Source organism: Leiobunum rupestre, chromosome 9 (genome assembly GCF_980474605.1).
Source record: "Leiobunum rupestre chromosome 9, qqLeiRupe1.1.hap1, whole genome shotgun sequence".
NCBI classification, from domain to species: Eukaryota; Metazoa; Arthropoda; class Arachnida; order Opiliones; family Sclerosomatidae; genus Leiobunum; species Leiobunum rupestre.
Window position 1 is genome coordinate 12539601 of NC_143392.1, and position 144179 is coordinate 12683779.

Genomic DNA, 144179 nt, shown 5'->3' on the forward strand with positions numbered 1-144179 from the left:
TCAAAATTTTAATTTCAATTTATGCTTATCAAAATTTCAATTCATGCTCATCAAAATTTCAATTTATGCTAAAAAATTTCAATTTATGCTAAAAAATTTCAATTTATGCTCATCAAAATTTCAATTTAGGCTTATCAAAATTTTAATTTCAATTTATGCTTATCAAAATTTCAATTCATGCTCATCAAAATTTCAATTCATGCTCATCAAAATTTCAATTTATGCTAAAAAATTTCAATTTATGCTCATCAAAATTTCAATTTAGGCTTATCAAAATTTTAATTTCAATTTATGCTTATCAAAATTTCAATTCATGCTCATCAAAATTTCAATTTATGCTCATCAAAATTTAATAGTAATAATAATAATCACCACCTTAGGCCTAAGTCATCGAGGGACTTTTAAAGCCTTTTAAATTTCAATTTATGTTCCCTGTAATAAATTTCAGTAGAAATTCGATGAATTTAAAAAGTTATCCCTCCAAGTTTTCACTAATTATCATTTATTTGGGATCATTGTCGTAGGTTTATGGGGCCCCTTTAAAATATCCTGCCCCCCAACGCCGCCAATAATCTTATTAATATTAATTCCGAGTTGTAAGTGATATAAAGAGGTCAAAAATGTATTTATTTATAGTTAATGACCATTTTGAAACCATCCGTGGCAAATATAATTTTTAGAGAACCGATGAGATACAAAAAAGGGCTTCAAAATTGTAATAAATATTTCCAATGCGCAATTCAAAATATGTCACAACACAATTCCTCTAAATTTGGAAAACTTTTGGAAAACATGAACTAGCGAATAATCGTGGAGACTATTTTGCATTTTGGGAGAGGGGACGTCATATAAGTCATGACGCCGCTCCCCCGCCCGAAAAAAGGAGTTTTTTCAGACGGAAATATCTCGTTACCATCTTCCACTTGAAATATTTCGCTGGCCATTTTTACAATAATAAGCGGCCATCCCTCACAATAAAAACCCTCCTCCGATGGTCGACCCAAAATAGCAAGAAGAAATGTTTTCTCCACTGGCTGAGAAATTGAAGACGACATGGGCGCGGTAAGAAAAGTGCGGGAGAATGGAGTCCTCCGCAGCCACTGGCTATCGAGGAGGGGACAGGGACCGAGAAAGGGGACAGGGACCGAGACATCGAGCAAAAATATCGCGGCTGAAAAGAGCAGCGCACCGTAAAAGCATTATGCTCCCGCAGTTTCTTTCCCAAGAAAAACGATCCGTTCGTACTCACTGATGAACAAATTACAATTTAAAATGCCGATATTTTGAAGGTCGAAATGGTTATTTTCAAGGTCGACATCGCGCTGTTTTCTTGTAGTTATTTTTTTATTACTATTTTAATATATTTTCGAGATTGGAATTTTCAAGGTTGATATAGCCAGTAGATGTTTCTATAAAAAAATGAATAAAAAGTAAAAAATATAATATGTTGACTATACGTCACAGCCTCTTACTTTTACCATGGACCAATAATTTAAGGGGACTCACTGTTCCCAATATTTTGACACGGTAAGAGTGGCCTAAATCGGAAGGCTTACTGAGGTACATCAGCCGCTTTGAAGCGCCTCAAGGATTCTGTTCATCTATCACTACGAGAGGCTTAGTCGGGTCTTAGGTAACAGTACGTGCGATAAAGTTAGGTTAGGCTTAGTTCATTAAATTTAGAAATGAAATGAATTCCAGTTAATTAGTTTAAAAACCTCAGCTATATGCGGCTTACTGGTTATTATTTTTACTTAACACAATGGTTAATTATCATTACTTAAACTCTTAAAGGCACAATTTCCAAATAAAAGGTCTAAAACTTACTAAGCCTAATAATTTAACCGACAACAACGGCGCCATTTGGTCAAAATTGAACGTGAACGCTCCAGCTTATCTACGAAACGACGCCGGAAATCGACTTCAGCGACCAAAGTTTGTCTAAATTGAACTAAAATTAATCGTGATTTTCCTATTCCCAGAATTAACGCGTACTTTTTAAAGCCTGAGCAGCGAGTCCCGGCCCTTAGATTCTTGGTCCATGCTTTTACAAGTCTACGAGCGTGCGACACGAGGAATATAGGTTTATCTAGTGCGCGTGCAAATCGCGTGTGCCAAGAATATACTAATAAAGCCGAGCAACATATTCTTTTTTTTTTACTTTTTATTCAATTAATTTTATAGAAACATCCATTTGGGCATCCCTGCTGTAGAAAATCGTCATTCGGATTAAAATATATTTTGATATTTTATTAAAAAAAAATGGAAAATTATTTTGGATCACATTAATGATAAATTGTCTTTAATTAATGGAATTTCCCAATTGGATCATGTGAAATTGATAAAATATTTATTTATTTAATTTCTTTACCTCAAATCTGCGTACTGAGATAAGACACTTAAGTAAATATTGTATCCCAGATTTCAGATTGCCAAAGATTTCCTTTGATTTATAAAGATTTCTTTTGATTATAAATCATGTTTAATTTTATAGATTTCCATTAAAAATTTCCTGATTTTAATTTTCGAAGTCATATTTTCCAGGATTTTTACAGATTGCCAAATATTTCCTCGATTTCTAAAGATTTCTTTCGATACCTAATGATTTTAGGATTTTTTTCGATACCGAATGATTTTAGGATTTAAGATACGCTTTAAAGATTTACCGATTTTTAAGGTTTTTTATTTTCTATGATAATTTTTGATTATTTTTATAATTTATCAGAATTTCTCAAGATTTAGAAATAATTTTGTATATTTTTTCAATTTAAGAAATCGAGTAATTGATTTTGGTCGAAATGTAAACCACATTTCTTGAGTAGCTGCTCCCTCGGCGATAGGTGTCGTAGTTTCACACACAAAACTTTGAAATTTTCAACATAGGGTAGCCCTATGACGTCATTTTACTCCGTATCTGTGGAGGAGAATAGTTCAAGTCGGGGTTAAAAGGTTTCAGAAAATGGTTCCCTGTGACGGTTTTACCAGATAAATTCTGTCGGGTCTAATATTTATTCGTTTTAAATAAACTTTTCTTGTGCACTTATCGCAGGCAGAAATTTTGGGAAAATATTTTTTACCTGACTAGAACTATTCGCCACCACAGATACGGAATAAAAAGACGTCATTATATTACTATTTTTACCTACTCCGAAATTCAAGAACAAGCGAAAAATATAAGTATACACTCTTAAAACAAAAGGTGTATTTTCTTGTCCCATATTTAACACCTTAACAGGTTTATAAAGGATGTTATTCTACACATTAAAAATCAGTTTTCCTGCTAGGGTGTTTATTTACACTGTTTGGGATGCTTAGGGCCTCCGTTTTGGTTACTTTTTCATACAGTTTGTGGTATAAACCTATTCCCTTCAGGGTACAAGACTACTCCTTTTAGGGTACCAAACGACTCCCTTCAGGGTGCTACAATACTCCCTTTAAAGTGTTAAAATACTCCTTTTAGGGTACTAAACTACTGCCTTAAGGGAGCTACACCCTTACGAGGTGTTAAATCACTCAATTTACGGGGTAATATAACACCCTTTATACACCTTTTCAAGTTTTTAATTTGGGACAATAAAAATCCCTTTAGATCGTTTAAATTAACATTAAAGAGTGTTTTTTACAGATATTACACCCTTAATATACCATTAAAACACCCTTTGTTTTAAGAGTGTAGGGAGCTAACACTCCGTAGCTTTGGCTTTGACCGCCATGTTGGGTAGAATTTGTTTTTCAATAGGAAAAAGCATGGGTGACGTCGTGTGACGTAGAACTGTTAGCTCCCTATATATTAAATAGCCTCAAATAGAATCAGTGGCCGATAGTGCGAATAAGCCACGATTACGAAACGTAAGGGGCAATGAAAGGGGCGGGAACATTTTGGGTTTGAGAGACAGACGAGCGAGTAAAATGAGATACTACAAGCGATATGGAGGTCAGTTGCCAACATCCAGCGGAGGCGTCCCCTGGCTGTTCATCTTCCCTTCTTGGAGCGGGCATTCTATTCAAAAATGCCAGAAAGCGAGAGGGCTAGTCTTTGGACTGGAATCTGATGGAGGGGGCGCGAAACAGTGGCCCTTCCGAGTAAGGGACGGCCGCCCACCCTACGCCCCCTCATTTATCTTCATCCGATTCCACCTCAAAGGCGCCGCTGGACTCGTATAAGAAAGAAAATGTAATATAAATTTTTAAAACCCTGTAAATTAACTTCTCCCTGAACACCGGTGCATTGCGTGTCAAATACTTCTACAGGCGCCAGTAGGTCAATTTTAGACCAACAGAAACTATCATAAATAATGTTTCTGGTGATAATTAAAAAAACCTTAACGTTTCATTAATTAAACGTCATTTAAAACCCTGTAAATTAACCTATCTCTGAACACCAGTGAATTACGTGTCAAATACTTCTACAGGAGTAAGTAGGTCAATTTTAGACCAACAGAAACTATCATAAATAATGTTTCTGGTAAGAATTAAAAAAAGGTTAACGTTTCATTAACTAATCGTCAAAATATTACGTATATTCAAAATGTCGCAATCAAAAATCATAAGGCGGAAAGAACGGCGAATATTAAGTCGAGGGGGAATTACGTAGGCGTGATTTTAACACGAGAGGGAGACGCCGTATCTAGTTGTAAATCTTGATGTGGGAAATCAGAGCGTCTGTTTCAACGAAGAGTCGCCAAAGCGTAAACTAATCGCTTACAATACGGGAGCTAATATAAAGAAGTCGGCCCTCTCTAGCCTCAAACTATAGTTAAGCCAAGGCCTAAGGCTCGATAATATCCGAAGCGGAGATCTGCTAAAGTCGGCGAACACTTCGGGACCCGGAGGAGCAAAGGCCGCTTATTTCGTTTTATAAATCCAGGCTGGGGACCCCGGGGGACTCGGAAGGGGAGAATAATTCGCGAAGGGGTGGAAGAACCTTATCCAATCCTGCCCTCTAGGGGCCATTGTTCAAACTGCGAAGAAGGGGAAAAAAGGTCACCACCGTAACCGCGTTACTAGAGCCGGAGATTCCGCGGGGCTAAATCTATGGATATTTGATGGCGGGGGATATCAATTATTAATGAGTTTCAGTTAGTAGGCGATTGTGATTGTGTAGAGAAGAGTCGCTTCCACGTACGCCTCGGCGTTTGTGTTTTGACAGGAAACAGATGAATGACTCGTGGCCATCATCGGCTCTAGCCCCTCTCCCTCCTCCGCGACTAGTCAAATGAAAGGCTGCGCAAAATGACGTCACAGAGCGTTAACGCGGAACGAAATTGTTGATGAACGACTCGGTCCCTTCGTCAAATTTAAGCAGACGATCTTTATCCCGATTTTTTTATATACACCGCTTCGTTAAAAATAAATATTGAAATTTTGTATCAACACGAACTGCTTCGAATGAGATTGAACCGCTTTGAACTGGACTGATTGTCTGGAAATTAAAGACGAAAATTATTTTTACAACAGGAACCCGAAATTTTGTATCAACACGAACTGGTCCAAATCAGACTAAACCGATCTGAACTGGACTGATTGACTGGTAATTAAAGACCAAAATTATTTAATAAAATAAATAAATAATAACCAGCTAGGCTAATACCCAAGGCACCACGTTCGGCCTAAGTCATCAAGCAACTTTTAAAGCCAATAATTCAGATGGCCGGGTTACAGTGCGTAGGAGGCTGGTGGCAAGCCCTTCATGCCACGCGAGCCAACAGCTCCCTTCACTTACTACTACCGTTAACATCAACAAGTTTTTATGGGAGGGGAAACCGAAGAGCTCGGGGGAAAACCCCATAAACCAGTGGGGAGATAAATTGCAAACTCAACGTTCGCAGAAACAGTTATTCCGAGTTTTCACCCAGTGGCACAAACTGGGATCGAACCCGGCTTCTCTCTCTGCGAGGCGGTAGCGCCACCCCACCACAACAGGGGTCCGAAATTTTGTATCAACACGAAATTCTTCAAATAAAACTGAACCGCTTTGAACTGGAGCGACTGTCTGGTAATAAAATAAATTGTTCGTTGTTTTTCCCACAGGAACCCATAAACGCGGCAACAAAATAAAATACACTAAAAACGGGGAGAAAATATAAAACGATTTTATAAATGGGTTTTTCCGGTTATGGCTTCCGTGGAATGGACAATTTGCCAAATAAAAACTGTAAAAGGGTGAATACAAATTTCCCCTCTTCCAATAAACAGCGCTCTATGAAGGTGGAGTTACGGAAGTACGTTTCACTCACGGCGCAATTATGGAGAGCGAATAATATTACTGCAAAATGGAGGAAAATGGACCATGTCTCCTTGAATAGACTTTCTACTGGAAACTGCTCCGCGTTAATGTTAGAAACGCGTGTTCGGGTGCGCGACTAAATTAGTTTCCATTAACTTTACGTACTAATAAACAAAAATATAACGTCGGGTTGTTCTTCCACATAGTTCAATTGCGAATGGAGCGATTAAAACCATTAAGTTCAAAAAAATTGTATTTACTTCAATGGTGTCTTAGTATCTAAGTTTAAAATGAGTTTTATCGTTTTCTTACAAAAATAGTAAAATACAGAATAAACCAACTATACTCACAAGGAGACTACCCGAGGTGGTTTATCTCTGATTTGGTTCAAACTCGGGTAGTATGTAGACCTTCGTGTAACTTGAAAATCCCTAAAAGGGTGGACAAGAATGGGCTTTCGTTTTGCCATGACAACCAAAAATGTTATTCGCAACTTAAAAACTGATTTTCTCTATGAAAATTAACAATATTTTTCAATTAGATACATAATTCAGATCACGGCTAAATCTGGTACATTTGGACCAATATACGTCAATTTTGGTAAATATGAGTAAATATACATATATTGGCTAAATACGAGTAATCAGTTTTTAAGCTGTGAAAAACATTTTTGGTTGCCATGGCAAAACGAAAGCCCATTCTTGTCCACCCTTTTCGGGATTTTCAAGTTACATGAAGGTCTACTTACCACACGAGTTTGAACCAAATCGGAGATAACCACTTCGGGTAGTCTCCTTGTCAGTTGCGTGTTAAGGAAGGCAAAATATCTGGTACATTTGGCGGAAAGATACTAACACGATTTTCCGGGAATCAACGGCGGGAATTTCGAATTTCTCCTATTGTCTGTTGAATTCCATTTTAGAAATGTCTATTGCGTTAATTTCAAAGTGATCGATAAATATTTAATACATATTGTTATTATTAAGCTATATTATAGCTTATTTTTAAAATTATGCTCCTAAGCAATCAACACATGTAGTTACGTCAACGTGGTAATCTCGGCATTACCTGTTCTATAGTTACCCTGGACTCGCAAAACGTAATTTGTTTAGGTATGCCTCACTTGTAGTACCAAATCTAAATTATTACAACTGTTTTTAAAACTTATCTATGTTAATTAATTATTACTTTGAAATATAACGCAGTAGACTGTATTTTCAAAAATTATATAACGCGCGTAGGTATGCTTAGAAATTCAACTGTAAACAGGTCAAATTCGAAATTCCCGCCGCCAATTTATCGGAAATTCGTGGTAGTGTTTTTCCGCCAAATAAACTATATATTTTGCCTTTCTTAAACTCCAACTGAGAATAAATATCGTAAAAGCGTAAGTAACATAATAACAATAAGTATGACACTGACAATCTCGCCATATATTATCTCCCTTGGTAGGAGTATATTTCGCCTTCGGTATAGTTAGACATCCTAATTGACCTACTTATTGGAATTATGTTACTTATGATGATATCTAGTCTTTTAAAATAAAAGATATGAAGTCACTGTACTTTTAGTACTATGTCTCTGACACATCATGGCTTTCAATTAAACGAGTCTATTAATTCGCTTAAAGGTCTAAAATGTAAAAATTTAACTGTGTAGACTGTAGAGATTTTTCTTTACTGATAAACCATATTTTCCCGGTTAAATAGTATTAGAAAATCAATGTATGACAGTCTTCAACCCGCACAATTTCATTGGAATGGATAATAACTATAGAGGTCGGGGATGGTTAACTTTTATTCAATAGATAAAGCTCTCAAAATTATTCGAAAAATGTTTTGATCAAGTAATTTATATTTCTGTATTATCCGATTAATTTTTTGATAAATTTGCAAAATTAATCGGAAAAACGACGTTTTTTTCTATAAAAAGCTCAAATTTTACGAATAATACATGTTTTTTAATCATTTTCCGAAATATTAACCGGTACATTTCTTTGTTTACATTTTTTTCCCGAAAAAATCAATTTAAACATGGATAATGATTAACCGTCCCCGACCTCTAAATAACTATTCCCGTAGAAAATTTGTCGAACTTTACATTAAAAAATATGGTCATCCTAATCTAGACACGGGTTGTGACGGTACCAGTTTTTGGGGAAATGTAATTATCGATTAAATAAAATACACATATAAAATACAAAAAAATATAAAAATATACATGAAAATACAAAAAATATTAAAATATACATAAAAAATACAAAAAATATTAAAATATACATAAAAAATACAAAAAATATTAAAATATACATAAAAAATACAAAAAATATTAAAATATACAAAAAATACAAAAAATATTAAAATATACATAAAAAATACAAAAAATATTAAAATATACAAAAAATACAAAATATAAAATATTCTTAAAAAAATACATAATATAAAATATACTTAAAAAATACAAAATATAAAATATACTTAAAAAACAAATATAAAATATACTTAAAAAATAAACATAAAAAATTAATAAAAAAAGAGCAGTTTATCGAAATGTATTTGATTAAAAGGGCTTGTTTTCTATTTGTAATGTAAATAACTTCCAATAATATTCTAAGAGTCGTTATCAAAAACTGTATAAATGTTCAGTTATTTAAAAAAATTCAAAAATGGTTATTCAATTATGGTTTAGAAAATCTAATTACTTTTTATCATACTCTACATTGAAAGGAATGTTCAAATTATAAAAAAATAACAACTCATTGGAAAATTAGTTTTAACGTGGTTAATTGAAAAATGTCATAACGAGATAAAAAGACTATTAAACTTATATTAATATCTTATTATAAGTTTATAAACTGTACGAGGTCCATGCTTTTCTGAAAATTGTATAATTATTTCATTTGTTGTAGAAGTGTTTGATTGATTTGGCAAGAATAGATGTAATTAGAGGTCGGGAACGGTTAATCATGTTTAAATTGATTTTTTTCGGGATAAAAATGTAAACAAAGAAATTTACCGGTTAATATTTCGGAAAATGTTTAAAAAACATGTATTATTCGTAAAATTTGAGCTTTTTATCGAAAAAAACGTCGTTTTTCCGATTAATTTTACAAATTTATCAAAAAAATTAATCGAATAATACAGAAATATAAATTACTTGATCAAAACATTTTACGAATAATTTTGAGAGCTTTATCTATTGAATAAAAGTTAACCATCACCGACCTCTAGATGTAATAATCAATATAATGTAAAAATTTGGAAAAATGGGCATCAATTAAATTAAATTTCAATTCAACTCAATACTGCCTCTTCGAAGGCTACTACTATTAAATTAATTTAATTATATCCCCACCACTTCTTAACTTATGTTTATTTTAGCGGTGTAGTATACCTTATTTATAACTGTAAAAACAAGAAAATGCACCAATAAATGAAATGAATAATAATAATAGTTTAAAAGGCGTATTTCTTATAGCGTCATTGTGGTGACGTGCCACTATTATCTCACGGTTCCCTTTGGCCGTCGGATCCGCGGGCCACATCACCGCGACTGTATTCACACCAAGAGGCATAAAAACCAGCGCTGAGAGTGCGGAGTGAAAGCGCTAAATCACGGTGATGGTCTCGGGAAGAGGCTGCGGAATGGATCGGAGGAGCGCGGCTTTTCATCGGTAACCATGACACGCGTTCTTTTCTATCCCGGGCGGCCATCAAAAGCCATAATGGAAAAGCAGCGTCCCCCGCCAGCGCTAGACACACTTCGGTTCCGGTCAGAGGCGAAATCAAGAGGGGATCAATATCGGAGCCCGCCGTCAGGATAGACTGACCTAAGAGACGGAGAAAGAAGGTGGCGGACCGGACGACTTAACCGGCGAGTGGCGGCGGAGGCTGGGCCCCTTTGGGGTTAATGGTACGCAAATAGGCTGAGAAATAAGACTGCCGCTGATATAATAATTTGTAAAAGTTTAGCCCCGAGCCGACTATCTCTCCCGCTCTCATTCTATTTCCACGAACGCGCATATGATTCTTCGTTAGCGTCCTATAGAAAACAGACGCGATATTACGCAGCATTTTTCCATTTACATTCTCCGTAATTTGATACGTCTGTGACGGGGAATAACTTTCTCATATGTCATACTAGGTGGTTCGCCTCTAAAACTTAGTCCGAAGAGTACGAAGGTATATTCTCGACCACAGCCACTGTCGTGTTAGGCCCTAGTGGGGTGGCGGAGTCTTTAGCACTCTCACCTCGCAGCGAGAGAAGCCAGGTTTGATCCCTCTTTGTGGTACTGGGTGAAAACTCGAAACAACTCCTTTCGTTTTGAGTTTGAGGGGTTTTCCCTCGAGTTCTTCCCCTTCCATAAAAACTTGCTTAGGTTAACGGTAATAGTAATTGTAGGGAGTTGTTGGCTCGCGTGGCATGAAGGGCTGGCCACCACCCTCCTACGCGTTGTAACCCGGCCACCTGAATTAATGGCTTTAAAAGTCGCTTGATGACTTAGGCCTAAGGTGCACGCTTGGGTATTAGTTTTGCCAGGAATCCATACCTTTACTCGGAATGCTTATCCTGCCGTATCGCGTATGGTAAGATCACTCTGACGGCTTTGGCCCCGCCTACGAGATAAAAAACCCCCTCTGTGCGCGCTCCCCTCTCACGTTGTTGTTTGTTAAGTTAACATAGTGACGTCAAAAAAACCATCAGCCACATCGAGACGAAAATCTGCCGCGATAAGCATTCCAAGTAGAGGTATGGATTCCTGGCGTTAATTAATTCAAGCTTGTCGTAACTAAAATAAATCCTACAACGCCTTTCGGGAGATTAAAAACAGTCTTCAACCTAACCATATTGTATCAAGCTAAAGAATTAACCTAGTTTTTTCTGATTATTATTATTATTAAAATGGCAAAATGCAGTGTAAAGACCATCTAAATAGTGGTTCGATTTACTTAGTTTCACTATAGCGTTACAGATTTATTGACCGCTTACATCATGGCAAATATTAAAAAGTACATTTAAATAATTAAAACAAAAATAATACCGAAATGGAGGTCAGTTTTTCTAAAAGGTGGTGATTTTGACGATAAAATGTTGAAATCAAAAGTCAAGTAACAACTTACGTCCTTGTACGCGTATAAATATTTACTATTTGTACTTCATTTTGTCATACAAGTACATAAATATATAAATTAAATCTTGTTATTTAACACTAGAAGTAAATTAACCGAAGTTATCGAAATAGCGCTCTGAATCGGAGGGCGTTTTCCTTATGAAAATGATGAGAAAATCGAGTCAAATAAAAGCTAATTTCCATCCCCGTCTTTTGACGCGATAAATTGCGCTTGGGAATTGTGGGTATAGCTATTTCTATGTATAAAAAAATGGTTTCATAAAAGCAAAAGCGTTTTGTTTTTCGGCCTAGGAGAGTGCGAGCAACTTCAAAATACAGTTTGGCTGTTATAGTATGGAAGAAGTTGGTATTTTGGGGTAAAAGGTGTACTATTTTCGTCCCAAAGCGAGCGAATAGTTTTGGCCTAAGGAAAACGCCTCCGACACGGGGAGTATAGCAGTCTGATAACTACGGTTCATTTACTTCTGATAACTCGTAATTAAATAATATCTCACCTACATCGACAAACACAGAATGTTCAACTACATTAACTCCCGCATCAGCGTAAAACAATGTTTATCGAAATCAGAGAGGTAAATAACCCGGACAAAAAGTCAATAGTGTCCAAGTTGGTGAGAAGTTACCCTGTATGGACATAAAGGGGGGAAATAGCTTAACAAATAACGTTATAGTTGTCAATAATTTTATTAACGACGTGGTGGGGCGCTTCGTCGCGTGAGGAGAACGTACTATTGATCGAAGAGTTACCCTAATTACCCAGTTGAGAAATACACGCGAGCCGCGTCGCCCCGTTCGACCGACCTCCGACCGACCGACCACCTACCACCGACGAGGACGGAGTAATTAAAAAACCTAAAATAAAATAATAACGCCGTCCAAGAGTCGTTGTCGCGAATTTGTCTCTCCTATTTATTGCGCAACATTGTATAAGTCTCGGACACTCCGCGCTCGGAAAGGTAAACAGTCCCAGGAATTAGATTGAATTCGGGGCGAGACGAACAATCGAATCTAGGAGGCGCGTGTGTTCGAATGGTACGACACGTGGACCGCCATTGACCAGGGGACAGCGTTCCCCGGGCGCGGAGTGCGAAAAGACAACAACAGAGGGCGGACCCCGTCACGAGAGAGACTTTGTAGACATTATTCACTATTTGTTTCAAGCCGAAGAAATCGGCAGAAAAAGCTCTCGCAGATATACAGTGTGTTTCAAAAGGTGATACCAATATTTGAAGGAGTTGTTGGGGGTGAGTTGAGAAGTATGCCTGTTTTTTCCCCATTTTCCTACGATGAGTTAAAAGAGCGCCAGAGAGCTTCAAAGTGTGGCCTACTAGCCCCTGGAAGTAGGCTGCAACAAGCGCAAAACCAAGCAGCAGGGAAACGCGAACATTAAGGTTTGGGTTCGTGTGATAGGTGAAAAAGGACTTTGTAAACAAATCGAAGTAACCAGCGTAAAAAAGTAAACTTAAACAGTATTTAAAGTCCCTGCTGCTTGGTTTGGGGCTTGTTGCAGACTACTTCAAGGTGCTAGTAGCCCATACTTTGAAGCAGGGCCGTAACCAGGGGGGGGGGGGGCGGTCGGGCCGTGCCCACCCTGGACCGTAAGGTTGTATGTACAATTTTTTTATTTTTTTTTATTTGTTTCCATTGCGTGCCCACACTGAAATCAAATCCTGGTTACGGTGCTGCTTTGAAGCTCTCTGGCGCACTTTTAATTCATCGTAGGAAAATGGGGAAAAACAGGCATGCTTCTCAACTCACCCCTACAACTCCTTAAAATTTAGCATAACCTTTTGAAACACACTGTATAGTGACGTACTGTGGGGTAGCTGTACTTCATAAAACAATTTAGAAATTGTAATAGACTGCTGAACAATGTTAAAAAACCTTCATAAAGAATTATAATTTAGCATGGTGTTAAAGTTTTATTTATATAAGAAACTAGCTGGGATACCCGGTATTTCCAGGGAAATATGCCAATTTGTATAACCAAGGAAAAAGCGCCAGTGACGAAACTCCGAATTAAGAAACTCGGTCTTTTGGCTAAGATCAAAGTATATAGCGGATATACCTAATTATTAAATTAATTAAATTAATTAAAGTTGTTTTTCCAACCGTAACCGTCGAAAACTACAGTGAGGGTACCATGAGATAGTATACCAAATGTGGTCGACCTAAGTTGAAAACTGTAGATTCCTATATAGCGGACAAATATATATATAAATATATACAAACAAGCACCCATATATATATATATATATATATATATATATATATATATATATATATATACAAACAAACACACACACATATATATATACAAACAAACACACACACATATATATACACAAACAAACACCCATCTTTATATATTAGATTATATTGTCTTACCCGAAGAATAACAAATTTCGTCTAAGGTCATCTTGGATGAGTGTTTTCAAAAGATCCTAGACAGATTTTGAAGTTAAGATACCAATATTTGGGTTAATAATGCAGTTAAATTAAACGAAAAGGTAGAAAAGTTCATAATAAAAAGGGGTCAAAAAAGATTTACCATAACAAATCGAAAGTAATGATAAAATTTACGAAATACTCGGACCAATAGGTTTTCGAGAATAAAATTAAACGCGTTTTGAAATTTTTAATGTCAGGCTTCGTTTATCTTTTCGGTTTATTTAACTTTTAATGATGAGCTCCAAATAGGGCGAAACCCGTTCTACCACTGGAAATTCTGGCCATTTCCATTCCATTTAATTGGTTTTTTACTCGAAGATCTATTTGATCCTAGTTTCACGTTTTAATTTTATTCTCGAAGACCTATTGGTTCGAGTATTTTGTAAGTTTTATCATTGCCATGAATGTATTCATTTCAACCATGAATATTGAACTATATTATTACCCTTTCTACCATCTGGGGTTAAGATGGCCGTTGCCTTTTGGTCGTTGACTCGATCCACAAAACACTTTCGGGATTGTGCCATTTAAGCGGCGAAGAAAATTATTAGTGATTCTTAGAAAAATACCTCTACTACTACAAAATCAATTGAGAATCATAAATAAGGAAATTGAATATTAATATTCTTACCTATTTTCGTTCAATCAAAAAGATGTGTATTTATATTTTAGAAACTAAATTTCACGCTAAGCCTTGGAACTGAAAGTTAGTCAAGTTTCAAAACGTAAACGTTGCCCGTGTAGCGGCGGCGAGTGACCAACGTCATGATAACAACTGGCGACTTTAAATTTGTTAGGGTTTAGGTTTTATTATGGAATTTAACTACCGATATTTGGGTCCCATTAAAATGACGTTAAATTAGAGATAAGCTTAAATTAGGCATAATCACTATATTTCTCGAGATAATTACGAATTCACAAAAAATAGTTAAACCAATTTCTCTATTTCCGAAGACGAAAATATCGCCAAAACTCCCAAATGGAAAAGAACGTGTTTCATATTACAATCGGACTGCGTGTCCATACATTATAAGGTATTAAATTACTAAAGCGGACTAAAACCCCAGATCAAACAAGAGATCTATTAAATCCTCTTAACGTCGCCAGGGGGAGCCATTTTTCATATAGAAGCGCCTTCCAATATACTTCCCCGTTCTACCGCGTAATACGAAAAAAAAACCCGAAAATAGGTATAGAAAATATGGAACCCCTGATCTCTATTAGCAGGCGCGCAAAATGGTCCCTTCGTTCGAAGAGCTCTTAAGACCGTCGTTGATAGCGAGAATCCGCCCGCAGCCCCGAACGCCGCTGCTCCGGTGTAGGTTACGAAAGAGCCAAATATTACGTCAGAGTTCTCCCGCTCAAACAATGGGGAGAGCGATGGCTGAGACCGCGTCCCGTCCCGTCCCGGGTGGGGGGACACTCTGCGAAGGTGGATTAAAACGACGGAGGAGAGCCGTTGCGTCAACAGAGACGTTTTGAGTTAATCTAGTGTTCTGTCAGAACCCGATGACTGTGTTTACACCCGCTACAAAATGAGACGGGTGAAGAAGCAGCCCTCTCTCTGACCCGCCGTCGTAATATACTCTTTAAATAGGCCTCATCATTATGCGTCGACTTCAGTCATCCATTCGCGATTTGCTGGCCGCCCTTAAACGACTAAGAGAAGGCTTTTACATCCTTATCGAATGACGCAATTTAAATTGACTTCATACAGTGATACCATCTCGTGGAAATTAAATTTCCCTTTTCGAACCAAAATTTCCCGTTTCGAAACAAAAGTTACCATTTCGAACCATAAGTTCATATTTAGACACCACAATTTCCCATTTCGAACCAGAAGTTCCCATTTATAAACCAAAATTCCCCATTTCGAACCAGAAGTTTCAATTACTAAACCAAAATTCCCCATTTCGAACCAGAAGTTCCCATTTAGAAACCAAAATTCCCCATTTCGAACCAGAAGTTCCCATTAATAAACCAAATTCCCCATTTCGAACCAGAAGTTCCCATTAATAAACCAAAATTCCCCATTTCGAACCAGAATTTCCCATTTAGAAACCAAAATTCCCCATTTCGAACCAGAAGTTCCCATTTAAAAACCAAAATTCCCCATTTCGAACCAGAAGTTCCCATTTAGAAACCAAAATTCCCCATTTCGAACCAGAAGTTCCCATTTAAAAACCAAAATTCCCCATTTCGAACCAGAAGTTCCCATTTAGAAAACAAAATTCCCCATTTCAAACCAAAGGTCCCAATTTAAAAAAAAATCCCATTTCGAAACAGAAATTCCCATTTAGAAAACAAAATTTTCCATTTCGAACCAAAATGTAACTTGTTTTTCCCCAAACCGAGTAACAATCATATTTACGAAAATCTTTGTAACCCTGGGAAAAGTAGGCATTCATTAGTCAGGTTAAGCAACCTCTCGAAAACCTTTAAGGGGAACTTATAGGAGTGTAGATTAAAGCTACATCTACGCTACTAAAAGTTTCCCCGTTTTCTAGCGCGCGCTTAACCCGTCTATTGTTTCCGGAATAATTATCTTTGTAGACTCCTAATAAAGGCTTCGATCTTAGGAAATATACCGCCATTGGCCTTAATATCCGTGAACTAAATATGAGAAGAAATAGCAGGCGACATGTTTTTGGTTGAACTTTCAGCGGATGTGCCGAGATAATTTTGAACGTGCAGACAGCTTTCATATATTCAATTTATAAGCGGCGATACCAAAAATTTAAAATACGCACGAAACCTATAGAAAATATAGCAACATCGAAATAAATACACTTAATTCAACTCTAATGTGGTTTTCTTTATAAGTTCTCAGTTAAGTTCTTTAATTAGGACTAAAATACCAAAGCAAGATTGCAAGGGTACCAGCTAATTCGAATTCGACCAAAATCTTAAGATCACTGCTACAATTAGGGATTGTTTTGTTCAAGTGTAATCCATTTATCAAAGCTTTAGACTTTTTAATTCTTAGTTTAGCTTTAGAATTTCTTTAGATTTCCCGGATTTTCAGTTTGATTTCCCTAAATGTGGGAAATTTCCCTCGATCTGGTATCACTGACGTTTTCTATTATTAGACTTTATAATCATCTCCACCAGGAATTTCCCTAATTTTCAGTTTGATTTACCTAATTTGATGAGATTTCCCTCAATCTGGTATCACTGACGGTTGCTATTATTAGACTTAAAAATCATCTCCATCGAAAATTTCCCAAAATTTCCCTAATTTTCAATTTGATTTCCCTAAATGTGGGAAATTTCCCTCGATCTGGTATCACTGACGTTTTCTATTATTAGACTTTATAATCATCTCCACCAGGAATTTCCCTAATTTTCAGTTTGATTTACCTAATTTGATGAGATTTCCCTCAATCTGGTATCACTGACGGTTGCTATTATTAGACTTCAAAATCATCTCCTTCGAAAATTTCCCAAAATTTCCCTAATTTTCAATTTGATTTCCCTAAATATATTGAATTAATTTTAACGTTTACGATTTTGTTAAATTCCCCTCTATCTAGCAACGCTGATTTCATCACGGCCGTGAACATCTGTTGAAACTAAAACTTACATTTATTGTTTGGCAAGTTGGTATGATATCTAAATCAAAATATCAATAAAATCCATGGCTAAAATCCATACGTAATGAGAACAGTGACCAAATAAAACACCTTAACGATATTTCGATGCAAAAAAGGGGTAGTACAGAGGGTGAACGTCGCATTTGCATAGTTCGGCAATTGATATTTTGGAACGTCGAAAAGGTGGCGGGAAAATCACGAGCGAACAGGATCAAACACGGGTTGGATAAAGTGCTCCCACAAAACTCCGCTGTAGTTGGAACACGAAAGCGCACTTTTTCAATAAAAAATATAAATGAACTGAGGTACACGCTAAATGGATAACTCATCCCAAAATGCAGTTTCCTTTATCAATCGTTCTTGTCTAGCATTCTACGAAATCTATTAAACCTAGGCAACTACGTAGTTTTCGGTAATAAAAAAAGTGATGCGTACGGGGGAACACAATTTTATTATTTTTTTGGACGATTCGATTTTGGGACTAATAGAAAAATGGACTTGACTGTCATCTAATAAACATGACTCACAAAAACGTTAAACTGTTTTAAACTCCCGACACGTGGCGGCGCTGTTGTAGTAGGGCTGATTCGCAATTCTACAGGAAAGCGATAATTCTAGGGGGAAGTCAATTTAGAACGCCATCTGTACGTGAGGAAATAATTATAAAAAAAATTAATGTTACGTGATTTGTGATATCTTTGGGATACCTTTGTGATACCTTTGTGATATCTTTGGGATACCTTTGTGATACCTTTGTGATATCTTTGTGATATCCTTGTGATATCCGGCGATATAGTTCCATTTCGTTCCAAAATAAATCATAGAAAATATACAAGAGGAAAAGCAACTCGCGACGATTTATAATCTTGGGTGTACTTAAAGTATTTCCGGTATGACTTAAGCCGTACAAACGCGTATTTTAAGTCTTGTCAGAGCTACAGTTGCTATTCTATCTATATTTTCTATGAATAAATGCATGGCGTTCAAAATTAGATCGAAATTACCAGGGGTACAAATCCAGTACACTTTATTTGCAACCGAAAACTATCGCTACGCCCCCTTTGGTTCGCCATTGAAACCTAGATAGGTATTTAATTTTTTTTATTTAATGATAGGTAGCGGCAAAAGCAGAGGCTATTAGTTTTTCCTCGTCGTTATTCGTAAATTTGACTTTATAAATAATGATACTTGCATTTTAATATAATTTTTGCGTCGTTTGCTTATTTTTTGATAAGATTATTTCAGAAAAACGCATAGGCGTACCTCAGAGAAGCTAGCGCCGTTACGCCACCTAGACTCGTTTGACTAAATGATTTTCGAAATCTTGAAATCATATTGAAAATCAGTTCTAAAAACTTTAAATCAGCCTAAATAACCAGAAATCAATTCAAGAAAATTATGCTCCCAAATCTCAAAATAACTTTGATAATCCCGTACGCTAAATTTGCAAATGTTGTACCCCTCAGAAATTATACTAAAATATACCTCAAAAAACGACTTTAAAACTCAAAACTTTTTGTGATATATCAGGACATGGCTGCCAGACCAATGCGCAATATTACCCAAAACTCAATGAACGAGCCAAACAATTTCGACTTATTTACGTATTTTATTTACCAAATATTTGTTTTCATTATAGTATCTGTACATTTTTTGACTTTATAATAATGGGCTCTGGTGTTTATTACGTATTTCGTCGATCTGAAAGCAATAACCACGTAACTTGATTTACGTAGATTTTGCATTTGAAGGAGTGAATTAAATTCTTCGTGAAACTATGATACCGCCCATATAGCAGCTACGTGGATTTCCCTTTCAGACAACGATTTAATCTAAATTATTTTTTAAATATATTTATAAGTACTATACGTAGAAGATATACAATGGCAATTTCAGTTTTGTAAATTTGAATTGATATTTTTTTGGAAACACGAAATAATCGAAACAAATAACGCAAAACGAGAATTAAATGACTAGATTGATAATTAGTGTGTGGTGACTAGATATTTATTAATCAATTTAAATAATTTTTTGGCTTTATGTACGTCTCAATGTTATATTTCATATAACTTCCGCTTCGTGCGTTTTACATACCCTGAGACATAGTTGAGAATTTCAAAATTTAAAACTAAGCACCGTCAAAACTAATTTTAAATATTTATACCGAGTATTTAAAGAAGAGTAGTTTTTAAGAAATAAAACTGTAATTTAAATGACGTAAAAACGAATCGATGTAGTTTTGAAGTTATTTGGATATTGAACGAAATTGGAATGTTCGAGTGTTGCCCGAAAACGTAATTTTCTTCCCCTTGACCTTTGCAATTTTTCTCAATTTCTGGAAAACCCTGTTTTAACCGGTAAAAGTACAAAGATAGCTGACCAACAAACCGATACGCTATTTCGAATTGGGGCCGCAGTGTCTCAAATGTTTTCCAGTGACAAGCGAGAATTCATTCGTAATAACACTTATGTACACTTATTTCGCATCGCGCCGAACTTCGCGTTTCGTGACGTGGCGGCGCGTGGTGACGCGAAAGCGAATCACGACGGCATTACCGGCGTCATCCGTGACTCAACCGCGACAACGTGTCTTCGCGCCACCATCACCACAGTCACTCGGTTTGTTCAGTGACTTCGCCCATGACGGGGTACACCATAGGTCACGCGTAGTGGGGGTAGGAGCCGATGTGGCTCGTGACGTGTCCGGCGTGGTGGGACATGCCGTGTCCGGCCGAAGCGGCCGCGATGTTGGAGTACAGGTTGGCGCTGGGATTGGTCCAGTAAGAGGTGGGCGACGGGAAGATGCTCCCCGTGGAAGAGGGGATGCCAGCGTGAGGGCCGACCGCGAAGTTCAACTTGGGGCTGTGGTGGTAACTCGGCATGAACAAGTCCGACTGGTACTTGTAAGCGGCCGGATCCGCCGCCGCGGGCTGCGTGGCTTGAGCCAAGCCTTGGAAGTCGAACTTGTAGGCGTAGCGTTTGCCGTGCACTTTGGTCATGATGTTCTTGTCGTAGTAGTAGCGCAAGGCCCGACTCAGCTTGTCGTAGTTCATGTTGGGCTTGCTCTTGCGCTCGCCCCAGCGCCTGGCCACCTCGTCCGGGTCGGTCAGCTTGAACTCTCCGTTGGTCCCCTCCCACGTGATGCAGTTGGCGTTGCTGCTGTCGGACAAAAGTTCCAGTAAAAACTGCCACAGCTGAATTTGCCCGCTTCCTGTTAGTTCAAAGGTTAGTCCAATGGGAGTTAGTGACGAAAGAGATAAAGAGAAAATAGAAACACGCAGTTTAGTGTTAGTTTCGTTAAAATATATATTAACAGGAGACTTCATATGTATACATTTGGAATGTCTAAATTCTCATTTTCATGCTCGCTGGTAGCGGGTAAAAATCGACAAAATCCGCTTCAGCTATACACTTTTTCATTTTCCGCGTCGATCTGTTTCAAACAGATATTTTAGCTTTATTTTCACGCTTGCGAGTGGCGGAAGCGAATTTTGACGATTTTTATCCGCTACCATGAAAATGGGGCTTAAGGCAGCGGTTCCCAAAAGCTAGGAGCAACAAACACAATGCATCTAGCCTTAAAATACGCTAACGCAGTGTTGTGTACAAATTTCATTGGACGAGCCTTTACGCTGAACGTTTTACGGGCGGGGGGAAGAAAATTTCGGAATTTTCCAATTCCGACGGCATCAGGCGCTAAAGCGTCTAACCAATGAAAACTGTACGCGAGAAAATGCACGACTTTTGACGGGTTGCGTTAATAATAATAATCAGCTACGCTAATACCCAAGGCACCACCTTAGGCCTAAGTCATCAAGCGACTTTAGAAGCCATTAATTCAGGTGGCCGGATTCTCCTTGTGTGGGGTGCTGCGTTTGTTGCTCCTAGGTGGAAGGGTCACAGGGGTTCCGAGAATTCGCAGCGCGGCCATCTTTGTTGGTGTCAAGAGTCTTTTAAGATAAGTTAAAAAATGAGTTGGGGTTCCGCCAGAATTAGGTGGGTAATTTAGGGTTCCAGAGTAAAACCAAAATTGGGAACCGCTGCTCTAAGGATCCATTGCCACCGTGATGCGAATGCGTCTTATGAAACGTCGAATCTAAGACGTTGCGCGTATTTTCAAAATCCTTGACTGACCGCCGCCCCTAAGGAAATTATCCGCCGTATGAGAATCAGCAGGGTCATCATAGTCTTCCTTAGACATTCCGAGTGAATACATATATATTTTATTGATATTAGTAATTAGGAAAAATGTTACGAAATACTCAAAAGAAAACAGTTATTGTTATAGGAGTTTCTTAAAGGCCGACTACATAGTTGTTGGTTTACTCTGTCATTTCATTGGAAGTTGGCTGGCTGCAAGGCACCTGAGCTACGCAAACAGTCAACTTCCAGTGAAAATTCAGAGTAAACCGAACAACAACATAGTGGGCCTTTAAGAACGTACAAAACACTAGTCTATATAGGATCCTACTTCCATCAGTATTTGGTTAAAATATACTATCAAACATTTAGTCAATACCCACTGAACGTGAAAATGATTGAGGATTTCAATAACGCATTAAGCGTTATTATAAGAAATTCGTGGTTAAAATATACCAGCAATAATTGTAAATTAGCTTCTTTCAAACAGTGCTACGAGGTGGAACCGTGGAAAATGCCAGGTGGACAATAGGGTGGAAAATAGTGGAAAATAGTGGAAAATTCCGGTCTGGACAAAAGTGAATTTAGTGACCAATCTGGCCAAAAGTGGACCATAAATATTTTTACCACAAAAAATTATAAAATAATAATAATGAAAGATATTTTAACACAGAAATTTCAGATTTGGGCTACTTAAGGCAAAGGAATGGTCAGATTCTGATTAACATTAGAATAGTCGTTAAAGGAACTAAATAATAAACATAGAATTTGTCAGATAACTATTAAAGTGTCAAGGTAAAATTGAATTCCCTGACTTTTCCTTAATTTCCCTGACGTGTGGCAACCCTGAATGAATTATAACTTTGTAAGTTCAATTTAACTGAGACATTTTTACAATAAACTTCTTAAAAATGTAATTCCAATTACTTTTTTAAGTTTTGAAATGCAATTTTTTTTTATTAGTTACTGTTTGCCACTTTTTACCAATTTGCCACTTTTGGCCAATTTTCCACTATTTGTAACTTTTTGCTATTTTCCACTATTTGTAACTTTTTGCTATTTTCCACTATTTGCCACTATTTGAAAATTTTCCACTATTTTCCACTATTTGCCAATTTTCCACCATTTGTAACTTTTTGTCCATTTTCCACTATTTTCCACCATTGGCCAATTTTCCACTATTTTCCACCATTGGCCAATTTTCCACTATTTGTAACTTTTTGCCCATTTTCACACTATTTTCCCTTTTTGGCCAATTTTCCACTATTTGTAACTTTTGGCCCATTTTCCACTATTTTCAACTATTTGTAACTTTTTGCCCATTTTCCACTATTAGCCACTATTAGCCACTATTATCCAATTTTCCACTATTTTCCACTGGCCTGGACTTTTCTCGAAAAAGGCGGCTTTATAGGAACACTGCTCTCAAAGTGGAGAGATTTATCCCTCCTTCTGAGAGCGCGCTTATTTGCTTTTCCGTTTCCCAATGAGAAGAAAGCTGCGCGGAAGAAAAGGGCCGACAGCGAAACCGCCATCTTCCTCTCTCTTCGGAAACTGGCCCAGTCGGCGGCGTCCTTCCGCGACTCCCATCCGGCTCACTCCGCGCTACCGACGCTCTCTCTCTCTGGCGCTCGGATCAAAGTCCGCGACGCCGACCGCGCCGAGACACGGAAACGAGCCTTCTACATTCTGTCGGCCAACGTCCACCTTCCGAACCGTATTCGTAAACAGGATAGACCGCGAGCGCGCGCGCCCAAAACAGATAGCCGCGTATTACGCTAAATCCTTTTAGTAGTCCATAGCGGACGGACGAAGAAAGAATAGACGTTAAATAAAGAATGGTTCTTTCGCGGAAAACAAGAGCTCCTCCTTTTCGCGAATTAGACGGGAAGAAAACAAAATCAAAGAGAAAGTATCCTGAGGGGGGGAAGCGCTAGTTTATTTCTTTATTTTCCGCTCCTTTCGTTTTCTTCTCCACTGACTGTGTTTCGCGCCGAAGTGACGTCGCTTTCTCCTCCGGCGAGGAAGCGAGTCCCTTACGGCCACGGGTTTCTCGGACTTCCGGCCAAGTCACGCTCACTTTACCCGTTTCCTTTTACACTCTGCCGACGCCGACGCCATTCCCCGCTTTCCTCCCTCCCCGAGCATCCGTATCCCCCCTCCACGCCCTATTGCTCCAACTCTTTAGCACTTCTTGCCACATTCCGAGCTTATAGTTCCCTTATTCCTTGCTGTTTCAAATTATAGCGCTTTAAAAAGTCACCCTTTTCAAGATTATTTTCTACGTTTTTTCGATCAGTAACTCTATTGGAATTTTGGGCAAATTTAAGCCATTAAAACCTTATTTTCGTGTTCGTTTGATGTTGGAAAAAGCCTCAAAATCTTGCTTTCGTTACTTGCTAGTACGAAGGTAAAACCCTATTTTCATGCTCGTTTGAAGTGGGTAAAAACCTCAAAATTTGCTTCCATTACTTGCTAGTATGTACGAAGGTAAAACCCTATTTTCATGCTCGTTCGAATTGGGTAAAAATCCTCAAAATCTGCTTCCATTACTTGCTAGTATGTACGAAGGTAAAACCCTATTTTCATGCTCGTTTGAATTGGGTAAAAATCCTCAAAATCTGCTTCCATTACTTGCTAGTACGAAGGTAAAACCCTATTTTCATGCTCGTTTGAATTGGGTAAAAATCCTCAAAATCTGCTTCCATTACTTGCTAGTACGAAGGTAAAACCCTATTTTCATGCTCGTTTGAATTGGGTAAAAATCCTCAAAATCTGCTTCCATTACTTGCTAGTACGAAGGTAAAACCCTATTTTCATGCTCGTTTGAATTGGGTAAAAATCCTCAAAATCTGCTTCCATTACTTGCTAGTACGAAGGTAAAACCCTATTTTCATGCTCGTTTGAATTGGGTAAAAATCCTCAAAATCTGCTTCCATTACTTGCTAGTATGAAGGTAAAACCCTATTTTCATGCTCGTTTGAATTGGGTAAAAATCCTCAAAATCTGCTTCCATTACTTGCTAGTACGAAGGTAAAACCCTATTTTCATGCTCGTTTGAATTGGGTAAAAATCCTCAAAATCTGCTTCCATTACTTGCTAGTACGAAGGTAAAACCCTATTTTCATGCTCGTTTGAAGTTGGTAAAAAAGCCTAGAAATCTGCTTTCATTTTTTGCTACTACGAACGTAAAGTCCTATTTTCATGCTCGTTTGTAATGGGTAAAAATCCTCAAAATCTGCATCCATTAATTTCCAGTTGAACACATTACTTATCAACTAGAAGCCGATTGTTGTAAATTCTTGAAGCTACAGCTGATTTTAAGGGTTTTTCCCAGCTACTGGCTAGCGTGAACAATATTTTTCTTTAAAAGGAGTATAACTTTAGCTTCGACTAGTACTAACTCCCTTTAAAATTTCCAAAACTACACCCCACAAAACGCAATAAAACCAATATTAATAAATCAATCAACAATTACCTGAACTGGCTAATCGACTGCTAGTTGGTCCGAACACTTGATATGGATCTGCAAAGCAAAGCGGAAAATAATATTATAACCATACTTCTTTTAATACGTCAAAAGTCAGCGCAATAATAGACCCGCTTTAAAAAAAGCGACACAATATTCTTCCCCAAATTGGCCGAGCCATCAAAACAAACAAGTCTTAAAACGATATAAGGAGGGAGAAGGAGATAACGTAATCCATATATTCCGTAGCGTGGCCAGGCTGATTACGTACGTAGAGCTCTTAGTAGTATAGCGCAACCCGCCCTTTTTTCGTAGCAGTCCCTTTTCGTTTTGGCAAACCGGAAGCGAGAGAACGGAAGTGAGCTCATCAAAGTCGCAGCCTCGGAGAGCCAGGTAAACAGACGTCATGGAATATTTTAATAACTCTCACGCCTCAATATTTTCTTTGCGCAGAAACTCAGCCGCCCGCAGTCCTTATGTAAAGGGAGACAACGAGACAGAAATGGCCCCAGCTATATACTTTCTATCCCATTCGCCTTTTTTATTTTTTACTCCGAGCTCTTGGCTCGCTAGAAGAGCAATACGCAGTTCGTTTAGAGGTTTTTTTTGTAGTAAGTTCTATATCAATAGCCCGCGGACGTTAGTCTAGGTTTTTAGCTGAGAGATGACCGCGGAAAATGGCTTTTTAATCATTTCATTTTATATTGATCTCCGTATAGAGTATGGTGGAAAATATGGTTTGATTTGATTTCGAAGTTACTTTTCCTAGAGCTTAGATTTTAGTCTAAAATTGACCTATAAACGCCTGTAGAAGTATTCAACTCTCAGTACACCGATGTACAGCGTGATGCCTACTACCAGGGTGTTTTCGCAGTTGCAAATAGATTTTCGGAATATAAATTTAACTATTTTATATTTTTCTTGTTCATTTGATCATAGACTTTCCGAAAATGTTACCCACTTGATGAAATACCGTCGTTAAGTTTATTTCATATTATAATTAAAATTACTCGCAGCGACCCACTGCGGCTTTTATTTTGAACGATAATTTTATCACGCCTAGTTTGTGACGTTATTGACTACGGTTTTGTCAAAATTTTTCCCACTGCATCTCGGCTGCCCCATGGCAAAACCTTCTAACCAACAAATTTTGGAAAAATTAGATTTTTATGCATCAGTATTACTAAGGCATGTACAAAAGTACTGTAAAGGTTTCAGGTAAAAGTCATAAATATTTAACTATTTATGACTTAAAAAATGGTTTGGGATTTTATAATTTTCGCATTAAAAACCACGTTAAAATCTTTTAACTTAGATTTTGAAAAAGTCAAATATCTCAAAATTATGATCGTGTTGGTTAAAAGGTTTTGCCATGGGACAGCCGATCTGGTGGATTATATAGTTGCCACTATCCAACCCAGATCATACTTGTAATATCATTGGGCGATATGGCGATGCCAATTAAGCGCGCGCTCTAAAGAATAAGCGCGAGCGCGTGTTTTTTAAACTAAATTCAAGAGTAGAATCCCATGGTTCTATAGAGTGCCAGCAGCTTGAAACCCTGCGACGTCACCAATGTTAAACGTCTATTGCGAAAAAAAGCGAGTTTTCATGACAACCACTGCGGAAGCTACGGCTGTGACGTCACTAACTTTTAAAAACGCATCAACTGCTAGCACTCTATAGGAGATTTTTCAGTTTCGACTAAGGTATCAGTAGCATCTACATTTTAAAAACCAGCCTTAACTCTATGTTGGGGATAGCGGCCAATGAGAAATAACTTGTAGTCAATGACGTCAATCACCACGCTAAATTTTGAAATTGTTTTGGCGTTCTACTAATTATTTCCAATTAACTACGAAACGAGTATTTTAAACGTAAGCGGTTCATTTTATAACAAAATTAAGGTGGTTAAAAATAATTTGCAACTTACTCTACCGGTAAGTTAGAAAATAAAATAATACAATACAATACAATACAGGGTTGCCACAGTTTTTTCTTATTCAAATTCCCGGACTTTTCCAGGTTTTCCCTGGCTATCTCCGGAGATTTTCCCTGAGTTATTTTGTGGCTAAATTTTGTATTTGTTTACCCTAAATTTTAGTAAACGTTTCCTATTTACAACCGGAATTAAATTCAATGACATTTCCCTGATTTTTGGACTAATTCTTAAAATTCCCTGATTTTTGGACTAATTCTTAAAATTCCCTGATTTTTAGACCCATATTGAAATTCCCTGACTTTTCCAGGAATTCCAGGTTTTCCAGGTACCGTGGCAACCCGGCAATATTACACTAAAATGATAAAACAATAGAAAATATACAATTGTATAAACAAGGCTAAGAAAGTAGAATCAAAACGACATTTAAAGAATAATTTTAAGATGGATTTAAAAACAAAGTAACGACATCGTTTCTTTAACAAATTCCGAACCTTAACAAAACTGTAATCTTTAAAACTTTAGCTTCCCTCAAATAAAAGCGGAAAAAACATGTAAATGCCACAAATCTAAATACAAAATCACAATCCGCCTCGTTTGGGGCAATTACTCGGTTAACTTTTAGGGTAACTTCTCGAAACGGGTAAAATTTCAATCCCAAATAAAAAAGCGTCGATTCCCCTTCCCAAAAGGTTATATTTAACCTATAGAAAATTCCCTCGTGGTCCTCCTTATTCCAAAAAAAAATCAGAGTCGAAGAGTCACCCCTCCAAAACCTTCCAAAATTCGGATAAAACTATATAGAGTACAGAGAGAAGAGTGCGTATATGGGACGATGAAAGTTAAATCCCAAAGTCCTGATTGAGTACACGCGTGGTGGAGGCACATGGGGTGGCGTGGGGGCGAGAGCGGCGAGAGGGGATCCAAATTGGGCCTTTGATCATTGCCTTGTTTCCCGAATGGCGGCGATCAACTTGACTTACTATATAAAGCCCCGTTTCCAACTTTGCGGGGTGCCCTCGCTTTTGGGGGATTTGTAGCTTACTATATAGAGTATAGACGAAGTTTGTAGACGCGGAAAGGACGCATATGGGACTAGCCAACGAGCGATTGCAAACAGCCCCCCTAATTTCATTACCTAATCCCGATTCTGAGCGAACTCGAGCCAATTTATCGATAGGATTTACTGGAAATGTTGATTGTAGTTAGAGGCGTTTTACCTTTGCTTAGAACTTCGAACCGACAATGTTTTCTAGCCGCGATTCGCCCATTTTTCAGAGAGTAAATTGTGATGATAAATGGTTGGTAATTATACGAAAATGTAGAATAATATAAAACCGGAAGAGTTAGAAAAGAAATTGGAGGAAAAACTACGTTTTATTGAGGAAAATAAAGCTAAGTTTTACCTTTATTTTGTTATAACGATATTATATAAAAAGCTAGAATGCGAAGAGTTTGAAAATACCAAGAAATTGGAGGGAACGATATGAAAGATGAAAGATTAGAAAAGATCAACAAATTGGAGGGAACGATATAAAACATGAAAGGTTAGAAAATACCAACAAATTGGAGGAAAAACTACATTTTATTGAGATAAATGGAACTTAGTTTTACCTTTACTTGGTTATAAATATTCGATATAAAACGCTAGTACGCGAAGAGTTAGAATATACCAAGAAATTGGAGGGAACGATATAAAACATGAAAGGCTAGAAAAAACCAACAAATTAGACTAAAAACTACCTTTTATTGAGTTAGGAAAATAAAGCTTAGTTTCACCTTTAATTTGTTATAACGATACGATATAAAACGGTAGTACGCGAAGAGTTAGAAAAGACCAACAAATTGGAGGAAAAAACTACCTTTTATTGAGGAAAATGGAACTTAGTTTTACCTTTAATTTGTTATAAAGATACGATACAAAACGCTAGTACGCAAAGAGTTAGAAACGACCAACAAATTGGATGGAACAATATAAAACATGAAAGGTTAGAAAATACCAACAAATTGGAGGAAAAAACTACCTTTTATTGAGGAAAATAAAGTTAAGTTTTACCTTTAATTAGTTAAAAGGATACGATATAAACGCTAGAACGGGAAGAGTTAGAAATTAACATCAAATTGGAGGAACAAATTAGGTTTTATTGAGAAAAAAAGCTTAGTCTTTTCTAACTTTATGTTTGTATAGTTCCCATTCTCTATATCAACGAAAATCAACAATTTGACAAGTAAAACGTTTTTCAAATGTATACAGTTTATTTAAATATTGCCTTCGAAATTGGCACAGGAATTCGGAAATTGGGCAAAGCTAATATAGATATTTTAATTTATGTAACAGTAAAGATTGAACCAATTTGAATATATTTTTTCATCACGGAAATTCACGGTTAAAGATTTACCGCCAAGACATCTCCACAATAAACCACTTTAATTTAGACATCTTTTAAAACATATTATATTTTGTATCTCGCAATAAATACTTTATACGTCCTGGATACTGCGGAGTGCGCTAAATTAACACACATTCATGACCTGTTTTTCCCTTTCCTTTCAGTCATATTATTGAAACTATAAAATTATAGTTTAATGGCAATACAATAATATACATAAAGGCATAAGTAACAGAAAACCAATAAGTATGACCCTTGTAGCCTTGCTCGTGCATTTTTAATTACTAAATCCTTTCTTCTCCAAAGATAAATCAGTAAAACGACTAGCATCTCTGTAACCCGGAAGTTAAACCTTCATGATTTCAATTTTTCTATTCGTCATCCAAAAGGAGTCAAAGTTAAAATTCAGACAATCATATAGATCGATTTACAATTTTTAAGGGGCAGAGACCACTTTAAAGGGGTAAATTCATCCGAGGTAACGTGGTGATGGCGTTATTTGTTAGTAGATGGCGTTCCGATAGCAACATGACGTCATAATTTTGATTTTCAACGATTGGTTGAAAGTTTTCAGTTTTTAGTGGAGAACGGTTTGGTCTGGATTTAAAATACAAAATTATCTTCCCTGATTGGATAGTTTAAAATTGTATTATAGTGCCATCTATGGCAGAGAGTGTTAACTACTGTTAAAATTAATTGTTAATTTAAATTACAAAAATTATATATTTTTAATAAGAATTTAAAGTACTATAATTTAGTAATTAATAAATAACTTTTTAAAAAAAGTTTATTTTTCATAAACTTTATAGTGTCGCCATCTACCTCAAACATTATTAAATAGGAAGGTACCTCGGGTGGGTTTCGCCCCTTTTTGCATATTTCACTGTAGGCAATATGTGAATGCGTCTATAGTACTCCAAAATATTTCGTCTGTTGCTATATACGCATAAGCCTAAAAATTGTAGTATTCAAAATCGCGCGCCAAATTCCTGGAATTTCAACGTAATGGAAGTTAGGTTAGATTATTTCATGGCACCGCTACCGAGTGGCACTATTTATAAATTTATTTGGCGTTACTGTGAAGAAAGAACTATAGTAAATAAAAATCCTAATGTCATACTAACAAGGAGACATCCCGAAGTGTAACCCAACGATTTTGTTCAAACTCGGGGGTTTGGTAGACCTTCATGTAACTTGAAAAATCCTAAAGGGAACTTATTCAATGGGCAACCGTTTTGCCATGGCAACGAAAAATGTTTTTGACAACACAAAATATGAAATTTTCCCATTGAAAATAACATGGGATTTTTACCTCAAATTGATCAATAGTTTATCAGTTTTGATGTTTTTTTTTGTAAATTTATATCTATTTTGTCTATTTTTGTAATTTTCGAAATTTTGAAATTGGTTAAAATTTTTCACAGGGGGGGGGGGGTCCTAGGAATCGTTCAGAATCCCATGTTATTTTCAATGGGAAAATTTAATTTGTTGTTGTCAAAATCATTTTTCGTTGCCATGGCAAAACGGTTGCCCATTGAATAAATTAACTTAAGGATTTTTCAAGTTGCATGAAGGTCTACCAATCCCCCGAGTTTGAACAAAATCGGTGGGTTACACTTCGGGATGTCTCCTTGTAAGAGGTGTTATGTTACTTATGATAAAGGTAATAAATTTCCAGGTATAGCAGACGACAATTTAAAAAAGCCGGATTAATAGCGTGGAGGAAACGGGCTAGGCAGGAGCGATTGACACCCAAGGCGAATGCAACGAGACTAGGCCGAACACCTCACACAGTGTAGGGAAGGTTCAACCCAAAGGGGCCGCGAAGAAAGTACGGGCGGCACAATAGCAAAAGGAGAGATGGAGGGGGGGTTTCTCTCTCCTTTTTTCCATTTCGGGGCCTCGTCCGTCATCAGTCGACAATTTCCGCCCGAAAAATGCGTGGGGCTAAAAACTGTCGAATTTCCTCCGCGAATGATAGTTTTCCACATAGATGGCGACTCCGCAGCGCGTTTCCCCAAGACGCGAACTTTACCCCCCACCCACCTTCGACGCTTTTAGTAAACTAAGCCTCGGTCCATTTACGCGAACTTTACCCCCCACCCACCTTCGACGCTTTTAGTAAACTAAGCCTCGGTCCATTTTTCTTAGACGCGAAAATTACCAGTTTTCTAAGTCGTCGCTACGCGTCGCTGTTGACTTAATAAAGAGTTTGGAATGGCCTTTCCCCGCCGTAACTCGTTAGCGAAGGAAGACTAAAGGCTACTGGGGGGTCTTTATGGTCCAAAAAGCGGCGGTGATAAATAAAACGGACCGATGGGTCCCGACGAAATAGTAGGAAGAAAAAAATGGCGACAATAATTTCCGTTGCTTGTTAAATTTCTCTTCCCCAAAAGCGGCTTTTTCGAGCCTTTTTCTTCCGCGTTCCCTCTTTTAAAAACGCTCTCTTCCTTCCGCGCCCTGTTTCGGATGGTTTATGGCCCTCCCCGCCTCACCCCTCCCTTTCCTAAACGCGATTTTCGCCCAAAATAGAAAAATCTGTATCGCTCTCTCCCCTCAGCCCCGTCCTGGTCCCGCCCTGCCCCACCCTGCCGCCATTTCGCGAGAAAAAGATTTATATAAGAAAAGAGCCTTCAACTGGTGGTGTAAATGGTAGAATATTTGTCACAAATTTTACTACTGATCTTTGGCGACATTTTTGGGGGGGGGCTTCCTACAAAAGAACGGCTTTTAATACGTGAAAAAAAATGATATTTGGGTTGGGGTCTTTTAAAAATGGCTTGAATGTATCATATTTATAAAGGCTTTCAAATAAAACACTGTTGTGGGTAAATGTTTGAATTATTTTTTAAATGGAGAGGCTAGAACTAAACTCGGAGTTGAAAAATTGGAGCCAAGTTTGTCTGTCTACATTTAATGTTGCGACTAAAGATAACATTGGTGTCGTCAGAACATTTTTTATTTGACATGAGTTGGCGAATACTTTTATCCTTCCCCCGGGCAGTTTAAAGCAACTGTCGGCTCTATCATTGCCACCTGTTTTATGATATGACCTTTGTTATTAGAGATGGCAATGAGTCTATTCGATTCTTGGGAAAAACGACTTTACTGGAGAGCCTGGTGCCATCTATTAATGGCAAAGGAAACTAAATTTAAAAATAGCGAAACAATAATGTCGTCAGAGAATCATTGTAGAGTATTATAATTGGACAACTTATACTCTACTTAGTAGAATTTAACCATAATTATATATCCCATATAAAATTTATACTTAAAAATTACTATAATTTAAGTTACCGTCAAATTTACAGACGAGCCAATCAACGCGAAGGGTACCTATAAGTACCCGCCTTTTGGGTCAAAATGTAGCTTAACTATCTTGTTTTGATTACTTGACGTCTAGCCGACACTTGCTTTAAGGTCAATTTCGAGCTAACATTTTTCTGGGAATAACTATAAAAAGTTGGTAGTGGAGTAGCTCCGAACAGCATAGAGCAGACGAATATTCTTCACCTGTTAAAACTACGGGTTTGAAAAGCATCGTAATTTTGAAGTCTATAAACCGACAGATTTGGTGAATTTCAAATTTCATTTTTCGCGTGAAAATACGCCGCCATGTTAGGGTATAAAAGCATATACATAAGCCTGTTATACCTAAAGGTACTGTCACGCGCAAAAACGTAATTTTGAAATAGGTCAATCACGGAAGTAAAAAACGGCATGACGCAAAAATATTGCATTAGGCCTAACGGGGATTTTTTGCGTCAACGTTCACGGTAGTAGCGATTTCGGCCTCGTGAAAAGCAGCCTTAAGGGAAAACAGCAAGCTCAGTCGGAGAACATTTACAGACGTGTTAACGCGACTCCATGACGTATTTATTCCAGCTATTGTAAAACAAAGAGCCAGTCGTTATAAAGTATCAATTGTCCGCGATAGTAGTCTGGGTGGAGAGCTAAGCGTGAATAAAAGTAAGGTCCGATGGATAAATCCGACACAAAGAGCAGGCCGCAAAAACTCTTGATTTATTCCGAGCTCGTCGCGGTGACCAAAAAGCACGCTCTTCCCGGGTTTTTAAGGGGCAGGCCGACCTAAGATTGACAAAGTGGCCACTGAGGTCCGAGAGAACAAATAGAAAAGGCGAATGCCCGTGAAGAAGCAGCTTATTTCGAGTGCTTCTACTTAACCATCACCGCCAACTACGCATCAACCGCTGGACTAAGTTTCGAGGATTTTTGGTTCGGGTTTTGGCGGCCGTGATCCGAATACTGTTACTGACAAATCTCGCTTTTGTTGGACTTGGAGAAAAGTTTTTGTTGAAGGTCTTATTCCCGGCGCGCAAAACAAAGACTTCATTCTAGAGTTGTAAGTCGGAAAATTTTCCGTATTTTTCCGAAAAAAATTAAAAAATCCTTCATTCCATGATTAGTCTAATATATTGTTTGCCAATTTAAATAAAGCGGCATTTTCGCCTAATTTTTTCGAATCTAAAAGTAAAACTAAACCACTAAACTAGTTAAAACTGATTAACAATGTAACACTATTAATTTTTTGTAGTATTTTTACTGTTATTAGATAAATTATATCGATTAAAAGTTTAAATCAATAAAAACCCTTAAAAAGTAATTTATGTTTCAATTGTTTATTTTTCCGATTTGCGGAAAATTTTCCGCAGTTCAGAAACTTTTCTGGAAATTTTTCCGGAAAATTAACAACACTACTTCATTATCATTTAAAACTGAAAGTTTAAAGAGATTAATAAGCTGATCCGACCTTCTTTTGATGCAAATATTGTAGATATTCAACCTACTGTAAATTTTTGTCATAGCAGACGCGTTTTCGTAATCTCTAGATTCGTTTCTCATACGTAGGCCTAACGTATAATAACCATAAGTATGACACTACCCATTGTTTTAATGCTAATTTCCTGTCCGAACCTGACACTGACATTCTCGCCACACGTACTCGAACTGAGTACTTCACGGACCAAAAATCTAAGGGGACTCACTGTTCAGTCTTTAATAAGAACGCGTTAATAATGGGAATAGGAAAATCACGTTTAATTTTAGTTCAATGTGGACAAACTTGGCGTAGCTGAAGTCGATTTCCGATGTAGTTTCGTAGAGATAAGCTGGAGCGTTCACGTTCAATTTTGACAAAATGGCGCAGTTGTTGTCAGTCAAATGATTATTCTTAGTAACTTTTAGACCTTTTATTTTTTAAATTGGTTCTTTAAACGTTTAAGTAATGTAAATAAACCATTGTGTTAAGTAAAAATAACCAGTAAACCTCGTATGGCTAAGGGTTTTTATTTTATCAAATTCATTGGAATCCATTTCATTTCTAAGCTTAAAAAATTTCATTTCTAAGCTTAAAAAATTTAATGAACTAAGCCTAACCTAACTTTCTCGCACGTACTGTCGCCTAAGTCCCGACTAAGATTCTCGTAGTGGTAGATGAACAGAATTCTCGAGTTGCTTCAAAGCGGGTGTACCTCAGTAAGCCTTCCATAATAATCCACGCCTATCGTGTCAAAATATCTTGATCCTTGGTCCATGGTAGCGTGTTATCGTCCTTGGTAGTCGTATATTTTGCCTTAGACATAATTAGACACTAGATGGCTCTGATAAAAATAAGGTCGGTGATAATTTCTAGAATCCCGTCAGCTTTGCTAATTTATAGTTCAGCAACAGATCTAGAGATGGCGCCACGTTTTGGCTAATTACAGAAAAATTCTCTATTCTCGATTAAGAAACTAAAATCTCGGCCAATTCATCCGTACATTCTTCCGCTCTCAAAAACCAAACCCAATAGCCAATAATATCCAACAGATGGCGGTTTTCGCAGATTATAGAAGCTTAAAATCTCGTTGGGTCAGTCTGACATTTTTTCCCAACCCCAGACGGTAAGAGGATTAGACCAAGGCCTAAAATATAAGTAGACAGATAGTCTGTAAAATCTCGGACAACGGACGAGAGCTCAAACTAATCACGGCCAACTGTATTCGTTAAGCATAGACCTCGGAGCAAAACGTTGAAGTATATACGAGCGTCGATCCTGATCCTGCTCTCGTGGTCTCTCTATCAGCATCGCGATACGCTCGAGTAGTTGATACGCGGCTAACGGCTTATCGTGGTAAAACAACGCCAAGTTCCAACGATGAGAAATTCACTCAAAATGTTTCGATTGCCGGAGATGGCAATCTGCCCGGATCGGATACGCCCTCCCGTAGGTTTTGCCAAAGCCCTTCTAAATAATAACCTATGTTCGTTTAAGTATTACAAATTAGAGTCGGGAAATCTCCGCGGATAGGCTTGTATAAATTATCAGTTATAATAGGACACTATGACGACGGCGCTTCAAATATACTGTTTAGATATAAACGAATTTGCGGCGCGCAAGTTGGTGGTAGAACAAACTGAAAGTTGTCTCGACGCGATAGAGGGGACAAAGGACATGGCGGACACGCGGGAATTTGTTTTTCCAAGTTTTCCGGAAGTGTCCGGATGGTCCGGAACCGGACGCGCAGGAAGCGCTCGAGAGGTATTTCCGGAAGCGAGATTGTCTTCGCTTCCGCTGACCAGTTTTACGAGTCTAAGCGTCTGGCAGCGGCTATTTTAAAGCGGTTAGCCTTTCGTTGACGTAACGAAATCTATCCCTCGCCAGAGATGACTCTATAAGCGGCCCGCTCATCAACCGTCGCTTCAATAATGACGAATAGACTATACCATCCCTCCTAGCCGTATCTCCGCTGTCAACTAATCGACCACGACGGTGGGGCCCTCACCCTTTCGACTATTAATGAAAATGCTACTGTTAATTGAAAACAAGAGTCGCTATGCGCGGATGGCGAATCGTTTTATTTAAATAAATGCGGGGTCTTTTTAAGGGAACTTTCACTCCGTTCAAGCGAGAGTTTGTAAACACTAATTTGGAAACCGAAAGACAGGTGGGAAACTTTGTATTTGGAGTCGGAGTACTGATGGAGAGATAAAATGTCGATATTTACCTTGCATATTTCGGATGTGCGGGTGCGAGTGGGCGTCCAGACCCGGTTTCGTCATTCCGGGAATTGCATTGTGTCCATAGCCTGAAAGAAATCACGGAATTGCTTGATTACTCTTGTTGTCGAAATAATAGCATTTATTATGGTCAAAATGGCCCAATCATTTTACGGGTACAACTTTTATCGAAATTTGCATCCAATAATGTGTTATATTCCATCCTGATACACTTTATTTTAAAAGGCTGAGGAACTATCCTCACGAAAGCAGTTGATCAAATTTGATTCAATAATTACATTCAAAACTGGGCAGATCCAAATTTGACCGTTTAAAGGCAATATAAGTCGCTAGATGCCTAGCTGATTATTATTATTATTATTATTATTATTATTATTATCATCATCTTGAAATATATATTCTTAGGTGCTTTCTTTTGGCTGGTTCCGGGATTTCGGAGTAGGGCAAGAAGAGTAAGGCTATGACGTCATTTTACTCCGATTCTGTGGTGGCGAGTAGTTGAGTCAGAGTAAAAACGTTTTTCCAAAATGGCTGCCTGTGGCCTTTTATTGTATAAAGGCAATAAAATTCGCTAGATAACTTGGGCCTAAGGTGGTGCCTTGGGTACTAGCCTAGCTGATTATTATTATTATTATTTTACCTAAATTATAAATATTTAAATTCTGGATTTTTTTGAGATCGCGTTGATTTTTACACAAAGATTTGATACAAAGGCACATATGATCGCGTGTACATAAACCCAATGGTCTATTTCGAACTCGTGTATCTGGCGGGTTAATCTGTCTGGCTTTGATTCACAATGGTCAGTTCCTAGCGTGGGCCGACTGCATCGGGGGCTGAACTCGTAATAAACTGACCAAAGGGTTCCTTATCGGACCCCGTTCCCATAGAAACCATCGGGGTCAGCGCGTGCCGGACACGACGCGGCTGTACTAAAGAGAAAACGGCTGACGTCACTGTGTCCGGTCGTATAGCGGATAGAAATCACAAATAAGAAGACCGTAACAAAAGAGGTATGCCACCCTGTGGCGCGTACATTCTATAAACATGATCACTAATAAGTTTCAGATAAAAATAAACTACTTTATATTCCTCTATTCGCGACCGAAAACTATCGCTACGCTCCCTTTGGTTCGCCATTAAAATCTTGATAGGTAGCGGCAAAAGCAGAGGCTATTAATTTTTTCTCGTCGTTATTCGTAAATTTGACTATATAAATAATGATACTTGCATTTTAATATAATTTTGGCATCGTTTGCTTATTTTTTGATAAAATTATTTCAGAAAAACGTCCGTAGCAGACGCTAGATCGTAGGCCGTTACGCCATCTAGACTCGTTTCGGTCGCGAATAGCACTCTTTTATGCCAGATTCTACCAATATACGCTCCCCCCCCGTAATACTGGTGAAATTAATTACCCCTCCAGTGAGATACTACGTTTTTCAAAATTATAACATTTAAATTATTTTACTATTTTGGGGGTTATTTTGGTTCGTATATTTTTAAGCTTGATATTAATGTACATTTTCTTAAACAACTCTACCTCAAAAAATAATTGAAATTCAAAGTCCCACAACTTAATTACCAAGTAAGGTCATTTGTAATAATAAACTAAATCTTTTAAAGGGAATTGAATCTGCAAAAGTTTCTTTAAGGAAAACTCCAATAATTTTAAAGATTAACTCGTAACAAACCACTAAACAGCGCCAAAAAATGTCAAAAGCCAAATGAGGGAGCGGATGATATTGGAACTACTATGTGGTGAACGAATGAATTTATTCATTTCCACCATGGATATGTATTAGGTAGCCTCAGTCGTTAGGATGGAAGGGACTTAGTTATTATGACGTCGGTCACGCGCTGCCACTCAAAAATTGTATTCAAGGGCAACGTTTTGAAACTTGACTAGCTTTCAGTGGCAAGGCTTAGCGCGAAATTTAGTTTCTAAAATTTTAATACACACCTTTTTCATTGAACGAAAATAGGTAAGAATATTAACAATAAATTCCTTTATTTATGATTATCAAGTAATTTTGTAATAGTTCAGGTATTTTCCTAAGAATGACTAGTCATTTTCTTCGCCGGTTAAAAGGCGCAATCCCAGAAATATTTTGTGGATCGAGTCAACCATCAGTGCCGTATTTCCGCCTAGGTCAACCTAGGCCGTGGCCTAGGGGCCCATCCTTGGAAGGGGCCCCTAGTGACCTTAATTACTGTATTCGAAGGCATAAATCTATAATATCAATCGTAATTTATATTGTAGAAATTCCTAGGTAGAAGATTTAGTTTTAAAATTACCAAACTTTCTGCCTGGCAGTTTACGGACGCAGCCTTAAATCGCAATGTGGCATACTTATCGCGTATTTAGTCGACGATTTTTCAGAGCTTTTATTTAGTAATATAACCTTAGAGCTCAGACTTCTACGCTGAATCAGGGAAATTCAGGCACAGCCTAGTTCCAGGGATAAGAGTAAATGCAGCGCGTGAAAAGGGGGCCCAAACTCCTTATCTGACTTGGCACCTTTAGCATAATCGCTACGGTATTCTTTTATTCAATTTAGGGTTTAATTCTATACCAGTATTTTACCGGAAACGGTTTATTAATACACTTATAAGGGAATGAGTTTATGCTATTAGAATACCCAAAAAAGTTCGTTGATACACCATTAATGGTTTGAATTTATACCTTTAAGATATGCAAGCCGGTTTACTAATATACTGTTTAGGGGGCGAGTTTCTGCTATAAGAATACGAAAAACAGTTTAATAATACACCGTTAATGGCTTGAATTCATACCTTAAACATACCCAAAACGGTTTAAAGCATGGTTTGGATTTACACCGTCCAGCACCCGAACGGTTTTAAACTAAACGCTTTACGGTATGAATTTCTGACAAAAATGAATATACCCTAAAAGGTTTTTTTTATACCCTTAATTTTTACTGTGTGCCTATGGGCCCAGGATCTCTAAGTCCGGCCCTGTCAACGACAGATAGTAGAAAGGGTACTGATATAGTTCAATATTCATGGTTGAAATGAATAAATTAATGCTATAGACTATATTTAATTTAATTGAAATCAAGAATGCATTTATCGTCTTATCAAAGTCATTCTCTGTAATAAAATAAATAAATAAAAACATTGTATACGTCAAATTCCCTAATAACGCCATCTAAGACACCAAAACTCCAAAAGCTTATAATATCTCTCTTAAGAAAATACATATCGGCCATAAAAATGAACATGAACCTTCGCAGGCTCGACGCGGATTCATTTTGTATTTGCCCTAATCATGTAAAAGGTTTAACAATACACTGCGTAGGAAAATGTACTAACTAATAAAAAAATTTCCTTCAGTAATAGTTTTCGAAAAGTCATCTAGCTACTTTTAATGCCTTTAAATCAGGTGGCCGTGTTACAATGCGAAGGAGGGTGGTGGCCAGCCCTCCATGCCACGCGAGCCAACAGCTCCCTACACTCACTATTACCGTTAACCAGTGGAGTAGCGAGGATATTTGGTGCCCAGGGCAAAACACCTAAATTTGTGCCCCCCCCCCGGTACTTTTGAAGTTTCAACAATAATGAGTTTAATCAGGAATCCATACCTCCACTTGGAATGCTTATCCTGGCGTATCGCGTATGGTAAATCACTCTGACGGCTTTGGCCCCGCCTACGAGAAAAAAATCCCTTTTGCACGCGCTCGCTTCTCACGTTGTTGTTTATTAAGTTAACATAGTGACGTCAAAAAAACCGTCAGCCACATCGAGACGAAAATCTGCCGCGATAAGCATTCCAAGTAGAGGTATGGATTCCTGATTTAATATATAATCCAACAAATCAGTTTTAATACTTTGGCACCCCGTTAGCCACCAGTGCCCAAGGCGGGTGCACCCCCCCCCCCCTTCGGTACGCCACTGCCGTTAACCTCTACAAGTTTTTATGGAAAGGGAAAACCGAAGAACTCGTGAGAAACGCTTTTAAACGGTGAGGAGAAAACTTGCAAACTCAACGCAAGCATGTTCCAAGCGAATGGGATAGCTTTTTCATTTCCCTACTAAAAACTGTAACAAAGTAATAATTATGGGTTCACCGAAGTAATATGATTAAAAGTAGCGCTGGTTTGAGAAGACGGCAATCGTCAAATGGCCCAGACGACTAGTAAACAAACTTTTTTGTCACCTGGAAAATGCCGTCAGAGACGCGTGTCGCTACATAATGAAAGGCACCGCCGAAAGGGGGCGCAACTACCGTTCGCCCTTGTTATTTCTTTTGTCCGACCCGCGGCATGGATAAAAAAAATTGTTCCAAAGTCAACAGTTTGTTACCGTTATACGATGCCATAAAAGATCAAAAGCCGGTTGTTATTGAAAGAGTCAAATTCAATGTCCACCCTGACGACACCTAGTGGCGGAAACGAGTTTGACCTTATCCCTGGCAATCATTTGGCGTCTATTATTTTGCAATATCAACATAGTTAATAAAAAATTGACGTCCGAAATTGAAGGGTACGTTTATAAGTAGGAAGTAATTTCGGAATTCCGAGTTGGGCAGAATAGACAATCAATTGACTAAACTGAGTTTCATTTGACACTTTCATATCAAAAATTTCGACTTAAAGGCCTAGATTGTCTTCTGCCTGTCCCCCTTTAAATCATTCCAACTTGTTCAGCGGTTGGCCTACCACCAGGGAATTTGTGCTCCACTAAGTTAATTTATAATAATAATAATAATAAGAAAAAAACCTAGGCCTTTAACCACCGAATCTAAACTATATTGATATGTAGCTGTGCTAAATAACCTAGCTATACAGGGTGTTTCAAAACATAATGCAAAATTTGAAGGAGTTGTAGGGGGTGAGTTGAGAAGTATGCCTGTTTTTGCCCTTTTTCCTACGATGAGTTAAAAGAGCGCCAGAGAGCTTCAAAGTGTGGCCTATTAGACCCTGGAAGTAGGCTGCAACAAGCGCAAAACCAAGCAGCAGGGAAATGCGAACATTAAGGTTTGGGTTCGTGTGATAGGTAAAAAAAGAACTTTGTAAAAAAATCGAGGTCACCAGTGTAAAAAAGTAAACTTAAACAGTATTTAAAGTCCCCGCTGCTTGTTGCAGCCTACCTCCAGGGGCTAGTAGCCCACACTTTGAAGCCCTCTGGCGCTCTTTTAACTCATCGTAGGAAAAAGGGCAAAAACAGGCATACTTCTCAACTCACCCCCAACAACTCCTTCAAATTTTGCATAACCTTTGGAAACACCCTGTATAATATAAGCGTGCTAAAATATAAGCACTGACTTAAAAAAATTAATATTATTGCGAATGTAACCAGTTTTAAACTATCGTTATTAAGTCCATTTATAGAAATTAAAGGTATTGAAACTATGAAAATTGTGTAAAGGGCCACAAAGGCGTGATAGTAGATTTTGGTTCAGGGGGGAGATGGCGCAAAAATTTTAAACACGTGATCCTATGCCACCCTTCCTACGCCTTTGATGGTAGATCCCATATTTAATAATAAAATAATAATAATCAGCGAGGCTAATACCCAAGGCACCACCTTAGGCCTAAGTCATCAAGCGACTTTTGAAGCCTTAAATTCAGGTGGCCGGGTTACAATGCGTAGGAGGGTGGTGGAAAGCCCTGCATGCCACGCGATCGAGCCAACAGCTCCCTACACTAACTATTACCGTTAACCTCAACAAGTTGGAAGGGGAAACCGAAGAACTCGAGGGAAAACCCCTTAAACCAGTGGGGAGAGAACTTGCAAACTCAAGTAGCTAGATCAGCAAACTAATAAACCTCAAATAATAATATCCCCTTAATAAGATAAATTTGTGGTAAACTTTGTCGCCACCAAAAAGGAAGTTATCCCGAAAGAAAATATGGCAAATAAAGAAACCGATCGATCGATTGTAGGTCCTATAAAAGAGGAGCATCGTCGACAAACTAGTCGGTGCGAAAAGTGGGGAAGAATCAATTGGATCGAGTCGGCAGCACGTCGGGCGACGGTAATTACAGGGGCTGCTTGATGGCGGGAGGAGCGAGTGGCGCTGCCTTGGGAGGGAGGACGACCACATCATCATCGCATTGACAGAGCTAATGAGCCTCGGTCGGCCATCTCTCCGCGGACCCGTTAAACGCGACTAAAAACTATAGGGAAGATTGTAACACAATGTCCCGGGTAGAAAGCGCTAGCTCAAATTAATCGCTCTTCATTACTGACGGCATTGTAACTCCTAATGTTGACGCCTCTGTTCATCCTTCAAATATAGAAAGACATCTTTAGGCCTGTGCGATTAGTAGTTTTAGGCAATCGGGTATCTAATTTTGTTTCATCGAGTATTCGAAGACATCTTTAGGGCTGTGCCATTAGTAGTTTTAGGCAATCGGCTATCTAATTTTGTTTCATCGAGTATTCGAAGACATCTTTAGGGCTGTGCCATTAGTAGTTTTAGGCAATCGGGTATCTAATTTTGTTTCATCGAGTATTCGAAGACATCTTTAGGGCTGTGCCATTAGTAGTTTTAGGCAATCGGGTATCTAATTTTGTTTCATCGAGTATTCGAAGACATCTTTAGGGCTGTGCCATTAGTAGTTTTAGGCAATCGGGTATCTAATTTTGTTTCATCGAGTATTTGAAGCCATCTTTAGGGCTGTGCGATTAGTGGTTTTAGGCAATTGAGTCAGTTATCGAGTATCAAGTTTTTTCATCGAGTATTCGAAGATATCTTTAAAGGGCTGTGCGACTAGTGGTTTTAAGCAATCGAGTATCAAATTTATTTTCATCGAGTATTCGAGTCGAGTAATATTGAAGTCGAGTCGAGTAATCGAGTACTTGATTAAGGGGAAACTTTCTCTTATTTGAGTCGAGTAACTAAAAAAACCCCCGAGTAATATTTTTAACGAGTCAAGTTATCGAGTACTTGATTAGGAGCTGGGTTTATTCAAGTAATTATGAAATTAAATTTAAAAGGAGTATAAAGTAACTTTCAATGCTGAAAAACATTCCTTTAATTTAAATGAACCACAGCTTCCACAACTTTGTAGGTACCGTTTATTGCCCCCCAAAACGTTGTAAAAACCCCTCTTTGAACTTTGAAGCAACGAGGATAGAAAAACCAAATACTCGACGAGTTTAGAGAGCAGCTTATTCGAGTAATCGGGTACCCGAATACGCAATTTTCTGGTACTCGGTAAACAACGAGTATTCTCCAATTACTTATTCGAGGTCGAGTTCTAGTACTCGCACAATCGTACACCTTTATCTTTAGATAAAAATTACCGAGGCCCATGCAGCCTCGGGGGCCCGATTTGGAACAAACGAGGTGTACATCTTCCCTAAAACGTATAGCTATCTCCAATAGTTACGGCTCTATTAGTGCCCGAATTTAATATTTTTCCGGGGCCCGGGCCGGTCTCGGCGGCTATGACAACCATCAAATGTATAAACCAGTTAATATAGTTTGTAAATATTTTATATAATTTATAATTTAACACGCGATGTAAATATTTAAAATATGTTTTTAAATTATAATATTAACCTAAAATTTACAAATTAAAAATGTATTGACAACGATAATTCAAATACGTAAGAAATTTACATAAATGATTTATAAATACGAAAGGAATTTAAAAGTAATTTTATTTTAAGTAATAATTTCTTACACGCTTAAATTATCATTGCAAGTTACTTTAGAAATTAGTATCTTTTGAGAAAGAAAAATTTTAACCTTTTAACCACTATGACCGGTTAAGCTCACTCCCGGTAAACGTGTAGAGGGAACTTGTAGCTACGCCATCGAGACCAGTTTGCCCTACGCGTTTTCCAGGGATGGAATTAACCCGTCTATCGCAACGATCTCAAAGTTATATAGATTCTTTACATTTTGGCTTATATACGGCCGAGATTACAATTTATTTTACGAGCAGCCTGCAGTGGCGTAGCTAAGACCTCCTAGGCCCCCCGCGAAACTCTTTTCGGGGTTTTAGTCGGTACCTAGCATATTATTTGATAGGAATTTAGGGGCCTCTGTAGCCCTGTGGCCTTCCTGCATTGCGGGGTTTGCAGCGGCCTTATTTACGCCACTGCCAGCAGGCGGGTTCTGCAGGGGCCTTATTTACGCCACTGGGTCCCAGCAGGCGGGGTCTGCAGGGGCCTTATTTACGCCACTGGATCCCAGCTGGAATGGGCTTGCGTGCGTTACAATATAGTGATCAACAATCCATGAATTTACGCGGCTAATAAGAAAAGCGAGTGACTGACCTTGGGCCTGCGTGGAGGTCGCCGAGCTCCAGGCTCCTTTGTACGAAGATTCTGCAAAGGAAACAAACCACCATTAGGTCACTTTCTACAACGTCGTTTTCCCCCCAATTCTTTCGGAATGGCGCGGCGGCTAAGATTGTCGTTGGAAAGGTAGACATTACCGGTAAAAAGCATAGGTAAGTTGGATGCGCCGTTGGTTCCGGATTGCATCCACAGACGGCAGACATCGGCTGTGCCGTATCGGCACGGGAGCTGATACAGACAGTCACCTTCGCGAGCCACCGTGGAAGAGGCGGACCGACCAGCCAACAAGGAGCCCGCGCCGGAGGAGCACCGAGAGCGGGAAGGGTGCGCGCCTGCCGTGCCCGAAACTGACAAGGGGGAGCGCGTCGGGGACCGGGACCGGCACGATCTGCTGCTGGGGGTCGCCGTCGGGACCGATGGATATTCCACGTTATACCACCCGCTCCAATTTCACTCCTTTATTACGCTTAAGCCAAAACCCCAAAAACGACCAGATCCGTCCAATGACGCTGCAAATCCAATCGCTTCTTCGTTTGTAAGCTTCCCATATATACTCGTACCGTCGCGGAGAAGACGATTTTAAAGGCGCGTCCGGGTCATTGGCGAGAGCCGAGAGAGAGCCCGATTAGTGAGATATAGGGAAAGTACTCTGAGGAGAATATTGATTGGGAAGGTGACTTTATACGGAGAGCGCGCGCGGGGGAAGAAAAGGAGAGAGCCGCGCGGGGAAGCGGACATCTCTGGCGGGGAGGCGTATCTTCTGCTAGCTTTAATCCGACCAATGAGAGGCGCCCGAGAGGCCCTTTTCAATGGCCACTGGCTGTTTCACCGTGATCCGCTCTCGAGGCTTAGCGCGGCGAATCTAGCCGATATTATTGGAATATATACGAGCCGTTTTCTCCCCCGCGCTACGGCCTTTCAATCCTTACACTTTCTCTTCCATCCCCCCCGGAATGGAAGGCATCTTCCACGGTCTCCACCTTACGTTTATTTCCGCCCGATATCTGGCAAGACTCTCTTCTCGCCTCCACCTCTCTCTCCTTCTCATGTGCCGCCCGTACGCGTTCGATTATAGCTACTCTCCTAAAAACGGGCATATCAGGCTCGCCCTTATCGCCTTTTCTATTTTTGCCTGTTTGCCTTTTCACGTATTTTCTCGGATTATTTAGGTATTAGTCTTTACGTCCGAGAATCAACCCAAAATACACGGGGAAAATAACTAGAATTTTTATTACTTATTTCAGTTTTGGATTCGCGCAAAAATTAAATCGAAGACTCTGTGATACAAAATTAAAACTCTTTTCGAATATTGTACTGGTAGATAATTGTAAATAGTGATAAATATTTTAAATAGTGCTAAATAATGGAAAATATGGTACATATCGTAAATATTGTTAAATTTTGGTAAATATTAGCAAATATTAGTAAATATTGGTAAATATTGGTAAATATTAGTAAATATTGGTAAATATTAGTAAATATTGGTAAATATTAGTAAATATTATTAAATATTGGTAAATATTACAAAATATTCGTAAAAATTGGTAAATATTACAAAATATTATTAAATATTGGTAAATATCACAAAATATTGGTAAACATTAGTAAATACGGGTAAATGTGTAAAATATTGGTAAATATTGGTAAACAGTGTAAAATATTTGTAAATAGTGTAAAATATTTGTGAATAGTGTAAAATTTTGGTAAATAGTGTAAAATATTGGTAAATATTGGTAAACAGTGTAAAATATCGGTAAATAATGGTAAACAGTGTAAAATATTTGTAAATAGTGTAAAATATTGATAAATATTGGTAAACAGTGTAAAATATCGGTAAATAATGGTAAATAGTGGAAAATAATTCAAAAATAGAAGATCTTTAGAAGACAAGTCTCATCTAAATCTTAAAGGTTTTATCTCCATATATTATAAATGTTAAATGTAGGTTTAAGTTTTAAATACTGTAAATAATTCATGGAGATATTTACCATTATTTACCATTTTCCCATTTTATATCATAACGATATTTACCATTATTTACCATTTTCCCATTTTATATCATAACGATATTTACCATTTCTTAAATACCTCTTCGGAATCCGGTAAGACTGAATATGATAAAATCTTGAACTATGCCACAATCGCACTAAACTTTAAAAACCAGTTTGCAAGTCGGTTTGAATGGACAGTTTCACTCAATCAAAACTGGTATCAAGGTATAGTTTGATCGTGGCCATTAGTTAAATAAAAAATGACATTGGAGTATGTTTTGGGAAAAATTTCCCTGGTTTAGGGGGCTTTTTTTAAAATAGCCTATTATATTTATATTTTTTTCTAACTTTCAATATATAAACAGATATTTACGCCTATTATTATCATAAGTATATAATTATGTTTCAAAAAGTGTGTTAGTTAGTTGCTGATACCCAAAAAGATAAACGCTCTTGAGATAAACTAACAGTACCCTACCTAATCTGAAGTTCACCAAAAAATTAATGGTCACTGTTGAAATGACTCTCAGTAAAATATTTCAATATTACTAAAACTGATTTAATCCTCGAGGCTACAATATTACTATTTAAAACTCCATAATATACCTAGAGCTCGATGAAACAGGTAAATTAACCGCCAAAATTTCGATCATTAATAAAAAATTTCGGTTAACTGTTTATTAATGGATACTATTCGCGGTTAGAGATCGGCGGAACAAATAAATTAACTGGCAATTTTTCGATTAATCATAAAAACTGTTAATTGTTTATTTACGAACATTTTATACGAATAAACAACTATTTAGCATGCAAAAATAATCGTTTTTTTCTGACATTTTTTGGATAATTGTCGGTTATGAATAAAAATAAATAATTATCATTCAAACGCCGATTTCTATTCGCGGTTATTAAACGATTTAATATGCAAAAAAAAGTTTATTTTGAATATTTTTGGTTATGGATAAAAACAAATCAAAGGGATATTTTTTATCCAAACCCGAGCCCTAGATACACCTATGGAATCCCAAACTTTAAAACTGCGAAGTATGCGGGAAAGCTCTTTTCCAGGAGAGATTTCTTGTTTATACCGAAAGGAGGGGGGGGGGGGCAATTCGGATGGGATTATATTTCACCGTTTTCCCGCAGATAGGCGCTCACTGATCGCCGGCGTGCTCCTTTTTTTATCACGCACCGGGGGTGGAAATGGGGGCGCCACGTATATACGTCACGGCGCTAATGACAAAAAGGGGTGTCAGGCAAAGGGGGCAAGGGGGGGAGAAGAAAGGATGCGGATAGGAAGGAACCCAGGATATCCTCTCTACCGCCGGTTGCCGGTCCACCCCCCCCCCCTTCCCGATGGAAACGCAACCAAGAATCAGAGGAGGAAAAAAATAATCGGATGGGTGAGAACAGCGTTCCCCCCCCCCCCCCCGAACACCTTCGCCTACGAGAGCCTATATTTGGATATAAGAGCCGGTACCCATATCATTCTTTGGAGAAAATGTCATACTATACAGGGTGTTTCAAAAGGGTATGTAAAAGGTTTAAGGAGTTGTAGGGGTGAATTGAGAAGTATGCCTGTTTTTTGTTCATTTTCCTACGATGAATTAAAAGAGCGCCAGAGAGCTTCAAAGTGTGGCCTACTAGCCCCTGGAAGTAGGCTGCAACAAGCGTAAAACCAAGCAGCGGGGACTTTAAATACTGTTTAAGTTTACTTTTTTACGCTAGTGACCTCGATTTGTTTACAAAGTTCTTTTTTACCTATCACACGAACCATAACTTAATTTTCGCATTTACCTGCTGCTTGGTTTTGCGCTTGTTGCAGCCTACTCCCAGGGGCTAGTAGGCCACACTTTGAAGCTCTCTGGCGCTCTTTTAACTCATCGTAGGAAAATGGGAAGAAAAACAGGCATACTTGTGGACGTTAACGGTAATAGTTAGTGTAGGGAGCTGTTGGCTTACCACCATCCTCTTACGCATTTTGCCCCGGCCACCTGAATTAATGGCTTTAAAAGTCGCTCGATGACTTAGGCCTAAGGTTGTGCCTTGGGTATTAGCCTACCTTATTATTATTATTACTTTTCAACTCACCCCGTACAACTCCTTGACATTTTTGCATAACCTTCTGAAACACCCTGTATTATAGCGAGCTCCCAACTCGATGCTCCGGGAATTTTTTCCTGTCTTTGGATGCTGCGGAAGGGGATCCAGATAGCCGAGAGCGGAGAAAAAGTAGCCCGAGAGCAGATTGGGGATGGAGAGGAGAGAACGCGACCGAGCGGAATGCCGCCTCCCTCGTCCGATGCGGAAGTCAGAAGTTTAGTTGGTGGCAATGAATAGTCTCGCCCACCCGCGCGACCCAGCTTCGCCCACCCTCGACTTAACGGTATTTAGCTATTAAACCTTTTTTTCTCTTCCAATTGGTGTGGTTAAAGGTAAAAATTATTCGCAAGATTCATGGTCACTATTTGGGTGATTTCTATATTCTGGGGTCGTATATTTGTATCCAGGCCGTGTAAAATAGGTGGATTATTTTTTTATAAAGCAGGGACGTACCTTTCGTTGGGGAGCCTCTTCCAAATAATATTTTAGGAATCCGCTTATTAAACTAAAATTTCTAACCAACATTAAACTTGGACCTGGTTCAACTATCTAAGCTTTGCCCCTGAAAGAATGCGGTGCCAGAAGATCAGAATTCTTCACATTTTTTCCAGAAACTTTCAGAATTATTACCATTAATCCGAAAAAAGATCAGAATTTATATAATTCTTCCAAGAAACAGATACAAATTCTTACCATTCTTCCAAGAAATGTTCAGAATTCTTACCATTCTTCCAAGAAATGTTCAGAATTCTTACCATTCTTCCAAGAAATGTTCAGAATTCTTACCATTTTTCCAAGAAATGTTCAGAATTCTTACCATTCTTCCAAGAAATAACCAGAATTCTTACCATTCTTCCGAAAAAAAGAATATAATTCTTCCAATTACTCCAAGAAATGATCAAAGTTTTACCAGTCTACCAAGAAATGATCAAAATTTTACCATTCTACCAAGAAATGATCAAAATTTTACCATTCTACCAAGAAATGATCAAAATTTTACCATTCTACCAAGAAATGATCAAAATTTTACCATTCTACCAAGAAATGATCAAAATTTTACCATTCTACCAAGAAATGTTCAGAATTCTTCCCATTGTTCCGAAAAAATAATATAATTCTTCCAAGAAACGATCAGAATTCTTACCATTCTTCAAAAAAATTATCAGAATTCTTACCATTCTTGCAAGTAATAAAAATCGCAACTCTTACCATTCTTGCAAGTAATAAAAATCGCAACTCTTAATAACCGAACGGAACCTATGTTTCTTTATTTCTCTAAAAGCTATATATTGAAAAGACCAGCTTAAATGGTCCCACTTTCGAAATACGGGTGTCCTTAAAAAAGAGGGCTATACAACCAAGTGAACAATTCCTTTAAATCCACGCGGAAGATTATCCGTGACACGGGTCTGGGCGCAGTCGGCAACTTAATATCGAAAAGGGATCATCCGCGAACGGCGCTCTGCCGTCACATTCTATTAAATTCTTTTTTAATAATAATTCCCTCCATTTTATTTACAGACACCGGGGGCTTTTGAACCCCAAATAATACGCCCTACAAAACGAACGCGATGCGGCGGTAGATTGGGAGCTTCGTGGGCTCCCAAAAAGCCCCATTATAAACACTCAGGTTGGATTAAAAACGGGGACTTTCTTCGGGGCAGGAAACCCCGATGTTACCTGAAAATCAAATCAAAGGCTGGGTGTCGAGTACAGTTTGTTCTTTTCTAAAAACGATTCGGATGGAGGCCCGGAATAATCCGGGGATTAGTGACGAAGTGGGGGTCTGTCGATGGGGGTTTAAATCTGTTTGCATTACACGGCCGATCAACTTCAGAATTGAAACGGGGCGTACAATAGAGAGTTAGAGACGCGTTGCTGGAATATTATACCGACGCAATATCTCGCCTCGAGATCGTACTGATAAAAGCCGTATAGTCGCGTGTTCAATACAATTTGCGGAGTTAATTAGCCGGCAGCCGAATTATAACGAGGTTAACGAGATCTCCTCGTTGGACAGTCAGATTCGAAACGCGGATAAGCGACTCTCCGTGAATTAATACCACTATATACAATCCTTTCCTCAAGATATACTGATATATATACGCGGTCATTTTAATTGCTACGAAAATATCACGAGTTCGTAACCAAGTTTAACAGAAATGTCTACGTATTAAATTAAAATAATAAAATGAAATAAATTATGATTTAATAACCGGAGGATAAAATCTGTTTGACGATTTTCTTGTCAATTAAAAAAAAACGTAAATGTCTATGTAATTCATGAAAATAATAATGAAATAAAAGTGTCATAGAATTGTAAATTATGACTTAATGACCCGAGGAGAAAATATGTTTGACGACTTTTTTGTCAACTAAAAAAATGTGCAAAATTTTCACCCGTAAATTGCGGTTCAAGAATTTGACCAATAAGAAAAATGAATATTTAATTACGGTTCAATTTACTACTTGATCTGAACACAAATAAAAAATTGCTTATGTTTGTAGATTTATTTTTATTTTATTTATTTTATTGGTGGTATTTACAAACTATGTATTTCTGAGATATCAAAGTTTTTATTTAGGACGTTAAACAAAAATAAAGTTTTTGAAATTCGTAGAAGAGATGGTTGAAAACTTTAATTATTTTAATTTTAATAATCTTTTTATTTATGATCAGTTAGTAAAAATTATAAGTTACTAGACTTTCAAGTTCTACAAAAAGAATATTTTTAAAATTAAATTTATTGTGATTTTCATTTGTAATCAGTTGTGAAAAATTAAAATAAATTAAACAAAAAGAATATTTTTAAAAATTCGTAGAAACCATAATTGAAAATTAAATTTATTTTGATTTTAAAAATATTTTTAATGGTAATCAGTTATTGAAAATTACCAGGTAAATTAAGAAAAAATAATATTTTAAAAAATTCATAAAAGCAATAATTGAAAATTAATTTTTTTTCTGATTTTAAAAATCTTTTTTTATCTGTAATCAGTGATTAAAAATTACCAGATCAATTAAATTTCCTAGAAGATATGATTGAAAATTAAATTAATTTTGATTTTTAATTTTTTTATTGGTAAAATGAAAAATTGAAATTTCCAGGTAAATTAAATTAAAATAATATTTTTAAAATTCGTAGAAGCGATGATTGAAAATTAAATTTATTTTGATTTTAAAAAACTTTTTTATTGGTAATCAGTTATTAAAAATTGAAATTACCAGGTTAAATAAATTAAAATAATATTTTTTAAATTCGTATAAGCAATAATTGATTTAAAAAAATATTTTTCTTGGTATAGAGTAGTCAATAAAGAAATATATTTTTGATGAATCTATCCAAGAGTGAATAAGAAATTCCAGTAAAAGGAAGAATATTTGGTTCGCATGTCGAGCGTATTCCATCAAGCAGCCATCCCAGGCCAAGAGCGTCGCCTAACTAAAACTAGAGTTCGCCGGGGCCTTCGTGAAGCGGGGCGCGGATGAAGTAGACAGTTATTTCAACATCCGATCCCGGTTTCCCTCTCCATCACCAAAAACGCGACCAACCTTCGTATCTTGGCTCCGTAAAACATAAAAGAAAGTCACCCCCTGAAACCAAACCAACTTCACCCGTTTCTTTACAAGTTACGTCCGCGTTTCAACCTAGTAACGACCAACGGTACCGACTTGACCTTCTATCCTACCTTTAGTCGTACTCTCAGGTTAGAGGCGAACATCGGCGACGAGATGATTTTGGTCGGAAGACGGCCTCATCGGATTTCCACATCATTTCCGCGCTTACCCCTTTAATGCCATAACTCCATTGGCAACGTCCAACTGACCTCTCCCTCCCGCTCTAGCCACTGTCCATTAGCGGTCAGCGACGGATCGCCGCCATTCATAGACGTGTGGGAGTCCAAACGGAATACGGCGCTGGACAGTCAACCCCCCCTCACCCTGGCATTATGTCCGGAGTCTCAATGGTCAGTGGGAGGTTTCTGGTGGGGGGGGGGGGTATTTCAAAGTCTCGGACTGAGGGAGAAGGGGTCATTTCGAGCCGGACACTGATTGTTTGTCTCTCGTTTTTGACGGCTCCGAAAAGGGTCACTTTGAAAGCGGGGGAATATAATTTAACGGTCAGTCGGGTGGTCAGCCGATCGATTTTCGTCCAGGAAATTACTCTCCGCGCGTTACTTTCATAGAAGACTTACTTTAAAAGCTAATAGTATAAATTATCCTGTCCCCTTTAATGGCGGGCGCGCTTCAGAATGAAGCACCCCGTTAGAAGAGATTCGGACGCCCTAATGCCAACTTAATGGATTCTGATTTCTATAAAGGAAAGATCAAATTTCGTGCTTGGATTAAACCCACCAGCCCCGCAATCGTACTACCGAACGCTCCCGGCATGCTCTGCGCGAGGAAACGTATTTAAAAAATATTAAGGGTCCCTGTTCCGAGGCGGAAAATGACCGGTGGACAAAAGAGTGGAATATTCCGGCCTCGACAAAAGTGAAATTAGTGGGCAATCTGGCCGAAAGTGGACCATAAATATTTTTACCACAGAAAATTATAAATTAATAATACAAATATTTGAACACAGAAATTTCAGATTTGGGCTATACTTAGGCAGATTCTGATTAACATTAGAATAATCTGTTAATTTTTTAGGAATAATTAATTCTAACATTGTAAGTTCAGTGTAAACTAAGACATTTTTTCAATAAACTTTTTAAAAATTTAATTCCAATTACTTTTTTAAGCTTTGAAATGCTATTTTTCTTAATAAGCCACTATTTGCCACTTTTTGCCAATTTTCCACTATTTGCCACTTTTTGCCAATTTTCCACTATTAGTCACTTTTTGCCAATTTTCCACTATTTTCACTTTTTCCACTATTAGCCACTATTTGTCACTTTTTGCTAATTTTCTACTATTTGTCACTTTTTCCACTATTTGCCAATTTTCCACTATTTCCCACTTTTTCCACTATTTTCATAAGTAACGTAAAATTTAAAAGTATGACACCAAAGGTTGGGCAATTTCTTGGGCACTCGCGGATACGTGTTAGTCCTCAGCCCCGAAATGATTTATATTTTTAAATTGTTAAATTTTAAAAAAGCTGCTACTTCATGACTTAGAAAAAAACTTTATTTTATTCGGAGCTTTCGGACCGTGGTCCTTCTTCAGCGAGTGACTGTCATGAAGTATCAGCTTTTTTAAAATTTAACAATTTATAATAAACCATGGCTAAAAGATTTAATATTTATATTTATATTTTTGTTGACTAAACAAATTATCATTAAAAAATAGCGTCCGGAGGATAGGAAGTGTCATACGTATTTTAGTACTTATGATAAGAGCTAAAAATCTAAAGCTTTAGAATATCCTAGGTTGGCCAAATTTTTAAACAATCGAATGGTTTCCAAATTAAAGGAAATATACCTTTTATTATTTAATTGTCTTCACTTTTTTGCTGTAATTTTGAACAGTTATAATTTTAAAAGTTATTTAAATAAATTAAAAATATATCTAATTGTTTGTTATGACCAGTAAAGAAGCATTTCAATGGTAGTGAATTTCCCGCCATGTGATCACCGCACCACGACTGCACGTTTAGTTAATGTATTACTCCGCCCCGCACTAGATTTTCTTCCCAAACGTTTTTCTAAAATAGATCAGAGCCTTAGAAGGTGCATATTCAAATCTCCCTAATTAGGCTAATAATCAGCAAAGTACCAAGTCATCTATAGCGACTTTTAAAGCCATTAGTTCAGTTGGCCGGGTTACAACGCGTAGGAGGGTGGTGGCAAGCCCTTCATGCCCAGGGCCGCACAGAGGGGGTGGGGCAGAGAGAGGCAGGGGGGCAGAGGGGGGGGGCAAAATCCCCGGGGCCCGGGTGAAAAGGGCACATCGAAGAAGCTCAAAGGGGGGGGGGGTGAAAATCGAAGGGGCCCGCGAGTAAGTTTGCCCCGGGCCCCAGGATACCCCCTGCACGGCCATGTTCATGCCACGCGAACCAACCGCTCCCTAAACGCGGAAGGAGTTGTTTTCACCCAGACGAAAGTGCTAACCACTCCGCCACCCCACCTTGGTAGTGTGTCAGAATTTATAGCCCGGTGTACCTAACCCCACCTTCGCAATAGTTCGGTGTTTCTTAACCGGAATAAATTGAAATTTTATAAATTATCGTTTTGATCTGCCAGGTCGAGCCTAGCGCCGCCGATCCAACGCCGCCGCACCGATATTTTCTCCGAGTCATTTACTATTCGGCGCGCCGCCGACGCCGCCGCCATTAAATTTTGTTGCCGCCGAAATTTTAGAGTTTTTTTTTCTTTCCAAAACATTTTCCAATTTGTATTAAACTTTTCACGCCACCGTCGCCGCCAAATAAAACAAACGCCGAATAGGATTTTTGAAAAATCGGCGGGCCCACCGCCGCCGGGTGTTTTTTGCCAAACGCCGCCGCCGACCGAAATGAAATCGGCGCTACGCTCTACTGGCAGGGTCAGTTAACGACCAATTTACATCTACACCTTTGCAAAGACCAAATGAAAGAATTTGCGATTCCGTAGTCAGCTTGGGGCAAGCAAAAAATAATCGCATCCGAAGAACAGTAGTCGAATAGCGAGCGAGATCATCACGTTACGTTCTGTCTCTCTTTACAACAGCATTTGGTTACGCCTAATAAATTCCGCGCTCGTCCGTGAAGTACATTAAAACACGTAATCATTTATCACCGTCTTCCTCCGCCGCTACAAAATGCCCAACGGCCGCGAACAAGACGGGCAAGACCACCGAATGGCCCCTTCACACCGTCTCCTACATTTCACCCGAAAGTCTACTACAACCTACGCTCATTGTATCCGCTCCGGCGACTGTCCAAAATGTCGATAGAAGTCAAGCGATAAAAACAACCCCAAAAATAAGGTCGTGGGCGGTTCTTTCTTCACGGCGTGTCCAGAAATATGACGCTCGCGCTGGCGTTCGACTAAAACGGCGGCCACGCGGCGTTCCGTCGAGATAGGTCGACGTTCTTTGTCCATACAGAAAAAAACCATATTTCAGCCAGCATTCAAAATACCAGTACAAGTATAAACGCGCCGAGATACGGACAAAGAGAAGAAGGTTGTCTACCCGCGACTCCCGAACTCCGCCAACCCCTGTTATTCCGGCACTCGCTGCAGTCCCGGACCCGAGTTTAGGAGTGGACTCGACCGTCTAGTTTCGGCGAATACACTACGAAGTTACTAAGAGACAGTAGGGACGTTAAAAAAGCCAACGTCAAGTGAAAGTTGGAGCGCGTTTGGTCCCGGGTGACGATGATACGCGGTCCTAGTCGCGTTCCCCGCGCGGATCTCAACGTATCTCGTCTTTTGTCCAAAGAATAAGGGCGCTGTGAATAAGCCAGCCGGACAAAGAGGGCCCAGAGAGATAGTGTGGGTATCGCGGACACGCTCTCGCTATCTCGGGCCCTTCTTTTCATTTATTCGCTACAACCAAGAAAGGGTGAACCTCCCAAACGCGCATCCCCCCCCCCCCACCCGCCGAAATATGCTTCAGAAATTAATGGTCAGTCATTGTTGTACCAATGGCGAGTTCATCACGAGACAAATGACCATTTTTACGGGGTGCATGATATTTATTATTATTATTTATATTTATAAAAGCGAAAAGGGGCCGGGGATTGCCGCGACATATTTTGTCAGTCCATTTATTTCTTGACCTAAAATAAAATTAATGGATGGAAACAAAAATTGAATCCCGCGACATCACTTTTAGACCAACAGACGCTTTTTTCGCAACGATGATAAAGTGATTTAGCAAATATGGATGGGCTTTTCAGTTGGGTTTGTTATTTATTAGTTTCGAGGATGCTTTTTACGTAACGGTTTTACCGACGATCTGGGCCATCTAAAAATATTTCGCCTATTATTGAAAAGCGTGATTTATTCCGTATCGATTCGGATCGAAATAATTATCGATTCGGGTCGAATCAATTATCGATTCGGGTCGAAACCATTACCTATTCACGTCCAAATAATTATCGATTCGGGTCGAATCAATTATCGATTCGGGTCGAAACCATTACCTATTCACGTCCAAATAATTATCGGTTCGAAATATTTATCGATTCAGATCGAAATAATTATCGAGTCGAAACAATTTCGATTCGGGTACAAATAATTATCGAGTCGAAACAATTTCGATTTGGGTACACATAATTATCGAGTCGAAACAATTATCGATTCATGTCAAAATAATTATCGATTCATGTCAAAACAATTATCGATTCATGTCAAAACAATTATCGATTCATGTCAAAACAATTATCGATTCGGGTACAAATAATTATCGAGTCGAAACAATTATCGATTCATGTCAAAACAATTATCGATTCGGGTACACATAATTATCGAGTTAAAACAATTATCGATTCGGGTACAAATAATTATCGATTCGGGTACAAATAATTATCGATTCAGGTTGAAACAATTATCAATTCGGATCGAAATAATTATCGGGTAGAAACAATTATCGATTAGGGTACAAATAATTATCGGTTCGAAATAATTATCAATTCGGGTTGAAACAATTATCGATTCAGGTCGAAACAATTATCGATTCAGGTCGAAACAATTATCGATTCAGGTCGAGGTAATTACCGATTGTACAATAAAAGGAACCACGATCGATTTTCTTTACCTATCCCCGAAACGTATGATCGAAATTTCGTCAATTTTCGATCAAATCCTCAAAGACTTTCCCAGAGTTGGTAACTGAATATTTTCCAGCTGCAACAGCTCCGTCGCGATTCGCCACAATGAAAATGTCAGTAGGCAATTTCCTCGCACGTAAAAATTCTTATCGTTCAAACTATCTGACAAGGCTTACGGTGTGGCTGTAGTGCAAGTCACTGCTTTCTTTTTCGGATAAAAGGCGGGAGACGCAACTCGTGACCCCTTCCGGAGAGAGGTTCGCAATCCTTTTCAAAGGGGTCAAAGGTCCGGCCGAGGCGCGCGCCCTTACCAGCGCCCCCTATCAAAAGAAAAAGTAACTATAGCACCCCAATCGCGGGTCGCCTTTAGTTCGATAACTGACTCGACCACTGTTTACGCCACTGTTGCCAACTAGTTATTCCCACACAAACAAATCCAGCTAGATACCGCGCATGCGCCCACTCGTGTTTACGAAACGGGGGTAGAAAAAAAATACGTAGGGTGAAGTTGAGTCTTAAGGTAAAGTCTGCGTATCGGAGATTTGCGGTGAAATATCAAGTGAGGGGAGGCGGGGGTGTCGATACTTTTCTCGACGTGAGAAAAACATTTTTGAAGGGAACAGCGGGTTTCGGGCAGTTCGTAATCGACACCGCAAGAGGCGCGACGGTCGCGTGGCGCGTTCTTATAAACAGGAGGGTGGCCAAATAAACAATATTCTTCCTTCCTCCATTGTCGAATTTCTGAATAGCAATATGATTGATTTCTTTGCCGGCAATCTGCTTTTTTTAAAAGAGCATATGACACCAAAATTTAATTTAAATGAAGCAACAGTAGCTTCTACCGGACGTACTATAAGTCTATAACTATCTTCCCTAAATGGGTCAGTTAGTCGACATTGTAACTGCTAGGAGCAAATTTCATTGGAAGAACCTTTACGCTGAACGTTTTACGGAAAGGGGGAAGACAATTTTCCCCTTCCGGCGGCAGCAGGCGCTAAAGCGTCTAACCAATGAAAATTGTACACAAGAAAATGCACGATTTTTGACGGGTTGCGTTATCGTGGTGTGGGGTGCTGTGTTTGTTGCTCATAGGTAACTGTGTGTAGTGAAGTAGCAAGGACGTCATTAGGGTGGGGCAAGGGGGTATTGCCCCCCCCCTGAATTTTATGAGCTAGAAAAGTTCACAAATAGGCGAAACTATAAAGTCCACTGGGCGGTTGAAAAGATGGTACTCACGTGACTTCGTGGAGAACGGCAACGCCATCTATCCTAAGAATTACGAACTATTATTCATTTCATTTTGCTAATGGCGGCCTAAATTTAGATCGATTCATCTAAATTATTTAATTATTATTATTATTTAAAACATCTAGTAATAGAAAGGTGGAAGTTAATTATCTGTCTGCAGTATCTGGAAGGAATAATTGTTTTCTTTACCGTCGCACGGCCAACTATGAACACGAGTTACCGAATCGAAGTTGGCTGTGCTATGGTAGTCACGTGATTTTTTTTTCCCATTTTAACAAGTTGGTTAAGACCAAATTTACTTTATAGTTTCGCCTATAGACAGAATAAAATATATTATGAACCTTTTCGTGAACTATTTGTTAGGTCATCTAATACCAATACCAGGGGTCACTTTCTAAATTAGTTAAACCTCTAATTTACAAAATTGATCACAATAATTCCGTTTCTCTTCATTACTCTCAAAATAAATCGTTGTTTATCTGCTTAGATGTTTGTTCTATGCTATGTTTTAGTCTATGTTTTATATAAATTTATCCGTTCGTTATAGGTCGACACATAAGCCGCTTGTGGCTTAGTGGTATTTGTTTGTGTATAAATAAATAAATAAATAAACTATATCTTGGGAAAATGTTTTGTTCGGTCTATTATCCTGAATTATGCAATAACTATTTCGATCTAAAATCCAAAAAATATTAAATTTGATGACGCGTTTTTACTTTTTGCCCTTTAAAAAAACCTGTATTCCCAAATCCCCGGGCATTCAAGTTGCGCCCCCTCCTGAAAAATCTTGAAACGACGTATACCCAAAAGATAACATCGAAATACGCGAAATTTAAAAGGACATAATTTTTTTATAATTTGAGTGTGGGGCTAAAGAATCACGTGTTTTTGTTAAGCGATAAAGGCGGCCTAAATCAGAAAGTATGTCTAAGTCACTAGACGGAAGGGGAGGAGCTGGCTGAAATGTGTTCCTAATTTTTATAATGATTCTCTGGACCTTTAAAAACAAATTATCAAGTTGCGGTACCATTAAAATAAAGACAATTAAAACGGATTCTAAAATAGTCCATTTAAAGGTTTACAGAAAATATCGAATTTTTGGTAGCTAATAATAATAATAATACTTAGCTAGGCTAAACCCCTCCCCTTTTTTTAAAACACCGTTTTATATTACTTTTAAACTTCTTTTCGCTTGTGTTAATTCTTTTTAACTGTACATACTGTTTTTAATTAACTAAAATGTAATTTGAGTTAAAAAAATTAAAGTACCAAAATTATACGCACAGATTAAAAATTTAACTTTCATTTCCTGTGACTACACTTAAAATCTCTTTAACGTCTTTGTTAAAGACTTAAAACAAACACACAAGTTTAGATACTTTATCTGTGCCTAGTCGATTATTCTTAGCCAATAATCAACTATAGAACAGCAGTATCGCTTTAAAATGTGTTGTAGATTATTTTTTTTCGTTTTTCAAAAGTCTCGCTAGAAAGTACGATTTGGTTTTAGTTTCGATTATGTGCAAATATTTTGGCCAAGAAGACGTTTTAGTTTTGTAGTGTCAAAAAATGTACAAATAATTGGTATTAATTAATAAATAATAATAATAATAATATTAATAATAATCAGCTAGGCTAATAACCAAGTTAAGGGGTTTTAATCCTTTGGTATACTCGGTTTAAACCAATGTGGTTTAAACTAACCAACCGTGAATTCAATTAGTTTCCTGAAATAGGTCTGAAAAATCGCCAGAATTGATTGCTTCTATCTACAACAACGACGAAAGAAATTGTACCCAGTATACCTTGTAATTTATACGAGGATGATAAAATTAGCGAATAAATAGATTAGTCCATTATGAAAAGGGATAAAAAAGCTAAACCCTAACCAAATTTGAAGAAATTTAAAAACTTACTAATAGCTCGTACCGATAGGTCTTCGAGCGAACAAAAAGACGCGAAACTCGGACCAAATAGATCTTCGAGTGAAAAACTAAAGTAAATTAAATAAAATAGCCAGAAATTCCAACGGTAGACCGGTTTCGTTCTATTTTGGACTCGTCAGTACCGTGCGGGAAATCTGGCTCGCGACTATAACACCGAATAGAGAAACTAAGCCTAAATATTAAAAATTTCAAAACGAGTTGCGTAGCAACGAAAAGCCGAAAAGGGGGAGAGTGGTGGAGATTAGTATATACGCAATGTTAACATTGTAATTTATACTATCGGCTATTGGGAATAATTTAGAGTGAATAGTAGCAAAGTGAAGGGATTTTAATCCTTTGGTTTTTTAAACATTGGTTTAAAGTAATGTGGTTTAAGCTAACCAACCGTGAATTCCACTAGTTCCCAGAAATAGGTCTGAAAAAATTCCCAGAATTTGATTGTTTCTATCTACAACAACGAGGTATTTTCCAAACGATTCATTGACCCTTTAATGGCAATACTATTAACTATCGGTCTTCAAGCGAAACTGGTCTCGGAGAAAGTAAACGACTAATGTTGATAAATTTTCGCCGCTTATACTAATAAAGTGTCGCTAGGGCCCGCGTGGGCCCCCGAGCGAGAAGAAGAAGAATAAGGAGGAGGGTGGCGTGGGCGGTGTGGGCGGTGGGCGGAGGAAGAAGCGACGGAAGGAAGCGGAAAGCGTCGGCTCAGCCGCTCTCAAATCTCTCGTCCGATCCTTTAGGCGCCTTATTACGGGCCCTCCTCGTGCTCCGCTAGATGGGGCCACGTATCTGCTCTTTCTTTCCGCGGGGAAGCCGACTTAACGCCGCGAATCCGGAGTGGCTTCCTCGCGACGCCAGTTTCCACTTTTAAGCCCTTTTTTAGGAGTCATCTCCAGCCCGACAAACGGCGACTCAGCGGATAGCGGCGAGGGAAGTCGCGGAAGGAGGTAGAGTTTGCGCGTCGCCGGTGTCCGGTGGGAGGGCGTCCGGATCATCCATTTGGGAAGGAAGCGGCGGATTTTAGGAAGACGAAGAAGAGCCTTATCGGGCAATTAGAACGAAACCCCTTTTGGCCGCCACCAGCGCCATCTCCCGCCGATCATCCTCCCCTCCTATTCTTCGGCGGCTGACTGAGGGCGCGGGGATCAGGCTCAGTGTCAGCAAACAGCCGGGAATTAAGCTAATAGTGGAGCCTCCATTCGGCCCACCTTACTCGCTCCAAAATTGGACCGTTATTTTTTATTGATTATTTCGAGCTTTGGGGTTCGATTACTGAAAGTCGCGATGAATTTATAATAATCTGCTAGGCTAATACCCAAGGCACCACCTTAGGCCCGAGTCATCTAGTCACTTATAATGCCTTTAAACAGGTGGTCGGTTTACATTGCGTAGGAGGGGTGGAAGATAGAGGGGGAAGGAAAAACGTCACGAGATTGCACTTCAGTCGCGTAGGAAGTCGTCAATTTTAGAGAACCAACGACATACCGGGATGATTTGGGTTTTTTAAACGGGGAGGAGCTTACACTTCGGCAAGAGGAGCCGGGTTCGATCCCAACTTGTGGCACTGGGTGAAAACTCGGAACAATTCCTTCCGCGTTGATTTTGCAAGTTCTCTCCCCACTGGTTAAAGGGGTTTTCCCCCGAGATCTTCGGTTTCCCCTTCCATAAAAACTTGTTGAGGTTAACGGCAATAGTGAGTGTAGGGAGCTGTTGGCTCGCGTGGCATGAAGGGCTTGCCACCACCCTCCTACGCATTGTAACCCGGTTACCTGAATTAATGGCTTAAATAAATTGATGACTTAGGCCTAAGGTGGTGCCTTGGGTATTAGCCTAGCTGATTATTATTATTATCATCTTGAAATATATATATTCTTAGGTGGTTTCTTTTCGCTTGTTCCGGGATTTCCTAGTAGGGCAAGAAGAGTAAGGCTATGACGTCATTTTACTGCGGTTCTGTGGTGGTGAATAGTTCGAGTCGGAGTAAAAACGTTTTTCCAAAATGGCTGTCTGTGGCCTTTTTAGCAGATAAATTCTGGCTAGCAGACGACAAAATCGGATTTACTCTCTTTAAACCTCCTTTTCAGAAGGATATTTTGTTTTGTAGTCAGCCTGACTAGTGAGCCTCCTATCTTAATTTATTTTAGAAGTCACAGACTAGTGGGGGTAAAAATGGGGGAATAAAATCAAGGGCAGCCAACATTTTGCTTTACCCGTCAGAATTAAAATAGGAATTTATTATCACTTGAGTTACGTGACTTTGGCCGATCACCATTTTGTTTAAATAAAACGGGTTTGAGGAATTATGAATTTATGATACGCCATATTTTCCATTATTTATGAATATTTAGATAAATTTTTCACTAGTCGAATTGATTAGTGAGCCCCCAGATTTCGATTATTTTAGTAGTCAGTGCATTTATTTTAGTAGTCAAATGAAGTGACTAGTGCCTTTTGTCCAACCTAGCTGGCCATGATACTCCAGAACGAGCGAATAGTTTATGGGCCTGAGTAATTATCATCGCCGGAACAGGCGAATAATACGTTTTAGGGTATAAAGAGTACACTTTTAGTCCGAGAACAGGCGAAAAGCAATCACCTCTTGTTGGAAGTGTAGAAGAAAATGAAAAAATAGTTGTTAAAAAATAATCGGGCATAATAAATATTTTACATATTGACGAACATTGCTGTTAAAATTTGATAATGAAAAACTATTTGTAAGTCCAATGTTACAAACTTTGAAGGAGATTCTTCGCCTTTATCAGCCACCTTAGTGTCGTGGCTGCTTTTACGTCACCTGATTCGGCTACGTTTCAACAGAGGGCGTTGCGACAATCATTAAAAAAAAGTTATTGGACTTTAGATTATCATCTGCTAAATGTAATTTTTGGGTTACGTTAAAATAATTATGAAATTTCGTCTTCTAGAATAGTAGGTAAAAATCGGCTGCTATAAAATTAAAAGAACTATTTAAATTTCTACCACCCGAAATAAAATTAAGAATAGGAAAATTAAGCCCGAATTAAAAAACGCGTAGAATTAACGTGTACGATAAACAGTCTGCGCGCAACAAAGCTACGTCCCCAACTTAGGATTAACCGTCCACGCTTAATAACTCATTTCATTTTTCATTAAATTTCTGAAAAGATTTCGGTAAACGAAGATGGGCAAAAGGAAAAGGGTGGAGGCGGAGGTGTGAGATGCGAAGACCGGAAGTGTCGCCATGGTTACGGCCCATCGGCCATCGATCCTCTCCCGATCCCCTCCGCTCCCTTCAAATATCCCCCCAAAGAATCCTCGTGCAGAAGCCATCTCGGAGAAGAGTTCCAAAGCAGTCGGTAAGACACAAGTAAGACTCGGGTAATCTGGAAAAGCGCCACCAAATCGATTTTTAAAGCGCTAAAGAAATAACGGCTAAAGCCGGTAGAACGAACGCAAAGATGAAAATAGGTTTTCTTCTATTACACCGGCGTTGGGCGGGGAAGCCGAACGCGAAGATGAAAATAGGCTTTCTTCTATTACAGCGGCGTTGCGCGGGGAAGCCACCCCGAGGCGAATGACGCCTTTATACCGTCTTTAGTTTTCCATATCAGAAAACGGGGTTTGCCTCTACCACTAAAGAGACCGAAGGAGAGGTTACCTGATAGCCCGTTTCCCACTTTTAATAGTAAGGCGGTAAGTAAAGTCTCCGTCGATACGTATACGCCATAATACTACCAGATAACGCTAACCGAAATGGAGGAATGATAGCGGAGGGACGGGATCATTCTGTTCTTCCTATTCGTTACTTAGCCTATAAGTCGAGCTGGGATGAAAACGGCTAAATAAGGTGTAGATTTCAAAACTGCGTAGCTCCGAGGCATCTTTTATTTATAGGTTTCGTCAGCAGGGGTCGCCTCGACGGGTAGACAGCGCGGGAGATCGCGTTTCACGTCTTTTTTTTCCGCTTACAGAATCTCGTGACGGCTCGGACGTCTTATCTGCTGGTTTGGCTTTTAGGACGACTTTACACACGCGACCGTATAATATCGTATTATCGCCTACCAACGTAAAAGCGACATCTAGTTTCTGAATACGAGACTACGTTCTGAAAATGGCCTTTCTTGCCAAAAGTATATTTTATAGAAACAGCTTTAACGGTGGTGCATGCCGGGAAATACATTTTTTTTCCCGCGTGACGCGTCGAATTTTAATGGAATATGGATCCATTTCGATTGGAATAGCAACCCCGAGATGGGATTTATTACGATTTATACGCGATTAAAATGTATTCAATTTTAGAAATTTTAAAAGGCAAACCCAAATCTACCAGAAAGGAATAACATTTTTATTTACTTTTCCCAAAGTAAACCGTGAAGAACTGACGATAATGACTCGATCCAATACCCAAATTTGGATCCAACTCTAATCGAGACAAAATCAGTTTCAATTTATTTTGTTTCGATCAAAATAACTCTTCTCAAATTGGAATAAAGTTGAATTTAATACATTGCAATTGGATCAAATATGACCCATTTAGAAAATAAATTTTTAATTTGGATCTGATCAATTTTTGATATAATTTTGGAATCCAAATTGAAAGGAAAGGTTCGAAAGAACATAATATTTTTATTATAATTGATATTATATTGACTATAATTCTCAATATTTTACCACCGAAGAAAATAGAGTGTTACCGATTTCGCGTTCTGAAACTTCCGATTAGGCCTAGCAATCACTTGGCCACACACTATTAATTGAAACCGTTATGCTTTTTACCAAGTTGTCTCCAAGGATCCGACATTGAATCAGTCACAATGTTTAAAATTTAAAAACACAAACTCTGGCGAAATTTATGATAATCATGACTAGACGTAGCAACGTTTCCCAATTTAGTCGCTTCTCATAAATTCCTCAATAATTTATTTGTACAATCCACGTACGCTGACTGATTTTTTCCCCCCATAGATTAGCTTGTTTTAGACATGAACCAAATTAATCTCAAATATCTCAGATTAAAAAGTAAAATTCGGGCTCCATTGTGACTAAGTTTCTCTAATTACGATTAAAATTTCATTTAAATCGGTTAACCTTTACCACGCCTACGTCCTAACAAACATTTCGCCATTTGAAGAAAGCTTCGCTCTCTATATCGCTCGCTTCGCTTCAATAAAATACACGAATGTCAAAAAAGAAAAGAGGCTCCGAAGAACTAGAAGACAAAGAAATAATGAAAAAATGTTGGTACACTGAAAACTTGTTTCCGCGCTCAAAAGTAAAATACGGGAAAAGGGAGCGAGCTAGACAGACTACAGCGGCGGCAGTTGGGGAAAAGTCAATTTTTGTCGGTTGGAAATGGGGGGAGGCGGACACACGCGAAATGCCGAAAGAGAATCAAATGTTTTCGGCGCGGGCGCAGACTTTGTAAAGAGGCCTTTGCCGCTTTTTAGGAGTTTATTATTAGGCGCGTTTGTTTGAACGCCGGTGAGCAGGTTGCGAGCGGGGATCTCTCAATTTCCCGCGGGAGGAGCGGACGATTGCGGAAGCCGAAAGTAGGAAAAACGCGTCCAAGGCTTAGCGCCATACCTCCTCCGAAAGAGAGGAGACGCGAAACGAAGTTCGCAATTTGCAAAAGGAGAAAATTCGTCGCCGCGAAATTGCCAACAAATGGAGGGGAGCTAGCCTCGCCGCTCTCTGATAATTCGCCCCAGCAATTTGGTCTTCTTTTTTTAACCCCGCGACCAGAGCGAGAGAGAGAATTGCGTGCCGAGGCTTAAGGTCCGTTGAGGCAAACGCCGCTACTTTTGTCGTAAATTTCATTACGGAGCTTTCGGGGCGCGTCGTGGTGTCTCTGCCAGAGTGCGAGATGGAACGGGACTCCATTGTAAAGGTACTGGCCAACGAAAAACAAATTAAGAATTTGGAAGCGAAGAGCGCGACCTAGCGGCGACGCCGGCAATCATATTAATGACTTTGCTTTGTGCGAAAATTAATATGATTTTATCCATTGAGTGTTTTTGGAAGGGGAAACAATGTAAATTAGAAATATTCCATATGACGCTAAAAGAACGTTTACCAGAGTTCGTCTATTCCTAAAAGAGTAAGCCTTGCATCCGTTATTAAGCGATGCGACGTCTCCTGGTGGCCATGCCCCTAACTAGGCATTTCGCCAACGCTATGTAACAATACAACATGGTACTGGCCCCAGGGCCGTAACCAGGGGGGGCGGTCGGGCCGTGCCCACCCTGGACCGTATGGTTGTATGTACAATTATTTTTTTTTTATTTGTTTCCATTGTGTGCCCACCCTGAAATCAAATCCTGGTTACGGTGCTGACTGGCCCACTGGGCAACAGTGTTTCCACTTTGCGGCGAAAAAGGGCGTTTTCGGCGAAAACTGTCTCGGTGGGCACCATTAATTTTAAAACTGGCGAAAAAGCGGCGGAAACCATTGAAAACGGCGCAAATTGCGGCGAAAATATTTTTCGATATTTTCATTCAGAAAAACTAAAAAATCGTCGTCTCTGTAGTCCCTCTACTCTGCCCCCTATGCCCGCCAATTCAATTTTTATATATACCAATAAAAAATGTATAACATTTGAAGAAATAAAATGTTTTTTTTTTATATAAAAAAATATTGCCCAAATCTAAGATTGGAAATAAAGAGAAGTAAAATATGCAGTGAAACTCACGAAAAAAATTAAGGTAAATCTATGGAGGGAAATTGCGGCGAAAACGGCGGCGAAAATCGACTATAGAACCGGCGAAAACTGGTAAAATTGCCCCTAAAATAGGCGAAAATCTCTACCGCAGAGTGGAAACACTGCTGGGCAATAAAACATCTTCAAGGAAATTGACAAGAAGTAATATTTCTGTGAGCCAGGACCTGCAAGTTACTGTTTATATAGTGCTGGTTGAAATAATGGAAACTTTTCACCTGTACGGTATTGGGTGCTTGCTCGTAGCGTCCTAAGCATACGTCATAGCTAAGTCCTGCCTTGAATCGCCCGCCGTGACATTAATTTGACGTCACAGATCACGAGGCAAAACGCCACATTATCCCGCGAAATAATAACGTGACCGCCATTAGTGACTTAACGTCAATGGCGGACCCATTACGCGTTACCATGGCAACGAACACAAGCCACACATACGAGTAAGCTAAGAATGCAAAAAGTGTTTCCTTTTATCCAGGTAGCTTTATTTTGACGAATTAAGGCTTCGCAAAAGCACGACGTTCTATTTACAGGTGAAAAGTTACCATTATTTCAACAAGCACTATAATGTATAAACAGAGACTTGCAGGTCCTGGCTCTCGGAAATATTACTTCTTTGCGATTTCCTTGAAAATGTTTTATTGAAGCACCTATTGAAGTGTTAATTGTAAACACCTAGTGTTGACCGTACTTCCCGTCATTTCATTGGTCGCTGGGGAAGACGCAAAAATAGGCTCCGCCTTTCGCTTCTTGATAGGGGACCATAGTGTAATGCTAGAGTTAAATATTCATGGTTGAAAGCATAAATACAGTTATAAGAGAATTAAGCCTAAATTGCGCGATTTTAAAAGTTAGGATAGTTCGCAAATCGCTCATACGGGGTTACTGGCGCTGGCGGCAGCCCCTAAGATGGCGGCGAAAATTCAAACCCAAACACCTGGCGTTATTTTTCGTTTCAACTTTTTTGGCCAAAAGCTATTTTCTTCAAGACAAAAAAAAGGTACGTGTTAGTATATTGAACGTCTTGTTAATCTTTTGATACGGAAATAAGGCCATATTTTGAAAAGCTTAGCCGTTCCCCTTTAATGGTGAATTAATTAGCGCTGAGCTCATCCAAATGAACTTTAGAGAGTAATAGGAATTTTATCTCGGGATATGTTAGGGCTACTCACTTTCTGTGATATTATGACAACCCAATCGCAGAAATTCCGTGAGCAAGGCTATAACGAGCGTGGCGCTGCACTCATACAGTTTTTTATATTGGCTCCAATGCAACAACTATTGTAAAATTAATATTCCGCTAGGGGCGCTCAAACCATACAGATATCCTTTGCTCGTAGGTTAACATAGAAACTTCAACGAATGGGTTGGCCGCTATAGCGCGAGATCAAAGTTGGCCGTGCTTCCGGACTCGCGAATAGTTTACACCTATTTTTAATGCCTCTTGAAAGCTAAATTTTAATTTGTTTAACCATAAGTCTATAATATTGTTCCATAAGTTTTTCACTTTGGGGAATATTTTAGAATATTTCACAAGAAGAAAATATCCCCCTAGCGAGGCGCTGTCAAACGCTACGTGTGACGCAAAACTGCGACGAAGCCCGTAATGCAGTTTGTGTTGTGAATAGCTCTCAGTCAAACTTTTGCATGTGAAAAGTAGAAAGTTTCACACTTATGTAACAATATTATACACTTATGGTTTAACGTACGATGGCGCAAGCGAAAATCGCGGCTGCAAAACACGCCCGTTACTATACAAATTGTCAGGGCCGTTACAATATTCCTAGTGTACAGATGTAATTTCCTATCACGACTTATTTAATTAAAAAGCTTTCAAAGTCAACAGTAACGCTTACTTGGGCAAAATAATGATGAATTATCGAATCGGATCGTGAAATTGTCTGTTCAAGTAACTGATTATTAACATTATTATTAATATAACCTTGCTTATTTTATTCTTAATACCACCACATTGACAAATTAATAGAAGGACTAGCAAATCCATACATTTCGCTAGTTTAATATTCTACGGTTTTGTTTACTAAATTGGTAAGTCAAATTCAAATTCAGCCAATTCTATTATACCCAAAAAAATCAAATTTGAAAAAATATTACCACTAGAGACGAATCGAATGTTTTTGATAATAAATTTAATGTTCCTTTTCAAAAATTAGTCCAATTTTTTTTTCACAACTTAAGTTTAAACTTTATCTACATAAAATAGTGCCTACATATTTTAGGTTCCCTGTGAATAAAATATGTGGTAATACTTATGTTAATTATCTTACTTATGATAAGATAAGAGTGGAGTTGGGAGTTCCTAATAGGCTTCTTCTAAATTATTAATTCTCAATTCTTACAAGTGTTAATATAATTTTATTTTTGAAATTTTATTTAAAATTTAATTAATTTCATAATTGTTTGTATTTTCCTGGTAACGAATAATGTATAGGCTATGAATGGGTTGTTATTTGCGAAATAAATATTATTAATATTATTAATATCGCGTTTCTTTTGATACTTGTAAAAAGTAAGAAATATTATATCTACAGACAAATTACGCGGTTGATTAAATACAAATTATACAAAATATGTTTGCGAGTGACAATGCAACAACAATGTTAAAAATATAAGCGTACGATTTGTCATAAAGAAGGCTAACATGGGTTGATCAAATGTCCATCCATCCTACCACAAACCCAACATATCAAGCATTTACTGAAGAATCTCTATATTTAGCTCCAATATTTGAACAAAAGGGTTAAAACCGGTTCCCAGGAGGGATAAAAAAGCGACACAACTGAAACCGAATTATAACAAATATGGATGGACAACAATTCCTTTTGATCCCCAGATTTGAATACAAAAAAATCGTCCTGGGTGTAGTGGCGGCTCCACTCAATCGCGTTAAAGCGATCGCTTTTTCATGAGCAGCCGATTATAAATGGTTAAGAGGAGGAGAGAGTGGTTGGAAATGATCCCACGGCAGCGATGGGGAGCCATATTGCTCCCTTGGCTGCCGCCGGTCAGTGGCGCCCCTCGACGACGAACCCCCGAACCAAATTGGCAGCTAGCAGAAATCGCGTCTCACGCGCACGCGTTACAGTTTATAAAAGACCGGATTATACCGTGTGCCGTCATCCCAATTGCCAGAACACTGGTAACTGAGCCCGTGGAAGATTAAATCGCAAAAAACCATCTTCATTTCACTCCTCCGGTCCATTCGACCGAATCCCATTGGAACGATTTTTCCCCGTCAAATCTAGCCAAATTGCGCGGGTTTCAATCCACAATTGTCTTCAATTGAAATCGACATTTACTTTAACCTAACCTAACTCAAAATTTCCCAATCAACCCAAACCATATTTTGAAAAAGTTGCCGGTTATTTTCGGTCGAATGGGATATTTCGTTCATTTGATCCTCCTATTCCATTATAATAATCCCGAAATTAAAATCATTTTCCTCACATCCCAAAATTTCCTTCGTTTTTACCCGGGGTTTGAATTAGTAAAATCTGAAGTTGATAATATAAGAAATAAGTATCCAACTAGACCCTTAAAATTTCCCTGTATCACGGCTCAAAAGTTACCGAGTTCATTGATGCGAAAAGATACTACACTTTGATCTTAGCCCAGTGATTTAGAACCTTATTAAATTTAAAAATAAATTCAATACGAAGTCATCTATTTTGCTGGTACGAAAAGATCCTACACTTTGATCTTAGCCAAGCTACTTAGTAGCTTATTAAATTTAAAAATAAATGCTATACGAAGTCATCTATTTTGCTGTTACGAAAAGATACTACACTTTAATCTTAGCCAAGCTGCTTAGAAGTTAATTAAATTTAAAATTTAAATTCTAAAGGAACACATCCTATTTTCCTGATGCAAAAATATGCTACACTTTGATATTATTCATCTACTTTGCTCAAAACCAAATAGTTTAACGATGCCAATTTACACATAAAGGTATTATTTATTTTATTTGTTCTAAAAAGCATGTTACAGAACTAGCAAAACTCTATACAGTAAAAACAAAATTGTATAAAATTTCAACCTTTTCGGAAAAATGTTGCTGTATTTATCGCATCAGTACAGAACACAGATTACAAGTTTATCGTACTCCTAGCTCTACCAATTAATAAATTGCGCACGTATTTGAAATAGCAACACACTACGGTGTGTTATCACCCAATAATCGCGGTAATTAAAAATGCGTCGTTAATTTAAACTTCATTGAAAATAAATTTACAACAGGTTGAAAGGTGAGAAATTATCGAAGCTCAAAAAATGGCAATCAGTATTCAGTAAACAAGCTAAAAATCACGCGTGGCGAGGCTTTCGCGTAATATACAAGCCACCCCTCTCACTATATGCAAAACGTGTTTTTGCCTATGGTCCAGTGGCGCACGTCACTATGGTCAGCCGACCATGAAAAGAGCCCCACTCCCTAATAAAAAGGACGGCGTGGTCCCCCTCTTTCGAAACAAGGGTGTTGAAGAAAACCCCGCGGAGGTTCAACAGGGGTCCTTCGTCAATTTCTATTATTTGAAAACCAGGGTTTTTTCTTAATATCGAAAAAATAAAAATATTTTATTTAAATTGATTTTAATAGATTTTTTGATTTTAACAGCTTTCGGAATTTAATAGCTTTTGAATTTTAATATCTTTTATTTACTTAGATTTTTTTATTTTAGTTAGATTTTAGATTATAATAGATTTTTGATTTTAATAGATTTTTTGATTTCAAAGATTTTTTAATTTTAATAGATTTTTTATTTTAATAGATTTTTTATTTTAATAGATTTTTTGATTTTAATAGATTTTTTAATTTTAATAGATTTTTAAATTTTAATAAATTTTTGTTTTTAATAGGTTTGTTGATTTTAATAGATTTTTTGATGTTATTGATTTTTGAACGTTTTTGGTCTTTCTTCATTTTAAATTTAATTAATAATGTGAGTTCAGCGGTAACGCAAACTAAATTTTAAATTTATCGTGATTAAATTTAATTACTAATTATAAACTAAATTTAAGTTTGCTCTAAATTGACATTGCTATAGCGCCTACCCTCGAACATTTCCATAAATACATTCAAGGATAATAGGTGATTTAAATAAATTATATTTTATATCAAATCAATGATTTTTTAGAAATCACACAATTTATATCGCTGCTTTTTTGAAAATAACATGATCCAAATCAAAGATTTATTAAAAAATAATATGATTAAAATCAATCAGATTTAAATCAATGGTTTTTTATATCAAATGATTTAAATCAATTATTTTTATACCAAATGATTTAAATCAATTATTTTTATACCAAATGATTTAAATCAATTATTTTTATACCAAAGGATTTAAATCAATGATTTTTTATTTCAAATGATTTAAATCAATGATTTTTTATTTCAAATGATTTAAATCAATGATTTTTTATTTCAAATGATTTAAATCAATGATTTTTATTTCAAATTATTTAAATCAATAGTTTTTAAAAAATTACATGATTTAAATCAATGATTTTTTATTTCAAATGATTTAAATCAATGATTTTTTATTTCAAATGATTTAAATCAATTATTTTTATACCAAAGGATTTAAATCAATGATTTTTTATTTCAAATGATTTAAATCAATGATTTTTTATTTCAAATGATTTAAATCAATGATTTTTTATTTCAAATGATTTAAATCAATGATTTTTTATTTCAAATGATTTAAATCAATGATTTTTTATTTCAAATGATTTAAATCAATGATTTTTTATTTCAAATGATTTAAATCAATGATTTTTTATTTCAAATGATTTAAATCAATGATTTTTTATTTCAAATGATTTAAATCACATGATTTAAATAAAATCATTTTGAAACCGAGAACCCGGTTTACGACCATTATCAGAATGGTCCAACCCTGCCATTATCGAAACGCGACCACTATCGCATTTATGGAATGTCCCCCGTATGGTAGACTAATGGTTTTATAGAAGGGAGACGGTGGGGGTCCTGGGGCCCCCGAGGCGAGTATTATGGTTGGATAACGTGGGAATTGGGGCGAACTTGGGAACACTATTCTGGCACGTGTTGACTTCAATGACCGCTGAGGGGGTTTCGCCTATAACGGGGGGGGGGGTGCGGGGGGGCAGGAGAACCGTCTTTCTTTCTTTCACGATGGCACCCAAAAAAATGCCCCAACCCCTCTCATTTCTCCGTGTATTTTCTGAAGAGCTACATCGTGTTACGATGCGCTTTTTCTATGTTAATCAGATCAATTGTGTCGCTCTTTCCATAATATGTCATGCGACGTATGTTTCGTAACATATTATTGTAGGCGTTCCTTCAATATTCACGAATTTGCATAAATGTAAACGAAGAAACGTTGCTTACGTTTGAATTTTTCTTAATCTACTGGATCCATGATTTTTCATTTATATTCAATGCCTTTAAAATTATTTTATTTCATTAAAACGACTAGTCTAAGTAGTGATTGGTAGAAAACGTTATGGGATCGAAATTGGAAAAAAACTGCGAATGCTGATTTTATTCCATTTCATTATATATTATTTAATACCACATTTTCTTAAAGGCGGAATTTTTTACGCTTTGATTGTTGTTAAAAACCTTGAACTTTGTCTGTTAGATCGATATACGTTTATAATGAAGAAAAATCGGTATCGATTTGTCATATCCTTTTAAAAATCGGTATCGATTTGATATATCCTTTAAAAAATCGGTATCGATCTGTCATATCCTTTAAAAAATAGGTATCGATCTGTCATATCCTTTAAAAAATAGGTATCGATTTGTCATATCCTTTAGAAAATAGGTATCGATATCGATTTGTCATATCCTTTAAAGAATCGGTATCGATATCGATATAATGTATCCTTTAAAAAAATCAGTATCTATATCGATTTAACGTATCGTTTAAAAAATCGATATCGATATCGATTTGACGTATCGTTTAAAAATAGGTATTGACATTGATTTGTAATATAGTTTAAAAAATAGGTATCGATTTGATGTATCGTTTAAACATAGGTATTGACATTGATTTATAATAGTTTATAAAATAGGTATCGATTTGACGTATCGTTTGAAAATAGGTATCGGCATTGATTTGTAATATAGTTTAAAAAATAGGTATCGATTGGACGTATCGTTTAAAAATAGGTATCGGCATCGATTTGTAATATAGTTTAAAAAATAGGTATCGATTTGTCATATCCTTTAAAAAATCGATATCGCCATCGATTTGTCGTATCGTTTAAAAAAATCGCTTGCAGTAGCGAAGCCAGGATTTGGATTCGGGGGAGAGGGAGCGCACAATATTGAAAAAAGTAAAAAATAAAAAGATTTGTACGTACGATCATACGTTTCGGGAGGGGGGACTGGGTAATAGTATACTATTGTTTAAATTACGATATCGGTTAACGCTAAGTCTATTGTCAGTAGTTAAGTTTTAATTTAATTAGATTGTTAAAAATGGGGATGTTCTTTCAAACAAAATAAAAAGATTTTTTCCCACACAATCACTGGAAAAATGTTCCTTGCCTCATTATTGAGAAAAAAAACATCTAATCGAGACTGATGCATACGGACAACTATCGCCATCTATATCAACTAGCTAAATTATAGACTTGATTTGTCGTTAAACGCTTCACTATTGCCATCTATTATTAAGCCGGTAAGCTATATTTTCGTTCAAATGCACCACTATCGCCACCTATAGTTGCATTTAGGAACTACATTCCCACAACTATCGATTTTTCCATCGAAGTAACCACTTATTTTTATCGCTTATTTTTATTCTTACTCTTTTCACACTATCCATCTGTAAAAATATATAAATTAAATACACGATAAATATAAAATATAAGTTTAGCAGTCATTCTGTCATCGGATAGAGGGCGACACAGTCGTGACTTTCCTTTCCCTCGGCTTCTCCGCAACTTTCTCCTTCTCTCAGCTTCCCGCATCCCAAGGGTCAGGGATGATGGGAGGATATTCGTGACAAACGCGGCAGAAATTGATGGAAATTTACGAGAAACTCGTGTCTATTTTTGCTTTCATCAATCCCAAAAACCCATTAATTTCAAATAAAAACGTCTAAAAATAGTTCCATTTACGTTTATCAATAAAATAGTTTTGACAAATGGTAAAAGTTGGGGGTTTCGTTATCGGTAAGAAATATTACTTCATGTTAAGAATAATTCATTTTAGACCAAAACCGCTTCGTGCATTACGAATTTAAACAAGTTAAATCGAAGTCCATAGTCCAAGGTCTTATCAGAAGTATATAATCTCACTTTTTCGAGAGAAGTATTAAGCTAGCTCGCAAAAATTAAATACGTACGAGCGTTGCCAACCGTACTATAACCAGGAAACTATATAGGTATATACTTGGAATGTCTAAGGAAGATTTTTACGGCCGTGATGAAGTTCGTAGAAATGGGCGTGTCTTAAAGCGGGTAAACTCACGATAAAAACTCTCGCGCCTCGCTACCCTAATTCGACGAAAACTCGTCATTAAGCCTAGTCATGGTTATTATATTATTAGCTTACCTGATTATCTCTTTTATAACCATACAAATACCCGAAATTAGGTATCACTACACTTCTTTCGCGAAGAACATTATAATTACTTTAAAATATTAAGTGCGATAACAAATTGAGGTTTTTAAATCCATTGTTTTATAAGCCTTTTTTTGGGCGGGAAGATCGCCTATTTGTTACCATGACGACGCATTCTTTTCGCGTCAAACCTCGAGCCAATGAATTTGAAATGTCGTGTTACGTCTTACACTTGACGTAGTTAAGCCCCGCCTTTTTCTCGACGCGCTTTCCTATCACCGTCCCAATGGAACCTTAGACATTCCAAGTGTATACCTCTATAGTTTCCTGCTATAACTATATTATATTTCGATAATATTACCTTTCAATTTTCTCTCTACTATAATTTCAATCGCGTACTATATAGTACGCGTTTTGCGATAATTTTACTATATTTGCGATATTTGCGATATTTGTGCGATAATTAAAAAAACATTTAGAAAGTAACTCTCTGTTAACTTAAGAACGCAGTTTCCAGTCTGTTATATTACTCCTAGTAGGCTAAAAATGGAAATATTATACTCCTTGGAGTATTTGGTTTGTACCTTCTTAGACACGCAACTAATCAAGCGTTTTGTAGGAATGAAATAGGCCGTGGAACTTGGAAGTAGGTGACAAAATATATATGTGAGTATGGCCAACTATGATCATGTGCTACCATGGTATAGCGAGTATTCAAAGTCGGCCTTAGGTTTTGGGTTTTGATACTATAATTTCAGTTTTGGGACCTGGCAAAGCTGATATATACATTCGGAGGTTTGAGGAAGTTTTCACTGGAAGCAATTTTCGCGTTAAAATTCGGAAGCATACACCTCATCAAGGTTCAAAATCTTCCACGTATAACACTCCCTCTAGTGATGTAAAATGTAAATATTACAATGCCTAGTGATATTTATTTAATAATAAACCATATTGTATCAATGAAATAGTTTTCGAAAATCAGTATTATGACGTATTTATTTCTGCACTATTTATTTTCTGAATAGTCAGCGGAGGTTTACGAAGAGGCATGTTGGCAGCTCCAAGACAGCTATTATCTCCAAAACGCGTCTTCCCAACGTAACCCTCGACTATTAGCGCCACCTTTTGAAAACGCAGAATGACTTTAGGTACACATTACGTCACAGACTTTTAAAATATTATTATACCCACAAATACCGTCCGGAAAAACCAGCCGGATAATGTTTTATTCTGAAAAACAATTGAATATAAAATCGCGTGTCCTACCTGTTTTGGTGAGCCGAAGAGGATGCGATTCGTGATTGGCTAGCGGATACTTGGAACTAGCAGACGAATGAACTGGCGAGTTGGCAGAGATTAACTGCGTCTTTTCCCTGCTGGAAGGCGGTAGGGTGGCGTCCGAAGCTGAAAGTGGTCAAGGACTCGGTGTCAAATAAAACCTTGGTTGCATAACGTAGCTTCCTTATTCATCCAAGATAAAACCATACGTAACATAATCACTCATAAGCACGGTGTTCCAAAATATCACTTTTTTCGGATACCGTTAATACCACTGGTAAATAATGGTAAATATTGGTTTATATTGTAAAATAATATGTGAAATCAAGAAAATAATTTAAAAAAAGATTATATCAACTTTGGAAAGGTTTTATCTCCTTAAATGTAGGTTTAAGTTTTAAATTTACCATTATATACCACTTTTCGCATTTTAAACCATAAAGTTATTTACCATATTTACCATATTATTAACAACCCGTTAAATACCACTTCGGAACACTGCATAAGCAGAACTTTTTTTTTTTCAAAAATAATAAACTTTATTTTGGTGCACATGACAACTAGGTCTTCGCACCATACACACCCTGATACAGATACTCAAAAACAAAAGGAAAAGAAAAATATATATACAGAAAGATAAAAGTTGGCAGTCCTTTCTACTGTTTTCTTTTTTTTTCCGCTGTGTTTTTAACAAAAAAACAAAACAAAAAAATAAAAATAAAAAATGACTATTTATGTCTGCTTTGTATTCTACTTGCGCTTTAAAAAATACTGGCCATAAGCAGAACGTTTAAAAATTTAAGCCACCGATTAGATGGTGCCACTAAGTACTAAGGAAAATTAGCTATTTCCACCAATGGGAAAGCGGTGAAAGGCTGTTCCTTTCACCTTCTTTTCTATTGGGCAATGAAGAAGCGTGATATTTCTTCCGCTTTCCGAGTGGTGGAAATAGTACTTAGTGGCGCCATCTAATCGGTGGTTGCTGTTAAAAAATTCACAAATAATTCCTTTTCTGATTATTAAAAAATAAATACAAAATTCCTCCATTAGTTGGTACAGCTGGTACAAATATTTGATTGACTTAAATTCATATGAAATGGTCTTTCATTTGTAGGTACCCTATCACAGTTCAGCCTGGCTTTGAGCAAATATAATATAGACCTCGTACCCTAGATTCGAATTTTTGGGAGCTTTCGGATGGACAGTTTTGTAACGAGGCGTATATCCACTACCGGCACGTGACCTCCGAAAAATCGGCCTCCATCGGGCGCTGCCATTGTCCTATCACCGCCAACTTTGATGACGTGCTGTTCGCGCAACAATACGTCATCAAAGTTGGCGGTGGTCTTATAGTTGGTTACCATCGTAACTACGGATCTAATTTTTTCGGAGTTCCGGCAGGAAGTGAGTAAACGCGCTAAGCAGTTATTTCGAATCGAGGGTACGATATTTATATTATCTTTGCACGAATTAAGTCTGTCGCCATAAATTGTGCTCGTTTGCAATATCGTCTTCCCTTCTACAATTTTCGATGACGTGTTGTTCAATGGGTTTCTATGTCAGCTAGGAGCAACAAACACAAGGAGAACGCAGCTAGCCTTTAAACACGCTAACTCAGTGTTGTGTACAAATTTCATTGGACGAGCCTTTACGCTGAGCGTTTTACGGGCGAGGGGGAAGACAATTTTGGAATTTTCCCCTTCCGACGGCAGCAGGCGCTAAAGCGTCTAACCAATGAAAACTGTACGCAAGAAAATCCACGAATTTTTACTGGTTGCGTTCTCCTTGTGCGGGGTGCTGTGTTTGTTGCTCCTAGATGCCATCGATTACTCACCGATGTTTTTGATGCGCGTTATTGAACGTACCCAAGGCGAGGGGTAAGACAGTCTCAGATAATCTGTACACCGAGTTCGTGCATTTAGCAGTGTTAAAGGTACATATTTTCAAGAGTTCGTGAGTTCCATTTAGCACTGTCAAAGGTACGGCAGTGTACACCAAGTTCGCAGAGGGTCTTACCCCTCAACCCAAGGTTTCATTCAATAAAATGTTTTTCTGGCCTACTTATGAATGATTATGTTACATATGATAAAACGCATAAAGGTAGACCTACATTGTCTTAAGAAGTTGAGATGGGCGTAGAGAACTTCGCTGTTGTACGGGTTGGTAATTCGGCTGAAGTCGTCCTTGTTGAGCTGACAAAGTTCCCGGCCGACGTATGGGAACCGACTGGGGTCCACGTCTTGAAGGCTGTACTCCCGGACAGCCCAGTCTAGCCACTGTTTCACGTGCTCCGTGTTCCAAAGCGTTGGATCTGTGAATGGATTCGTCGATTTACACATTTGAGTACGACCCGAAGTATATAAACTATCTCTAACGAGATAAGTATCCGTATGATTTTTCAGAAGATATAGTATTATTGTATTGGGAAAATATAATGTTTGTATAAGTAAATATACATTTGAAGTGCAATTTCAACATTTTGCATCGTGAGTTGAGAAGTATGCCTGTTTTTTCCAATTTTCCTACGATGAGTTAAAAGAGAGCTTCAAAGTGTGGCCTACTATCCCCTGGAAGTAGGCTGCAACAAGCGCAAAACCAAGCAGCGGGAAAACGCGAACATCAAGGTTTGGGTTCTTGTGACAGGTAAAAAAGGACTTTGTAAACAAATCGAGGTAACTAGAGTGAAAAAGTAAACTTAAAAAGTATTTAAAGTCCCTGCTGCTTGGTTTTGCGCTTGTTGCAGACTACTTCCAGGTGCTAGTAGGACACACTTCGAAGCTCTCTGGCGCTCTTTTCCCTCATCGTAGGAAAATGGGGAAAAACCGGCATACTTCTCAACTCATCCCCTACAACTCGTTAAACTTTTTGCATAACAATTTGAAACACCCTGTATAATAAAATCATTTATTTGACAGTTTATAACAACTATAAAACTGGTTAAAAATGAAAGGACAATGGAGTTAAATGTGCGCAAAAAGTTTATTTAAAAAAAATAATTATTAGACCCAACTAGTTTCGGTCAAGTTATTGCACCGTAATCAACCCAAACTATTTGGGTCTAATATTTATGTTTTTAAAATGAACTTTTTGCGCACATTTATCTCCATCGTCTTTTCATATTTTAACCATTTATCTCGCGCAAGTAGCTAGAAATATTTCTTAACCATAAAACCATTAAAAAAAAATCTTAATTAATCAATTTAGACTTAATGGGAAAACGGGATAAAGAAAAGCGGCAAAGATTTATTTAATGACAAACTGCAAACAAGCTTATCAAAACGACCTCCACAGCTCATTAATCAAAGAACTGACAAAACAAAAGGAGAGCCCGTTTCTTTGGTTTTACTCTATACCCACGTACGGGGGGAAAATGGCAAGCAGCCAAGGAGAGATTCACTAGTAAAGAGTGCCTGTATCGCGCGGAGATGGAGAGAGAGAGAAAAAACTTTTATTTGGCCAATTTTTGGGGTAGAAACGTGTCTTAATGCGCAGACGCGCGTCGAACAATGGCTCTATTGTGGAAGTCGGGGAGTCAACGAGGGAAGAAAAGAAGGATACTCTTTCCCTCCGAGAAAAATCCGAACTGCGGGGGAGAGAGGATTCGGGGAAGCTGAGGGGCAGTCACGGAGAAGGGAGGGAGAGACGTTGGCGGGAGATGCCCCGAGAATCGATGCCAGTGATCCACAAACAGAGGTCACAACCTCTCATCCTCCTCCTCAGTCCTCCCCGCCCCCCTGCTCGACTCCATCCCAGCTCGTTAAGGAAGAAAGAAGAATAGGAAGACGCTTCCATCATCCGACGACTCGCTTCTTTGAGCCACCCCCCGCGATCCCTACGATCCCTGTCGACAACAACCGAATCAAATGGGTTCATCCCGAGACAGTAGATAAAATTCCAAGCTTATTACCGATACATATACTTGAAGGCCTAGGTTTTCTTCCGCCTGTCACCTAGGGATGCACCGATATGGCGGTAATATCGGACGATATTAACAAAGTTATCTATCATAATAGTAGTGTATATCATCAAATCATTGTAAAAATGGTTCAGTGCACTGTCATACCATTTTATCAAAAGGAAATGAACCGAAGTTATCCGACTGCTATACTCCTCATGAATGTTGGAGGCGTTTTCCTTATGAAATTACATTTTTACCTCGAATTTGAAATTTTGTAAGCTCCTAGGCCCAAAAAAAAGTTTTTGTTTTTATGAAACCATTTTTTATACATAGAAATAGCTATACCCACAATTCCCAAGTGCAATTTATCGCGTCAAAAGACGGGGTTGGAAGATAACTTTTATTTGACTCGATTTTCTCTTCATTTTCATAAGGAAAACTCCCTCCGATTCTGAGCGCTATTTCGATAACTTCGGTTCATTTACTTCGGATTTTATTTTAATTTTTCGTGAAAAAATGTTGGCAAGAGTATATCCGAATATGTTTCTTTTCATTTTACGTGATACCTATTTTCAATCACAAATCCAATATCGTTGTTTTTTATTTGTTTACACTCGTAACCCCCTGTCTTAAAAAAAGGTATGATCTAGCTTCTGAAGTCTGGCGTACGTGGCGCGGCCAATATTATCATTAGTTAATCGATAATTTTCCTATTTTTAAATGTTTTCTGAAAATATTTTTCTAATACCGGTATCGGCCAATATAACAGCAGAACTCGTTGGCCTACCATCAGGGTATTTGTTTGTAGGGAAAGTAAATTTAAAGGGTGGCAGGCAGAAGAAAACCTAGGCCTTCAAGTAAATGTAAATAATATTAATTATATGATATAAATATACGCCCATAACAGCTCACAAACATTGTGTATCGATTTTGTCTCAAATTTGAAACTAGTCTTTAAAAAAATATAGAGAAAACGATGATACATTCATTTCAATGTCATAGTTTAAGTTTTAAATGAGTCTAAGATAGTGTTGGTAATTTTCCGGAAAAATAAAATGCGGAAAAATTTCCGAATTGCTGAAAATTTTCCGCAAATCGGAAAAATTAAAAATTGAAACATAATACTTTTTAAGGGTTTTTAATGTTTTTAGCTTTTTATCGATATAAAATGTCTAATATCAGTAAACATACTACAAAACATTAATAGCGTTACATTGTTAATCAGTTTAAACTAGTCTAGAGGTTTAGTTTTACTTTCAGATTCGAAAAAATGAGGCGAAAATTCCGCTTTATTTAAATTTGCAAACAATATATTAGACTAATCATGGAATGAAAACTTTTTTTATTTTTTTCGGAAAAATACGGAAAATTTTCCGGAAAAGAGGCCTCGGTCATTTTACGGAAAATTTTCGGAGCGGGGCAACACTAGTCTAAGATGAATACGAAAAGATTATAATGAGCCCAATATATGATCTGAGCCCGAGTCTCACTTCATCTAGTCTTGGGTTTTAAATTTCATTTGATAGTATTTTGATACCTAGTGCTTCAAAATAGGTGAAAAACTACGACACAGACGAGTTCGTTTGAATTTCTCGATTTAAAATGATGAGTCTGAGTCGAGTTCGTTTTAATTAATTTCTAGATTTAGAGTTCTAATATAATAAAATAATAGTAAAAGAGACGGGATAACACATGACTAAAATTTTAAAAAATTTAAAAATTCGAAAGCTCGCCAAAAATAATTTTTTTTGAAATTTTTAAAATTTTAGTCATGTGGTATCCCGTCTCTTTTACTATTATTTTATCATATTAAATAAGCCATGACTGGGAAAATTAAAATTTACGATTAGAGTTCTAAGTCTGAGGTGGAGAGTTCAGAAATATTTCCGTGTCTCAGTCAGGCCCGACAAGACTTCCATACTTTAATTTACGAAATAAAAATAAAAAAGTCGTGCGCGAGCCCGCTTCTACAATACATTTTTTAAAGTCGCGCGTGCTCGTTTTTGTACCTTCAAAACTGCTTCTACTTGCCGTGAGATGGCGTGCTCTTAAAAAAGTCGCATCACATTCGAAACATAAAAAAAATTAAATTCCTACCATTGATGCGTGTCCCTCTTAAGGTACGTGGTCTGTGGTTACAGTGAGTATTATATGAGCCCAAAATATTTCTACAAAAAGGTTTGAGGTGAGCCCGAATAAACTCAGAAACTTGCCGTGGAGCGAAATTCACAGTACAAAATACTTATTTACTTTTCGCGACCGAAACGAGTCCGAGGTGGCGCCCAAGATCTGCTACGCGTCGCCGTTAAAACAAAACCACGTATCTTTTCGGTGGCCTTTTTGAGAAAAATTGATTTTTAATTTTGCAGGTACTTGTGAAATCGCGTGTTAGGTTTTTACGTGCGAGTTAATTTTATAGTTAAATAACTTCGTTTCAATATTGAATTTATGAGGATTTTAATTTAAAAATATTTGGCTAAAGGGGAATTTTTAGAGATACGTGGTCTCGCGTCATGCAGTGAAATAGGAGCTGAAAATAAGCGAGATACGTGCTTTTTCGCGAAATGCGTTGTGAATATCAAAGATACGTTTAAATGTTTTCTCGATTTAAAAAAGAAATTCAATCGCAAGCTATTAATGATTTTAATGTTTTATACGTAAATTGGGGTGTAGAATCTAAATATGTCAATTTTTACAAAACCACGTATCTCAAGTTACGTGGTTTTGTTGGCGACGAACGGACAAATTGCAAAGTAATAAGAACGTTTTTCCTTAAATAAACTTTTCAAAATATAAGCCAACGATGGAAAAACTAAATTAATGCAAGTATCATTATTAATAAAGTCAAATTAACGAATAACGATGAGAAAAAACTAATAACGTCGGTTTTAGCCGCTACCTATCTAGGTTTCAATGGCGAACCAAAGGGGGCGCACCGATAGTTTTCGGTCGCCAATAGTCTAAAAGTCGCCGGCCCTAAATACGGATAGGGTGAGAACAGCTCATTAATAATAACAATCTTCCAATTACTCCACTACAAAAAAGCGCTTTTTCCCACGAGATGAAACAAAACCATTTACGCCAATTACGCAAAACTAACGCGTCCATATTATCCTGAAAACGGGCCTGTAAACCGATTCAAAGTATTCCCACACGAATACCCAAACCCGACAAAGCGTGAAGTAATTACAGGCACGCCAATTTTAAAGCTCACCGAGTAATAGTCCAGGGGGAGCCACCAGCGTCGCGATTACGACGAATAAAACCCAATAATAAGTCTCTATTAACGCCGGGCCACACGAAGAGCGCATCGGTTTAATTTTTGCAGCAGACACTCCTTTGTTACGTAACGAGAAGGGACGGGCAGGCGCGTGCCGCCGGTGGCGACTCAACCGGTAAAAATGGAAACTAACTAAGGGACGCGTTTACGAGGGCGTTCGTTAAAGATGAAAAGGGAGAAGCAAACGGGGGGGTTCATTAAAAGCAACTGATGGGATTAGTTGGGGTATGTCGGACGAGGAGAAAGATGCGCCCGCGTTGTCGGTAATGGCCGCGGAGATTCCCACGATTGCCACTAGAGGGGGTGGCGATCAAAGTTCATTTCTTCCCAGGTCAAAGGGCACTGGAGCGCATCCGAGCGTATCCCCCCAGTGCCGCGCTGGACGAAAATAATTATAACGAGACGATTTATACAAATTTATATCTCTCTGTTTGCGGATTAAAAGAAAAATAATACGAAATTATTTGAATACTTGGTCTGTAAATAGTTCAATAGGTTAAATTAAATATTTTAATCCCAGGTCATATCGCTTTGAAATTACTGAAAATCTATCAAGCCATTTCGATTTGAAATTACTGAAAATCTATCAAGCCATTTCGATTTGAAATTACTGAAAATATATCAAGCCATATCGCTTTGAAATTACTGAAAATCTATCAAGCCATATCGCTTTGAAATTACTGAAAATTTATCAAGCCATATCGCTTTGAAATTACTGAAAATCTATCAAGCCATATCGCTTTGAAATTACTGAAAATCTATCAAGCCATTTCGATTTGAAATTACTGAAAATCTATCAAGCCATTTCGATTTGAAATTACTGAAAATCTATCAAGCCATATCGCTTTGAAATTACTGAAAATCTATCAAGCCATTTCGATTTGAAATTACTGAAAATCTATCAAGCCATTTCGATTTAAATTACTGAAAATCTATCAAGCCATATCGCTTTGAAATTACTGAAAATCTATCAAGCCATTTCGATTTGAAATTACTGAAAATCTATCAAGCCATTTCGATTTAAATTACTGAAAATCTATCAAGCCATATCGCTTTGAAATTACTGAAAATCTATCAAGCCATTTCGATTTGAAATTACTGATAATATATCAAGCCATATCGCTTTGAAATTAATAAAATGCTCATCAAACAATTTCACTTTAAAATTAATAAAATGCCTATCAAGCAATTTCGCTTTAAAATTAATAAAATGCCTATCAAGCAATTTCGCTTTAAAATTAATATGCTCATCAAGCAATTTCGTTTTAAAATTAATAAAATGCCCATCAATAAAATTTGCTTTAAAATTATTGAAAAACCTATAAAGAAATATCGCTTTGAAATGAATGAAAAAACCTGAATTCTGAGTTATCAAACATGTACTATAAAAATAAATAGACAATTTTATTTGTATCAAATTATTTGATATTTAAAAGTGTCTATAAATAATAAAATAAATAAATTAAAATAAAATAAAATAAAATAAAATAAAATAAAATAAAACCAAATAAAACCAAATAAAACAAAATAAAATAAAATAAAATAAAATAAAACAAAATAAATAAAATAAATAAAATAAATAAAATAAATAAAATAAATAAAATAAATAAAATAAATAAAATAAATAAAATAAATAAAATAAAATAAATAAAATAAATAAAAGAAATAAAATAAATAAAATAAAATAAAATAAAGTAAATAAAATAAAATAAAGTAAATAAAATAAATTAAAAAATAAAATGTAAACACTCAAACCAAAAACTTTTGAACGCTAAGCCCCTTTTGAAATGATATTATACCAAAGCAATATAGCTTTCAAATTATTCAATAAAACCCTCAACTCTCAGTGGCCAAAAATCAAGGTTGGTAAAAATACTGAGTATAATAGAATACAAAATAGATTCTCAATAAAGCTAGTGTCGAGAACCCGAGCAAAAATGTGCGAGTAATCAAACCAAATTCACACTCTCAGCGACACAATTTATCACAGACCACCGTATCAAATAGCGAACACAGTTCCCACTCGAAAAACGACCAGCGAAATAAACGCGCTACGTATATAAGCGAAAGCAATTGGCCACACCAGTCAATGCTTTCCCCAAAACCAACACCACCTAATAGCGCGATCGAAGGCTACGGTGATATTTCAAAATCCCCGAATGAACAGTCAGGTGAGCCAAACTGTATGGATGCAATCGCTTCGTAACTTCGAAATCTATTACAATACTTCGCTAAAAAGACGAATCGCGTCGATAACAATGGGGGGGGGGGGGGTTAGAGAGGAGCCACGAGGGCCACGTGGCCCCTTAGACATGGAGCGCACGCGTAGCCGGCGATGCCGATCGGTCCGAAGCGGATGGGAGCTCGGCGGCCGGACAAGGTCGCGTGGCGATGGCTCCGATGAAGCTATCCCAGCACGCCGAGGTCGCGAGCAGGGTGTCACGGGTCAAGGGATAACATACGGGTGACGTCGTGGGATCTCCGACATCCAAAATAAACGGGGTAGCTTCTCCGCGCGACGGGGGTCCGCCCGCATCCAGTCAGAGATGGCGGGGATAATGCGGTAGCTAATATTTTATCTCGCTACAGCTAGTTCTCAAATCACACGACTTGTTAAGCGGTTTCAAAGCGTCAAAGTGATCGGAATGATTCCCCGCTTCTCGATTCTCTAAAGCTGATAATCTTACGAATGTCAATGCTAAGCTACCCTATTTGCACACGTAAATCGGGATTAACTATTTTTCTAGCCACGATATACGATTAGATAGATTTTGAGAATTTATATTGTCAGAAGTACATAACGTACATTTTAGATAGAAGTATCCATCCAGGCCAAGCAATGAAACGTAAATTTAAATAACAGTATTCATATAGGCCAAGCCAATCCAAAAGTAAATAACGTTTATTTTAGATAGAAGTATCCATTAGATCAAACCAAAGTATGTAACATAATTTTAGATAGAAGTATCCATCTAGATCAAACCAAAGTATGTAACATAATTTTAGATAGAAGTATCCATTAGATCAAACCAAAGTATGTAACATAATTTTAGATAGAAGTACCCATCTATGCCGAGCAAGAAGTATGTAACATAATTTTAGATAGAAGTATCAATATAGGCCAATTTAAAATGATGTAACAAAACTTTAGATAGAAGTATCCTACTATGCCGAGCAAGAAGTATGTAACATAATTTTAGAAGTATCCAACTAGGCCAGGTTTAAAGTATGTAACTTGATTTTAGATAGAAGCTAAAAGAATGTAACATAATTTTAGATAGAAGTATCCATCTTGGCCAATCCAAAAGTGTGCAACATAATTTTAGATAGAAGTATGCCTCTAGACCAATCCAAAAGTATGTATCGTATATTTTAGACAGAAGTATCAATTTAGGACAACATAAAAGCATGTAACATGATTTTAGACAGAAGTATCAATTTAGGACAATATAAAAGTTTGTAACATAATTTTAGATAGAAGTATCCATCTAGGCCAAGCAAGAAGTATGTAACGTATATTTTAGAGATAAGTGTCAATTTAGGACAATCCAAAAGTATGTACCGTATATTTTAGATAGAAGTATGCATCTAGGCCAATCCAAAGTTTGTAACATAATTTTAGATAGAAGTATCCATCTAGGACAATCCAAAAGTATGTAACGTATATTTTAGATAGAACTATAACCATTTAGCCCAAGCTAAAAGTATGTAAAGGGATTTTAGAAGTGTTAAATTTTATGAAGCAATAAAGTTGTAGCCTGTGATTAACATTTGGGAAATTGATACTTATCTCTCTCTCTAAGATAAATATTATACTCTCAAATATAACCAACATTTAGCAGTATGGGTCACAAAGTTGCGTAATTTCGTATATATTTTTTAACTATCACGCACAACACGTCCAATTTAAAATTGGCATCTTAATCTTAAAATAAACACCATAAAATGACATTTAGCAATCTCAATTTGAAAAGCACCACGAAAGTCATGAGCCGAAGCCACTTACCCGTAAGAGCAACTTAGAACTCAACTCATTTCGAAAACGAGCAGAAAGCGATGTCCATCTATGGTGAGAGGGCCGAATTTATGGTCGCAGGGCCCATAAAACCTTTCCTGCCAATAATACCCTGCCCAAACGCGTGGCGCTTCTCAACATAGGGCGACTGGGGAGTTAGAGGGGACACGGGCCATAAAGGAACCAGCGGCTCCATTTTAGCGCTTATCACTCGGTAGGTGCGGCGATGGAACCAAAGGGCCTTGTTTTAAATGGAGCGTGGGGTGCTGGCGACCGATAAAAGCGAACGAGCGGATACACCGAGTCCCGATCGAAAAATTACGAGGAAATGAAGACGTTTCCTGCTCGCGTCTTAAAGGAGGACCCTTCCTTTAGAGAGCCATCAAAGCCCGCTCGCTCTCCCGAAAATTCCGATTAAAATCAGCGTCTCTTTTAAAACTTCGACCAAAACAAAAGACAATCGTATCGCGCGTCTCAAAACTAGTTTCGTACGAAAAATAGTACCTACTCAAACTTATCCGCCTGGCGTACGCGCTACCTTTGCAGAAACCTATCTATTCTTATCTCTATATAGTTTAGTTTAATAAAATTCAATTAAAATATTAAGATCTTGATAATGGTGGTAGGTCTGTTTGTATTAAGTTTTAGCTCGCGAATTGAATAGGGTTCCGACACCGCTTATTTAAGAAATTGACCCTGGTAGTGCTCGTCTCCCTGGATGCCGATGACTGGCCTATTTTCAACCTACTACTCACTCCGATCACACAATCTCTTAAAATATGAAAGTTAACTACATTAACAGTTAATGGAGCATCCAGAGAAAGTGGAAAAGATGTCAATGCTAGGTTATTTAAAAGCGTTTTGCAAGAGAATGAAACCATATCTAACAACAAGTATTCGTATTATTTTTCTCTAAAGCAGGGTACACGACAACCAAATAGAAAGAATGGATTAAACTCCTATGCACTATTTAACAATATTGTAGTTTCGTTCAACCACTTTTAACTTGTTCGTGTACTCTGATTTATCACCAGAAACTCATCGATATTCGATTTGGAGTTCCTTCTGAGCAGGAAAACAATTTTGGAACCTTTTGTAAGGCCTTACTCTTTGGGTTTTCAAAAACGCCTCGACGGTGAGCAATACATTGTATTAGGCCTAATGAATATTTTTTGCGTCTACGCTCGCAATTTCACCGCTAATGAAAACAAGCCTTTAAGACCAATTAAAAACTCTTTCTCAAAGACTTTTGGCGTCGAAAAATAAGGGGGAAGGTTCCAGGAAAAATGGTCTGTGGCCTGCCACATTTTCAGGGGTAGTAGAAAAAGGCTTTCATTGGCTGGCGAGTTCGGGCTCAAACGAGGCAAAAACTGCGAGGGCGGGCTCGGCATCGCTGCCAATCGATAGCACGCCATTTAATACTATACTATAGCTATAGCGGAAAGAAACAATACAGAACGCTCTCACGGAAAGGCCGGTTTCAGGGGTAAAGTCAACGCTAAAACGTTAACCCGCTTAACGCCACTCTAAACACTCGACGGATATATAACGATAGAGGCTGAATATAAAAAGGATATTTTCATTTAATGTATTTTCAAAACGGAAATATGTAAATGGCGTACGGTGGCAAACTGCAAATCTCGAAATGGCATGACATTCCCACGCCTCGCGAAACCTCTACAATCGGACGTTCTTCCCTCAGGTTTTAGCGGCGAACCGAGGCTTAAGTAGACGCAAAAATGTACTTAGAAAGTTTTCTCCCAATCGGAGGATTCGGGTCGCGGTAGAAAATGTAAAAAAAAGGAACTGAATTCTTTCCGAGAAGGAAAATAATCAGTACAATACTTCCTTTCCAAACATCCGTTTTAACTTTCCACCCTTCCATTCTCTTATGGTATTCTTGCCACCCTCAAACACTCCCTCACCGACGCAATCTCGGGCTTGACAATCTTACCGGATATTACTAAATCACTTTCCAAGAAACACAGTTTTTTTAATATTTTCTAGGTCCTTATTCTTTTGGAAATTAAATTCTGATGTAAAAGCGACCACAAAATTTAAAAAATATTACATATTTTGGTTTCATTTCCGTTTTCTTTTGTTTCGAAGAATTTTTTTCAAGTTTAATCACTATTTCTGAAATTGACTATTTCTGCATTACTGGGAATGAAGACTGTTGTTGAGGGTAATATAAAATTGATTTAAGCCTAACTAAAGTTTTAATTTGCTTTCGTAGTATTATGGATTAATAAGAAAAATAAAGTAACTTCATCTTTTTAACGTATTGAGGATGGAAAACTTGTTATGATATTTAGTCTAATTTAGTCTGAAATAAACTGCGTCGCGAGATTTGTTTTACCACATATTTCACTTCTCTCTCAAAATTCTAAAAGTACTTATTGAATTGGTTTAGTTTCCAGTGTTGATACTCAAGTTCACGACCGTTGTTAGTCTAGTTCACGAACTTTTTTAGTCTAGTTCACGAGCGTTTTTAGTCTAGTTTTCGAAGCGTTGTTACTCTAGTTCAGCGGTTCCCAATTTGTTTTTGCTATGGAACCCTAAATTATCCACCTAATTCTTGCGGAACCCCAACTCATTTTTATCACTTATGTTAAAAGACTCTTGACACATACAAAGATGGCCGCGCTGAGAATTCTCGGAACCCCTGATGTGACCCTTCCACGCAACACCTTTTGGAAACCGCTGCTCTAGTTCACGAGCGATGTTAGTCTAGTTTACGAGCGCTGTTAGTTCAATTTACGAGCGCTGTTAGTTCAGCTTATGAGTATTGTTTACTTTTTTTTTTAAATTGATCACTTCGAGTTACCAATAATATAAAAGACGGCTCAAAAACATACAGATACACGTGATACTGTGAGTAAATATCGAGGGGCTGATCACTCCGCGTAATCGGTGTACAGAGCCGTACCTTTGACTGTACTAATGGGATTAGGCGTAATCTTTGAAGTCCCTGCCTTTGGCAGTGCTAATCTAACCGTAATCCGGTGTACAGACTTTCTAAGAGTGGTTAGCCCCTCGGTAAATATATTTAAAACCATTTGAAAAATATTGATATTTTAGATTTAGATACGCTTAAGTTCTGATAAACATATAAACGAAATTGCTTGGTACTTACCAGCGGGTACAACTACGGATTTGTCAGGGTTGTGCCTGTTGTTCTGTTGATGATCATCGTTGTCGTTATTGGAGAGGGACCGTTGATTTTCTCGTCCACCTTCGTGACTGTTGGTTTGCAAAGACGACTGTTGTCCCGATGTATTTTGGTTTTGGTTCTGTTGGGAGTGGTTGGAAGGACCCGGTCCTGAATTTCCACCGTTGTTTTGGTTTCCTGGCTGTTGTTGTTGTTGCAGGTTGCTCCTCTTTTCCCTGATGTTCACTGACCCCTGGTCAGCTCCGGCGTGAATATTAGCGTAGGCAGGAGTCGAATCGTGTGACGAGTGGTGGGGGACGTGCGAGTGGTGGCTAGCGTGGAGCAGGTGATGAGGGGCCAAGGCGGGCACGTTGCTGAATGCGCTGTGAGGGTGCGACAGGTATGCCCGATCACGGATGTTCAAAAATGAATTTGACGACTGCGTGGAATTGAAAAATTAATATTAAGAAACCACAAATACAAAACGTCTAAACTTCACCCCAAATTAAATTTAAACTGTCAATATTATCATTTTTGATATGAGTTACTATTTTTAAGCCTAATTAAACTTCGCAATAGTACGTCAGTGAAAAAAATTCTTAGAATAATTTATCTTAGCATTAGACACGTTAAGACTAGGCAAAATAGGCAATTGCCTATAGGGCCCGAATCTTTCGAAGGGCCGGTTTCGAATGTTAAGTTTATTTTCATAAAACCTACAATTCAACATGCAGAGTATACGTAAACAGAGTATAGAAAATGCATTAATCCAAACAAATGACAAAGACCTAACACTTTTTTTTAATAATTTACTCATCCTTTACGTGTGCAAGTACTTCGTTCATGGGCTGTATACTGCTGTATACCAAAGAGATGGGGAGAGTTTCGTTTGGCCGACCTCTCATTTGGCCGACCACAAAATACACGTTACGCCGACTGTCCATTTGGCCGACTGCACATTTGTCCGACTGAGAAGTCGGTCATATGGACAGTCGGCCAAATGGACTGCTCATTTGACCGACTGAACATTTGTCCGACTGTCCATTTGGCCGACTGAGAATTCGGCCAAATGGGCAGTCGGCCAAATGGACAGTGCATTAGACCGACTGCTCATTTTTCCGACTACTCATTTAGCCGACTGCTCGTTTGGCCGACTGCTCGTTTGGCCGACTACTCGTTTGGCCGACTACTCGTTTGGCCGACTACTCATTTGGCCGACTACTCATTTCGCCGACTGCTCATATGTCATTTAGACGATACTAGGTGCGTTTGGCTAGGTACTGTCCTCTAGGTCGCGTTTTAGAAGGCCCAGCTTGGTTATAAAGAACGGGGCTGGGGGGGCGCCGGTCCGGCCCCCCAGCGCTCGAGCGAAGTGAGTGCGCGGCGCCGTCAGGCGCCAATACTTAAAATTCATTGCCCGTTCTATAAGTCAACCTAACACTAAAGACATAGATAAGGACAGGCTATAGTATAAGAGTCAGTGAAATGAGCAGTCGGTCAAATGAGCAGTCGTTCAAATGAGCAGTCGGCCAAATGAGCAGTCGGTCAAATGAGTAGTCGGCCAAACGAGCAGTCGGTCAAACGAGCAGTTGGCCAAACGAGCAGTCGGTCAAATGAGTAGTCGGACAAATGAGTAGTCGGTCAAACGGGCTGCTCATTTGGCCGACCAGAATTTCAGCTAAAAGAGTAGTCGGCCAAATGAGTAGTCGGCCTAATGAGTAGTCGGCCATATGGTCTGCTCATTTGGCCGACCGAAAAGTCGACCAAATGAGCTGTCGGCCAAATGGGCATTCGGACATATGAGCAGTCGGTCAAATGAGGAGTCGGCCAAATGCGGAGTCGACCAAATGCACCCCACCCAAGAGATGTAAATACGCCTAATTTCACAACAGGTATTGTCTGTCCGTCAGTCACAAATCGTAAAGGGAATTGTTCAACAATTCTATAAATTATGACAATATTCGCCATTAAAATCTAGATAGGTAGCTGCTAAAGCAGACGCTATAAGTTTTTCCTCGTCGTTATTCGTTAATTTGACTTTATAAATAATGATATTAGCTAGATCATACGCCACCTAAAATAGTTTCGGTCGAAAATTTGTTGAAACAAAAGTTAGAATGAAAATTAAGTAATTTTAAGTTTAAAAATGTCAAAATGTTTCAATTATTTTTATATATCATATAGTAAAAGATTAAAATTTCTATTAAAGTTTATACTCAGAAAATAACAAAAAATAAGCATAGGGTCCCAGTTTGAAGACCTTGCCTAGGGCCCGGAAATCTGCTAAGTGCTAACACGGCTCTGGACGCTGCTAGGAAATGTGTAGCTGAAAGTGGTAGCAGTGTAGCCCTGTCCAATCTACAAACCTAAAAGTCATCCCTACAGATTTTCGAAGTGTGTCTGTTTATTTTAGCTAAATGCAACGGTAAAACCCTACTCAGCCATAACTCTAGAAATAAGACGTTCTTACGACACTCCCTAATTCTACAATAATTAAGATATTAAACCTCGGTTTTTGCATAATTTTGTTAGAAAACGTAACTAGTCAATGATTGAAGATTTATTTTCGAATTTCTTTTTAATATTTAAATTTAAATATTTTACAAACTAAAGTATTTGGAAACTGGCGGCCTTGAAAAAATCTGAACTAGTGGACCGATTTTTAAAATTAAAACTGCTCTCCATAGGTTTGACATAAATCTAGTTTACGATTGAAAATGGCACCGCTAGCCCAAGGATTCAATTAAAACGGTATTATTGAGTAGTTAGCCTAACCTAGGAGCAACAAACACAGCACCCCGTCAAAAGTCGTGGATTTTCTTGCGTACATTTTTCATTGGTTAGCCACTTTAGCGCCTGCTGGCGTCGGCAGGGGAAAACTCGGAAATTGTTTCCCCATTTCCGTAAAACGTTCAGTGTAAAGGCTCGACCAATGAAATTTGTACGCAACACTGCCTTAGCGTGTTTAAAGGCTAGCTGCTTTCTCCTTGAGTTTGTTGCTCCTAGGCCTAACTGACAAGCGACTTTCTTAAAAAATAGTAAAATTCAAATCACGTGAAATTGAAATAAACATATTCTTCTGACAACACCAGCAAGTGACGTGTTTCAGCGCCATCTCTAATTTTTTTCCCAGAATCACAAAACCACTTACTTCTGCCTTAAGTCTTTTAAGTCATTTGAATCTAAGCTTAAACATATTTACGTAGAATAAATAGGGCTGCGCGATTAGTTGTTTTAAGCATTCGAGTATAATTTTTTTTTTCATCGAGTAATCGAGTACTTGATTAAGGGGAAACTTTCTCTTATTCGAGTCGAGTAACTAAAAAACCTCGAGTAATATTTTTAACGAGTCGGGTTATCGAGTACTTGATTAGGAGCTGGTTTTATTCAAGAAATTAAATTTAAAAGGAGTATAAAGTCACTTTCAATTCTGAAAAATATTCCTTTAATTAAAATGAACCACAGTTTCCACAACTTTGTAGGTTCCATTTATTGCCCCGCAAAAAGTTGTAAAAACCCTTCTTTAAACATTGAAGCAACGAGGATAGAAAAACCAAATACTCGACGAGTTTAGAGAGCAGCTTATTCGAGTAATCGGGTACCCAACTAGGCAATTTTTTGGTATTCGGTAATCGACGAGTATTCTCCAATTACTTATTCGAGGTCGAGTACTCGACCTCAAAAATGGCCGAGTACAGCCCTAAAAATAAAAGTCCTAAGGTTTTTATGTTATTAATATATTCAGAAATAATTCAACGTTCATAATCTTTAGATATTGATATAAATATAAATTTGACAAAAGTTGAAAGAGAAAAGATTCTAACCAGAGAAGAAGGAGACGACGAACTGGACATGGAAGCCCCGCTGACCTTGACCGGTGTCCCCGGTGAGCCTTGGAGGCCTTCGTTTTGTTTGACCGTCGATTGTTGCGGTTCATCAGCGGGATAAGGGCGAGTGGCTTCGGCCGGAGAGGTCAAATGTCCAGCGTCCACTTGGTAGCGATAGTCGCAGCCGGTGACGGAGATCCACTCTTCGCCGGCGTTGGTCTGTCGATGACCGACGTTGCTGGCTTCGGACTTGACGTTGCGAGCGCCGCAGGGGATGTGAGCGTGGGCCACCGGCAAGACGGGACCCGCCGAATGACCCATGGTGGCCGCCGGACTGCACGACCCCGGAATGGCCGAAACGGAAGCGGGCTGGGACAGGGTTCGTCCGCCGCTGACCGACCCGTGCTTCGAGAGGTCGGCCAGTTGGCCGTAAGGAAAGGCATTCTCGTACATGCTCTTCCTTCCGAAGGAAGCCAAAAAAGATGGCGGCGGGGAGGAAGGAGACGAAAGCCACGAACAAGATTTCCGCTCCGGAACCTGCAAGCAACAGGAAGTGACGTAGCCTGAGCAACAAGACTCGAAAAAAGTCACCGCAGGCATCGACTGTACGGTACGATTTCCCTCTTTTTCTAATCTCAAGATATTCGCGGCTAATTAACCCTAAACGCTTATACTAACGATTTAAAAAATAAGCTAGCCGTATTTCCTTCCAAATTAAGATAATCTTTTAGATTAGTGAAATAATAACGCTTGAAAGGAAACGTGTTCCGTTTGGCTTCGATTTGAGTCGGCCGAATGAAGTTAAAAAGCGTATACCGATCCTCCATCGAGACCTTTCCTCGGCCGTCCAATCAGATAAGTTAATATTTATACAATCACCGCCTACGCGACCCCGTGACCCCGCCCGCCCGCGCCTCCGAAGCCATCCTCCGAAGCTAGCCTACGGGATCCGGAATTGCGTCGGCAGGCTGATCCAATTTAACCAGTGCGAGGGAAGTACCCTTAACGTTATTCATGGTTTAAATAGCACTCTCGCACGAGCGCGTCTCGCTCAAGATATTATGTCCCGTATTATCCATACTCTCTCAAAACGATACCCCCGCGCCGTCACCCGCTACCGTAGTGGAAACCTCGAATCAGGAGGGTGGGTATGGATTTTATTGGGGCTACGGTTCCGAGTGAGGCGAACGCGTTTTTAGACTATGTTTGTAGAGAGTTTCGGCGGGGATCGGATTTGGTAGAGTTACTCGATAGTCAATCAGTTGGGGTTTAATCCAGACCGTACCTAGACAACGCTGTCAAGTGGAGAGTGGGAATGGGGTAACTGCGTTTGCGTGTACGCGTTTAAAGGGACTCCGCGGAGGGAGAGCGGGGAATTATGGGTCTCACACGCGTGACTAAGGCGCACACGCGTCGACACACTCAACTGCGCATCCTCATTAGTCAGGCCGAGCGCGGAGGGTGGTGGCGGGGGTGGTGGCGGGGGTGGGAGCTGGTGACGGCCACGTGGACCAGTCACGGAATGCTCCCGCTATTTTTGGCGGGAAAAGTTGCGTGATTGACGAGCGGAAAGAAATAATACCATCACGAATCGCTCCCCGCGACTGGTCCGGCCAATGGTCGCGACGCACCCCTTGAAATCGCTCTCGGGGACTACATTTTGGGAAAATTTATACGATTTGGAACAGGGGTCCTCATTATTCTTATTCTTACTACGGGCGGGACGAAACCGGAAGTGCATTGATTTTATTTAAAAAAATTAGTTTCATTGAAAGAATAAAATAAAAATCGGAAGCAGTCTGAACAAATAATTTTAGTTAAACCAAGAATCTATTTTTTGCTGAGACGAATAAAACGAACACTGCAGTATACATGGTTTAGTTTACAGTTATTAAGGACCTATTTTGTCTCTCTTCCGGGGTAAAATTTTCTTTATAATAATATTTTTTTAAATGTATTATATTTACTACAAAATGCCCATCTAAAATATTTTTGTAGGAGTTTGGCTTTAAATTTCAATAGCTGAAACGAAATAACAAACTTTATTTCAACGCTTTCAAAAATAACTATATTATATTTGTACCTTTACATTATTTATACAATTTATAATAATAATAATAATAATAATAATAATAATAATAATAATAATAATAATAATAATAATAATAATAATAATAATAATAATAATAATAATAATAATAATAATAAGCTATGCTAATACCCAAGGCACCACCTTAGGCCCAAGTCATCAAGCGACTTTTAAAGCCATTAATTTAGGTGGCCGGGTTACAACGCGTAGGATGGTGGTGGCAAGCCCCTCAAGCCACGCGAGCCAACAGCTCCCTACACTAACTATTACCGTTAACCTCAACAAGTTTTTATGGGAAGAGGAAACTCCTTTAACCAGTGGGGAGAGAACTTGCAAAGTCAACGCAGAATTAGTGGTTCCGAGTAATCACCCAGTGCCATAAGCCGGCTCTTCTCGCTGCGAGGGGAAGGTGCTAGCCACTCCTCCACCCCACCTAGGGGCCCATAAATTGACTTGATGGGGCCCTGTTTCAATTCTATTTGTGGGCCCTATTGAAATTAAAGGAAGGGTATAGCCCGCCTAGCTTACCCCTTGTTGACAGGCCCGACGAGAGAAGAGGGAATCCGGTACAAATTACCTGGGCCCGTGCCACCTTGGGGCCCGTGCCGCCTTGGAGCCCGGGTTTGAACAAAAGAGGTATACTTTTCCCCGAAAAAGTTCAGCTATCTCCAGTAGTACCGGCTCTCTTGGGCCCCGTAATTTATATTTTACCGGGGCCCGGGCCCGATATCGACGGCCCTGATTGTTGATCTCATCCTCCGATAGTTATCCATTGTCAATATCTACTTCCCAAACTCGACTCTCGCCAACTATCACGGATGGAAGTTCGAACTAAAAGCGCGTACGTTTCCGCAGCCAATAAAACGTCAAATGGCGAAAAATTACGCAAGAACCTCGATATTAACGCAAATTGTAAGCTCGCGTATCTTCCTTCCTGGACAAAAAGGAAGTTAGGCGTTTCCTTATCGCAATCGCTCCTTCCAGAAGAGTCAAAACAACCCCCAAAAAAAACAATGTCCTTCCTGCGGGAACAGTCGTACCGGGGGGAAATCAATCTCGATAGAAATCAGACGCGAACTTCCAGCATTTTTGCGAAACGACAAAACGATCTAAAAACGGGGAGGAGGAACCATCTTGAAAAGCGAACGGCGAATCAAGAGGAAGCCGAAGGAAACGCGATACTTCCGAGTCGCGTATTACGCGTCGCGAACCAGACGAACCGAAGTTGCGAAAGGTTCTTGCCTTCGAAAAAAGAAAGCTCTCGATTTTCTCATTTTTTGGTTCCTTTTCCTCTTCCTTAAGCAGGAAGGATCCGATCTATCAGCCGCGCCGACTCGACTGATTCGCGAAGGTGAGCGCCAAGTTTCCGACCCGAGAAGGAAATTAAAGGGGACGAGTTACTTCCGAAGTTATTGCTTATTCCAGCGCGACTAGCGTATAGAAAGAATCAGCCATTCTGGTCAGTAGCGCCTCGAGCCGGCGTGGGAGGATGGGCCTATTACCGCGGGAAGGGCCCCCGCGAAACGGAAAGTGTCCCGAGAGTTTGGTGGGTGTCCCGCTTATTGGCACGCGCCCCTCTTTCCTTTTTCCTCCCCGCGATAGGTAACGGAGATCCGGGGTCGCCAGGAAAAGATCTTTCTGTCTCCTTCCCGCTTCCTCCCAAAGACGTTCTTCTCCGACTTCCTCTCTTCACTCCGATATCCGTCTTTTAATACATTCGTCGCCGGTTCTTTTCCACTCGCCGCCGTCGCCCTCTCATACGTAAAACGGGCTGGCTTCTCGACCAGACCAGTCACAAGTCCCACGACCGCCACTTGGACGAAATGCGAAGTCCACGCGGCTCACCGACCACCAGAAAGGATAACACGTTGCCTCAAAGGTAAGGATTCCGCTTAGTTTTCTATAACTATCAACTATAACTTAATGTTATATTAAGGGTCTAAAATATAAACAAAACACTTTTTACGGTTAATATATACACCATTAAGAGTTTTTTCTTGTCCCAAATTTAAAACTTGAAAAGGTGTATAAACGGTGTTATATTACACCGAAAATACAGTGATTTAACACCCGGTAGGGTGTATAGCTTACTTAAGGCAGTAGTTTACTACCCTGAAGGGTGTATAGCTTACTTAAGGCAGTAGTTTAATACCCTGAAGGGAGTAGTTTAACACTTTAAAGGTAGTATTGTAGAACCCTTAAAAGAGTATAGTGTAACACCCTGAAGGGAGTCGTTTAGTACCCTAAAATGAGTAGTCTTGTACCCCAAAAGGAGTATTCTTGTACCCTAAAGAGTACCCTAAAATGAGTAGTCTTGTACCCCAAAAGGAGTATTCTTGTACCCTAAAGAGTGTAGCTAAGAACCCTGAAGGGAGTAGTTTTATACCACAAACGTTGTAATAAAGGAACCAAAACGAAGGACAAAAGCACCCCAAACAGTGTAAATAAACACCCTAAAAGGAAAAATGCAATTTAAGGTGTAGAATAACATTCTTTATAAACCTTTTAAGGTGTTAAATATGAGACCAAAAAAAACCCTTCAAGGTTTGAAAATAAACCTTTTTTTAAGTGTGTACTTCTTGAAATGGTTTTTTTTAGGATAGGCTTTACCCGTGATATTAAAATATTTTTGTTAATTCGAAATTTGACAGTTAGGGTTTTGACTAACCGTTATTTTGCTTTAGATAATTTTGTCCAAATTTAATAGGGATTTTATAACAATCAGTCGATCAATTTCTTGTTCAAATGCTCTAAAAAAAAGGTACTTAAAATAACTAGGCTTTTTCAAAGAATTTGTGATGTTTTACAGTCGTATCAGAATATTATGTCAAAGTTACGAAGGTAGACTTTTCTCTAAAAATCAACTTTGGGTGTTTTTTACTTTGATAGCTCACACTAATTTGGATAAAAAATATCCGTTTTATTGGTTTTATCCATAACCGAAGATTATCCGAATAAAAACTTATTTTTTGCATATTAAATCATTTTATAACCGCGAATAATATCCATAAATAAACAGTTAACAGAAATTCTTATAAAAAAAACGAAATTTTGGGTAACGCTAGATTTCTACAAAAAGTTTATATTTTACCAATACATCCTCAATGCTTTATGGAAGTGCTTCCAAAATATTTCAAAGTTATCTTTTAAAGTTCTTCTGAGTCAACTTTGCTTAACCTCTCTTTTAAAAACTAACAATTTAAAAGATTATTAAACAGGTTACACCACTCCTTTAAAACGTGAACGATGGAACTTGTAGATTGCGCAGAATAAAGCATCGTATGCACTTATGTTTTCGAGGGATAAATTAACCCTTTTATTTATCTCAATACAGAATATTGAAGCCAGACATTATTAAATGTTTACCATTAGTTATCAAAACTTCAATTAGCAAATTATTTAATTTTAAGCAATAGATAAAATTATTTGAAGTTAGTCGAGATAAATTAAAAAAAATCAAATATCAAATCGCGTAAAAATTTAAAATCTTAAAAATATCAACTTCTAAATATTTCGTTCCATAAATATACGATGACGTAAAATTTAAGAAAATAGGCACAGGCAATTCGAAATGTCTTCCGCGCCAAAAAGCGACAGAAAGAGAGAGAGTCAGAGAGAGGAGGGGGGGGGGGAAAGCCGGATTATCCGGAACGGTATTAACCGTTTCCTCATCCGTTCCGAATCGAAATAAAAAAATCATAATAAATTCTTTATTATCAGTCGAAATAATACTACCGAGTGAGAGGGGGGTTAGATTTAGGGGGGGTGGCACCGAATCCGCAGTATAAAGAGTGTCAAGTCCCGGGTTGTATCGGATGTTACTATCCCCCCCCCCGTCCCGCGAGACCCCCCCCCCCCCCCTCCGTGAGTGGAAAAAGCTCCTCGTGAAGCGACAATTCTTTTTGGGAACACTTCCTCCGAAATTCCTCTTTAACTTCCTCAACGGATTTTTGATCATTTCCCCTACCGGAGACCGACCATCTCGAACCGGGCTAAAAATAACGTTTAATTCCGTTCTTACAGGATATTACCTTTAAAAAAAAATCACCATCGTCGGCTACATTGAGAAGGAAGACGCTCCGACAGACGGATCAAAGCTCGTGCCGCCCGCGGGTAAAAGGCTAAACGGAAACTTTTGGAGAGAGAGAGCGACTCACCTGGCCAGGTTTGACGCAATCCGCGAGACGGCTTGCCGGATTTCCGTGGCCGATCGTGGACAGGCGGCTCTCTTACGTCAACAGCGCAGGCGGAGAGATCAAAGCGGAGAATGCTCTCTACGGAACGAGATTTCGGAGAAAATCGCCGCGTTCCAGGGTTCTTTTCGCGTTCGCGCCGGAGCGACACAGACAGGAGGGGGGGTAAGAAGGGGAGGAACTAAGCGCGGCGGTGGGCGGCGTTTCGGGGGGTCTTGCCAAGGAGGCAGCCGAGGGCCAAGGAGGCAGCCCGATCCGACGCCGAGGGTTGGGCTTCTTCTCCGAGTCCGCGTGAATCGACTTTTTCTCCGCGCGATCCTTTCGTGCCAGGCCGCGACGTCGTCGTACGCGTTGCGGAGTTGTCGAAGGATTCGCCGAGGCTTTTGATCCTACCTAAATAAAAATAATACGGAACGTTACATTTTTCTTTTTTCTTTATAGATTTTGTTGCGTTTCGTTAAAGTTTGAGTCGAGTCGCTGAGTCGCTTTAAAAGTTACGTTGTTATCCCATTTCAATCATTGAAAAGGATTTTTTGGTTTTTCAATTTGTAGTAACAATTTATCTAGTTAAGAAAGTTAGGATTTAACTAAATAGTAATTGCCCCTGGTGGGTGACCCTGTTCTATCCAGTGACAGCTTAATTTCTCGTATAACCCGTGACAATCTTGGGAACTATTCGGGGGGCAGATCACTGTTTCGGGTGCATACTTAATTGGACTAAATCCGATTACATGTATTAAATTGTGTTAATCACGATTTAATTTTTAATACGATTTTAATCTTTTAATACGATTTTAATCTTTTAATCTTGATTTAATCTTTTTAATCTTGATTTAATCACAAGTTATTCTGTTTAATCACGATTTAATCAGCTTAATCGTGATTTAATCGACTTAATCGTGATTTAATCGACTTAATCGTGATTTAATCGGCTTAATCGTGATTAATCGATTTAATCGGTTTAGTCGTGATTTAATCCTCTTAATCGTGATTTAATCGTCTTAATCACTAACTCGATTTAATCCTTATTTAGTCCATTTAATCGTGATTTAATCGACTTAATCCTGATTTAATCGACTTAATCGTGATTTAATCGACTTAATCGTGATTTAATCGACTTAATCGTGATTTAATCGACTTAATCGTGATTTTATCGACTTAATCGTGATTTAATCGACTTAATCGTGATTTAATCGACTTAATCGTGATTTTATCGACTTAATCGTGATTTAATCGTCTTAATCGTGATTAATCGATTTAATCGGTTTAGTCGTGATTTAATCCTCTTAATCGTGATTTAATCGTCTTAATCACTAACTCGATTTAATCCTTATTTAGTCAATTTAATCATGATTTAATCGACTTAATCGTGATTTAATCGGCTTAATCGTGATTAATCGATTTAATCGGTTTAGTCGTGATTTAATCCTCTTAATCGTGATTTAATCGTCTTAATCACTAACTCGATTTAATCCTTATTTAGTCCATTTAATCGTGATTTAATCGACTTAATCGTGATTTAATCGACTTAATCGTGATTTAATCGACTTAATCGTGATTTAATCGACTTAATCGTGATTTAATCGACTTAATCGTGATTTAATCGACTTAATCGTGATTTAATCGGCTTAATCGTGATTAATCGATTTAATCGGTTTAGTCGTGATTTAATCCTCTTAATCGTGATTTAATCGTCTTAATCACTAACTCGATTTAATCCTTATTTAGTCCATTTAATCATGATTTAATCGGATTTAATCGATCAAAGGTGCAAATTTAGTCATCGAAGTGAACTGCTCCTCGAAATTATTCTACAAGAGATGTCTAATTTATAGTTAAATTTCGATTTGGTTTTTTTAAATTTTTTCATTATTGAATCGGTTTTTTTGTAACCGACTCAAATGGTGAAATGTAGCTTGACACATTAGACAGTAAATATATTCACAATTAGAATTAAATTTTAAAACAAAGACAATTGTTAAAATTAGACCTGTAACCAAATATTAAATATTAATATTATATTTGGCCAGATCACCAAAAAAAACTTTAAACGTGATTTACAATTTCTTTAAATACAATACTTTCGTAATACGATTTGCGAAAATGAAGTGACTATCACGCCATCTACTATCAAAAAATAAAACTGTTTACTTATATAATTTCGTTTTTTATTTCAGTTTCTACATCTGCTTTCAAAAACGGCCGTAGATGGAGACATAATTAATAATGGATAAATAGGTTTTTGTTTAATGAGGCCAATTCGTAAGGTGTGTAATAAATTGTTATTACTTTGTTATTGACGGTGGACAGGTCCATGCAGAGACATTTAGGGCCCCGGAGGAAATTATATCATCGCGGGCCCTTATCAATTATATTTCCAAGGGAGGTGCTATTGAAGGGCAAGGTGATGGGCCTATATCGTACCGGGCCCCGGTGGAAATTATATCATGAAATTTCCAATTGAGGTGCTAGTGAAGGGCCCAGCTATGGGGCCCTATCATACCGGGCCCGGAGGAAATTATATCATCGCGGGCCCTTATAAATGAAATTTCCAAGGGAGGTGCTATTGAAAGGCCAAACGATGGAGCCCTTCTAACTGAAATTTAAAAAAGGAGTTGCTACTGAAAGACCCAGCGATGGGGCCCTATGGTACTGGGCCCCGGAGAAAATTATATAATAGCGGGCCCTTCTAAATAAAATTTCCAATAGAAGTGCTACTGAAGGACATTTTTATGGGCCCCTATCGTGCCGGGTCCCTAAAAAGCACGCTTGTGGGCCCATTTCTGCCGGGCCCGTGATATCCCCCCCCCCCTTCTTTTTCTGCACGGCCCTCACGTTGGATACTTTTTCCCAGTACAATTCACATGATTTTTGTACCAATAAATTAAAACTTTTATTCAAGAAAGGAATCACGCCTCAATTTGAAAAACAACGAAATATTTATGCTCACACGTATCCGAAAAACGTGCCGATATAACAACCTCATAAATATCAACCCTCTTAATTCCTCGCATTAAAAACAAACATTAAATAAAACCACAGACTTTACGGCACAAATGTACCAAAGGTACCCTACCAAAATAAAAAGGGGGAGACCCAACTTCAGCACCTAAATCAAAATTACATTATCAGCTCCATATTCTACTCTCGCCCTCCATTCTAAAAACAAAAAAGTGGCTAAATCGACCACAAAACTGTCAACGGAGATCACGTGCGGGGGCCATTAAGCCCCTCTAATTTACGGTAACGACCCGAGTCCTTTTTGTCTTCCAAAATACCAGTCACTTCCACCCCCACCCCTGGTTACAAGGGGGGCTCTACAACCCCTTTTTACGGAACTCCACTCCTCTATAAAAAAGCGTTTTAAGCTCGTAAAAAAACGTCGAAATTTGACTAGCCCATCAAATCATAATTTCGATCTCGTTGGTAGACAAAAAAAACAGTACCGCTTCTTCGTTATCAAGGCCCCCCCTGGGCCCCCTCCCCTGGCCCACGCGGGGTGGGGGGTGTCTCTGGTTGCCATTAGGGTTCAGCCTCGCGTCTTCAATAAGTGTATCCAGCAAGCCGGCAGGATTTAGCTTCGCTGTAAGACCTGGCAAGCCGTAACGGTTACCCGGGGCAACGGAGAGCAAAAAGGGGTGGAGTAGAACAATACGTTCTGGCCAGGGGGAGGGCGCAGCTCCGGTGGGGGGGTTCACGGGGGGTCAGGGGGGAGGTAAAAGCTCAGGAAGTGAAAGAAGGCAGTACAGTATAGGGACATATCTTGCAGCGGGAGTGGTCGGCCTATGAAGTAGTTAATGTACTCTCTCTAGCTTCATTCTGTCGTATACCAACAATAGTGGTCCGCCAAATTGTAAACGTTAATTTCTACGTTGTTTTAGTGAGACCAGAAGTATATAAAATACCTTTTACGAAAGAAGTATCCATCTAATCTATATAAATTAAACGTACCTTCGCCGGTTCGGGGAATTTTCCAAAGGGATGTATTTTCCAGTTAATAACACCGCATGACGCTGGTCCGACATGAGAGGGGGAAGCCGGTACAATTTACCGGGGCCCATGCAGCCTCGGAGCCCGGGTTTGAACAAACAAGGTACACTTAGCCCGGGTTTATCTCTGAAAAGGTATAGCTATTTCCAGTAGTAACGGCTCTCTTTGGGACCCGGAATTAATATATTACCGGGGCCCGGGCCCGCTAACAGTGGCCCAAGCATCACGGTTTTATCGCTTGTATTCGTTGATTTATAGATCATATTCAAATGTACTCAGTGTAATAGTTTTCAAGAGTCACTATATGAAATATTTCGTTTTATCTTCTAAAGCACACTTTGAAAATCAACGGCAGCCCACGAAAGTACGTTTTTTAAGCGTTTAACATTAACAGTGTATGAAAATGGATACTTCTTACGTAACAGAGATCTTATATACTTCTGGTAATACGTTATGTAATTTTAGCTCTAATACCAAGAACAAGAGTACGTCGCAAATCCATTTGTACATAAATCTACCCGCATATCTTAAGATATATTTTTTCCTTGAGTCAATATTAATAAATAATTAACGTATTGTTTAATATTTTCTGGACCGAATTGCGTTTTGTTTCCAGCTCAAAGTCTGGAACGTAGTCATGTTACGGGTTCAATGTCTAATTAACTACGCGAGGCAATGATGGCAATCATGATAAATCTGAACGCTAGACAGTGAAGGGTACATTATAACGCCCCCTACCTCTAGTTTTCAGAACTATACCGTATTAAAATCATTTATAATTGGAAACTAGACACGTCTAAAATTGGCCTACGAACGCCTGTAAAAGTGTTCCACACGCGATACACTGGTGTCTTAGGCAAAGTTAATTTACAGGGATGGCGATTTTAACCCAAAAATCGTTCGGAAGAAACCGATAAGTTATTTTTTTTTCGCTCAACATATCGAGAAAATTACAAGACAGAGAGAGTGAATAAAAAATACGTTTCCGTTAAGCCGGAACAAGATCGAAGCACGCGCATCGTCGGGACATCGTGGGGACATTAACAGTTAGAGAAGAGAACGGGTTCTTACCTCATTGACGGGGTCATTAGTTTTTTATCCCCTTTTTCTTATCCGCAGCGGCGGGCGCGTGGATGCGGAGGATCCCGGAGACAAATGAGAGGGCTGTGTCCCGGAAGAGGACGGTGTGAGGCCCGAGTTTGGCCGCGGCCGAGGAGCGGCTCCGCTTCCGCTTGTCGGCTCCCAGGATGTCCGCTCTTCTTCGTGTTGCCCCCGGAGCGACGCGGATCAGGACGACTCTCGCCGAGGACGCAAAAAAACCAGACTCAAACAGCTATTAATGTTCTCCAAAGTATTGATACTGGAAGTAAGAAATGCCGCTTTCTCTAACTGATGACTATCTACAAACTCTTCAGAGATTAAAAAAAGGAACTTGGTCGTCGTGGTGATTGTTGCAGCCTACTTCCAGGGGCTAGTAGGCCACACTTAATAATAATAATCAGCTAAGCTAATACCCAAGGCCTAAGTCATCGAGTGACTTTTAAAGCCATTAGTTTAGTCTTAAAGGCCTTGGTTTTCTTTTGCCTGTCCCCCTTTAAATTAGGCCAACATGTTCAGCAGTTGGCCTACCACCAGGGTATTTGTGCTCCACTAACAAGGAGACGACCCGAGGTGTTACACACCGATTTCGTTCAAACTCGAGGGATTGGTAACTTGAAAAATCCTAAAGGGAATTTATTCAATCGGTAACGGTTTTGCCATGGCAACGAAAAATATTTTTGACAACATAAAATTGAAATTTTTCCTATTTAAGCCATATCGGTTCATTTTCACCCATTTGGTTCAAATTGGTCAAAATGTGATCAATTTTGATTTTTTTTCATCAATTTTCAATTTTTTTTTATATAATTTTGGTATTTTAAATTTTTTTAATCTTTTAAAATCTTTCACAGGAATCGGTCCAAATCCCATGTTATTTTCAATGGGAAAATTTACATTTTATGTTTTCAAAAACCTTTTTCGTTGCCATGGTAAAACCGTTGCCCATTGAATAAATTCCCTTTAGGATTTTTCAAGTTACATGAAGGTCTACCAATCCCCCGAATTTGAACAAAATCGGCCATAAACACCTCGGGTACTCTCCTTGTAAGTTAATTTAAAGGGCGACAGGCAGAAAAAAACCTAGGCCTTTAACAACTATTAATTATCTATCAAACTTGCAAAGGATAAGGGATCATCTTTGGTGTATGTAAGATTGGTTCCCCCATACTGATCGTTGAAAGACTGCGGTTCTGAATTCATTGGAGGGGACCCTTGAAGCGTATCTGCCTTCCTGGCATGAGCAGTAAACGGGACAATTCCCGTCAAATGAAATAAAAATTGAAAACGTCATTCAACGAGAGGGTGGTTGTTCTCTATTAAATAAAAACGTTCGGGAGAGAAGGATGACACTCGGACGCGCCTCATCGCTCTCCCTCTCCTCCTCCTCCTCCTCCTCCTCCTCCTCCTCCTCCGCCCCCTAGATGGCACTCTCCTCCTCGCCAGGATGCCCCCCACCCCGACCCATACGATGCAAACATAAAAAGCGCATTCCACTCTTTTCCCCTCCAGATATTCCACCATTCCATTCGCTGATATAGAGACGTATCTCTATAGGAGAGGACACGACGGGCTCTCCCTCTTCCTTTAGCTTGTCGTATCTCTCTTCTGAGAAGGTCGGGTCGAGGTGATCGACATTGTCTAGCCCCCCCCCCCACCTTTGACCCGAAATTACCAAATCAATTCTCAAAAATAAGATATTCGCAATTACAATCTTAGAGTATTTTTACATTGGACTAACCAATTACTTATTTTAATGTTATTTTAACCTTCTTTTATTAATCGAAATAATTAGTAATGTTAAAACTTAATAATAAACTTAATAAACAGCTAGGCTAATACTCAAAGCACCACCTTAGGTCTAAGTCATCTAGCGACTTTTGAAGCCATTAATTCGGGTGGCCGGGTTACAACGCGTATAGAGGGTGGTGGCAAGCCCTTCATGCCACGTTAACCAACAGCTCCCCGCCTTTTAACTAAAAAAATAAGCGGTCTAAGAACTACTTAAACTAACTAAAAACCTACTTAAAGACCACTTAAAACCAACTCTAATTTCGCTTAATGGAGGACACTTAAAGCCAACATGAAAGCAACTGAAAAATAATATGTAATTTTCTGTATCTGTAAGGGTTCGCGCCTCCTTCTAAAGGCCTTTTCACACGAGCCAACTTTTTGATCCAACTAGATGAGTCAACTTGAGTTGAGTCAACTAGTTGGTTTGTGTGAATAAAAGTTCTATGAGTTGATCCACCAAAAAGGTACGCTAGAAAAAAATGGATCACTGATCCATTTTTGCTGACTCAGCATTTGGATTTAAAAAGTTGGCTCGTGTGAAAAGGTCTTTAGAAGTAACAATAGTGGAAGAAGACTCAATAGCTCCGCCTCTTTCAAAAAAATCGATTAGGAGACGATCCAGAAAAATTTCCTTTCCTCTGTTCTTGGTACGTCAATGGGTTCTTGGTCCAAGTCATCAAGTGACTTTTAAAGCCATTAATTCAGGTGGCCGGGTTACAATTCGTAGGAGAGTCGTGGCAAGCCCTTCATGCCACGCGAGCCAACAGTTCCCTACACTTACTATTAACGTTAACCTCTACAAGGTTTTATGGGAAGGGGAAACCGAAGTACTCGAGTGAAAGCCCGTTTAACTTGAAGGCGTTGTTCCGAGGTTTCAGCCAGTGCCACAAGCTGGAATCGAAAGTGCTAGCGTGGCACAGTGATAATATCCGGGCATGGTATCCGATATTGTCAAGGGTTAATTTACAACAAAGTGTATTAGGCACAGTGACTACGACCTACACTCTTAAAAAAAGGGTGTTTTAATGGTATATTAAGGGTGTGATATCTGTAAAAAAACACTCTTTAATGTTAATTTAAACGCCCTCAAGGGATTTTTATTGTCCCAAATTAAAAACTTGAAAAGGTGTTTACCCCGTAAATTGAGTGATTTAACACCTCGTAAGGGTGTAGCTCCCTTAAGGCAGTAGTTTAGTACCCTAAAAGGAGTATTTTAACACTTTAAAGGGAGTATTGTAGCACCCTTACGGCAGTAGTTTAGAACCTTAAAGGGAGTTGTAGAAAATTTGGATTTGGGTTTACACCGATTTTCTCTGGTTTAATTTTTTGGTTCAGGGAGAGCTATATTTTACTTTATATCGCCGACTGAAAAACGATATAAGGTTTTTTTATCGTTTTGTTTTGGGAGGTTTCTAATTGCGCCTATATGATTTTGTTCCGGACTAAAGTTTATCTAAGTAAAATGACAAGTTTTGTTTTTAAAGTTTAGTTTTATTTTTAGGAATGGTGGTTTTTTCCATCCTTGTCGACTTCGAGGCTAGGTCGAGAGTGCCAATACATTTTACAATACAAATGAAAGAAAGCTCGGTTGTGAAATCAACGGACTCGATGCGGGAATCTTGGACGCCTGGGGAAAACGGGGGAAATTGGCTCAAAGTGGCGAAATTTTAGCGCCAAATCGGCGCTGTCCATTTCCCCGGTTCCAAGAATCCCACGTCGACAACCGAGCCTACGCGTTACAATATAATAGACATTTTTAGAGGATTATTTTTACATTTGGAAAGTTTTTAAGATATTATTTTTGCAATTGGAATTTATACATGTTTGGATTTTATTTTAAATTATACAATTTTAGTTCTACACTTACATTTTATTATTTTTATTTATTTACGACATTTGATTTAAACATTTTAATTAAATTACGAGGCGGTTTTTTAACAGGAGTAGTTAAAAACTTTAAAGGGAGTATTATAGAACCCTTAAGGGAGTATTGCAGAACCCTGAAGGGGGTAGTGTAACACCCTGAAGGGAGTCGTTTGGTACCCTTAAAGGAGTGGTCTTGTACCCTAGAGGGAGTAGATAATAACCCTGAAGGGAATAGTTTTATACCACAAACTGTTAACAAAGGAACCAAAACGGAGGACATAAGCACCCCAAACAGTGTAAATAAACACCCTAACAGGAAAACTGCTTTTTAAGTTGTAGAATAACATCCTTTATAAACCTGTTAAGGTGTTAAATATGGGACAAGAAAAAACTCTTAAAGGTTTGAAAATACACCCTTTTTTTAAGAGTGTACTAAGGAGCTTTCAGGTCCTACAAACTCAGTCAACACCAGAAGTTAGAGATCTAAATGTGATCACCCGGTTGAAAATCGAGTGGTGTATGGGGTTCACGTACATTTTTAGTAACGAAAACGCCATTGACTGAACAAATACCAAATAATTCGCATATTTTACTTCCAAATTAAGATACATTTAAACTGACACGCTAATTTTTATAAACTTAATTGACCTATTTGAAATACAAAATATTTTAAACCCCGATTTTCGAATATTCGTCCATTTGATCAGGATACTGGAATTTTCGCTAATTTTCTCGAACTCTATACGATTCGACTAATCGAATGTTCGATTTTTTATTCGATCGAATTATTTGGTTTTGTTTGATTTTTTTATTCGATTGAACTATTGCGTTTTTTATTTGATTTTTTATTCGATCGAATTAGTTGGTTTTGTTTGATTTTTTTATTCGATCGTATTATTCGATTGAATTATTTGGTTTTTATTTGATTTTTTATTCGATTGAATTATTTGGTTGTGTTTGATTTTTTTATTCGATCGTATTATTCGATTGAATTATTTGGTTTTTATTTGATTTTTTATTCGATTGAATTATGGTACCAAAACCATTGCACAGACTCTGAACCACCACCTTAGCAATGGGCACCCGCAGACATTTTCTAACGGGTGCGGGGAAATCTCCATGATTTTACTAGCGTACATGTATTCACAGCTCCTTAAGGGGGGCTTTAACCCATGACCATAGCGCCTAGTAGAAGTAAAACTTATATATATATATATTTATATATTAGAAGTTTTAGAACTATATATTTGTGAAGGTCACCCTGACTTTCAGTTTTAATTTTCGATTTAACAGTTTCAACATTTATTAAAGTACCTCAGCTTGCTATAGTTTATTATTTAGTATCATATGTATAACATTGTGACTTATAAGTGTGTCTCTGTATAATATTTCCAAAGAAAAATATTTCAATAAGAGTTTGTTTCACACGGAAAATACAATTAGAAGGCTAAAATTTTACTATTCCTTGGGCTAGTTAAAAGATTATCACGGAATAAAATAGAGCCTGACTTAAACTACAGATTGTTAACGCCAGAAGAAAAGAAACACGCAAGGAACCTTGTGTGTTTTCAAAATCCGCTTTCATCTCTAAAATTGATTACACGTATTTTGTTACGAGTCGAAAGTGACGTAATTTACGACATATCTCGAGAACAATGCAATTTGAAGAATGCAGTTTTTGCTTATGGTCTAGTAGTTCATTTATCAAAGATTTAACGGATGTAGCTAGGTTAATAAACTTGGCAAAACCACAGCCCCAAGTCAGCCAGCAACTTTCAGGTGGCCCTTCATGCCACGAGCGCCAACAGCTCCTTACACTTACTATTACCGTTAAAGGCCTAGGTTTTCTTCTGCCTGTCCCCCTTTAAATTAGGCCAACATGTTCAGCGGTTGGCCTACCACCAGGGTATTTGTGCTCCACTAACTTCATTTAAAGGGGGACAGGCAGAAAAAAACCCAGGCCTTAAACCTCCACATGCTCTTATGGAAGGTGGAAACCAAAGAGCTCGGGGGAAAACCCCGTTAGCCAGTAGGGAGAGAACTTCCAAACTCAACGCGGAATGAGTTGTTCCCAAGGATCGAACTCGGTTCCTCTTGTCGCGAAGCGAAAGTGCTAACCACTCCACCGATTCCAATTTCAAAATAGCATCAGTTACCCTAGATTTAACAGGTGGTAAATAAGGCTATAAAATGGAAAAAGTTGTAAATAATGGTAGACAATGGTAAATAATATAATAAAACTTAAACCAACATTTATGGAGTTAAAACCTTTCAGATTTAGAACAGACTTGTAGAGTTGATATAATCTTTTTTTAATTATTTTCTTGATTTCACATATTGCTATACAAAAAAAATCAATATTCACCCTTATTTACCATTAATTACCCGGTATTAACCATTACTAACCATAATTAACCATTAGTTACGCTATTAACCATTACTAACCATATTTTAGCATTAGTTACCCTATTAACCATTACTAACCATTAGTTACCCTATTAACCATTACTAACCATAATTAACCATTATTTACCATAATTAACCATTATTTACCATTATTCAAAATAATTTACCCATATTTACCATCATTTACTATGATTTACCCCATATTTACCATCATTTACTAGGATTTACCCCATGTTTACCATTATTTACCATCATTTACTATGATTGACCCCATATTTACCATTATTTACCACCATTTTCCCCATATTTGTCATTACGTACTATAATTTACCATTATTTACTATTATTTACCCCATATTTACCATTATTCACCATAACTTAAAATATTTACCCATAATTACCATTATTCACCATAACTTAAAATATTTACCCATAATTACCATTATTCACTACCATTTACCATATTTACCAATATTTACAATTATTCACCACCATTTACCATATTTACCATTATTCATTACCATTTACCATATTTACCATTATTCACTACCATTTACCATATTTACCCATATTTACCATTATTCACCACCATTTACCCCGTATTTACCATTATATACTATTATTTACCAGTGATATGCCCAATATTCTAAAAAAATGATATTTTTGGAACACTGCCCAAGCATACCGCAATCGAAAATAACCTAAATAAGGTCGCGAAAGCCTTTAAAAATTTTGACACAATTACTGAAGAAAAGGGTACGACTGTTTAACACATAAATCTTCTATTTTCTTTCCAGAACACGCAGCGCCAGCCAATGGCGAAACTAAGACTCCGCCATTTCGTTATGAATGTCGGCGTAAAAGGGAGTCTATTTTAGCGTAGTAGGCGGGTAATTAGCTCGCCTGGAAAACGCACTCCCAAGTTTGCATGTAAGAGAGATTATTACGAGCGAATATTATGTGGAGAAGGCCGCACGCGACTTTCTCGAGAAATGTTCTTGTTGCGGCGCCGCTTCCGATGTCCATTAAACTAAGGGAGGCCCCGCCATCCAGCTGTTGCGTCCGCTCGCCGCTCGGCGGCGCTGCACGCCGTCGCGACTTCCTTCCGTTTCAAAGTTTCCCCGCGATATAATATTATAAGGACGCATTTTTTTTCCCGCGAAGCCGTGGTCCAAAAAATAACTTTCAAAATATAATAATAATAAAAAACATTTGCATAGAAAGTTGAGTAACGAGTCATTACCTCGGAGAAGTATCGCCTCACCATGAATTTCGAAATCCTTCAACTTTTAATCAAATAGGTCGCCGTTTCTAGCCTACTGTTCTACTCTCGAGAAATTCCCCAATAGAGCGTTCTATAAAATCGGCCCAAAACCGGTCAAACCTTTCATACAGACTATAGAGCTATTTCAGATGGACTAACAACATTGTTATTCTTTGGTTTAAGAGAATTCGGCTTATGTCCTGTCTTTATATGAATATTTTAGAGACGTACCTTTTCGGAGTTGTAGGAGGGACCCTAGGTATTGAAGTATGTTTGGGGTTAAGAATATTTTCATGATCTAAGTTTCTTTTTAAATCCGTGGATTTGGGACTAGTATTATGCTTATTTGCCATCATACATTTATTACAAAAATCATTTAAAATAAGAAAAACGGTGCGGAAAGCCGGAAATTAGTGAAGCCTAGGCTAGCAACTACGCTACGCCTAAAAATCGACTGCTCTCAATTTCTTACGGGTTTGCCAGATAAATATTTCACACGAAAAACCGGCCAAACCTTCACCTCTTCCGAACTCAAAGGGGGGAAAGCACACCACACCGATTTTATTTTGGTGGATCTGAAATTACGCCGCCATTTTAAGGCATAAAAGCGGATAAATAAGCCTGCTAAACCTCACCATGTAAAGGTACTGTCACGTGGCGGTTCCCAATTTTGGTTTTTCTATGGAACCCTAAATTATCCACCTAATTATGGCGGACCTCCAACTCATTTTTTTTAGTTATCTTATCACGGAACGTCTTTTGGGAACCGCTGCTACAGCGTGCAAAAACATAATTTTGAAATCGGTCAATTATTTTGGTCACATTGACAATACTTTTTGACAATTTTTTAAGAAAGACCAGTTTAAACAAGTAACTCGTGAAAAGTGTCAAAAATCAAGGCTTCCCCATCTGCCCTGAATTCGACCTCCTTCGACCTCCCCTGTGCGTGTAAAAATAGCTTTGTAATAATTAAAACAACAAATAAATGTAATTAAAACATTGGTATTACATAAAAATCTTTTTATTTTTGTTAGTTCGTTTATTAACATATGATACCATGCAGAGGCGCAACTAGGGGCCACAAAAGGCACGTGTGCCTTGGGTATTAGCCTAGCTGTTTATTATTATTATTATTATTATTATATGTCCCCCCCCCCCCCCCAAACAAAATCCTGTCAACGACGGTAACACTTTTGGTCTCCAGTCTCCGGTCTTTAATGGAAGGTTGGGCTTCCAGTTTCTAGTCTCCATAGATATCGCGGGTCTCCGGTCTCAGAGAGCTACGACACAGTTACCATCCTTGTATTGAAATTAAGAAAACATATTCTATAAGCTACGAAATAAATAAATTAAGAATTTAATATATATCCATTATGATTTTAACCAGCATATATCTAGCTTCAATTATTTATGATGATATGACGACGAGTGAAAACATTAAAGAATCATATCTAATATAATATTATGTTCCGCAAATTAATAATAGACAGGTTAAGCCAGCATCAGAAACGAGCAGAAAACGTGTAGGGCCAGCTGGTAGGAGGTGAATGCTGTACACTCAGCTACAAGTTCGACTTTCACGTTTTCGAGCGCTCTCTATTAGCTCTCGGGGATCGGGCGAATAAGAGTGCATTTTTAACTAGACCTGACCTTGACTCAACGCGGTCGTCCCCGGTATTCCGCTACTCCGGGACGTATCTTCTTCCGCCTTCTCCGGGTAAAGTGGCCGATACGACCCGGAGTCGCGACGTTGGACTACGAGCTGAAGTTATCCGTGTTACGATGAAATCATGGGGAGAATTTGATGGCCGTCGAGGGAGCGCCTCCCCACGGGAGCTTTCTGAAAGAGAGGGCGGATTTGGCCTAGTCAATTTGGGCGCTGTTGCCGCGATGGCTCCCCGTACTTTTCAAAAGATTGTCACTACAAAGACACGCCCAAAAGTTTTCAACTATTCATATTCAATTCAGAGCCCTCTATTAGCCGATTACTCAACCACGACTTAGTTTTGTATAAGCAGAAGTGCATAATGCATAATAATCAGTGGCTTCGCATGTGACTTGATAATTTCTTATTACACCCATAGCTCAAGATGTCTTTTAGCAACCCCCCCACCCTTGAGTTTTTTTGTATACGCCACTGATAATAATAATAATAAAAGTTTATTGTACCGGAAATATAAAGTTTGTACACTTATTTGTCTTGCTCAATATTAAAATCAAATTAAAAACAATTTTAGATAAACAATCAAATATGAAAGTACTACATATACATTTTAGATAAACAATCAAATATGAAAGTACTACATATACATTTTAGATAAACAATCAAATATGAAAGTACTACATATACATTTTAGATAAACAATCAAATATGAAAGTACTACATATACATTTTAGATAAACAATCAAATATGAAAGTACTACATATACATTTTAGATAAACAATAGAATTTTTAAGTACTAGAAATAAATTTTAGATAAACAATCAAATTTGAAATTTAAATTTTAGATAGACAAATCAAATATGAAAGTACTACAATCAAATTTTAGATAGACAATCAAATTTGAAATTTAAATTTTAGATAGACAAATCAAATATGAAAGTACTACAATCAAATTTTAGATAGACAATCAAATATGAAAGTACTACAATCAAATTTTAGATAAACAATCAGTTATGAAAGTATTACATTTAATTTCTTTATCTTAAATTCTTTTTGAGTCATGGTGTAAGTTTATATAGTTAAAAATTACATTTAAATGTTAGATAAACAATCAATAATTAAAGTATTACATTAAAACTTTAGATAGACAATCAAATGTGAAAGTACTACATTTAAATTTTAGATAAACAATCAAATTTAAGGAATAAAAATTGAATTTCAGATTAATTACATATAAGTTTCACCAGTTCTAATATTTGAGAAGAGTTCCACTCATTAGCAATCCTATTTGTGAAAAACTGTTGTCGATTTGTTGTGGAACAATGAGCCCGGAAAATATTTAGCGCATTACACCCCATCGACGTTATTTTGAAGAACTTATCGGGCCGAATGAAGTGGGAATAGAACGAGTGGATACTTTTTACTTGTTCTAAAAAAAGGTATACAAATTTTACGGTAATATTCGCTAGTTCTGGTGAAATAATTACACTACACCTTGAACTATTCTTCAAGGTCAGAATATTAGGGCTACTATTTCTAATGATCAAAAGCTGGAGTAAAGAGAGTAAAGTGATATAAGCGGGTTTCTTTTCGCCTGTTCTCGGACTAAAAGTGTACTCTTTTTACCCTAAAACGTGCTATTCGCCTGTTCCGGGGATAAGAATTACTCCGCCCCACAAACTATTCGTCTGTTCCAGAGTATTAGGGCTACTCATTTTACTCCTTCTGAAAGGAGGCGTAAAGGAGTAAATTGGATTGGGTCATCTGCTAGCCAGAATTTATCCGCTGAAGAGGCCTCAGGCAGCCATTTTGGACAAACGTTTTTACTCCGACTCGAACTATTCGCCACCACAGAGTAAAATGACGTCATAGGGTTACAAAGGCTCGTGGGATTTAAGGATTTTAGTTTGACAATTCTGCTCATTAGGTTCTTTCGTACCCGAACCCCGTGGCCCAAGCCATAGTCAAGGTTGTGCTTCCAAACGGGCCACGAAAAAGAAAAAATATGAAAAAACAAAAAAAAAACATAATAAATTATGAACTTCAAAATAGAGTTCTCGAAAAAAAATTTAACATTTGGAAATAAAATTTATATATATATCTAGATTAATACACTATAAAAGGAATAGATTAATACACTATAAAAGGAATAGATTAATACACTATAAAAGGAATAGATTAATATACTATAAAAGGACTAGATTAATACACTATAAAAGGAATAGATTAATACACTATAAAAGGAATAGATTAATACACTATAAAAGGAATAGATTAATACACTATAAAAGGAATAGATTAATATACTATAAAAGGACTAGATTAATACACTATAAAAGGAATAGATTAATACACTATAAAAGGAATAGATTAATACACTATAAAAGGAATAGATTAATACACTATAAAAGGAATAGATTAATATACTATAAAAGGACTAGATTAATACACTATAAAAGGAATAGTTTAATACACTATAAAAGGAATAGATTAATACACTATAAAAGGAATAGATTAATACACTATAAAAGGAATAGATTAATATACTATAAAAGGACTAGATTAATACACTATAAAAGGAATAGATTGATACACTATAAAAGGAATAGATTAATACACTATAAAAGGAATAGATTAATACACTATAAAAGGAATAGATTAATATACTATAAAAGGACTAGATTAATACACTATAAAAGGAATAGATTAATACACTATAAAATGAATAGATTAATACACTATAAAAGGAATAGATTAATACACTATAAAAGGAATAGATTAATATACTATAAAAGGACTAGATTAATACACTATAAAAGGAATAGATTAATACACTATAAAAGGAATAGATTAATATACTATAAAAGGACTAGATTAATACACTATAAAAGGAATAGATTAATACACTATAAAAGGAATAGATTAATACACTATAAAAGGAATAGATTAATACACTATAAAAGGAATAGATTAATATACTATAAAAGGAATAGATTAATACACTATAAAAGGAATAGATTAATACACTATAAAAGGAATAGATTAATACACTATAAAAGGAATAGATTAATATACTATAAAAGGACTAGATTAATACACTATAAAAGGAATAGATTAATACACTATAAAAGGAATAGATTAATACACTATAAAAGGAATAGATTAATACACTATAAAAGGACTAGATTAATACACTATAAAAGGAATAGATTAATACACTATAAAAGGAATAGATTAATACACTATAAAAGGAATAGATTAATATACTATAAAAGGACTAGATTAATACACTATAAAAGGAATAGATTAATACACTATAAAAGGAATAGATTAATACACTATAAAAGGAATAGATTAATACACTATAAAAGGAATAGATTAATATACTATAAAAGGACTAGATTAATACACTATAAAAGGAATAGATTAATACACTATAAAAGGAATAGATTAATACACTATAAAAGGACTAGATTAATACACTATAAAAGGAATAGATTAATACACTATAAAAGGAATAGATTAATACACTATAAAAGGAATAGATTAATACACTATAAAAGGACTAGATTAATACACTATAAAAGGAATAGATTAATACACTATAAAAGGAATAGATTAATACACTATAAAAGGAATAGATTAATACACTATAAATGGACTAGATTAATACACTATAAAAGGAATAGATTAATACACTATAAAAGGAATAGATTAATACACTATAAATGGACTAGATTAATACACTATAAATGGACTAGATTAATACACTATAAATGGACTAGATTGATCAAAACGTTTTACGAATAATTTTGAGAGCTTTATCTATTGAATAAAAGTTAACCATCACCGACCTCTACGACTAGATTAATACACTATGAAACGACTAGATTAATACACTATAAATGGACTAGATTAATTCACTATAAAGGACTAGATTAATGCACTATAAAAGGACTAGATTAATACACTATAAATGGACTAGTTTAATTAACTATAAAAGGACTAGATTAATACACACTGAGAGAAATTTCTGTACTTTCTACAGAGATTTTGTACAGTATTAATGTGTGCGAAATTTTTGCAGTACGTTTCTGTAAGCAAGTAAAACAGTTCAGTCATTTTATTTTTGTACAATATCCTTATGTATATTTTAGTTACAGAACTGTTATTTGTACTAAGAACTGTAGAGATTACAGAACTATTTCTGTAATCCCTGATCAACGATTTTGGCTGTTAAAATGACCAAATATGTTTATTTGTGGCAATGTAATTTTCACCAAAAACTGCAAAAATTACAGATCTCGTCTTGTAATTTGCGCAACAATTATCTAATGTAAGTGTTACATGTATATCCGTAGTTGTAATAGAAATATTTTATAGAAACGAAATTTTCTAAATTTCTGGGGTTATTACCATAAGCCTATGATAGCCACTCTCGCACCTAACGGAACGCGCCTCTTGCGACTGCGATAAAACTCGTCTCCTATCTGTCGTTTCAAAGGAATCGAGCGCCTGGCTGAACGCGCTTCCTTCTCCGTCTCTGGGTACTCATCTCGACGATGATTCTTTTAGAATCGCCATCGGTCTTCACTTGGGTGCCCATATCTGCGTTCCACGCATCTGCAACTGCGGTGCCCATGCGACTCGTTCGGGACCCATGGTTAAGTTGCAAAAAAGCACTGGTCGTCTGTCCCGCCACGCCGCCGTCAACGACATCGTACGGCGCGCTATCGTGACATGTCCGCCTGGGTGCCCTCCGTCCTCGAGCCCCCGCAGTTTGTCGAGGGACGACGGCAAACGCCCAGATGGCATGACCCTTGTCCCTTGGTCCGGTGGTAAATCATTAGTATGGGATTTCACATGCTCCGAGCCCATAGCGCCTTCGTATTTGGCTTCGTCTTCTGGCGCCCCTCTCTGGGCCGCCATCCAGGCTGAATTGAAGAAAAACGCCAAATATATGTGGGCTTCGGTCATCGCTTCCAGTTCTGTGCTTTGGCAGTTGAAACTCTTGGCTTGGCCCTGGAACACGCGACTGGCCGGAAAATTCGCGAAGTAACCGGGTAGCCGGGTTCCGTGGAATACATCAGCCAACGCATAGCCATTGCCGTGCAGCGGGGCAACGCGACCGCCGTCTTGAACACGTTCCCACCAGGCTCCTCTCTTGATGAATTTCTTTACAAACTCCACTAATTTTTACTGTTTCATTTTTGTAAACCAATTTTTTTTAAATAAATTAAAAAGTTAATTCTTGATGATAGGCTTACTTATGTAACATTCATGCTACTGAGAAATAAACCCTATAGCAGATTAGGTGAAATCCCACACCAAAGATTTGCCACCTAAGCATACGGAGCCTTTGTCATCCGTCAGGTCGTTTATCGTCGTCGATTTAAAATGTCGCTCACGGCAGCATGACTGTGCGGGTCGCTTCTCGTGTCATGACGCGACTAGCGACTCTCACCTCTTTTGTAACTCAAACCTTAAGCACGTGATTATTTTGAGGTATCACAAAAAGAGCGGTCAATAGACGCTAAAAGAAATTATTCACTCCAAAATAAAAACCGTCAAAAGGAAGGGTTTTTAAATTAAAAAACGCGTGAATCTCGATGATATCGCCCATTTTTTCGTCGCACGTGTAATTATTTATTCTGATAATAAAATAGAATCACGTGGGCTTAGCAATATTTATCCGCATTTGTCTTAGCCAATAAGATTATCCCTTCCGAGCAAGCACGCGCCAATTTACACAATATAACCGTTGAATTTTTCAAATCAATTTCTTTTAAGATCTGTTATCACAACACCAAATAAAATTGCGTTGTTTTTTCTCTACTCTAGACTGTGAGTAGACGAATTAGCAGACGGAAATACAGTAGTTTAGCGAACGTCTCGCGTTGGCCGAGCAGATTCTATGGTAACCGAATGTCTTATTTTTAAAATTACAGTTTAGCAACTTGCGCAAAAATTACCAAAATTAAAATAACGTAGACGACTAATTTTTCTAGTGCACAAGATTTATTTAAAACATAAATATTTAATTTGTGTAATTAAATATTTATGTGTATGATTTGAGCGCCCCTAGCGTATTTCTTTTAATAGTTTTTACATTGAAGCCAATATAAAAACGAGCGTGGCGCTGAACACGTTATAGTACAGTTTATAGGGGGGAAATCCTTGCTCGCGGAATTTCGACGAATGTGTTGGCCACTGTAGCGTGAACAGCGCGTGATCAAAGTTGGCCGTGGTTCACCAGTGCGGCGCTGATGGCGAAAAGCATGGACCAAAGGCAAGGTTCTTTAAAAGTTCTAATCGGACCACACGACAAAATTTCAAAACCCGTTCTAGTTTGTTATGCGATTTCTATATTGGCTTCACGAAATGCAGTTGCAGAGTCAGCCGTCAGTTATTTCTTTGTATTATTCTAACCCATAAGTTAACTTGTATTTACATTAGTATAAGATATAACACGTTCAAATCTTTTGTTAAAAAAATCTGAACATGTGGGAATTTTTGTTTTAAAATTTGTACATGGTACACTTTAACAATCTTCGATCAGGGGTGAAATAATTTTCGGGTTTTGACATGGCAACGCTGCTCATGAGTCATGACTCCTGTCTAAGTTAGTGTCGAAAAATGTGGAGCGCTCCCGACACAAAGACGAGGCAAGCGCTGCCTTGGGCATTTTTGTTCCCTTCTTAGGCTTAGCGAAATCATCAATTTATTCCGAAGATTATTATTATTGTTAATAGTTAGTATTATTTATTTATTTTGATTAACATAATAGTATTAAAGGTAATATACCGTAGTGTTTGTTTTAAACGGTGTCCGTTTGAAAATAGTCCTCGGCTACTTAGGTCCGTTTGCCGAAAGGCCTGGTAGCGGCTATTTTGTATCGGCAAACGGGTACGGGCTTAAATAGCCGAGGACTATTTTCGCACGGAAATAATATATATACGCGGTAATGAATGAGAACAGAAAATGTTTCGATGCGAGTTTACAAAGCCCAGAAATTCCCGCGACCTGGGGCGCCTGCAGCATAAGTTAAAGTTGTACGATTTTAATGTTCCAGTTTTGATGTTAAGGAATGTAAATAATGACGTAGACTGGAGCTTAGGTGGTGAGGCTCTAATTTAAAACCAGGCTTAATTAATTATTATTTATTATTTTATTGAAACACCTATTGTATTAAGTAAAACCGTTGACTAAATTTTACTATATGGGAATGGTTGCAGTAGTACACGTGACGGACATAGACGCAAAGAGTGTTCAAACCATACTAAGCTTTCTGGGGACCATAGTTCGACTGTAGTAGAACTCGTGAAGATGACATTGTTTGAATTATTTCTTTTGGACTATACTACAATAATATTGAATGATTTTCTAATATTTTGGACGTTTTATTGACAAATCATTTTCGAGTTCTTCCAACATACTTCGGGATCCGGGGAAAAAGTGGGGCTTTATTGAAAGAACGAGTTGTGCCGTGAATTATATGAAATTATTAAGTTATTATTATTATTATTCTTCCTATATTTTAGGCTGGAACTTCTATTAGTGACATAGAAAAAAAGCTGCCGCCTCACCCATGTCTGATAATTATAGGTAATAACAAAAGTGAGATAATTACTTAAGAGTGTGACACTCCCTGTACTTTCCTACGCTAAAGGTCTAATGAATGTTCGACTCGAGATCGACCACATAAAAATGGAAAAACGGGAAATATCAAGGAAATCGGTTTGCCCATGGTTTTATGAACCCTGCGTCAGTTTTAGGCAGTGATGGGCATTTTTAAAAATTTCATGATAACTCTCACTCCACCTCATTCCCGTTTCTAAAATTTTAAACTCAAACTCATCTCCTCTAACCACCGTAAACTAATTTTGTATCTCATCTCCTCTCATCCAATTTCGCTAATTAATCTAACCTCGCGCACACTCCTGTTAGTTTTATTGAAAAATCTGATATCATCTCACACTCTTTTTCCGTTTATGTAAGTCGTAAAATCCCTCCTTTCAATCTCCTCTCTCTGAAACGCGTACTTTGTGAAACTCCTCTCACGCTCCTCTCCTTTTGAAGTTTCGCGCATCTCACCTCCTCTCAGATTCTCACCCTGTTCTTACAGGGGTAGAACAACGACCATCACTGCCCGGTGGCCACATGCTTTAGATTGACTGTCTTATTTATAGCCTTCTAACGTCAACATATTATGTGCTCTTGTTCAATTACCACTTCATAAGAAGTTATGGTTTAACTTAAAATAATTTAATTGTAAGATTTGAACGTTATTTCATAAAAGTAGGTACATTGGTCCCAGTGACGTAGCTAGACCTTTTTCCGCCCCCTTAATACATAGAAATAGTTTTCAAGGATAGTTTAAAATGGAGTATTGACCGTCGCTTCAGTTACCATGAAGTGAAAAGTTCCACCCCCTTTGCTACGCTACTGATTGGTCCATGAAAATTGTGTTAGACTGTCCGGGAAAACCTGGAAAAGTCGGGGAATTTTAAAATGTAAACTTTGTGGCAACTCGGATTAACATTTAGAGGGAATAATCTTTTCTTGTATAATAAGTCCTTTCTTTGAATGCGGGCTAACTCTATTTCTAAACATAAATTATTGAGGGCAAGGTTTAACTAATTTTCTTTTCAATATTATAGAAACTAAGATGTATCGCCAAGATAAATCCAGAGAATCCGAAAGAGGTTATATATATATATGATTGGATATGAATTAAAAATAAAATCCGGCAGTTATTTTGGGAAATTGGCTCATGAATAAATGATTTTTTCGAAATTGTATCCAATATTTTGTAATATTTGTAGAATTTAGGTTTTTTATCATAACGGAAAGTCCGTTTTTCAAAAGACGTTTCCTTTAAAAACCGAATTCAAAGTATTTCAGAAAATCTGGGCAAAGTGTTTTTTACCGAAATAATCTGTAATGTGTACAGAATTCCGTTTTTTTGCAACACATAAGACGTACTACAGAACGGTATGACGTTTTATAAAAACCAGTTGTTCAGTTTCTACAGAAATGTATAACATATTTACAGAAGTACGTTAAATAAAAGCACAAGTTGTTCAGTTTGTCCTACAGAACGGCATGCCATATTTACAGAAGTACGTTAAATAAAAACACAAGTTGTTCCGTTTGTCCTACAGAACGGTATGCCATATTTACAGAAGTACGTTAAATAAAAGCACAAGTTGTTCAGTTTGTCCTACAGAACGGTTTGCGATATTTACAGAACTACGTTTTATATAAACACAAGTAGTTCAGTTTGTCCTACAGAACGGTATGCCATATTTACAGAAGTACGTTAAATAAAAACACAAGTTGTTCAGTTTGTCCTACAGAACGGTATGCCATATTTACAGAAGTACGTTTTATAGAAACACAAGTTGTTCAGTTTTTAAAACAAAACATTCTTTAATATGTACAGAACAATGACTTTTTAAAAAAAAAAACGTTACATTTTTATTTAACGTATTTGTTCTGTGAAATTTACAATACAAATAACTGTAATTTTTACATAATTAATCTGTAAGTGAAAATTTTGTTTTTATCTGTTAAAAAAACAGTTCGTTACTGTAATACTTTATTTCGGAAATGTCTGTAAAGAAATCAGAACATTTCTGGAATGATGGTTTGCCAGATATTTTCAGTAATTCATACAATATAAATTTCTCTCAGTGCACACTAAAAACAAAATGGTTTAAAAAACGTATATTTATCCTTTTTATTTTGACAATTCTTGAATTTTTAATTTGGAACTATTGTTTTCACCGAAGTGTAGTTAGGTGGTGGTGATGATGTCATGATATTTTGCCACACCTGGACTGGGGTACGACCAGACGTATATGTCTACTTTTTTAGTTCCACATCGAAATATATATTTCGATTGGGACTGTAGCCATGAACGAATAGAGTAATGGCACTGTGACATCCAAAGCTTCGGAATGCTAAAGTGTTATTATAATAGTGACCCCTCGAAATTACCTTTTGGGATGGTGAGTATTTTTGGGTGAAGATTTTCAGTACATACAAGTACCCATCTGTCATATTTCTCCAAAAACAGTGGCACCATCTAATTTTTCAGAACTTTTTCTGTAAAATTAAAATTGATTAGTTTAATGGTTTGTTTTACTTAGGAAATAGTTAATTACACATAACTAAAATTATTACAACCAAAAGTATCTAAAGAAAACAGTTTAATTTTAGTGTAAAGATAAAAACTTGATTGGTTTTAGACTTTTGTAACTGGGCTGCTCAGAAATATTGCATTTACGTCTCAAGAATTGTCACTAGGAAAACCACCACTCTTAGGTTTATTTGAACTGTCAACAAACCATCGTTCAGTAATGCAATTCTGATACGATTTGACTTGGCGCTTACAGCAAGAACAAAGCTGAGTAGCTATCTCTCTATGGCCAATCAACAGTGTTAAATTAATGTTATGCAATTACCTTCTAAACTGTATCCCCCTAAATCCAGAAAATTCCTATATGCGCCCCTCTAAAAATATTTTTGTGCTACGAATCGACGTTTAGGCAGCTGAAATTCGGTTATTTTTGTTAACTTTTTTTCTCTTCTCGGCACCGCTGGGATATGTGTGTTTTGACTTGATTCCATAAAAAAACCGTTAATAAACTAACAACGTCAGTGGCGGACTGGCCATAGAGTGAACCTGCCCGATGGCAGGTGGGCCCCTCAAACATGATAGCGTTATAGTTGTTTAAGCTGGCAGCCCAAAATATTAGACCCAGTCCGCCACTGAACAACGTAAAATGATATTGAAAACTACGCCGGTTAGTAGGGAATTTGTCCTGAAATTGTCGAAGCCGTAGCGCAAGTACTTCCTAAATTATTAACAGCTAAGCATGATCTCTTGGACATTTACAATTATGACCTACTTGTTTTTGGTGTTTATTTTCTTGGCTTCCTATTTGTGCCCTTAACGGGTCAGGGTGTGCAATAACTGGTGGCTTCCTATTTGTGCCCTTAACGGGTCAGGGTGTGCAATAACTGGTGGCTTTACCGGGGAGTCGGAGGCCGGATCTTGTAACCCATAAGGGCGGTGGCGCACTGGGAGATGTTAGCTCTGATCAAATGGTCCACCTCCGACTTCGGTCAGGTAGGGGTGGGAAACTGGGTTATGGAAACAATTATGAAGGAAGAAAGGTTTGAAATTTTATAGCTTGTAAGGACCGGTTGGATTTGTAGACTCTGTTACCGTTCCTGGGCTGATTGTTTCTCGAGGTTTGTCACTAACTTAGATAATTTATTCTGGGCTTTCTGTAGGGCAAGCTGGTGGGGCAGCATTAATCAAAGATCGGCCATAGTTAATTGTTTGGAGCGGAACACCTTTGATGGTTCAATGGTCAGTACAGAAATTTAATTTGGTTATAGGAGATGAGCTGAAAAGTATGTTTGATTTTGTCGCGATTCTCTGCGACTAGTTTAAATAGTGCTAGAGGGCTTCAAAGTTTGGCCTACTAGCCCCTGGAAGTAAGCTGCCGTAAGCATGCACCCACGAAGTAGGGAAAAGCCATTGCAGGGGCGCGACGAATTTACCAAGAAAGATACCCTAACCGAAATGTCCCGAACGCACGTACTTTTACAACCGTCCATCGTAGATTACGTGAGACCGGCACAGTAGAGGTAAGCTACTTAATAATTCCTAAAATAACTACCATCTGATTGCTTTAATTGTTACAATCTTATTTAGTTATTCCTTACAGAACAGGATCGACAGATTCCGCCCACGGGAAGTTCGAAACCCCGAGTTCGACGAAAAAGTTTCTACACGCATTTGCTCACAATCCGTCAACAAGTACCCCATGCAGTAGCACGCGCAATGGTAGCCTCCCAATCTTCGGTTTGGCCTGTGATGCACGAGGACCATCATCACCCTTAGCACCGCCGGAGTGTGCAAGCCCTTAAAGAGAAAGATTGGCCAAGGCGTGTCGAGTTTGCCCGATGGTTCGTGGAACGTTCGGAGCAGGATGTCAATTTCCCTAGAAGCGTATAGTTTTCGGACGAAGCTACATTTGGATGGTAGAGTTCTTTTAACACTCACAACCAGCACGAGTAGGCGCATGCAAATACTCATGCCACGTTTACAAGCGGCTATCAGGAGAGATTCTCCGTATAAACATCTGGCCTGGAATTGTCGGAGATACACGCTGCCGTCACGACTCGAGAGAGCATGTGGTTTCAACATGACGGGGCTCCTTCCCACTATGCCGTACCAGTTCAAGACCACCTAAATTGGAGCTATCCACACCAATGGATTGGGCGAGGAGGTTCAGTTGCATGGCCTGCTGGATCTCCGGACCTAAATCTGACACCAGTGGATGGATTTGATTGCAAGAATCCACACCACTGCCGAACACATCAGAACTACACCCGGAATGTTCCAGCTAGGACCAACAAACAAGGAGAACGCAGCTAGCCTTTAAACACGCTAAGGAAGTGTTGTGTACAAATTTCATTGGACGAGCCTTTACGCTGAACGTTTTACAATTTCCGAATTTTCCCCTTCCGACAGCAGCAGGTGCTAAAGCATCTAACCAATGAAAAATGTACACAAGAAAATGCGCGACTTTTGACGGGTTGCGTTCTCCTTGAGTGGGGTGCTGCGTTTGTTGCTCCTACGTTCCAGCGCGTTCGTGGTTCACTTATTCGTCGGTGCCCCCTTTGCATAAGAGTTGAAGGACGACATTTCGAGGACTTATTGTAATGAAAATAAATTTGCGTACTTTGTTTGTATTTTCTCTTTTTTTTGGCTTATTTCCTACCCATTCGAAACTCTATCGCGCCCCTGCAATGGTTTTTCCCCGCTTACGGCAGCCTACTTCCAGGGGCTAGTAGGTCAAACTTTGAAGCCCTCTAGCGCTTTTTAAACTCGTCGCAGAGAATCGCGACCAAAACAAACATACTTCTCACTCAGCTCATCCCCTAATACCACCAGAAATTTCTGTACTGACCCTTGAATCACCCGGCTTGTATATTATACAACTTTAGTTAAATAAATTTTGTTAAAACAATTAAATTATTAAGACATGAAATGTGCTTTTCCAAAGAACATTCTGTTTTGTAAATAAAGAAGCGTCACAAGACTCATATAAAACCTTGGAAGGAATTATATTTTCAATATAAAAAGTTCCCGCAGTCGTTCATAGGTGGCGCCAGGCAAACCTGATAAAGTTCCTTGATTTTCGGTCCCGTTGCCACTAATGGTAAGCTTAAAGCCTATGGAGAAAATCCGGTTGGAGGCTCTATATTATTATCAACTCCATGGATAAACCTTCGCTTAGTCATTATTGCAAAGATAAATTTTTTATGTTGAATGGTTTGGCTTTGACCGTTTTGGGCCTGATGGGGCCCCTCTTGACCTCGGGGCCCAACTAGCCCAATGGGAAAGACGGCACTGCTCAACCTTGGATTAATAATAAAAGCTAACGCTTACTGGATATTTCACTCTCGGTTTTCCGCGTCCACCAAACTTTGGGATTGCTTTCAGCGCCATCTGTCGATTTTTCGTGGTGGATTATTACCCTATAGAAATTACTATTGTTTGGAGTTTTTAAGTTAGTACCGCATATTATGGTTATTATTATTTACGTAAGTATTAATTATTTATTGTTTTAGATATGAGTTTCAGTGGCCTTAATCAACTTTCGGTGACATTGTGAAAACAATGAAAATTTTGGGTATAAACAATGTTTGACTCTTTACATTTTATAACATTATTGCACCGTATTATTATTGAATTAATAAGTAATAACGATTTAACTATTAATAGCTTACAATGATTCCACACGAAGCCGAAAACAGGACTCAAATTTCAAACTGCCGTTATTTAACTTATTTTTGAAATATCGCGCACGCGCCGCGAAGCTTGTCCCACTAAATTGTCTCCCCCCCCCCCTCGCTACCCCACCGTCTTCTCCAAAGTTTGAGAGACGCCCGCGATTGCGTTGACGAAGGTACGTGTGAAATATCCAGTAAGCGTTAGCTTTTATTATTCATCCAAGGTTGTAGTGCCCTCAAACAAAGAGAGAGATATATAAAAATATATTCTTAGACTTTCCAAGGGTAAAAAAGTTAATCGGAACAACATAAACCCGCGTCTCGATACAAATCTAAGCCTAATTTCTCAAACCAATAAGGAAACACGTATAAATTACACTAAGCCTTTACGATGGGCTTAATCAATACCACAGAAACGTACACAAACAGAGGCGTATCTAGGGTATGGCAGCCATGGCGCGTGCCATGGGCGCAACTCGACGGGGGGCGCCAATTTATGTTTTAAATTTTTTTGGCGGTCTGCTTTGGTGTTGTGTTTTAGGTTTTTTTTAATGTTTATATTTCCGTTATATATATCTCTAAGTTGAAATTAGATTCAGGTTACTTCCTGGAAAAATGCCTGGGGTGAAGGCAAGGTTCCTAGAAAAAAGCTACGCTTACAATTAGGTTGGCGCATAAAGCCCCTTTTCAAACGAGTAAATATAAAAACTCGCGAAGGAGAGAAAAGGGGAAAGACATCGACTTATTCCCCGAAAGAAACGTCACTGGATGTCAGACAACAAGTCGTCCCTGTTCCTTTTTTACAAGAATTTGAATCCAACTTCTAGCACTGGTCACTTGACAGCGGAATTTCAGAAATGTAAAAGTTCTTTGTCACTGATTTCAATAGATATACATCTGCCTCTATTGTTAGCCCCAAGAAAGTTTTTCGAAAAAGGAACATTTTCAGTCTTCGTTTCTTCTTCCTTCGTATTGGGCGCGTAAAGTTTAAAATTTAGCCGTTATGGCTTGATTTACAGAAGCCGTGCATTGTTGTAATTAAGTCGAAATGTAAAAAAATAACATTCTACACTTAAAACGTTTATCAAAAATACATCAATTTAACTTGGTAAATGAATTATTAATTAATTAATTAATTAACTTGAAAAAGGCCAAAGTATAGTTCAGGGGTTACTAAATTTTATGGGCTGATAGATATTTAGCCTTGTTAAGAAAAATCTCCAAATTATTAAGTCACGATTAAATATAATGGAATTAAAATCTGTAGATTTGTCCTATTGAAATTTCTTAACCGAAACTTTCAAAGTTAATATAATGATCATTTGAATAATTTTACTGGTATCTGTCTGAACTTTTTTTTCTATTTGGCTCTATTTTTAAATTAATGTGCTTCATCACTCGAATTGTTCAACCTATATTCAATTAAAAATAATCGTATAACTTAGCAAAGGTTACGAATTATCAATAATCGCAGGTAATTACTAAAAATAATTGCAATTAATTATGTATATCACGTCAATATTGCTTAAGAAGTCAAGTTATTTTGAAACTAATAATATAACTATTGCAAAGCGTTGCTAAAACCTGGTGCTGATTAGATGTGATTATTTTACTTTACTATCGTAGCATTTGTAAAGCACGGTATCTAACGTACAACTGATCATGGCAACATAACAAGTTTTAATTTGAATTTAAATGGTCCCAACTAATTAAAATAGGTCTCAGAATTTTTAAGACAAAGCTAAATATTTTATGTATGCTATGTTTAATCTATTCTAATTAAAAAATTAAACTTTGAAAATTTTCCCAAATAACGGTCTAATATTTACGACTGCTACGTGACTACGGAGGTGACAGACAAATACCGGTAAACCGAAAAGGTATCTCTAAATAGAAAGCGACAGCCAGTGACATCACTCGCGTCTGCGCAAGAGAAGGAAGGAAAGAACGAGCGTTTTCACCATTGAGTTGGGAATATTAATCTAGAGATCCAATCAAATCTGCTCCCCGCGAAACAAGTTTTTGAAAAATACGAATGTGCCGTCTGCTCTAAAATGACGAGAAACGTTATCATATGACCCGTGGCGCCATCCATTATTTTGAAGGAAAAAATCTTTTTGCTTGAAAACGCGTCTTATTTGAACGAACCATTGAGAGATAGACGGCGCCACGGGTAGAATGATAACGTTTTCTCGTCATTTGGGACGCCGATGGGAGCAGACGACAGTATTCTTATTTTTAAAAACTTGTTTCGCGAAATACTGAAATCCGACGTTTTGATTGGACCTCTAGATTAATATTCCCAACTCAATGGTTTTCACCAGAGAAGCAACTTTTTTTTCGAATGCGCCCCCGTTGGGGTGAAGGAAGGTTTTGTGAGAGGGGGTTTACATACGTAGCGTCGAACCATTTGAAGCCGCACCATTACTAATCCTTTTGCTCGACGCGTTTTCGAAACGGGTTTACAAGGTCGAACTTTGACCGACGGGAAATCGGTGCGATCTTTTTTTAGGGTTTTTTATTATTTTTTAGGAGGACTTTCCAGAGTGGAAATGGACGCGAATCAAATTGGTCAAAGCTTATTTCAGTTGTTTAATATTTTCGGGTTTGTAACATATATACAACGAAACTATTTGAGAAAAATTATTTTAAACTCGCGTCGGGTGTTAATAGAAAGACTTCAAAATCAATTACAAGTTAATCGTTGAAAATTGTAACATCGCAATAATGTTGCGCATATCAGCCCAGTAAGTGACAGAAATAATAACTCGCGAATTAAAAGTACCGAACAGTAATTTATTGATTGTTCATGTCTACTTCGAATATTAAACAATACTGCCCATATTTATACAGAAAATCAGAATATAAAAAATTAAGTTTAGATAACAATCATCTTACTCTGCGATTAAAAAACACATTACAAATAATAAAAACGTGTAGTTGCGAACATCCCGGTGTCCTTAAAATCTCATTTTAATTATTCAGAGGACTTATCATTATTCCATTGGTAGTAAGCATAATATATTGATGGGTCGCTGCAGCACACGGTCAGTTGTCTTGACGGTGACCACTCTTACACAACCGTCTGCGCCAGGATGCATCTCCAGTATTCTGTCCAGCTTCCATTTGGTCGGAGGAAGATCTTCGTTCTTAAGTAGGACGAGATCGTTGACTTGTAAGTTTCGTTTGACTGAAAGCCATTTAGGGCATTGTTGTAATCTGAAGGAGTTGTTGTCCCAACTGCCATCGTGTGAGACGGTTTGTTTTGGTAGTCGTTAGGTCAGGTTCTGGGATTGCAGTCAAGGCGTCACCAATCAGGAAATGCCCGGGTGTTAAAGCCACAAGGCTGTCGGGAGCAGTTGATAATGCTGACAAGGGTCTAGAATTCAGGCACGCTTTGACTTGGCATAGTAAGGTATTCATCTCTTCGAACGTCAAAGCAGTCAGTCCCACGATTCGCCTTAGATGGAACTTCATTGATCGTAGAGAGAATGATCCACTTATGGTTTCACTTATATTCCATTTCCTATAATTCTGACCACCTAGGAAGGGGCGCAATTTCTATGGTTTGCCATAGGTCAAATTTTCCTAGCTACGCCACTGCACAAACCATATGACATATGCAATATCTCAGACCACAATGAACAACATAGTAATCAAGCTAAGCCTTTGTAATTGCGTGAATGGTATATCAGAACTAGCGAAACGAAATTATCAGCCCAAATTCCCATTCTTAATCTTAAACCAGAACGGAACAGTGTACAAATTAAGCTAAGCCTTTCTAATGGGGTAAAAAGTCAATCAGAACAACAGAAGCGTCCGTGTCTTAATCTTAATGCAAAGTATAAATGAAAGCGCCCCAAATGGTAATTAATTAGTTTAAATTGACGATGGCCCTGCAAGTAGCGAGTAGCCTTATTAGTATTTTGAATAAAGAACTGTAATGATTGCCCCAATCCTTAATTATCGAAGGTGTGGCAAAATATCATGACATCATCATCACCATCATCACTTAACCTAACTACTATAGATATAAGAAATGTATATAAAGGTCTAGAAAAATTTCGGGGCGTCTAAGCCTAACATAAAATACGGAATTGACACCTAGCAGACAACGAGGAAGGCACGTGACCAAGAGCGCGAGCTCTCTTAGCATTTTAGTAGACACCATCTGTTTCAGTATAATTTTTAAGCAAGAGACAATGGCTCTCGCGACGATAGCACGAGCTTTCTTACCGATAGATAGCGCCTTATAAGGATAGCCTGCAGAAATTACGCGTTTCTGCTAGCTGTCACCTCCGTATTCACTCCCTTTGAAATATTTTATCTAGACCTTTATATACGTTTCCTATATCTATGCTAACTACACTAAAAACAATAGTTCTACTTAAAATATATTTCGATGTGAAATTAAAAATTACAAGAATGTAAAAATAAAAAATAAAACATTTTTAAACCATTTAGTTTTTAGTGTGTTGATCTAGTCCTTTTATAGTGTATATTGCCAATGGCGCACATTGAGGGAAGACTGGTGGCACGGCCAACTTTGATCACGCGCTGTTCGCGCTACTGCGGCCAACACATTCATCGAAATTCCGCGAGCAAGGATTTTCCCCCTATAAACTGTACTATAACGTGTAGTGGTTCAGCGCCACGCTCGGTTTTTATATTGGCTTCAATGTAAAAACTATTCTAAAACTAATAATCCGCTAGGGGCGCTCACGTCATACACATCTTTTGATCATAGGTTAACACAGAAACGTCAACGAATGAGATGGCCGCTGTAGCGCAAGAGATCAAAGTTGGCTGTGCTGGTGGTATTGAAGAGAAAACTTTCGTTTCAAGTATACTAAATTTCAAGTTTAATGAATTTCAACTTTAAGAAATTTCAAGTATTATGTCACTTTTGATGTGTACTATATTTCAAGTTTAATGAATTTCAAGTATACTATATTTCAAGTTTCAAGAATTTCAAGCATACTGAATTTCAAGTATACTATATATTTCAAGTTTAAAGAATTTCAAGTATACTATATTTCAAGTTTCAAGAATTTCAAGCATACTAAATTTCAAGTTTTATTAATGTCAAGTATAATGGAATTTCAAAGTTTCTCTCGTTTTCGAGTTGCGTCGACATTTCGACATACATTTTGAACTATAAAATTTTCTCTCGTTTTGGAGTTGCATCGACATTTTGACAAATACGTTGTGAAATATAAAATTTTCTTTCGAATTTTGTCTCGTTTGGCGTTCCATACTTAAACTATAAAATTTTGGTGCTAAAAGATAAAATTAGCAACAAATACATGGTCGTTGAAAAAGCAGTTCCTTTCACTGCAGTGGCGACATCTCCCGTTGCGCTTTTAAGTAGTAAGAAAAAAGCAGATAAAAACTGCTGGATATTCGTCTGCTTATCCAGCAGTTTATGAAACAGAAATGCTAATTATAACTAAAGAAATTGGAAAAATTAAAAAAAAATTATTATTTATAGAATTATAATTAAATTCCAAGTTTTTATCACAAAAAAATAAGTTTTAAAGAACTTTCAAAAACAGGAAAATTAAAAATGTTCCGTCTCGACAAACGCGCAAGATTACAATGCGTAAAAAGGCAGTACTGGTCCGCCACATTTATATAGTTCCACAGTATAACTCTATTGTTACTGTATTTAATTAAACTTTCGTATTTCCCGTCAAAGGTGGTTTATTTGTTATTTTTGACCTACGAAGCGTTGCAACAGCGTCTAGCCGGTGTCCGCGTAGAAAGCTGACTATCCCAGGGGCGAAAAATGCGTTCCTTATTGGGAGGTAAAACGCGCGATACACCTGCGTAGCGCGTACAACGAGCAGGGGTGTGTTGCTATTATCAGAATCGCGGGAGTCATTGTATCAAGGCCATCCAACTCCATTTTTCCCGCGTCGCCAGCGCGTGGCTGCTGTAGCGGTACTAGGAAAACTGATAGGAGGAACTTTTTGCTGAGTATAGGAACCGAGCGGGGTTCGCTTATCAGTAACGAGTATACCGGCCCCTACGCCGAGATGGAAGGGTATTGGAAATGGATGGACGTTGGACACCCCGCTGGAAAGGTTCTGGAAAAAGTGACCGAGTTGTTGCAACGAAGGGGGCCATCTGACCCCAACCGGAAATCTAAAACCGACGGGCGCACTTGGCCGCTGGACAACTGATAAGACGCCCCGCCAGAGACACGATGATATTCAAATGACATTGTAAGGAGCATGATTGTTGACATAATCATAAGTTTCGACGAATAAAAGAACATAATTACGGTTAACAGATAACCGAATAGAATTTGCTCATTATTAAAAAATGTAATACGTTATTTCAATAAAATTTATACAGAAAAGGTTTGTCATAGCAACGAGGTGTAAAAAATGAAAACAGCTTCATAGTATGTAGGAAATCAGCTAGTTTCAATAACCTCTCCGCCATCTATCGGCTTCAAAAATGACTAATATTATAGTACTTTTCACGTTATAGGTCACTGAGGTCACGATGATTTATGACGTCAACGTACCGTTATCGTCTGCTTTGTTGCTTAGTCGCGTATGACGGTATGCGTCAAATAGAAGTGAAACTGGTTTATTAATTTCGAAACTGGAAAGTAAATTGACCGATGAACTGATGTGCGGTTCAATTCACGAGGAAAACGAGTCTAGGTGGCGTAACGGTGCTAGCTTCTCAGAGGTAGCGCCTAGGATCTAGCGTCTGCTACAGACAAATTAAAAAGTCATTTTCATAAATGAACTTATCAACATATTAGCAATAATATGCCATTATCATTATTTATAAAGTAAATTTAACGAATAAAGATGAGGAAAAACTAATCGCGTCTGCTTTAGCCGCTACCTATCCAGGTTTCAATGGCAAACCAAAGGGGGCGTAGGGATAGTTTTCGGTCGCGAATGGCGTCAGAAGAAGTTTTTAAGAACCGCGCTGATTAATTTGGTTTAGAGGGATTCTGATTGGAAGCAACACTAGAAATTATCAAATATTATCGACATAGTAATTTTTGTATTAATTTAAAAATGTAAAAAGGAAGAATTAAAAATAAAATTTGATAAGCTGGAGAAGATTCTTTCACTGGAGACAATAGAGTAGTATCAACTCGTAGCTTTGGCTCTGGCCGCCATTTTAGGCGCGTTTTTTTCTCTATAGGAAAAAGCATGGGTGACGTTGCGTGATGTAGCACTGACACTACTCTATAGATTCCGATTTTAAAATATCCTACATCTTACCAGATGGCGCCTACAAGTTGTTTTTGTTCGCAATAAGAATTTATTCTCGATTCCCGCCTAAAAATAAATTGGCGCCCTCTAGTGTATATAAAAGTATTAAAATAGAACTGTTGATGGTTTCGTTCTATGTGTTTGTTTCCCTGTGAGTAATCAGGCAATTGATACAATTTTTAAATTTTGAATTTAGTCTGATTTGATTAATTTTAAGTTTTGATAAGGCTGTTGTTTACCCTTTTGCGTCACGGTTACTATGGAAACGTCGCGCAACCCACCGTATTTAAAAGATTAGAAATAAGGGGGGATTAAGACGAGTGGTCAAACGTCCAGAAATGGCGGTGATGGTAAGGCAAAAAATAATAACATATTATCGACTTCCGTCAAACTTTTAGAACTTCCGTTAGTGGCGCTGCGTCTAGAAAGCCTTTCGAAAGTAACAAACGCTAACGGATCTTCCAAAACGGAGTCAAATGGAGCTAACCTTACCTCTCTCGCCTCGCTTTACCGCGCTACCAACTAAGGGTCGTTTTCCAATGAGAAAGAGGAAAGATAAAAATGTGGTGGGCTTTGGTGACAAAGCTTTTTAAGCAGCCTTACTAAAAGTCCATTAAAAGAGCTCGTTTTGTTGAAGCTATTTCCTGCTCCAAACGAACCCAGTGTCGTTAGCGCGGCCCCCGAAACAAAAGCTACGTCTCCCGATCGCCACCTCCCCCCTTCGTTAACCCCCCGCGCGCGCACTCTTTGAATCGCGTCCTCACCTCTCCTCCTACCCCCAATGTCACTTACGTTACTTCTACGATGCAAAATGTACCCCTTCACGAGATGACAAGAGGGGAAGCGACCCACAAAGGGGAGGATGGAGATAGTTTGGCCTATTTTTACGAAAAATTCCGTTCATTAACAGATTCGAAACAAAAGAAGCAATTTACACAGATAAAATTGAGTTGAGAGAGAGAAATAATTTATGGATCGAATTTTATTTGGTGAGTAATTAAAATTACTTTTTAAGGGGATAGATTAGAAGAGGTGGTCAGATTTTTGGTCGGAAAACTAGTTCCATTCAAGTGCGAATAGAAACACAAAGTACGTCGACGTGTTGGACACGCTTTAGTTGACAAAATATTTCGAAAGTACAAATAGCTCGATCAAATAACAAATCGAATATTCGATTCTAATTGACCTTGAAAATATTTTGCTGATATTTCAAATAGTTTGCAAACCTAATTGGCTAGATTATTGAGCGTTGGCGGGGTTTGGAATTGTCTAGAACAGCAAAGCAAAACTAAAAGTAAAATTCTTAAGCCAAATAGTAAAATTATTTGGTATTCGAAATACTATTTGTTATTTTATTAGTTTAATTGACCCTGTCTTTCAAAAAAAAATATTCGATCAAACTATTCGACATTTTCAAATATTCGATTTGGTATTTCATTTGATTTGAAAAAATATTGGATATTCGATTCAATCCCCAAAAATTGGTATTTCCACATCTATATGGACTAAGTTAAAAACCACCATTGGTATGCCATTGTGAGGTTTGTTGAACAGTATAAAAGGCTCCACGAAATATGGCTGAAGTTGCGCACTTTAACCGGCGAAGAAAATTTACCGTATCATAATTTAAATTTCGCCATTGGTTTAGTTTAGTGAAATTCTTATTTAATGCCAATAGGCGCTCAAATAAAACATCTCTAAGGACCTGCAAGTTACTATTTATATAGTGTTAAAGCAAGAGGCGGCTCTATCACAAAAAGTAAAACAAGTTTACAAAAATGCTTTTAAAAGCGCTTCTAGATGGCAGCACTTTCCGGGGACCAAGGCGAGTTGTCTGCGATCTATTGAATTCCCGAAACCACAGGTTTAATATGTTAATAACCACGTGAATCCGAAAAGCCAACCAACGCGAGAAGTTCCCAATTGGCCACACCTTTTAAAGCTAGATTTTGATGCTTACTCAACTTGTTTTGATTATTGCGCTAACGACATCTAGTGCGAGCGAATGCAACTAGACAGGAGCCGCTACTCAAGGTTGGTAAAAATACTGCGTATAATAGGCCGCTACTTGCTTTAAGTTAATAAGAACCACCTATGAACTGCTATGCAAAGACCTATTCTTATATTCACGTATTTTATCACTGTTTATATAGTGCTTGTTGAAATCATGAAAACTTTTCACTTGTAAACAGAACTTCGTGTTTTTGCTAAGCCTTAATAAGTCAAAAATGTTACCTGGTTTAAAGGGAACGCTTGTTGCATACCGTACAGGCGTAACGTTTTCATTATATCGGCAAGCACTATATAAACTGTGACTTCCAGTTCCTGGCTCTTTCTGGCAAATTCCTTGAAGAGGTTTTATTGAAGCTCCTATTGAATATTAAGACACTGGCGTTATCTATCTCCAGATATTGAAATGGATCACAATTCTTTTTCAGTTTTCCTTCAAAGGTCCAAAGGTCAAAAGCAATATAAGTTTTTTTTTTATGAATAATAATGTAACGTAAGCAAAGATGTGCATTATGATCCGGTTTTTCACGTGTCTGTTAGTCTGTCTTTCCAGACTATCCCAAAGGGCCAAAGGAATTAGTTTATCAAAACTAGATAAGATTAAAATAGTTTAAGCTAGTTTACCAGAATATCTATACTGCAGTGAAATAAACTCATTTTTCAATTGGATTGCCAAACCCCAAATTATATTCTGTAGAGATATTTACTTATGTTATCCAAATGTTTACGATGTAAAAGTTTTAGGAGATGGCTATAATAACCAATTTCCTCATTAGGGCCCCACCCCACCCGCTCGGCATTCAGTCCAAATTTTAGTTATATTTCGCCCCTTCAATAATTTCATACCCGCCTCGCGAACGGGCTGCCAAATCTTTGAAGAGACAAATTCTCAGCTTGGCAGTATTCGCGTAACGGCGCTACAGTTTATCCAAGTGCCCATGATTTAGCGTCTGCTACAGACAAATTATAAGAGCGTCTTTTCTTAAGTAAACTTATTAAAATATTAGCAAAAGATTAAAAAATTATATTAAAATGCAAGTGTACTTTTGCTTAAAACTAACCTCTCCAAAGCAAAAATGCCGAAAAAACATTTATAATAAAACTTCTTTTGCATACAAATATCTAACCGGAAAAACTTTAAAAATGTCACAAAGTAGCTGATTTTAATAATAATTATTTTTTCTAAGACAAATACGCAAGATTTTTAGGGCTGTGCGTAGAGATACGAATCGGTAAATTACCCTGGTAACAGTAATTTACAATTTTCTCAGGTAAATTACCATGGTAATTTACCATCGTATTGGTGTTTCACTGTTTCTCAATTTTCTTTGATCTTTCGGGCTAAAATGTACCTAAAATACGTCGCGCAAGATTACAAAACTCAAAACTTTACGTTATCCGCGTTTTAGTATATTTTTGCATCGTTTAATAATGTAATTTAACTCCAGCAAACACTAGATCATAGGCGTAAACAGCGTAACGCACTAACTCGAAGAGCTAGGCACCGCTGCGCCACCTAGATTCGTTTTGGTTGCGAATTTCCAAGGAGTCGAAGGCCGTGTTAGAATAGTTTGATACGTGTAATAGGAAGAATACTTTTGTCTAGCTCTGTTTATAGACTCTTTTTTTTTTGAAATTTTGCTGGGCGCGTCCATGTTGTGTTTACCCCCCTTAACCCCCATTCTCCATATACTGGGACCAAAGACCCGAGCCTAGACCCCCCACCGGTGGTTCCAGGTAAAAGAGGGGTCGAAAAGACCGCGAAAAAGAGTGTATACCGGTTCAATTAACTATCGATGAATCTGACGAGGATGAAAACGATAGTGAGTACCCTGAGGAATATGATGATACTGATAATGCATCTCAAAATGAAGATAATTGAACATTTTTGGGCATTCATAACCTATTGTGGTAATTTATAAAATTTATAATACCCAACAAAAGCGTTTCTTCTTTGTATTCCTTGTTTTAATCGTAAAAAAACCATTTTTTAAAGAAAAAGTAAATTACGGTAATTTACCGCAACACGGTAAATTACGCGGTAAATTACCGCGTAATTTACTGATTTCCTAAATTACGGTAATTTAAGAACTCTAGCTGTGCGAGTACTCGAACTCGACCTCTAATAAGTAATTGGAGAATACTCGTCTATTTCCGAGTACCAAAAAAATGCCTAGTTGGGTACACGATTACTCGAATAAGCTGCTCTCTAAACTCGTCGAGTATTAGTTTTTTCTATCCTCTTTGCTTCACAGTTCAAAGAGGGGTTTTTACAACTTTTTGGGGGGCAATAAACGGTACTTACAAAGTTGTGGAAACTGTGGTTCATTTAAATTAAAGGAATACTTTTCAGCATTGAAAGTTACTTTATACTCCATTTAATTTTATAATTACTTGAATAAAACCAGCCCCTAATCAAGTACTCGATAACCCGACTCGTTAAAAATATTACTCGAGGTTTTTTAGTTACTCGACTCGAATAAGAGAAAGTTTCCCCTAAATCAAGTACTCGATTACTCGACTCGACTTCAATATTATTCGACTCAAATACTCGATGAAAAAAAATTATCCTCGATAACCGACTCGATTGCCTAAAACCACTACTCGCACAGCCCTAAAGATTTTTCTTTCGTAGAATCTACTGTTTCATGGGTTCCACCATGGATTAACAATAACTCACAGGGATAGTTCTCTACGAAAATAAGTTTGATTCAAACGCCATCGGTCCTAGCGGGCAAAATCGGAACTAGGCCTAAGCGGAAACGATTCAATTCGGCGAGCAGACGGGCAGTTTTTTTGGCGCCGCGAAATCTAGTGAATTTTTTGCATCGCGTTTCTGTTTTTAGTACTTAAAATCTTTTCATCAGGTAAAATGTTTTTCGATAATAATAATAATAGAATCCAATAACTGTTGAATTTTTATTAATGTAAAGCTAATTACTATTTACCTATGCGATATAAAAAATTACGGCTTAAACAATGACAAATCCTATTAAATTCCGAATAAAATAATCTGCGGACCAATTTTACTGACAATCGCCATTTTTAAAAACCATAGTGTCGATTTCAGACACGAGATGGCGTTACTATTTCCGGATTTGAATCGTTTTTGGGGCGGAAAGTGGGGAGTGTAGGACTGTAAGAGGGGAAGAGTTTGTAGCGAACGTATTTTTGGCTGGCAATGATAGTTCTATGTAAGAGAACTATCCCTGTGAGTTGTTAATCCATGGTTCCACCCCAGGCTCCCAGCCGATTATTCCAAATGACAAAATTGACTGGACTAGAGCACAATAAACCGTTTTTAGCCATGGTAATTTTAAAAAGTTCCAAATTTCACGGAATTTATAAATACAAAATCGTATTTTATTGGAAATATAGTGCATGTGATAATCCCATTTTAGTCTATGATCTATTATTATTCCCAAATATTTAATATTATCTACCTTTTCTAATACTAGTTAATTTGAGCGATCATGAATTTTGCATTTTTTTACCACATGCGATGGTTTCGGTCAAAATTCCAATGTTTTTGTTTCCGCCATAACTCCGCCAATTTTTTTTCATAATTTTGGCTTTGGAGAGGTTAGTTTTAAGCAAAAGTACACCTACTCCCCAAATTTCATAAAAATCGGTGACTTGAGTGGTTTGGGCCGTGTTGATTTGACTTGGAATGCCTCAGCATTAAAATACGAAGTACTTGGAATTAAACTATTACCAAAAGTGGATATAAAACAGAAAGTCTGGGAGGAAAAGGGTTCGTTAGCTTTCTCAGTGGTTTCCTTCAAAAATGAGGAGCTGTTTCCCCTATACAATGATTGAGCCAATCAGGAACGACTCTGTTACGTTTGGCCTATGTCTCATGACGTCACGGTCAGAGGAAATAGTTCAGATGGGCGATGCTAGCTAACCTAGCGGTAAAACCAAGAAGCATTCCTTGGTAAAATTCCCGAAGACGTTGTCACATTGGTTAATTTATTCCTTTTTCAAAAATTTTGCCTCTGTTAAGTTCAGCGTGGCTCAAGCTCGTAAGAAATATACACCAGAAGAGTTAGCTTTAAAGCCGAAAAGTAAATTTAGTCAGTGTAATTTATTTATAAAAGATTTGTATTCAATTGGTACTATACAAACCAGTGAAGATTTAAACCAAGGCTTAACTAAAATTCCAGTAGATAGGGATGTACAGACAAATTTTAGTATAGTAACATGGATTAAATAACCCTATAAGGTTATTTAATCAATGATAGTAATAACCAAGGTAATAATGCAGAATCGCAAACTGAGATTTTGGGTTCAATTGTATCTCAAGAAAAGGGGGATGAAATTAATTGTTTTACAACTAATAAACTTAAATGTGCTAAACGTAAATGTGAGCCAAATGAAGCTGCTAAGGAGACAAATTGTGCTGAAGATTTGACACTGTTGAAGAAATAAAAAGTGGATAACTGCACCCCGATTAAATTACTAACTTCAGTTGATAATGTCCCATGTCGCCTGTCGTGTATAATATTTTATATTGAAACTTTTCTCAATCACCGCTGGGACTTTTCGAATTATAGTTAAAAATGTTTCTTTAAATTTTAATCATTTTTCATAACTGAAGTAGTTTCTTTAATTGTTTTCCCTGGATTATTTCTACCAGATGAGAGGCGAAACTGATCCGATAACCATTTTTGTAACTGTTGACACATACGGCATTAGGGAATTATGTGCAATAAATAAACCTCCGTTGTTAATTCCCCTCAAAACTACAGGGATTTTATTGAGGTTTTTTGCCAAGCTATCCAATGTACTACATTGGAGAGTTCATTTGCATATATTGGGTCATAAATTATAACTGGGTCAATTCCTTCTTCATTAAGTACTAAATTGTATACCCAATTATTCCATGCGTACAGAAAGCCACTATCCTCCTCTTTCTTCAGAGTAATGCGAATGTAACAACTCGTGTTGAGAACACATATCTTCTAGTAGTTCTTTTAAAGTTCCATTGTTTTTAAATTCGTTAAACACTTTAAGCCGCACACCCCATTCAAACAAAACAAAAATGTTTTTATCAATTATCTACCTAAGCCTTGCCAAACATGTGAATTTTCACAAAGAGCAGACGCACCAAATCCAGCCCAAAGACTATATAATCAGGTGGATAAGGAACTGAAGAAGAACTATAATATATCAGCCGATTTACGCAGGTACATGCGAGTAAAGCGCCATTTGTAATGCTCCGCCAAAGGGGGTAGGCACAAACTAGGGGCATGCTTGGGGGATCCTCATTTTTGATGGAACAGGGCTACCGGGTCCTCCCAGACTTTCTGTTTTATATCCACTTTTGCTATTACCGTCTTGTCACATAAATGTTTTGTTCATTCATTTCATCCAAATCACCAGGAAAC

General features: G+C 37.9%; 1 protein-coding gene across 1 annotated transcript; it reads right to left on the reverse strand.

The window, feature by feature from the left end:
• Positions 1–19636: 19636 nt before the first annotated feature.
• LOC149926574 (transcriptional regulator Erg-like) lies at positions 19637–95803 on the reverse strand. Its single transcript, XM_090157716.1, has 8 exons — positions 95348–95803; positions 91509–91962; positions 79290–79490; positions 77168–77305; positions 44616–44666; positions 36347–36427; positions 25020–25067; positions 19637–20612 (listed from the first exon to the last, which is right to left on the reverse strand). The coding sequence occupies exons 1-8, from the start codon at positions 95801–95803 to the stop codon at positions 20062–20064; spliced, it is 1980 nt and encodes a 659-aa protein (XP_090013842.1). The 3' UTR covers positions 19637–20061.
• Positions 95804–144179: the final 48376 nt, after the last annotated feature.

Bases quoted from the DNA above. Each gene is read 5' to 3' on its own strand.
- LOC149926574 (XM_090157716.1), bottom strand. From the start codon at position 95,803: ATGTACGAGAATGCCTTTCCTTACGGCCAACTGGCCGACCTCTCGAAG. The intron at 91,963-95,347 runs GTTAGAATCTTT...AATTCCACGCAG, and splicing joins CGTCGTCTCCTTCTTCTCTG to TCGTCAAATTCATTTTTGAA. The intron at 79,491-91,508 runs GTAAGTACCAAG...ATCCATTCACAG, and splicing joins ATCCGTAGTTGTACCCGCTG to ATCCAACGCTTTGGAACACG.